The sequence below is a fragment of the Argiope bruennichi genome, chromosome 3, assembly GCF_947563725.1.
Source record: "Argiope bruennichi chromosome 3, qqArgBrue1.1, whole genome shotgun sequence".
Taxonomy (NCBI): Eukaryota; Metazoa; Arthropoda; class Arachnida; order Araneae; family Araneidae; genus Argiope; species Argiope bruennichi.
In genome coordinates this window covers 108,066,876-108,211,054 of record NC_079153.1, presented here as the reverse complement: position 1 = coordinate 108,211,054, position 144,179 = coordinate 108,066,876, and the positions used below count along the sequence as shown (strand labels likewise).

At 29.5% G+C, this 144,179-nt stretch overlaps 1 protein-coding gene across 1 annotated transcript; it reads left to right on the top strand.

Annotated features, from left to right (window-relative positions):
- Positions 1 to 27,111: 27,111 nt before the first annotated feature.
- Positions 27,112 to 132,939, top strand: LOC129962550 (mucin-17-like). The gene is made up of 17 exons (XM_056076310.1): positions 27,112 to 27,396; positions 87,619 to 87,721; positions 96,329 to 96,364; positions 96,490 to 96,684; positions 98,098 to 98,142; positions 99,653 to 99,841; positions 100,931 to 100,987; positions 101,315 to 101,500; positions 102,091 to 102,552; positions 103,201 to 103,398; positions 105,508 to 116,253; positions 116,926 to 117,114; positions 118,133 to 123,658; positions 125,009 to 125,044; positions 127,196 to 127,375; positions 128,078 to 128,200; positions 130,998 to 132,939. Exons 2-17 carry the CDS (start codon positions 87,640 to 87,642, stop codon positions 131,174 to 131,176), a joined length of 18,429 nt encoding a protein of 6,142 aa, XP_055932285.1. The 5' UTR covers positions 27,112 to 27,396; positions 87,619 to 87,639; the 3' UTR covers positions 131,177 to 132,939.
- Positions 132,940 to 144,179: the final 11,240 nt, after the last annotated feature.

The window sequence follows — 144,179 nt, the reverse complement described above, 5'->3', positions numbered from 1 at the left end:
TTTCGGCATTTACAGAAACTGAAAAAAGGTTGCATGCTTTTCGAAATTTAATCAACTTTTAATTATCTTAATTGAAATGGGATAGGAACCCGGAATTTTGATACTTCGAAAACTGGTTTATTTACGTTTGAATGCCTTTTCTATGTAATTTCATCCTTAAATTTTCGATCAAGCAGAGTTCGTTTGTTTCTTGTGAGTATTTTCCCAGATAATGCTAAAATATTGTTTCAAAAATATTTGCTTTTCGTTGTAATTTTAAATTTGCCGTTCGGACTGTCTGCTCAGCATGATTTATTCTATACATTTGCTTTTTTAGACATATGATAAAAATCTTACAATATGTAATCCTTTAATTGTGTAATAACTTTTCAGAATAATTAGTTATTTATTGATAGGTATTAACGAAGGAAAAATAAAATAACAGAATAATCAAGTCGAGTGTGCTCTGAATTTCAATCGTTTGCAGTTTTTTTAATTGATTTTTGCAGCTGCACACGTGATGCCATTGACCTTGAATTTCTGCTTCTTCTCATGTTGTGTATATTTCCGGTTTGGCAAAATTGATTAATGAGAAATAGCAGAGACTTTGCTACATTATTCTCGAAATCTGACACAACAACTCAAGCATTTTTTTATATATATTTTGTCCCCCCGAGTCTAGAATATTGAGAGACAATTTGAAGTGATTGTCTGATAAAATATATTATTCTGTTAAGGCAAATGAAGAATGTCTGGCAGGGCTAGTATCAAATCATTCACTTATAATTTAGCTTTAAATGTGTTCTTTTGTATCTTTCTTGTTATTCTATGACTGGATTTTTTTTTTTTTTTTTTTTGCCATGGTTTGTTTCGCCAGCTGTTGAGATGTGACTGGTAAAGTATGTAATATAATATTAACAGCTTATAGTGTGCTGCTTAAATCATCTTATTCTCTAACCATCAAACACCTTTATATCATCAAAAATGTTTTCAATGTTTTAATTCATACATATTCAGTTGTATTTAATCATTTAATTTCGATTCAAATTTAAGGGTTCAATTTTAAATCATTTTGAAACTATACTAATTTTCTAAGATTTTCAGCCAAATTCAATAATTTCAAAAGTGTGCATTTGTGACTGCTATTGTTGAAATGTTCAGAATTTTTTAAAACTTGATTGCTGTTGACTTTTTGAACTCGCACATTCCGCTTTGAGTCGGACATCAAAATTTTGAACTAACGGCAATGATGACAGGGGTGTTTGTGCTCCGGGGAAACCCCGGAATTCCGGGGATTTTGAACTTCGATACCCGGAAATTCCGGGGATCGTCGTTCAAAAGGAAGTAGGAATAATAATGAATTATTTATTTTGATCTGGGTAATTTTGTTTGCTTTGAAAGCAGAAAACGCAAGGTCAGTGTGTGTGGTGAAAACTTTTCCTTTCTTTCTCCAAAGGCAGTGATAATGCGTGAAAGGGGGAAAAAACTTCTTTTTTGTTCTTTCCTTATTTCTAGTTATGACTCATTCCCCCGATTCTCGGACATTCTCTTCTGGATTCTTTTCGGCAAGTAGGCGCGTTAGAAAAAAAAGGGAGAGACTTCGTTCGACCAGATGTGCGATCACGTGACCTGGGTTCAAAGGTCTTAATTTTGCAAAATTAATGGTTATTAATTTTGCAAAAAAAAGTAATTCATTGAACTTTTATAATTAGGTCATTCAATACTTCATAATTGTAATTTTTCATTTCTCCCCCCCCCCTTCGCGAAACTCCAAAATGTCGGTAGTAAATCCGTAAAAGTTTCAGGGGATTTTTTGGGGTCCCACAAACACCCCTGTGATGAGAACGAATATGAAAACGTATAAGCCAAAACAATATATTTAACACTAAACAGGAGAACTGAAAGTTTTATATTCCAAGGACCACATTTCAGAGCCATTCTCTAAAGCTTAGACAATATTAGTACACTAGCAAGTAGGCGGGATTTATTAAACTTCCCGGAAAAAATAACAGGAAAATAAAAATAAAAAGTTAAATATTTTTTTTTAAAGATTCGAAGCTTAAGTACAATTAAAATTACTAAAGCGAAACTACAAGCCCAATCCATTCAATTAAGCTACGTATGAAGTATACATAATGGGAAAATCAATTTTAGCAGTCTACCAGATCGCAATCCTCGCGTTAAGGGTTCACATATAATAGTTTCACATACAGATTCTAGATGTAATCTAGAATCTGTTTTGGGGTAATCTTAAAATTAATGCTAATTACACAAAAATTCAGATTTTAATATCTGAACAAAAATAATTAACCGATCATGTGTCGTAATTTTGTAGAACTTACTGAATTATTTCTTAAAATGTAGAGTCAATGAATTTTAATGTTCCACAAGTAAAATAATATTCAAGTTTATATTAGCGTATTTGTTATTCAATCCTTTCTACCACGTAAAAGAATTCAAATCTTATAAACCATTATTTTATAAAATCGCCATGATTTTAACTCAGCTGAAACATGGGAAAATGTTAATAAAATGTCATTCGAACGAGTAAGTTTTATGAAAACAATAAACCGGAAGATGAATCTCGCTTCCTAAATTATCATCACGTTGTAGATAACGCATAACTGCAACTATCAAAAGCTTTTATCAGATTTCAAATGCAGTAAATAACTTCTCAGGATTGATTCCTGTTTGTTTTTCTTGGTATCAGCCATCGAGTATAAACTGACCTCGCTGCTTTATCATCCATTTTCTTTTTATCATAAAATAAAAAAAACGGTTTTATTTTATAAAGAAAAGTTTATAGATCAGAGAAAGGGAAGTTAATTAACTCTAAAACTTATCCAGGATGACATAAGAAGTTCGACGTTTTTCCCAACTTATTTCATGGTTGCACAGTTTTTGCAAACAAAATTCTTCTCTGGGGATATCGAGTTTCATCTGCCCTCTGGTCCATCCTAAAACAAATAAATCGAAATGACGTTTACGAATTCCTTTTGTAAAACTTTTATAAACTTTTTTTTTATATCCTGAAATACGAAATCTGTAGTTTTGATTTTGTCTTTAGTATTCATTGAATCTGTTTCTGATGACGTGCGTTTGAGGCGTACCGTAACGGATACAGTGATTTAAAAAAAAAAAAAAAAAAAAAAGACATCAGAAAAGGGAAAATATTCGTAACAGCAGACAACTTTCATAAATTCACCTACAAATTTGTATGAATTTGAGGTCTATTTAATACCACTATGCCATTTATTCCGTTATGAAGAAGATAATTTAATTCAGTTGTGTTAATTCATTAAAACAATAATTAACTCTGTAAATTTAACCGAGTTTGATTATTAATAAACGATTAATAACCAGTCCTGTTAAAGTTAGGAGAATTTTTCTTCTACTGTTATTCATTCATTTGATGACGGATTTTCGACAGTTACAGTTAAAAAGAGCTGAATTCAGGTTAATTCTATAAGTTTAGAAAGTTCTCAGTGATCCACAAGCTCATCTATCCCATTGATTATTAAATTTATTATAATTATTCATTAATTCCTAAATAAAAGATAAACATATTTTATTTATTTTTATTTAAGTTATGCAAAACCTATCGATTGTGTTTCAAGAAATATTTAGACTTTTACATAAGCTTACATAAAAATCTATACTAAATAAAGACTCCAGAACTAAAAAGTTTGAGAGCCATTGAGAAACATATGATTTTGAAAATATATTTCTCAATCCCAAAGAAAACATCAGCAATATTAAAGATATATTTTCTCTTTTTCATGAAATCAGTTCACTTTTTTCCAACCATACAGATATTTCTAAACTCATAATTCAACTAAAAGCTGTTAATAATCCAAACTTTATACTGATTTAATCTCTTTATACTGATGAACTCCCACAAACTCAAATTCAATACTGCTGCTTCAAATTAAACATTGCTGCCACCTTCATTTGTTCTTGAAAAATTACCATTATGCAATAATTGATGTGAAGAAATTTTATTATTATAGTGATTCATAAGACTTTTTTGCTACATCTTTCTATTTGACTTATCGCTACACCAGATCAAAATTATTTTGCGAATATGAACTAGAAGATAATTTTTAATATATAACTTTTTCTTCTTCTACTTTCTTTGCTTTTTATTTCATTATTATATTGCACAATTCCTTCTTAATTATCTTTTCCAATTTTAAAGGTATTTCATACTTGTTAAGAACTAGAGTTGTAAGGCCACTCCTGGCAACATATGCAAAGGTTACGAAAGTTAAGAACCTTCGAGTTCAATCTTTTCGTTTACCATCAAGCTTATTGCAGTTTTTCAATTTAGAAAAATTGTGATAAGTTCTCTGCAAAAATGTTGTAGCCTACAAAATTGAATTAAAAATGTCAACAGAATTATGAAAATTATATTTTTCTCCGATGCCCCTGTGAGGAAGTCTACCTTTTCAAGCAGTATCGGGGCACACTTAAATACTGTATGATTGAATAATTCAAAATTTAAATTTAAATGAGGTTTTTAGGTGATAACGCTTTATTGATGATTATAAAGGTGAAATTGGAGCCTGAAATTGCTTTACAATACTCTATTGAGAATGTAAGTTACAGTTTCTTCTCCAGGAAGAAGATGAGGGAAATAATTAATGTTTATTGCTCAGACAATGTGGATTTCGTGCCACAAAGATTCCGTTTAACTTCGAATATTCCTATTTAAATTGAATGAATTAAATTGCATTTTTAAATCTTACAGGATTATTCAAAATCCAGCAAATAAACTCTTAGTGGACGCAACACGCACAAAAAAAGAATCGCATAGAATTTTATGATTGGTTCTGGCAATAATCAGTGCAAACCATTTATTTGACATTATTTGATACTTGGATATTATGTATGCATATTATTTCAAAGACCCTGCTGAAAGATTTTACTGTTCTAAGCAATGGACCAAGTTTCATAGACACAGTTTAAGGATTTTGTGTTATCTTGAGTTAATGAATTCTAATATAAAACTCCAGCTGTTCACTGGGATACTTGCAACAAAGTCGATTATCGATAGTTTTGTAGACCATGATTCTGACAATGGTCACCTGTGCGAAGAGATATATTCTAAATAAATCGGATACTGCCTATTTGTTATAGGCGTTGATAACAACACCCTCTAGCTAATACGTTTGACGTTTCCAATCGTATTTTCTTGCTTGAATTTTACTTGTTTCAGAATTTCACGTCTTTTTTAACAGCTCATACGTTTAATTTTGTTTCTTTCTATATTATACAAGATACCTGTATCTCAATACAAAGGAATTAGGATCGTACGAGGAAATAGGACTTTTGGAAGTAATACTAGCTACGCTACACGAGCAATTGCTTTTGTATTGTGGTCATGTTACTCGGTTGCGAACCACAAGGTACCAGGTTCTATTCTCGCTTAATTCAATTCTCCACACTACTTGTGATGAGAATAGCACTAACTCGGATGACTAACTAACGCGCTGTCTTCTGAAAGTAATCATAACATCCCCAAAGGCAAATTATGAAAGTTGAATATTTTATACCAAACCTCGTGACAGATACGGAGAAAAAATGCATTGGAAAAGAATGGAGCATCATGAATTAAATATATAATTATACTCTATGTTCATTTATAATTTAAGTAAAACTCCCTAGCTGCATATCTCATAGTATTTAATTTCGAAGGCAATATAACAAACATTTCTTAGCCTCTTTAAGCTAGAATGGTGTTATTTTCACAAATCTAGCTTTCTTCATTCAAATTAATTCCATTGTATAAATAAATATACAGGAATAAATCCTATAACATTTATAAATTTGTTTATAAATAGCAAGCATTTTCGAAATTATTTGCATTTATGCGTAAACATTTCATATAAATAAAGATTAATATTGTTCTGCGATAGGAATATTTATACTTAATGCTTTTTTATTGATTTAATATTAATTTGTTATATGATAAGAATAAGGTCTTTATTGTCTTTATATATAGATCTGATAAGATTATTTACAGAGGGAAAAGCTATTTTTGATGCCATTTTCTCATGATAAATTGATTATATTAACATCTGACACTTTTTGTTGTATACTTATAATAATTAGGAATTTTATTTAGTGTTTGAGAGGTTCGTTAACACGGTGGCAGAAAAAAAGAAGGGAGGAAGATAAGCCATTCATCATTATCTAAAAAAACCCAGCACATTTAAAGACAAAAGCAGTTTAAACACAGCCTCTGTATTCAGTCTATCTTGTCATTAAACATAGTGTAAAGAAAAGGTAAATAAATACAACCTGGAAGGTATGATGGAAAAGTTTATTTCTTCTTGTGTTTAAAAACATTCTAAATGATCCGATCAACATTTTCTCAGAAAACATTATTACCTTTTGCTTTAAATATTTATCCACAAGTATACCAATATAAATATTGAAAACATTACATTTTTTTCAGTATTCTTTAATTTCTTCTCCGAAAGTAGAAATAAAAGGCACTGACCTACCCAGACCCCAAACTTCTTGATGCCTAAGATGCGTATTCTTAATGATTTATTTATATAGCACACTAATATTTCAAATGAACTAAGTCAAATATTACGATTGCAATCCATAAATCAAAACCTTTATAATCAAATGTCACATGATGGTGTTTCAATTTTCTAATTAATGTGGTCTATAAAAAATACTTGGACATCAAAGAACTGTTTGTTTTTTTCAAATTAGATGGTTCTGTCTATCATTTCAAAGAATTGTCTATTTGTTCAAAATTTCAAACCGCGCATCGGAATGCCTGCCCAGCTTAAACTTGAAGGAAAATTGTAATCGCAAAATAACTGTAAATATAATTAATTTAGAATTTTAGAGTGGTATAATTGAGAAAAACATGAAAAAGGAATAGTTGAAGAGTTGATGAAAAATACGATCTGAAACCAATGTACTTCCTCACGATTTTCTCGTATATTTTGATTCGTTTTACTTTAACTTCGCAACATATGGAAGAGAATAAACATACATTTGACCTCTTTATTTTGATTGTTTAGTTTGCAACTCGATAAAAATATGAAATTATGGTGCACATGCACATACCGAATAACATTCTACTTGCACTTTCAGTTTTGAGTTACCATATACAGATTCACGATATCAAGCAGAGCGACAAATAGACAATTAAATGTCTGTAAAGATTTGACATCTATCGGTTATTCTGCTTATAAAATCATTTTGAAATACTTTCGTTCATCTAATTCCTGGTGTTTCTGAGTTATCGTACTCGCTTAAACAAGGACAGACAGAGAGACAGACTCCCTGTTCACAGCTGTCAACTAAAATTTAAGGGAAGTCCATAGCTTTTGTATGACGATAACATACCGAATTCAATTTGTCTCTCTTGTTCTATTATGGAATTATCGTATTAATAAGCAGCAAGATAGACGGATAACCATAATTCCAAAATTGTTTCAACAGGATATTATCAGTAAATTGCGTAATGATATAAAAAGTATTCTAAAAGCTGTACAAGGCAAACTGTTGAACTTACATCTTGGGTTGCAAAAGTTGAGGAAGAAAAGGATTTTCACAATTTTAACGCTTCTCACAATAATTTCGGAGCATTATTGCATAGAAACCACTTTTACTACATTACAAAGTATGTATACTACAAAGTAAAGTATTAAGTATTTCACTGGTATCAATTTTATCACCAAATAATTATTCTTTAATTTTAATAAATTTTGAAAGATATTTTTTATTATATTATACTGCTAGTTCATTGTTTTATTACATACATTGTAGCACTAAAACATTTTTTTTTTATTTTACAACGTACATTTAGTAGTAAGATTACATGGTTTAGTTTTATTCATTTATATACATACGCGCCTTCCGGTATATTAAATACATTTTTGACGCATGTTATCTTTTTTATAGTTATTAGTAAATTTTGAAATATAATATTGTCAGACAAATACAACCTAAAACATTATAGTGCTATGATGCTTTAGACTAGAGATGTGAGTGTTTTTTAATTCTTTTTTTCAATCTCAGATAGGTCTGTCCTGGTGAGTCACCAAAATTTCGAGGTCAAAATTATAGTTTTTTATTTGAATATTTAACAAAGGAAAAGTAAAAATTCAACACAAAATTTTGTTTTAGAAGCTCTACCAAACCAAATGTTCTTATTTAAATATTTCTTATACTGGAAATATATATTTGAAAAAAGGTGTTACTTTTGATGTTTTCTCACGAATGTTAACTTGAAAATACATTTCAATTTGATAGATATTACTGAATTGTAGGTAATGACCTCACATTGGATTCTAAAATTAACAATATGATAATCAGTTTCATATTTACATTGTCTATCAAAATCCCTACTGTTGCATGATGATCTTGAATTTAGCTTTGTCATTTTCAATATTTTATAAATTCTTTTTGATAATGAAGGCTAATTTATTTTGCTAAACTGACTTGATGATTTTTGAGCAAAATAAAATGTTTGAAAAATGAATTTAACTCTCCTTTACCCATTTTATGGATTATCTGCGATCTTCCTTTTCTTTAATAATTTCAATCAAAATTAAGAAAAGACAAGTTCTCAAAATTAAGAAAAGACAACACAAGAAAAAAAAACGACTGACCGATTTTTGCATTAAAAAGTAAAACAATTAACTTACAAAAAGAGAAATCTACGATTTATAATGCCTTATATGTAAGCTTCCTACTACAAAATGAAATTGTTTAAAAGCATTTTCATATTAATTTGTGACTTTTTTTCAACCATTTGGATTAATAGAAATTTTCTTGCTCTTACAATTCAATAAGAAATTGGTTCATTGCATTTTAATAAATAATTTTATTAATCTTATTGCGATTTACTTTTTACACCAAGAATGGACTGGGAATGTTTGCAATGTGACAATTACGATACGCCCATAAGGCCTACAATAATCATAGCACTATTCAACTAGAAAATAAAGTACTTTGAAATGCAGATGAATATTATTCATAGTTTCTAGAATCTGAACATGCTCTGATATTAATAAGTTGCAGATATGCATAACTCTTTTGGGATTATCACTTTTACGTTCCCGGGTAGAAGATTCTGTTTGAATTATTCTTCATCCATAATTTTATTTTGAAAATATAATATCAAAAACGTAGAAGACACTTTAATTTGAAGAATTATTTTCCGATTTATATAAACATCTCTTTGCAACGCTTGACTTTACTTAGCAGCACTGTTGATTGTTGTTGGATGAGGATGAAATTTCTGCGCTTAATCGGAATGTTAAAACTTTGATCTGGGCGGATATTTCGATCAATATCCATTATGAAGGAATCCCACTAATTCGCGGATGATATGAGGGTAATTTACAGTCGAGCGAGAAACCCATACAGATGGGGACAAAACCAAGTACGGTCTTGGTAGTTTTTCGACTTCAAACTAAAATATATAAAATCAAATTCAAATCAATAAGCGAAAATTTAGAAAAAGTCGAATCTAAGAATAAGAACAATTTAATATCAAATACATTTCTTTTGTATTGTATAATGGCAGAAAAGACTTAACAAATCGATCAAACGAATTGATCAAAAGATTGATGCAAGGAAAGGCTTTTTACATTAGATTAGGAATATTCAAAAAATAATGCAGAATTTTCTTCTTTAGTTTCATTTAATAATCTTATCTAACGAAAACACTGACTGCACGATTTTATATAATATCAGCACCAATTGTGATGCTTCAATATTATATAAAGCACAAAAACATCAACATCTTTTAATTCAGATAATGGTTATTTACCTGTCATTAAGCAAATAATTTTCGTAAAAAATATATATTTAAAAAAAATTTTATTAAAAAATTTTTTGATTAAATTCTTAATGAAATTTTTATTGTAGAAACTTAAGAAGAAAAAATTAATGAACGGAAATTTAACTATTTCTTTCAATTAAAAAGCTCTTTTTTAAGAAACTTTGATAGTTTTAATCCTTTCTTATTTATCTTCTCTCTGATAAAGGTAGTTTAAATATATTTTTGATGCTGAAATTTACAGTGGAGTTCCATGCAAAATTAAAGAAACTTCAAATGCTTTAAAACCGATTTTTATAACCTTTTACATTTAAGTATTTGTCAATTATTGTCATTTATATATAATCAACTCCCTGTTAAAAAATCTCTAAAAAATAACATTAGGACATATTTTCGGAATAGTGGGCCAACTGCAATTTCGTATATTTCAGCAGTGGTGCAGAAACGAATAATGCTAAAAGTAAATAAATAATAAAAAAATTATCAAGAAAAGGCTGTTGAAATACAATTTTAACAAAACAAATTTGCCTCTAGTAGCTCAAAACTTTAATAATAAGTGCTTGAATAGGATTTTAGAAAATGGTTTATAATTTTTTTATTCGACTAGAACGTCTTTACAAAAGATAGCGAATGTTATTAAACTAGATGTTTTGTTTCCATCGAGGCAATATTATATATATATGTGTGTGTGTGTGTGTGTGTGTGTGTGTGTGTGTGTGTGTGTGTGTGTGTGTGTGTGTGTGTGTGTGTGTGTGTGTGTGTGTGTGTGTGTGTGAAATGATATTTTAATTCTAATTTCAATTTAATTAATTTCCAATATTTTTTCTTAATTTAACCCATAGTAACTTCATTCTAAAAATATTCTCTTATTTCGTGATCCAATTCCACTTTCGGTTTGATTTTAATTCCTCTGTAAAACTAATGCGCCATCAGTATTATGTATCAAATGAATGTGATATCTTCGGTGCCCTTGAAAAGCTTTTTGCCTTCTTTCTTACTTCTGCTTTTGTAACGCGCTGCGTCTGCTTGTAATAAATTGCTTTCCTGAGATGGATATTAAAGAGAATTAAAAATACAACATCTTGTCTATGTCTTCAAATGCTTCTGCTTCTATGCACTTTGTTTCAACCAAGTGCATAGAAGAAGAAGAATATAGAAGAAGAAGAACATAGAAGAAGATATAAATATATATATATATATATATATATATATATATATATTTGAAAGTGCCAGGATTTTTATCCCTGCGATTACATTGAGTGAACTGTATAACTATTTGTTAGAGTGCGTGTTAGAACTAATTAAATAAAAGAGTGAAATTAAGATCAGGATCTGGAAATAAGAGAAAATTTTAGAATATATACATACATATATAGCGAACGAAAAAAGATATGTGGGGGGGGGTCAAAAATCGCGCCAAGAAAACAAAGGCAATCCTTGGATGGGAAAGAGAATAAAATGCCAAATCGGAGCTGCAAAAATGTCAGGTTAGGCACCACTAAGGCAAACATTATGAGTTGTGTACAGCATGACAGACGCAATGATTACTACTGTGCACTATCGACAAAATGGAGGAATACTGAAAAAAAATGTTCAAAGGATTTGCAGTCGGACGCTATAACCGTCTCATATGCTGTAACTGTATTGCTGTGCTATTATAAATGAGTATTTTATTAGACCTGTGCTGTACACTTCATCTGTTTCTTTTTATTTAATTCACTGGCAAAGGGCTAATTGAACAGTCGCCCTTTAAATATGCGATTTCATTTTCTGTTGTAAAAAATCATTTGCCTCTCTATATCTAATCCATTAATTTTGACTAAAATCTTTAAAATCCAAATATGTGTTCCTTCCCCAGGGACACCTCTGTTATAGGAAGGAAGTTGTTTCTCGTTTCCCGGATTTTGTTTCCAACCATTTACTTTTATAGTTAGTTTTAATTATTAATTAACATTGTCTGCATTCAATTTTTTTTAGAAAGAGAAAAATAGTAAATACAGTAAATTTTGAAACAAAAATTAAAAACTGAGGATATTCTTCCTCTCCTTGAAATTGCCCATATGGCACTTACATTTTTTAGATTAAATAGAGTAATTTAATTATGTACTTTAAATTTAAAGTTACATTTTTATAAGAAACTAGATAATGTGAGAAGAGTAGTATTTACAAGCACTGAAAAGAAATTTTGAAAGCATTTTTACAGATATCACGTCTTATGTATGTATATCATTTTTGTCTTTTACATTCATTGAAATTTTATTTTCAGTCAAATCAATTTTATCATTACTGTTTGATACCGCTTTTAGTTTCCGGCTCTTTACCATTTTCTTGTCTTTCTCCTCATATCTCCTATGTTCAAACTGAATTAAAATCCTCACATTTACGTTTAAGAAAGTTTGCACCTCCAGCCATTTACACCACACTAGCAGAGACATAGCGAAGTGGGAGTAAGGGGAATGGAGATTCACAGGATGCCGGTCTTTAGGGACGCTTCTGAGACAAAACAATAGTGCATTTATGCCCCTTTTTGTAGTCTAAAAGTATGAAACAACGAAAAAAATTATATACCGGGCATCATTTACATTTATAAAGACATTGATGATCATATGCTGCCTCGGGAGCCATTTTTGCTGCACTTAACGCATTTCGAGTGAAGAAAAACGACGAAGTAAAAGGGTGCAATAACTAACCAAAAATTATTCAAATAACTATGGTATTTATCATCTATAGCTTGGGGTTGGATGAGAGAGATCTCTGAAATACTTCTGAATTTAAAAGATCAAAAGAGGATATTAAGAAATAAGATATGAAAACAGAAATTTGTTTTTGGTTATTAGTTTTCGTAGAAAGCAGTGATTATGTTTTTCGTTAGGAATAAATATTTGTTAATATTGTAAGTGCATTATTTTTATTTAAGTTTGATTGTTTCATGCGAAGTTGAACATTTAAGATATCTTTGATAAATCCATAACCGTATTATGAAAAATAATAACCGAATTGAAAAAAAAATCATAGAACAATATTTAAACTAACCTTCTTTTAAACAATGGATAAGCAGAATTACAAAGACAGATTACTATCAGCAAATGATAGACATTAGATATTTGATTGAAGTAAATATGAGGAATAAAGAAATGCTTTAAAATATCCATACATGCATTTGCGAAACGTTTATTGCTATGTTCGTCCCGGATATTTTAATCTGTGTAAGTGCTCTTCTGTTACTTAAACTTTCCAGCCATCTATACTACTATATTTCTGATACCTTGAAAAGATTATGGGAGGAATAATTATTTCATTTTTTTAATAGTAAAAGCTTTACTATCTTAAAATTTAAAAATAGTGAACTGGCCAACAAATTGTTTCAAAAATCTCAAGTTTAGAAAGTATTGCTATTTCTGTATAAAAGTAGGCACAACCTAAAAATTTGATAGCATCAGAGCAGTAGACGATTTTGACTTATATTAATAGCAATAATTCGAAGTGGTTAGATTGTAGCTGCTACAAAAAGTGATAATGAAAATTAATAGTTTCTTTCCTTGGAAACTAAACCACAGCTTTCACGCTTAAAGGTTAGAGTTCACAAATGAATTCGCAAATTACTGGATTCTTGGAAACATGTGGACCCTCACCTCTGCCCTTTCTCATGATAAAGAATTTTATCTAAAAGTTAATATACTATTATTGTGTATCAAAATGAATTACAGGGATTATAGTCTGTAGTTTGGAGAGACAGTTGCATATTGTTTCCAGTAATAAAAAATCTAGTCCCATTAAACAGTAATAAGTGGAATATATTAGTTACCTCACGTAGATAAAAATTTTGCCAAACCTTTGACATACAACTAGGTAAAGATAGACTTTTAAACTAAACATTTCTTAGAAAATATTAACTGGTCATTTTTTTTTTCAACAATAAAAATGGCGTTTCAGGAACAAGAATGACGTCCGATAGATGCATCTTCATACTGTTTACTTTTTTTATTAAATTTTTTCCCATAGATTTAGACTTTTTATTCCGAGAATGATAAGAAAAATTCTGCTATAAAGTCCCAAAAATTGTAAATTTATATTTACTATATTTTGAATAAAATAACAAGAGTTGACTTGCAAAGTTTCCCAAACATGAGCTTACAATGTAATCATATGCTATAAATAAACCATATTGTTGATGTTATTTAATTAAAAATTATCAAACAAATATGGTAGGACTTTTTTGTTATCAAACAATTAGTTCTTCTATAGCTTTCTCCTCTTAATGAAAATATACGTTTCCAAACATGGAGATAATCATCTGCTATTGTGTAAACCATATTGGTAAGGCTATTTAATAAAAAATTATCAAAGAAATATGGCAAGACAGTTTATCAATAATTAGTTCTTCTATAGCTTTCCACGCTCAATAAAAATATATGGTTGATAACTTTTGTCATTTATAACCAACAAACGGTACCGGGAAAAATATTTTGAACCGTAAAAGGAAACGTTAAAGAAGCTCAAAGTGACAATAATATACATTTCATATTTATGCACGTGACTTCTTATCGTATAACTGTGTTATACATGGCTTGAGGTGATGGATTTGCTTAATGCATGCAATCTGGTAGGAGGTATCAATAAAAATGAACTACGTCAACTGAATCGAGTTGAAAAAAGCCAGTTTAAGCGTGGTTTATGCCACTGGGGTAATGAGCTCTTGGTCTAAGAAGAATGTGAGTTCTTTAATATGTTTGTAACATTAGATTTAATCAGAGCTAGACTACTATATCGGTAACTACTTAGCGATCCCGCAACTTTGGAAAATCTCAATGCCTTGATAATAGTTTGTTTGTTTGTTTTTTGACAGGGGAGATGCTTAATTTTGCATTTTTGGTTGATTTATAAGGGTCAAGTATTAAAATTATAATAAAGTATCAGTAAAATTTCAAAAAATAATTTTTACGATAACGATTTTGAATATTTTTCTTTTTACACTCCCTTTTGATCAAATTTTTTTCTCAGTTAGCTGTTTAATTCACAAGTCAACAGTCCTAGTGAACTTTGTATTAGTGTATAATGTTTTAAAATATTTAACTTTTTTTACAACTATTTAAAACTACTTTTTAAATTTAAATTATTTTCTGTGCGAGATACTAAAAATATTTCTTTGTCAGCATTAAAATTGAACCAAACATGGTTTGATCAATTACTTGGTGATCAGCATTTAATGTCTTGATATTTTAACTTGTCATAGTATTCAAAAATAGAAATTAAATGAAATCAATAAAAAGTATCGTGTTTGGGAAGTTGATAAGAGCTATAAAACTTGCTTTACAAGAAAAAAAAACCCCTGTCCGTCAGGTCGATAGATGTCATTTTTAGAAGGTAGGATTTTATTTTTACAAGGTTGAAATTTGCATTTCCTAATGCCTTTTTCAGGGCACTCCGGTACTGGGTTTAGTTAACCCATCTAGTTCTGTGAAAATATCGGGATAACTCTATTAGCAATATTTTCACGAACTCGAAGAGAACTTTGTGTAATATCCATGATTTACACTATGATCAAGTTAATTATAGAAATATTGCAATTCATTTTAAAATATTTCAACAATTTTAACAAATATTTTGTTCCTCTCAGTCTCTGAGAAGTTTCACTATTGGCAGAACTAACAGATATTATAGTGAATGTATGTCATTCATTCATGCATTGGCTTGCATATTCGTCATCAAAAAGAGAAGAGCTGAAAAAAAAACCAATAAACTTCCACTTCGGGAAAACCTTCGCAGAGTGAGAGAGTGAAATCAGCGTCCCAATATAGCCAGACCCCCTTTCTTTCCTCCAGAGCGCATCTTTTCATTTTGCGAGCGTTGTTTTTCGAAGACCTTGAGGTTCGCTGCACAGGCAGCTAGCCTTGAAGACGAGCGATCTATCAGAGATGAGCGTGCCGCGTGCGAGTGAAAGTGTGCACTTTCATTAACAGCCCCCCGAGTGCCTTCTTTCTCCTTTTTTTCTTTTTATTCTTTTCTTTCCAGCGTCCAATGCGTCATCCTCTTTTCGGAAGGTGTTGTACGAAAAGAATACGCTATTTTCTTCTTTTTCTTTAAATTTGGGATTGAAGAATAAAATAATCGGATAATTAGAATTAAAGTATCCATATTCATAGAAATATAGAGATGAGAAGAAATTAGTGGTCATAAGGAAATAAATCTTGGTTATATACATTTCCAATGGCAAGGAAACAATTGAAAATAAGGAATGAATAGGAGTCAGGGGAATAGTTTACAGTAAAAAGGTCATTCAATCATTGTCTTAGGATGAAAAGGGTTTAATTTTTGACTAAGCAGCTGACTGGGACCATTGGGTTAAAAGAGGGCCGCAAGCAGTAAATTAAGAAAATATTATTTACCCAATGGCGGAATAAACAGAGTTGTAAACATTGCAAATTCTATAAATATTAGGATTGCATAATCATATCTTCAAGTAATTAGTCAAATTCTAATCTGTTTCTAAAGTTTACTTAAATAAATTTGGCATAAACAAGACTATTTATTGACACCGAATGTCTATTCAAATAGTATTATGTACAAACGCGGATGTTGCTGACACGTGAACCGTAATAAATAAACTAAAGAATGATTACAGCAAATAACTACTAAAATAAACGCGGATACCGTATGTCAAACACGGATGCCGCTCACACATGAATCATAATAAATAATTAACTCAAGAATAATCATAATAAATAAATACTTATTACACACACTAAAAAAACTGAAATAAATCATTAACATGTTGTTAAATTAAAAATGTATTGAAATGTGAACCTAAATTCACCAGCTTGTTAAAAGAATCCTCATAATGTATATTGTCAAGGGCCGCAAAATTCTTAATTTCGCCATTATATAATAATTTATTTATAGAAGAGCCACATTTTAATTATAAATTGTTATTATAATATTATAATACTAATATTCGTAATTATTAACATGTCATTTTGATAAAAACGCACCAAGTGTTAAACCTGGATCGTTATTCTGTTTATTAGAAATGTTTCTCTTCAATTTCTTTCCTTTTTTTCCCCGTTACTTACTCTCTGGCGTTCTAAAGAAATTATTATAAGTTGACGTTCTATTATGTTTTATAATTCTCTTTTATGGTGTGTACGTTAAAAAATGAAATCCGATACTTCATAGAATAACCAGTGATGTTATCTATGCATTTCACGAAATAAATGATAAATCATGATTAATTATTTTATGTAATATCTAGGAATTCTATATAATAATTGAATTATATTTTTTAATTATAAAATATTATAAATAGTATGTATTATAATCAACAAAATATTCCGCCTCAAAATTTTGATAAATTTACACTTTCAGATTTCTCTGAATCTGAAAAAAGAAATTTTTGTAATTTTATATAGACACGATAGCTCAAATGAAGTTTGTTGTATATTATCTTGACTAGATTTACAGTGTCTATCAAATTTTAAACAAAATCCAATTAGAGAAAGTATGCCTATATGCGTCTGTCTGCACAAGAGAATTAAATCGGCAAGAATAGTCTCCCGAAACTTTTTAAAAACTTTAGTTCTCTAATAAATGAACTTTTGTATTATTAACCTCATGAAATTGGCGAGCAATAGTTATGAAAGATCCTACTGACAGGCGATCTTTGGTGATTATTTGCTAGGATAGTTTGAAATTTGCTCTAGATAATCATTATTCTGGTGCGTTGGGTACATGCGACATTGATTCATTTATTTTCTTTATTATTTATGTTTGTACTTACCGATATGTTTAATATTTTTTTTTATTTGTCTGCCCGACTGTATTAACAAAACTAAAAAAAAAATAATGCTACACTTATATGGAACTGAAACTAACAAAGGTATAAATATTTGAATATCACTATTTGAGTCAATATCAATAGCTGCCTAGAAGAAGATCAACCAATAAACGGATAGCTCTAGTTTGAAGTGGAAACTGATTATCTTAAAAAACTGAATTTCAAAGTTTCATAACTATCCATTTTTAAATACAGAATATTTGAAACCTTTTCTTACTCAAAAAGGTTTGTGCCCGAAGAATAGTTTGCTAAATACAATTTTTAGGATTGGGGGATTTTATAAAAGTTTAGAATTCACAATTCGGTTGATGTTGTTTCTAATGACACTTGCAATAGACAAGCCCACTGACTTTAGAAGTCAGTGAATTTAAACCAATGGTGCGTCTCTTGTTTACCAGTAGCATCATCTAGGGCCAAGAGTACGACTTAGTTACATTCACGTCACAACCCTTTTTACGGGACGGACTTCATTCATGCATTTCATTCACTCATCCACAGATCGTAATTTAGACCTGCATCAGAGAACGATCATCCCTGATCCAGAACCCCCTTTGGTACTACTCTCGACATTGAGGACTTTGTGACCACGGCAGATTTATGTGTGCGCCAGCCACCACACACACACACACACTGGGAATTTTCGGCCGGCAGGGTTCGAACTCGAAACCTAAGAAACGCGAATCAAACGCTCTACCAACCATGTTATCTATTTAGCAACCATGTTTTTATTTAGCAATGAATCAATGACACGGAAAAATCATCATAATTTCTCGTCGGAGACGGTGATTATCTTCAACAGTTTATTACTTTTTAAAAATAAATTTAACCATTTGTTTTCATCACTATAAACGCTTTTTATATACCAACTCCAGTACAATAACAAAAACATTAAAATAACAATTGCATAACTTATATGCTGAAGCTTTCATCCAAACTTTTTTTCTTTTGGAACATTTCAGCTTGATAATATATAAATAAAATATACTCTGTTTAAAAAATAATTCACACTTCTTCATTCTAACACCATTTATCTTCATTTTTTGTTTCCTTTTTTTTGTGTGTGTGTTGTAAAAGAAAGTGTGTCTTTGGAATTTTTTTTTTACTCAAAAAAAAAAAAAAACCTTTAGCACTAAAAAGGCCTTTTGTTTTGAGGAGCAGAATTACGCAGAAATCGAATCTTTCTCACCTTCGCGTTTCGCTACCTAATTTTTTGAAGTCTTCGATCTTCGACACGCCTTGATTAGCGGCTGCCGAGTAGTGCGGCTGTGCAGCGACTCAGAAAATTGGCGGGAAGCAGCTTCGATTCCTCTCAACGCATCACTTGAACTCCTTTTGCGGTCTCGCACGCGTGTCCCATTGAAAGCAAATCCTGCCAATTAACGGCGAGAAAGTTCAGTAAGCGTACTTTGCTGCCTGTGGAGTGGTGAGACCCGCACAGTAATAAAATAATTTTGCCATGATGAATCTTCCTGTCGCAAATTGGTGAAGGCGACGAACCGATTCGCTTTGGCGAAAAATTACGATTTTGCGAAGGGAATTTTAATGGTTTGTAAATTAGGTATAATTTTCGCGCCCAAAAGTATGTGAATAGGTAAGGTGAGCTGGTATCTGTTGTTGTATCGGATAAAAATTGTTTTAGGATATCTGAAGGAACTGTATCTCGATATCACAGGGTCACAAAGACAATTGGACAATCGTACAGATTTTATCACGATGCTTTCGAAAAGTAACTTCTGTTTTGATTGTTCTGTAAACTTATGATCCTACATAATTAAATAATTCACAAATAAAACCAGTTTTTTTTGTAACTTTGGAAATTAAGCGTAACTGCGTTTAATTAATCGTGTGCTTAATATGAAAATTCTCGGAATTGGCTAAAATTCTGATTTCTATATAGAATGAAACCATTTGTTCGTTGATTTATTCCATTTATTTTTAAGTTGCTGCTAAAATTTGTAGACTCATTAGAAGGTTTTAGTATTCTAGGCATTGCTAAATTGTGTCTAATTTCTTGATGATTTGACATCCAATATTTTTTCAGTATGTTAAAATTAATTCGAATTAACAACTAAAAAATTTTTAATAAATTTAAAAAAAGTTCTGTTATTTCTATTTGTTTAAAACTGAAGTATCAAGGCATAATGATTCATTACAAATCAAGCATTCTTGAAACATCGAAAAATTAAAAAAAAACTTTTGTGCCAGCTTTCTGTGCAACTGCAATATCATAATAATTTAAGAAAGATGCTTTTTATGTCATTACTATTTTCGATATTTTCTTTGTAACAACATTACATATTTAAAAAGTGATTGCCAAAACATTCCTTTTCTATTATTTAAAATTAAATTTAAAAATACATAATAAGCATTTTTTTAAAGTTTTCTATTCGATAGGAATTGGCATCAATCGATTCTTATTCTACATTCTATCATTTTAGTGGCAAAGATGTGAGCAGAATTAGTTAAATTAAAACAAGATGAATAAATAAACAAGCATTCGTGTATACCTCACAAATAAAAAAAAATCAACAAGTGTAAAGTCAAAACTGTTTAGAAAGGAATATTTCTTGAAAGTCGCATCTGTTTTTCATCTGAAATTCACAGAATCTTTAGTATTCCTCCGAAAGCTTTAAAGGTTCTTGATCTTGAAAACGATGATTTAACATAGACGTTTTAAACCAAAGAAATTTGCAAAGTTCAGTAGAACTCTTAAGGACGGTACCATCAAAGTTATTTAAAGTACACGATAAAGAAGTCCGTTGCGTTGCATACTTGCTACATGACTCATGATTCTTACATCGATTAATCGTGGGGCGTATTAGATTTATGTATCTGATAAGTAGCACGATTTGCCAGCATATTTTTTTCCCCAGAATTCCTCTTGTTTTTGTTAAATCTATGATAGCTTATCTTACAACTTTATAGCGGATTTTAAAATTTAAAATAAAACTTACTAAATTTTATTAAAAAATTGATTTATAGAATCCAAAATTTGATACAGATTTATAGTTTTTGTATGAAGATTATATATCTAATTTCATTATTAGTTATAGTGTCGTTATTCAGTTATCGTGTTTTCATACATGCAGAGATATAAAAGAGAAATGATTTATTCTTTGCCGGATTTGTTTTCGCAAAAATTGAACCTGGTCAGCAATTGTTATTCTTTAATTTTGAATGCCAAATTTCCTCCACCAAGCTCTTTGCCATTTTGAGTTGCCTTGGTAGCATGTATATGGACGGACGAATAAGCATACTTGCCATTTAGGACTTGCTTCAAAATGTAATAGAATTATAAAATTGTTGTACAAAGACCGCATGCGAAACTTCCACAGTCTCGTTTCTTGAAGTCAAAATGTGATAATTTATAAAAAAAATATCTAGATTTTTTTTAACCTTTTGACTTTTGAAGTAATTTCTATTATTTTTTTACTTTGCATATGAAATAGCGTAAAATTTAAAAGAAATCGATACAAAAATATATCTTCGTTTGAAATTTATTAGTTGCATATCGAGCAATATTAGCTAGGCATATCTTAAATGAAATTATCTTGCAGAATATAGTTATTGCAGTATCTACCTTCTTCCCTCGAGCTTCAGCTGCAGACAAATATAATCGGTGGCAAATCAAAATGAGCAGAAGGCATTGTTTTAAGCGCACCAACAATTGAGGAAAACTGACCCACTCAGCCAGGACAGACCCAACTTGAAATTTTAAATCAATTTTCCTTAACAAAGTATGTACTTTGCTTCGTGATTCCCAGTCCCTATTTGTGGCCACATTAGCATAGGTATCTTGCCGTCATCAAAAACTATTAGAGAGCTGTTGTGTTTTGTAACTATAACTCCCGTCTGGAAAGAGTAAACCGGGAAAATACCAGATTCAGTAACCGTTAAGATTTATTCCTATTTACGCGGATTTTTTTTTTTCAAACAATGACACGAGTCAACAGGAAAGTTTCATAATGATGTCATTTCATATTCTTCCATTGAAGGTTTCGAGTGCTCGACGAGCTTTCAAACGGTGTTCCTCTTGTATTTTCCATTTGTTCGCCATAAGAACCGCGCGGCAGAATTAGAGGCGATTATGTAAGTAAGAGCAATTCCTTGTTTCTTGGCTTGTATTTCTCGTGTAATTCGTCATAAGTGCAGAACATGGATGTAGCCTTTTGTTTTTGTGAGTAATTTTAAAGATGATAGATATATCATCGCATTTCTAACTTTTATATTGCTTGAAGCAAGGTTTATTAAGCGCTTAATTGATTTTATTTTTACTTTTATACGCCTTAATATGGTGACGATATAAATTTGCAAAAATACAAGAGATTAATCATAATTGCAGAAAATGTTAATTTAAAATTTGGTGATACTTATGCAAATTTTAATTTGTATTTCCTAGTAATTTTTTAAGCATGTGGAACAAGGATGGATATTTTTATATTTATATGTAATTTTACTTATATCATTGCGTTACTTTCTTTCATTTTTCATTCGGGAGACATTTTGCTCATACATTCTTTTAAAGTACCTTTCATTTTAAACTTATTTCCCTACATTTAATGTAATTCAAATAATAAATATATGTTATACATTGCGTTTATCAATAAAAATGTTTTCTTGGTTAGATTAAATGGCATAAAAATAGCAAAATTTCTCAATTTTATAAATCTGCGGAAATTATACAAGAAAACATCAATACGGAAAATAATCCTGTATTTCCTCTAAGTACCATATGAATAAGGAAGTTTCTTATATTATTTTATTCCTACGGGTAATTTTAAAGATGACTGATAAAAAAAAGAATTTCAATTTTATGATATTTAAATTTTATTATTAATGATAAAATTATGCTAAACTCGTTTTGTATGTTAACAAAATAATTTTATAATGCATACTGATATAGATAAGATAAAAGAAATAAAATTTTAAAATCTTATATATATATTCCAGGATTTTAAGTTTTAAAAGCTTTGCCAATGCGAAATTTCCGGTATAAAACTTTTTAAAAAATAATTTTATGATATATACATAAAGGCAAGAAATAAATTATGAAATGATTTTTACAAAAATACAGACTTGTAAAAGTATAAAATTGTTTTTATTGGGATTATTTTAAAGTTAAAAATTTTAAATTAAAAAAATAAAAATAATTAAATTAATGCAATTTATTAATTTTGAGTGCATTATATTTGTATGTATTTTATTTGAAATTTGAATGTATTTTATTTGAGTGTATTTTATTTGAAATTTGATACCAATTGATTTCATATTCAAAGGAACTTTTAGTATCGGAATGAAATGCACTGAGGGAATTGAAGACGAATTCGCATTCTATCATGTGTTATGATTCATGTATTTTCAAATATTTGATAAATACATATTGCAGTTATTTTTGGAACTTTCTTTGTACTTCTTAAAGTCACATTTGATTTTATAAAATAACTTTCCTAATTTTTTTTATTCAATTCTATTATTTTTAAAAATATTTTTTTTAATATACGATGACTTTGTTAAAAGTTTTTCAAAAATCTCTATTATCTTCCGAAAAATCATATAATTTGTCTAATTTAATATTTCTGTGAGATGACAGAAATAATTATAATAAAAGGGTGTGTTTTGAATTTTAAATTTGATTATTTGAGGAAAAAATATCATTATATGTCCTTGAGCATGCTTGGAAAAGGACAATAATTATATTTAATGATTTATGAATTTGAATGAAGAACATTTTAAAATATTGGCCATTTTACCAGGAAAGAATATAAGCTAATAAAATGGTTCCTCTATTTTCAGAAAACCCAAATAACAAATCTTAATATTTTCTTTTTTTAAGAGGAAAAGAATATCTTTGAGTTAATTTAAATTTGAGAGCCAAATGAAACTCTAAATCTAATATAATTTTTAAGAACTGTTGTATTGGCTGGTGTCAGGTTTTTCTTTGGTATGAATTTTATTATATTTAAATTCATAAGATTTTTACTTTTCACTGCTTATTTTTTATTCTTAAGTAGTAATACCAACATTTTGTATAAAAAAAATGTGAGAATTTATAAAAATATGATTAAAATTAATTAATTGAATATTTAAATTATTTAACTAAACTTTCTCCATTATAAAGCATTGTATTTGTAAATTAATTGAATAAATATTTAAATTATTTAACCAAACTTTCTCTATTACAAAGCGTTTGTATTTTAGGAAAAATTGTTACAAATAAATTATTTAATTAATTAATAATAAATGGTTCAATACTAATTTTATAAAGACAAAAGAAAAATTGATTCAGTAAACAAAATTAAACTGTGTGTAATAAAATTAGAGAATTTTAAAATTGCTTTGAAAAGTTATTGGTATAAGGAATTACAAAATTAAAATTTTTACATACATCAATACCAATAACTCATGCATTAAAATCGGGAAAAAATAGAATAAAAATAAAGAATTTCAAATTTTATTTTATGAAAAAAATTAAGAGCCTTAAAAAGTAATTTTTAAAATATGAATTTTTTTGTTTAGAAAATTGAAAGTTTTGGGAATAAGTAATGAATATACCAATTTGAATCTTTTAAAAAGTTCTAAAAATGCAGTAATTTGTTTCAATTAAAAGATAAGATTATAGAAATTATATAAAAGATAAGATTATATAAAAGAATTATGTGTATATCAGAATGGATCTTTATACAAAAAAATATTAAGGTTTTAAGAACAAATTTTAAATACAATTAGGCGCATACTTAAAAGTATTTTGTAACATTAGCATTTTAATCTATAATGCCAACATTTTTCACGAATAATGCCAAATAACCTCAATTATAATTAGATTGGGATAAATGATCAAGTGTTACCCTTACTAAAATAAAAATAATGAGAAATATTGTTTATTTTTCAAAATATAAAAAAATTTCGAATGAAACATAACCATAAAAATGAATAAGTAGAAAAAGGCACGGATAACCATGAATCTATAATAGGGGTCCTTAAACCGTGGATCACACTCCAAATAGGATCGAAAAGAAAATATTGAAGTTCTGAAAGCTTTCACTGTTCCCGCCTAAATTATTAAGTTATTTACCTTGCCTTAAAAGATCACAAAAATATTCGCTTAAAAACTATACAAAAATGAATTCCCTTTTACTTATCATCGATTAACAATTCATATTTTAATTTTTTTCCTTATAATTTAATTCTGGTGTCGAGAAAATTTCTTCTATCCAATAGGGATCGCGAGTTAAAGTAGTATAAATAATCCTAATCAGAGAAACCGGAAAAATATTTTTAAAATATTAAATATTCGCAGGTATCTTCACAATCTGAAAACTGTAATCTAATCGCTTGTAATATCAGAAAAGTGGTGTAGAAATTTTTCTTTCAGTATATTTTAACTATTATTTACTTTGTAGAAAGAAATATTTGTCCAAATAACATTCATTTATACATTCAAGTTTAAGTTAAAGGGAGATGCCCGTTCAATTAACTTCGAATATTGAAGGAAAAAAAAACATCCTGCCTTCTCAGACATTGCCATGTTTTAAACACGCCTTTCCATAAACAATTCTAGCTTCACTCGTGAAGTAATGATGTTAAAAAATTCTTGTTTTCCATGTCTTTTAAAAGTACTGAAGTAGTTTAAAGTTAAATATTTATCGATGAGCTACTTACAAATAATTAAATGTCCATCAGAAGTTCAAAATACTTAACATTCTGTTGTATTTCTATCAATTTCGTAAATAAAGTTCATTTTGAGCTTTAAATTGCAGAAATCACTATTTATTTTCAAAACATTGAAACTAGCTTTTAAGAAAGATAATGTATTGTTTTTCTACATCCTTAAAATAAACAATAATTTTAAAAATGCTGAACTCCGGTTACATTTGTCATCATATAATTGAAGTTTACGAAATTATTGCTGAAAAAGAAATGTCCCATTTGTCTAAAAAATATATTAAAAAATGTTTTGATTTTTTTATGTTTGTACCATTTTAACCCACAATAGAAAAGATTAGTTAGTATTTGTTTATTATTAGTATTTGTTTAGCTAGTGAATTGGCTGCTGGAAATAAACTTTATCATTTTAAGTCTGGATCAGATACCGAGTAGGACGACCGCTGAAGCAATGCATTTTTGTTACTTATAAAAAAAAAATCAAAATTTCGGGAAAAGACAATGTAATTACTGTCCTTCCGTAAATGTAAGATTCAGTATGGAAAAAATTTAATCGTAATCTTTTCGAATTTTAATTCAAATGAATAAGTACATTTTCATTTCTTAAAAATAATTTCAGAGGGAGACTGGGTTGTATTATATTTCAAAAGGAAAATTTATGAACTTAGTAAACCATTATTTAAACTAAAAGTAAAAATTTTGCTGATTTATTTTAATTGTTTAATAAAGGGTAAAATTGGAATAAAATTATAAGAAAATCTGAGTTTCAGCTGAAAAAAATGACACAATATTTTGTTTCTTCTCTTTTATCCTTAAAAAAAGAAATTACCCCTACATCTACTAGATTTAAGGTCAAAATTAAATTTAACATTTTTTTTAAAACTCAGACCCAAAATTTACTATATTTAAATTTTTTTTTATTTTATTAATTGAATAATTTCATTTAATGAGTTTCCTCTAAAAAATGTCATTATTTGCTATTGTTGAAATATTTAGAAATATAAAAATTTGGATTATTACATTTTGATGCCCGTATATTGTTCAAATCCATAAAACAAATAAAATTTGCACAAATTTTTCGATATTGGGAACTAATTGAAATAAAAGGAATAGTTAATTACATAAGCGGCGCCATACCGAAGATAACATTAGGAAATACTGTTTAGCACAAAAGAAGGTTATTGAAAATCGAATAACTGCAGTGCTAATTTTATTTTTCGTTTAATGCTCTATTAAAAAAATACATTTCAAAATTTTGAACTGTAATTATTTGAAAAGGAAGATAACCAAGACAAAAATCTTTTCTCATCTTTCTAAATATAGATAAAACGTTAATCATAATAAAATCCGAAACTTACAGGAACACTGAAAAATATTACCAAATCTCTCATTAAAACCATGAGTCATCACATCAAGGTCTATAATATTTAAGGACGAAATTATTCCCCAACAATACTCTGAAATTCCCTTCCTCCAAATCAAAGTATTAAAAAAAGCATCGTAGTCACATTATTTATTCACTTGTTCATAGTGCCTTATGCAAAAAGCAAGAAAGAATGGAAACGCCCGCGTCCCCAGTGGGGAAAAAAATGTTTACTTGCACGTAGGGGGTGACCGACGAGTGGCTTACAACCACCATTCAGCAGACCGGAGAAAGGGAGAGGAAGGAAAGGAACAAGAAATATTGAGAGAGAAGAAAAAGAAGAAGCCGAGGAGACGATAAAAAGTTCGACATCAGGTTGGTCCCCCCTCAAACGGAACCACATGACGTGCAGCAGCAGTGTCCACACAGCCCATCTCCTCCAATCGAGAAGCCAGCAGCCGAAGGCGGGTTCTGCCGCTATTTAAACCTGAATCCGACATCTCGCAAGGTTCTGGACTCTTGATTTCATGACGCGACTCGTCGGAAGATGAACTTTCCATCATTTCTCCGCGACTCCTCTCTCCTGCACTTGCCCATTGTTTCTTCTGCGGTGAATTCTTAAATGAAGCCCTGTTGCTGCTGAAGAACACACTAAACGATACTTTTGATACAGCAGCAAACACCCTGTTTGGACTGTGCCTTTTTGCGAGAAGATAACCATTTCTTTTTGTGAAGAAGATAGAGGTGAGTGAGAAGACTCTTTTCAATGTTGTGCGTTGGATAATTGATTCCCGCGCTTCTTGATTTGCGGCGGATTGAGTTATTTTATCGGTGTTGTAATATTTTCAACTTTCTTATTATTGTTTCCATTTTCCATTCATATAAATGTCAAATTATTCGATTTTATGTTATATTAGTTTCAAATTATTCGATTTCAAGTTATATTAATTTCAAATTATTCGATTTTATGTTGTATTATTTTAAAATTATTCGATTTCAAAATATATTAGTTTCAAATTATTCGATGCTTCATTAAAGTTCTTTTAATGAAACAATATCAATTTTTGACAGCGTTTCATTAAAAAGAACTATAGCATTTCATTTATGAAATATTGTGTTAAAGACATTGATTGCTTTAATATTAGTTAATTATTTCTTTTCATAGGCTTTAAAGTATTCATTTTTCAATTATGTGGATTTTTTAATAGTTATTATTACTATACAACAATAGATTCTTTTGAAATTTGATATTAATATCTTTAAGATTCTTATATTTCGATAATTAATTGCTCTGATATTTCACATAAAAATTTGGTGAATGTAATATTATTAATACGTAAATTAGTAATTTAATATAACGTTTTTTAAGTAATGAATAAATTTTTAAGCTTAAAACTTAATCCCAAAATTATGTACTAACTAATTAAATTAATATTTTTACTCGAATATTAAATTCTTCTCTGTTATTTAATAACTATCGATAATTTTATCTGTGATTTTGAAAATAATTTTTATGATTAAACTTTTCCCTGTGATTTATATTATCAAACTGAGCTTATAATGTGAACTATGATTTATATTATCAATTTTTTTCAATAATTTTTTCATGTTTAATAATTTTAATAAATTTATTAGAAGAATGAAATTTATATATAATTTCAAATTATTGACATTCCTATTTTTTTAGTCACCATATTTCATGTCATTTTCATTATAATTGTTCTATTACAAGGTACTCAATGCTTGCCAGAAATTAAATTAAGTATATGGTGGTTATTTGTTCTAGACATAATTATTTACTAAAAATTAAAGATATGCTTTCACTTAGCAACGACTAATATTTATATTTTTCCCATTCAAACAAATAAATGTCCGAAACCTCCACCACAATGAAATTTAATCTAATTCTTCGCACTTTCCGAATTTAAAAAAGCGCGAGCGACAAAGCGCAAATTTGCATGAAAGCGAAGGTTGAGCGAAAATCGACCGTTGCAGCGTTTTTATAGAGAGAAATTCTTCCATGTAGTTGATATATGCAGAATCTCACCCAATTACTCTTCCATGAATTCCGCTTTTTCACATTTGAATACGATAGTAGATATTGTAAAGAAATGGTTTATGAATATTATTAATTCAGTGAGTCACACACTTTTCGCACTTACCTACATTTGCCGTCTAGGGGATGTTGAAACGACGCGCTTTTGAAATCGAATAAAATCCCCCTTTCATAATATAAACCGTATTCTTCCTCCTTCCGAGATGGAACCGAAAAATAAGAAAAAGTCATGTTCTGCGAAGAACCCGCTTCGAAGGGATACTGATTTCGGAACAAATAGCGTAAGAAAGGGCGAGTTTTGTCTCAAGGCGCTCGTGATGGGATTTTTCTTCAACCGTTGCTGACCTGTGTGCATCGTTGTACCGTGACAAAAATGTGGTTATCATTTATAAGCTATTTATAGTCGTAAGACTCTCAAAAGGTAAGAGTGAACTCTCATTGTTGCGTTTCTGCCATCAATGAAATGCCTATTCACTTGAAATGAAAAAAATTGCGGACAAGCTATTTTTTAAAATTTTAGTAATATTTATATAAAATTGTTATTTTTGATGAAAGAGTTGTTGTTAAAAAAGTATTTAAATTTGTTATTTAATATAATTTAATTTATTATTTAAAAACTTTTCATATTTAAAGAAATATGTCACTATATTCATTTCAATAGTACGTTCGGTACATTTGAAACAATAAGGGCACATAGTAAGAATAAAAGAAAATTTTTCATATATAAAAAATAATGCCATTATATTAACTTCATTAATATGCTCATTGCATTTAAATCGGTAAGGGCATATAAGAAGAATTAAAGAATTTTTTTCATATTTATTGTCTGATTGTAAATATTATTGTATAATTTATCAATAACTGTTCTTAAAATTTAAAAAAAAAAACTGTTGCATCGAATAAAATGTAGATTTTTATAAAAACATGGCTATACAAATTCAATGCTTTAAAAGGCGTGAAGTGGGTTAAATATGATAATATGAAAGAAGTTGTTAATTTTTTAAAAAATATTTAATTTAATATTAAATTTTACTTTTGATTAAAGAATGTTTTAATTACATATTTATCTTGAACATGACTATTTTAGTCACCTTTTTTTTTTCACTGGTGTAGTATAAAATATTTTTGAGCGTCATTACCTAACAGAGAGAGAGTTCACTCTCTTATTTATCTCAAAGAGATAAATAAGAGAGTGAAGAATAATATTCCCTTTAAGAATAATATCAATTTTTAAAGGGGGCTTTAAAATGGATCTAAAATAAGTAGATTTTATTTAGGAATTAAGTATCTTTGCAATATCTAATGCGTAATTCTTTTGCTTTCCGCTGAATTTTCTTTAAGTCGATGTTGCAACAGATGATGAATTTTTGTGTTTAGAATTAGATATTTTACCTGACACATTTAAATGCCACAAAAAATTTGCCTTTTTATACATAAATTTAAAATTTCGCCCGGTGATATAGCTATGGTAAAAAAACAGAAAAAAAAATTCCCATTTGATCTTGTGTTTTGTAGCTTTAACTAAATCATTCGATCTACATAAGGGTTTCATCTCTTCCATCATTCGAGTGACTGGTCCTTTCTTTAGTCATCAGTCACAGAGAGAAAAGTTCATCCCGAGGAAGGGAAGGGCAGGAAAAGTGGTATAGTTCACCTGTCAGATGAGTTTTCGCACTTCCTCAAACGGATGGGATCTTGGGAAAGTTGAACTTGACCGCGAAAGGTGGAAACGGTAATGAAATGGAAGGAGAAGAGAAAAGAAACTGGAATGCACAAACTGCTTGCTCCCAGCGGGCAAAAGTCGAACGATAAATGCTTAATGGATGAAAGTTTAAGCTTCTTAACTCATGTCTTAGGTGGGTTAATTGCCTGAAATTTAGAAAATTTAACTGATAAACGAGATTACGAAGCAGAAACAAGAGTTTAAATTGACATTAATGGATGATCGTTACCATACCCTTGAGTTTGATAAATCTTTATTATTTTGAGGTTGTTACAGAATGTTAGTTCTTGAAGTATTAACCGAATAGTTATGATAATTATAAATATACAACTCATTTGAGTGGAAACCTGAAGATATGACAAGTAAGAATTAAAAAATTATTATTTAAGGGAATGTGATTTATTTTTTTAAAGATATTATTAAGACTAATTTTTATTATTCAAATTTTAATGACTGCGGTTTCTGAAATGTCTCCGTCTTAAATATAAAATTAATGACGGGTTCATATAAATGTGATGTGATGTTCATTATCATCGTGAGTATTTCTTTTTGCTTCCTTTTTATATGAACGCTAGACTTTAATGTCATTTAGCATTAAATGGTAAAGAGTTAATCGAATTATTATGATTATTTTATAAAGTTTCGAATGCATCACTGTTTATAATTACTAGACTTACTGATTTACTATAAATACTGACTAGGATATTAATAACATTATATTTTAAAACTATTAGTAATCAGTTCTCAGATTATTTTTTGTTATAAACTTTAAATAAGCATTACTTTACATATTATTTTTATCTTTAGAAAATTGAAAATATGAAAGGGGTCAGGGAAAATAGCTTCTCATTATTGAATATAATTCCATACATTATGACTATGATATATGGAACTATATTATAGTCATAGACTGCAGTGAATATATATTAATTGATAATAACCATATTGAGTTATTGTTAAATGTTGATTTTTTTATGTTGGACTTGACTTCATTCGAAATAAAATATAGTTGAGGAATTTGATTAAAATATCAAATTAAGCAGCATTTTTTTTAGGTATTAAGTAAAAATTTTATAATAGGATAAATAAAACAAGAACTTATAATTAAAAAAATCGTTTAAATATATTTTTGTGCAGGATTATTTAAAAGAGGTAATAGGAAGTAAATTGTTCTAAAATCTGTAATAATATAACTCAGTATAAATAATAAAAAATTGATATAAAAAGTTTTTTCCCGTTCATTATTACTTGAATTTATTGATTAATTTGTAGGATAAGAAACATCATTCAAAAATTAAAACCGATTTTCCCTGTGGGTTGAAATAAAACTTAATGCTGAAGGCCCGTTTGAAAAATTGATGACTTTTCTATGAACTAAACCCTGAAAAATTCAAGAGAATTAATCATTTGAAAAGATCGAAATATATATCCATTTAAGCTGTATAAAGGTGAACCTTGGAACTAGAAATATGACTTAAATTTGTTTTCATTGCGGGCAATACATTGTCAAACAAAATAAATTCATTTGTGCGAATTTTTACGCACGAATATATTTTGTGGTTATTTAAAATAATTTAGATGTTACTCAAGCAATTATTTGTATTTACATCACTATCAGTTTTGGTCTATTAAATTAGAAGAGTTAATTACTTGATCAATAAAATTATATATTTACTGCATTTTCATTTGAAACAACAAAAAAATAATTACTAGTAAGAAAAAATTATTTATCAATTCATTCTTTTAATTTTAATTGAAATATTCTCGAACTTAATTTGTTAGTATTGTTCAATTTCTTTATGAAAATCAATGAGGGAAAAGTTAAATTTTTTAAAAAATTAACGTTTATATTTGAGTCAATGCCCTTGAAGGGATTAACCGATGGCACGATATTTTCATACATCTTTCAAAAATATATAAAAACACGTACTTACTTTTATACTTTAAAAGGAATCATTAAAAATTGAGCGTGTTCTTCGCTATTCAAGTATCTCTCAAAACATCCGATACCATTTATTTTCGATTGCTATATTAAATTGTTAAATAGGTGTGAAAAAAAAATGACATCGACTTGTACGCATCGTTTAACATGAAGTTGAAGGGATTGAATCTCACCTTAACTGTATTTACACAATTGAATAGCCATTAACAGTGACCTATGGATTAGATAGTGCCAATGAACGGAAAAATATGACTTTGACAGCCACTGACGCGTGTGATTTCGCTGTATTAAAGATAAAATGGGCGAAGAAAAAAATCTCGATTTTCCCATTTAGATTTTCCATAAGGTTGGGAAAAAAATATCACTGGATTTTGAAGAGCGGAAATAAGATCCATTTGACGGTGATGTTCAAATCAACATGTATTTCCAAAGTGTTTTTCTTTATTTCCGTATTCTTTTTTAAATTACATATGTCATTTTCACTTTTATCGTTGCACATTCTGTGTGTTCGATCTGAGTATTTTGAAATATATAATGGTCCATGATCTGATTTTATGCCTTAGGGGAAAAACAACAGGTTGTTTATGGCATGTTTTGAAATTTTCAAAAACACTGCACTAGCAGTTTATGTGGAGATGTTTGTTTAAAAAAATGTAAAACATTCACAAATAAAAATTAAATATTCTTATCTTTTAAAAGAATATAATAATAAAAATTATCATAATTATAGAAACGTTTAATTATAAATTTATCATAATTTTTGCATTTCCAGAGACTTGCTTTTGATCCAACAATTGATATTTTATTTTAAAGCTCTTTTTACAGCCAATAGATTAAAAATATAAATAAATATAAACTTAGTTGAGAAAAATTATGATATATACATTCAACTCACATGCGATATTCCACCATTTTTAAAACGATTTCACGCAAAGTTGTGGAGGAATGAATGAACTAAGCTGATTTATTTTCATATTGTTTAAAAAATGATTTAGTAAATAAAAATAAAAGAATTAAAAAGTAAAATAAATAAATAAATAAATATAATTTATGATACCCCCCAATAACATCTCTCCCCCCCCTCTACACACACACGCATGCGCGCGCGCATGCACGCATATATATACATATCAATTGATCTATATTTGTTCTTTTATAATTTGAATAATTTTAAAAATAATCCCTTTAAATAAAATTTAAATTGTTATATTTGTAAAAAAAGTTGTCAATTGTTATATTTGTAAAAAAAGTTGTAAATTGTTATATTTGTAAAAAAAGTTGCAAATTGTTATATTTGTAAACTGAATTAAAAATAAATAGTAATATTTTTATGCAAAACATTAAACAGCTGAAAAGTAGTAAAAATTCTTAGATGAATTCTTTCTGAAAACTGTTTTAAAATATAAAACCAAATTCTAAAATCATGTAAATAAAATATAAAACCAAATTCTAACCATTTAAAAAATAAAATTCTCCAATATAAATCAATCACATTCATTGAACTTAAAGCATGCACTTTCAACAGCATTCTCTCTTCTTTTTAAACTGTAACATGACAGAGGACAAAAGAAATTTGAATAAAAAGCCTTAGAACTGGAATATTCTGAAATGTTTTGAAAAGAATGATTGCTTTACAACCGCAAGTAGACAGATAATATGGGACTAAATAATAAAAATATATAGGGCTACTCTCAAATCGAAATAATGAGCCTTCAAAGACTTATGACTTAATGTACCCTTCTAGAGTAATAGCTTTTCGTGAAGTACCAAAATACACAACACCAACTGAATAGCCATAACACGCAGCTACTCCTCACTTAACAACTGCACTTTCGTGACAAGCATAACAACGTGTAATTTTGACTCCTTTCACCATGACTCTTTCCAAATGTAAAGTAAACTCAGACAGAAAGAAAAAAAAAAGTCGCGTGCTTGCTTGCTTGCTTCAGCCAGTCTCTTGTAACGAAAATAAAGTAAAGAAAAAACGCGGCACAGGGAGTGCGAAATCGAAAGTTTAATGAAAATAATTCAACCATCATTTGCAGAAGAAGAAAATAAGTAAATAAAGGCAACGTCGTAGTGAAAAAGTTGAAATTTCTATAGAAAACTGACGGTGCAGAGCCATCTGATCATTCTTAATCCAACTATCGTGCCGCCAGTGTGAAAGGAAACTTATGAATGACTGAGCCAGCGAGGAATAAGGAAAGGACATGGATTATTCTTACAGATAACAGCAAACAAAGAGTTAGATGACTAATAAAAAAAATTTCTTCCCCATAAGAAGCTCTTCTGAAAGAAGTGACCAATTTACAGAAGGTTAAAGAGAGAAACCGAAAAAAAAATATCACTTGTTGCTTTCGCACGTCGTTCCTTATCTAATAGGTACGTTCGCAGAAGGCTTGAGCGACAGGTGAATGTTTTCGCTTTCACACGTCATGTGTAATTTATTTAATTTCAGTTTTGGATAAAATGCATTGTTGGGGAAGTATATTTGTATGTTGAATTCGATGCTGAAATTTCAATCAAATTACTTCTTAAATAAAAGAATTACTCTGTATTCGAAGACCAAAATGAGATGTAATTTTGTGGGTGGATCACATATTTTAATGCCACACTATGAATTATAATAACCTTGATTGTTTAGTCATAATACAGGTGCTATATTCATAGACTGTTAGCAAAAATGTCATTTGTTCTTAGATTGAAGAACGGGAGAATGTACGATTTTTGCCTGTTTTACTTGGGAAAGACTTGATTCATAAAAATGTCACTAAGATGGAAAGAGAAATAAATTAATTAAAAGTTGAACTTAAATGTATTTTGTGATAGTTCAGTTTATTAAGAATCAGCTTAAGTGGTTTAATTCGTTTCTTAATAAGAGAAACGTGAAAAAGTATATGTTTTAGGGTCAACTTTTTCCCCTTTGATGACATTTTCTTGTTAAATGAGGTAATTTATAAAAAGCTCATCTGATTTCATTTAAATGTTTCTATCTACATTCCATTAATAACATTAAATTTGTTAAAGGGTGGAAACACAACCATATGCTGTTCTAAATTTTTAGAAGTCGAAAATACATTTCTAGTATTCTCGTTCCCTCCACAAAAATATATCCTCATTAAAAATTAATAAACATTAAGGAAAAAGTGTTTTGTTTATTCTTTTTAATTTATAAATAACGCCTCGGCTAATTTATTAATGATATTTTCATTTTAATAGATAATTTATTAAACTTAAAAATTTTAATATTTTTAGGTTCTTATATTTGCAAGAAATATTTTAAATGCGTTATCACGATTTTAAGAAAAATGATACATATTTTTATACATTACATTATAACTTTACCTGTTATCAATGGTAATATATTTGTTAAATATTGGAGGCAAAATCACAGAAATTTCTCTTTAATAATCCCTTACAATAATCTTAAATTAGTTGCTTTTCCTAACTAACTTTAGGCTAAGAGCATTTTCATCTGAAGACTTAACCCAATTATGTCCCAAATCAGGAAATTAGTAGAACTCAGCTGGGCCTAAGACAGTATACACAAGTCTTACAATAAAACTTTGTTGTTCGAATTGAGGAATGCTCCGATGGACCCACTACTGGAGTCACTTTTCTTTCTCGGAAAGCAAATATTTCCTAGAAGCGTATATCTGAGACCCCTTCCTCAGTGTATACTATTCTCTGCTGACCTCCTACTCTCTCAGAGTCAAGGTTTTCTCACGGGCCGGCACGCCAGACGGACAGACAGACCTCCAGCCCTCATCCTGATGAAGGAAAGGTTAAGACTCACCGCTCCGAGGGGGACACATCCACCAACCACGGTTACAGCTATGCAAACAAATTCTAAACAATACCAGAAGAATCCCGCAGGAATGAAAAAGAAAAGATAAACAAGGAGAAAAATAACAACTAGGAGAACTTTTTTTTATTCTATGAAAAGGAGATAGAAGGTGTTTCTTTTTTTTTTCTCTTACTTTTTTTCAAATCGCCAATGCCTTCCTCAGGCCAAAACGCAGCAACAAGGGTCACGGTTGAAAACGCCCACGACTCGAAGGCAAGAATCACGGGCAAATGGGAACTTTAAGGGACGACGTGACCAGTTTCACCTGTGGCAGGCAGCAAGCAGACACTGGAGAGATGGGATTCATCTCTCTGACCCCGACACTCTCTGCTCTTACTTTTCATTGCTTCATCCTCCCTGCTTCTTCAGACTGGAAACTTTTCTTCTGTTACAAACGATTGTTTCTACATAGAAGCCATCTGACCCTTGCGGATTATTTATGCCTTTTCTTGCAAATAAAATCTAGTAGGTGGGGCTCAGGTGGGCTGCTGATACGATGATTAGGCTGTTTACGAGTAATTTCATTTTTAATGATATATTTGGTTAGCAAATGCTTTTACAGTATTGTCAATCCAAATTTAATTCATATAATTTTCCCCATTTTAATGTTTCCGATAATGACTAAGATGGAATTCATTAGGTTAGAATCATGGAATAATTAAATGAAAACAGCTTCAAGAATGTTTTGATCTTTATCACAGCATTATTTCTAGCTCTTGTTTTTCAAGAAGTATTTGAAATCAAATATTTAATTAGATCATAATAATTACTGCATCGTACCTGAATAAAAATTAGTTAATTAAATATTGATTAAGAGAGTTATTGAGTTCATATTTATTTTAAGACGACAAATTTAATTATTTTTTTTTTCTAATTCCTGGTAAAGTTATTATTTTTTTAATTTTATAAACTAATGCGGAGTTTTACCTTAAAAATTCCCGTATTAATGTATCTGAATACGTTCACTGAATTTCTCATTTTTTTAGTAATATGAATAAATAAAAAAAAAGCACCTGTTATGGTATTGGTACTGTAACAAATTTTTGCTAAAGCATCAATACTGTGACTGCATACTGCTAAAATATTATAACAAACGCTTTTGAATCAGTTTTTAATATATAAGAAATTATATAAGTATACATAAATTCGGTGCATTTGTTTGAATCTTCTAATGAATGCAAAAATATACTTCGTAACTAAATTCTCGTATATTTTACCTTAAAAACCCTATTGAATATTCAGAATCGGACGTCTTTATTATTATTGCTTTTTAGACAATCTTTTTAAAAAGATCTAAATATTTTAAAATAAGCAAATATAAATGAAATTTTATTTACATTCACCGTTATAATAGTGTAATATAATTCAAAGCCTAAGCAGAATTAGTCAGATGTAGCTGGCAACAAACTAAATATCTACCAATATGAATTGTCAAATCATCTGGGAGGTGTACAGCTGTTTTCAAAATCATAGTCAATGAATTGAGAGGACATGACGATATATGCGTACTTTGTTGCTCCTTCTCTCAAAATTTAACCAACGAACAAAATATTCTTAGAAGCTAGAAATCTACTTTTATATCTTACATTAATTCAGAGTGTTTTATGCCCAAACGCAGAATCAAATTTCAAGGTGCTTTCTCACATAATTCATATCCCGATTGTTCTTCTGCCGGAAATATTCCTACCCAGAGGAGAAAGCGCCGTCATATTTACTCTCAATTTTCTTTTTTATATTTTTTTATTTCCCTAAGCTGCTACCTTATCCTAGGCGAAAAACACATCTGTCCTGGAAGGGTCAGCGGCATTCCGAACGTTCCTTCCAGGAAAAAGCGGATGACTAACAAGCAAGAACTCGAGCAAGGTGTAATTTGCCTTGGACCCGAAGGGGGGAAAGTAAGTAACCGTCTGCTCTGTTCCTGATCCCGTTCCGTAAAAGGGCGACCCGTTTCAGTTCAAGTTCAGAACGGAAAGATTTATCTCGGATCTGCTTTTTGACAATGTTAAGGCTGTGTCTGATTGTCGGACTAGATTTTAACAAATGATTCGCTGTTCTAAGCTGACATGAGATGGCTTTTTAGTTTTTCTTCTTTCTTGAACGGTGTTTTTCGTCGTTGGTGATTTGAGAAGATGTTCAGACATCACATGACCCCGCGGGAGGGGGGATGGATGGATGAAAGCAGAAAATGGAAAACAATCAACCGTTAATTCTTAGGATAATCTTGTCTTAGCTCGGTGGTTTTTCTCCTTTTCCTGCCTTTAGTCAATGACTAAACAATGTCGGAGGATTCATCGATCCAAGACTGATTATAGCTGAACTAGAGGCCTGCTTAAAATCAGAGTTTGACACATAAGCATAGAAGAAAAGTCTTTACAAAAATAGATATTTTGTAAAAATGTTCAAAACAATATCGTGGAATTGAAGATAATCTAAATAAGATATTTCTGTACTACTGATAGCAAAAAAGAATATTTTAAAAGAAATTCGAGATCTTCCCCTTTTTTATTTTCAAAAATATGCGCCAAGCTATGATTCTTAATGCTTTTATAATATTCGAACTATCTCTTTAAAGATTATTTTCTAAGAAAGTAATATCAATCATTCTAAAATACAATTCATTATATTCAAACAAATACTTAATCCCAAAAAAAATGTTTTCAGAATTTGTATTAGTATATATTATATTATTAAGATATTATTTATAATAAAATTATAACACAATTATATTCGTAAGTATGACAAACAATTTTATTAAAATTTCACGGACATATATCTCGTATGAAGCAATGATTCATTACTATTTTGGAAGCGAGTTAATATCTGTGTCCATATGTCTTTTATTATGATAGTAAATCTCTAAAGTAGAATTCAAATGAATATTTTGAAACTCAAATTTTATAAAAAATTTCAATATTAGTAACAAAAGAATATTTATTCTCATTTTAGTTGAAATTTAATTTTCTGTTATAATAAGTGTACTTTTAATTAAAAGAATAATAATGTAATTCCAAATTTCTTATTTTAGATCAAATTATTTTCATTGTCTTTGCCTTTATTTTAATATCCTTAATCATATTACAAAGTAAAAATTAATTTAAAAATTGTTTGGTACAATTGCTTATGTGATATACGTACCGAATATAGTAAAAATTTAAATTTTGAAACCATTGCGCATTTTGTTGAAGGAAAAAAGACACGATGTCACAATGCAGTGTAAGAAAATGTGCAGTTACTTTCATCATGTGGCTATGATGCCACGAGAACAGAATTCGTTGATTTAAAATTTTCAAACCTCACGAAAGAAAAGCACGCATGTGTTATTATAGGATTTTCTTTCAAACAACAACAACAACAAACAGTAAATACTTTGCATGTCATTTTTATAGTATCCCCTTCCATGGTTATTTTTTGCTAAAGTATTATTTTTTCTGAAAGAACATTAAATTCTGCTTTTTATTACACCTGAATGATGAATGTGAGAAGTATAATTGAAAATTTCAGAAAAAGATTTTTACATTTTTTAAATAGATTTTTCCTTTTACTTGATTACATGAATGATTGTTTCTTTCACCGAATCCTCTTTTATTTTGTTTTTCCTTACTAATGTGATCCCGAATCGTAGGGGGAAGAACCTTTAAACAATCAGCCATTAACTTCTAAGTTAATGCTCTTCTGGAGAGGAGCTTTACGTACAATTTTGAGTCGTTGCCTCAGCTTAAAAACTGTAATTACTTCATCGCCATGGGATCATTAGTATGAAGGTTAACCGAAGAAGGCAACAAAGTGACAATAAAAATGCATAATAAGTTTTTTCAAAAAAGAAAGAGATTTTAAAATTGTTTTGGATTTGAATAGTTCAAAGAATTCTAAAACTTTAATCTTAGGTATTTATAGGGTTAAGCGACATTGTATCTAATTTACTGAAAATAGTTTCATATCTGCCAACATATGATTTTTTTCTATCTGATATTAAATAATTTTTTTGAATTTACTTTATAGAAAATTCATGCTCTTCTAAAGAATTAATAAATAACATATCCTTTTAGAATTTTTTCAGATTCTTTTCCTTCATCACCATTAAAGTATTGAAAGCCGAATCTATATTTAAGAATATGTAACATTGTGAAGCTTCTTTAAACGAGATCCTTATTTCAAATAATCTTAAACATGCTTGAAATTTATAAGTGTACCTAAGTAAATGGAGTTATATTGTGAACCTAAGACATGTAATTTACTTACTGTAATTAATTTTTAAATATATTATTTAGTTTATAAATGTCATGCTATAATATGAAAAAATGAAGATGTGAATAATTTAGACATTTTTATAGTATTTAAATCGTTATTTTTATCGTATTTTAAATTGTTGAAGGAATAATATTTAGTTGTTCTGAACCCAATATTGAATTATCCTAACATTTTCAAATAATAATTTTATTAAATTTTGCTCCGAAATTATCAATATTAATTTGATATTAATATTGTTCGTATATTTTAAATGTATTTTTTTAAATAATATTGTAAAACAGGAAATATTCCCAATTATACAGAATGAGCTTCGGGGAACTCTAGGGAAAAAAATCCGTTTGAAACTGGAAAAATTTCAACACGAGACCCGATTCTACATGAGATATATTGTATATAAGTCCATTTTAAGCTTTTACCAATGTATTTTTTTTGTTCGAATGTATCTAATTAGGTAAGATTTTTTATTTAGGAAATGTGTTGTTAATTAATGTCAATTAAGCGCCTACAGAACATTTGAGATGTTATGGAGAACCGATTATCTTTTGTATTGAATCTTAACGTTTTGTGAATGAATTAATGTTTGGATTACAAAGTTAAAATTTCTGTAATTTGACTCTCTAATTTCTGTAATTTGACTCTCTAATTTCTGTAATTTGACTCTCTAATTTCTGTAATTTGACTCTCTAATTTCTGTAATTTGACTTGATATTTGGACGACAGAGTTAAAAGGTTAAATCCGTCGTTGTCCGTTGTCATCCCACTGACATAGAAGTTTGGAGAATGTGGTACCAGATCATACATTATACTCATCTGTTGTTTACTTTAATGAAAATTTAAAATGAGATGCTAAACTACATTATATAGAACAATTATTTCAAAACTTTATTTTTATTTTAATTCTTACCAGTAAATAGCTATATATAAATGCATGCTTCGTTTAGAACTTCGCTTAAGTCCCAAGGCCAACATTTTTTAATTCGAGATGCTAAGTGATTTTAATGGTTCGTCATATTTTTATTGAGTGTTTTCATTTTAATCTTCATCGTTTGCATTTTTTTTTTCACTGAACAAGCGATCGTAGTCGGGGGAAAATCTTCATAGAAACCTTTAAAAGTTTTTAAAAGCAATTAGTTTTCACCATTTCATCTTCAGATCCATATTATTTATTGTATCACACATCACCATATTTTCTTACAGTGTTACCAAAGACTTTTAGGCTCTTAGTATACATTTTTTTTTTCTTATTAACCGTATGTCTCGCGCAGTTTAACTTTTCTTGGTTCTTGAGCCATTAAAATCGGCAAACCAGTCTAATCCAGCCACGAACCACTGCACTTTTTCTCCTTCAATTAAAAAAAAAAAAAAAAAAAAAAAAACTTCATAGAAACGTCGTGATTTTAAGAAAACCTTGAATATCCATCCACAGGGTGCATTTTAGGTCTAGCTTAGAATCTGCTTAGAATTCGAAGCATGTATTGGTTTCACTAATTTTGATATTATAATAAAAAACTTCAAGCAAAAGAACTTTGTTCAGATGTCTCAAATTAAAAGGGTTTAAGTAACAAAAGTACCATTAGTTATCTGATATAGATTTACATATTTTCTTTTAAAGAGGGAAATGAACTTTTACCAAATGAAATATAAATAACAGCTTCATAGAAAGTCTGAACAAAGCAGTTGACACATGTGAATTGCCTTTAGAGACATGTTCATATATGAGTTCCCTTGAAAGACATCTTGATAATCTGTAACGCATAAGTAATTTGGTAATTAATATTCATAAATAGAAGCAAATGAATCAGCTGTTAGTATCCGAAGCAAGCAATATTAGTTAAAAGTTTGACAACCTTCACTAATTCTTTTCTTTAATTTATTAGAAGTTACAGAAGGTAGAACACCTGAGATGCAATTTGCATAAAAAATCGCACTAGAAAGAACGTGATAAACTTCCTTAGCCTAATGTTATCCGAGAAATGAGGAAATATGAGTTAAGCATATAATTAAGCAAGTTACACTATTGCTTGCACTTAGTTAAACTGGATTGAGCGAGAAAAATATGGTCAGAGTGTAGCTGTGAGCTGTATTAAATGGAGGCCACACTCAGTTTCAAAGTGACTCAAGTCGGGAAGCTATTACCAAGTCATTGACATGCATTGGGATGGAATACATTCGAGAGTGATTAGGGATCTCTGTCGAATTCAAGTTTCATGTGGAGGAGTATAATGTTTTGGTCGACATGTGATATATTAATTTCAAAGAATAAAAGAATTTTTAGTTTAAAAAATAAAATCAGAATGAGAAAGATAAAAAGTCGTTAATGAAGAAATTCAGTTTATCATAAAAGAAACTGATCTACAAATTCTAAATTTACCAATTAGTACTGAAATTTCTTATCATATGATACGCATTCTTCTAATGTTGAAAAAAAAATTGTTTTATAAGGAATATATGCCAGTTTCTTTTAATTGGTGACATATAAAAAAAGTTCATTTATTGGGTTATATTTACGAATTTTGAAATGAATTTGAATAGAAAAATTCCTAATTATTTGTGAAATATGAATATGCAGCATATGCACTCACGAAAAAAAGATAATAATACTCTTTAATAACATTTCCTTTTATTACAGAAAATGTTATATTATTTGGTAAATAATATTAATAATTTTACTAGAAATAACATGGTCATTATTTAAACTTTTTATAAATTGTACTAATATTCTAATAAGGACTGTTTAACCTTAATAAATGTAGGACTTTATTTGTTTCTTCCATTTCATACTGAAATTCCCCAGCAACTATTTTAATGAAATTACTTTTAAAAGAAAACTATGAAACTTTAAATTATGAGAAAATTTCAGATCCTAAGATATGAAAATTACTACAAAATACTATTAAATAATCAATATATAAAAAATATCAATCGAAAACTTTCAGATCATAAGAATTGAAAGTTTTCTATTGATTTTTTTATATATTGATTGTTTTTGCTCCACATTGATAATTTTTGCTCCAAATTTTATAAAATTCTGTATATTTTATTTTATTTCATTTGGTACCGCCCATCAAATAAAGCCCATGCTATAAATTAAGACACATGAAATGATTCTTTCTAATCAGTTTCATAAAATAGAAAATATCCTTTTTGAAATAAAAAATGATAAATCTTAATATTTTCTATCACATCACTCCAAATGCCACATGTTGTAATGTTTGAATTGTTACATCACTTTATTTATCTGAAATGCACCTTTGAAAAACAAGAATCATTTAATGAAACCGAAAATAGATTGATTTGATTTAATTTTAAAGATTAATTTGATTTAATTTTGGAAATCTGAATGCACAGGATGTAATTACTCTAATTTAATAAATAATTTTAATTCCATACAGTAATCTACATAAATTTTCTGGACAGATTCCTTCTATCATTAGCATTTTTGATAAATTAAAAAAATTAATTAAAGAGCCAACTCAAATATTTAGCTTTATGTCCCGGATTGACATTCATGTCTGCTGATATCTAGATTCATCTGGGCTGAAATTCAGAAAATCTGATTACTATAGTGCACAATTTTGCTGTTATAGCAGACATACTTTTAGCAAAACATTCAAATGGTATTGAGCAAAAACATTTCGATTTAAAAACCTAAGTAGAGAAATTTGTTAATATTTCATTTCAAATTAAATTATTGTGATTAAAGAAGTGGAAAATAAATTAAAGTTATAATAGAAACTGACACCATTAACAAAACGTAAACAATCCGAGTAGATTGTTGTTGAGATACGCCATTATGCCGATGATCGGTGGAAGTGTGACCTCTTAATGGACGCCCAAAGCAAACAAATAAGGTCAAGGCTAATGACAGTAGACCTTCTAATGGCAATGATTACTCTAACCCTCTGATGACGACGCGTGTGCTAAATGAAGAGTCAATTCATTGAGGAATTATCTTTTTTTTTTCTTTCACCTTTCTCTTAATATTGCAAGATTGTAGAAATCGAATGTCATAAGCACAGGAATGAGGAAGACAAGGAATTGCCATAATTAGCAGCAATTCCAGTTATGGCATTTCGTCATCGATATCTTCAAGTATGCGTGTTCTTAGAAATATGCATATGATGTCTTGCATGCTTTACAGCAGTTGGGTTTCAACCATGGAACCACAAAATTTCTCTTACGAAGGTAAACCAAATCAGTTAGTAATTTCAAAATTTCTTTAAATATTTGTGAAAATGGCATCAGTTCTATAATAGCTCATGGTATGATGATGTCAAATCCTTTTGCTTCTTATTTATAGCCAGTATTGTTAAAATATTTGTTGAAAATTATTGTAACGTGAGAAGCTATATCTTTAAGACCTGTAAAATCTCTTGGAGTAAATGCAGCCAAAAGAGTTTAAACCCTTGTACATTCTAAATTTAATAAACTAAAGTTTTTTTTAATTGATTTCATTCAATATTTAATATCATACCTTTACATATATATAATAATAAACATAAGCATAGGATATATTGCATGTTTTACAGCAGCTAAGTTTCAACCATGGAACCACAGACTTTGTCTTACGAAGATAAATCAAATCAATTAGGAAAATTTTAAAATTTAGTGAAGTATTTGAGAAAATGGCTCCAATTCTATAATAACTAATGGTTTGAATGGACATCAAATCATTTTGTTGTTTATTTAAGGCCAATATTGTTAAAATATTTTTGAAAATTATTGTATCCTGAGAAGTTATATCTTTAAGATCTAGAAAATCTCCGGGAATGAATGCAGCCAGAAGAATTAATAAATTAATTTTTTTAATTGATTTCACTAAATAATTAATACTGCAATAATATTTATACATATACAGAATAATGAATTGAAACACTTGTAATTTATTTTGTCATTCTCGACATTTTAATTTTTATTTTAGAAAACATTAACAATGCGGCAGACATTAAATAAAAGTAAAAACGACAGTTTATAGTTTGTAACAGAATAGTATCAAGTTAAACTGCTTTAAAATTTTTATTTGAAGTTAAAAGCCTATCTTACAAGTACTATCTCTTTTATTTATCTCAAAAACGCTCTCCGTAATCCTTCTTCGAAGCGAAAGCTGGATATCAATTTACATAAAAGCCTTTCAATCATTCCTTCAAACGTCTCTAAAAGAAACTGCATTTCACAAAAGGGATTTTCAAAAATAAAAACATCGAACTAAAAATAAAACAATCTTTTCCACCGATAAAGCTTTCTGTTCATTACGTAATCCTCTCCTGTTTCCCGCCACAGTTACTGAAGCAGTGCATGTCTTAATACGAATCGCACCCACACACTGAACGGGTTCTGCCGAACCCTTTGTCATGGAAAAAGCTTTCGGTTTCTCTATTAAACATGACTGAAAAAGTTTTAACAACTTTTCTTTAATCTCCAGTCATCGCCATTCGAGAGATAACTGAAATGGGCGTGAGAAAGTCCGGGTACAGCAGAGAATTTTAGAGAGACTGAGCACCTAAGTCGTTCGCGCATTCCATTTTTGTACTTTTTCTTTTAGGGTCTATGTACTGTAATAGCTAATTTTGCGTTTAAAAAAATTATTTAAATTTTTGTACCGCTTCATAATGAATTTTGAGGTTATGCTTTAGTAGGTTCATTCTAAAAAATCACTTAAATGAGTCACTTGGATGTAATGGGACGGAATGTGGAGCTGCAAAACTAAAATAGAATGTTTATTCAATTGTATGCAGTTTTATTACACAAATTTATGTTTTAAAGAATACGATTTTTCTTAAATTTGCATAGATCAATTTACGAAATAATATAGTCTTTAAAAATAACTTATAAAATACTTCCTGTATATGTGCCTTCCTATTTTTAAATAAACCCAATAGTTTTTTTTTTTTAAATTTTTGTACGATGCATATATTTTCAATATTAAAATAGAGAAAGGAGTTGTGGGAATCAGCTTGCCAATTTTGTGGGCATCGTCAACATAAATTATTATACTATACAATTTATTTAGCACCATTGTTCTCAACAACAAAGTATTGGAAAAACTAGCTATCAAAAGCGAGAAATGTCATTTAAAAAAAAAAACATTCATTTTAAATGTAAGAACTGAAACCTTCACACATTATTTAGATGTATCGTTAATAGACATAGTTAACTTTAAAAGAGATATTTACTGTAATTATTCTCCTTTCTTTTATATAATAGGTTTAGAGTAATGGATTAACTTATTACGGATATTATGCGAATACTTTTATCTACTTTAGCACTAAATTATTTTTTTCTGCTATAAATCGTGAAGAACAGAACAGCGCATGGCTATATTTTACCATATAAAATATTTTTACTGATATCATATTGCTGTCAGAATCTGACTAGATTAACTAAAATTAATTTTCAATGTCTTTGTCTTTCAATTTGTCTTTCAAAACTGGAATGGTGGTCTTTAAAATAATGATGTATCGTAATTAAATTCTAAGCACCTATTGGAAAATCCTTAACTAGAACCATTTTGATGTCAAATCTTTCTTAAAATCTTAATAAAATTATTGCTCATTTCTCATTATTTAACGATTTAATATTTTTCTTTTCTTTTCTTTTACTGGTATTACTACCGTTCTTTTATTGGTATATGAAAGGTATCATATATATGAATTGGTATATTTATATATATGTATATATGAATTAGAAAAATAATTGCCGTTCAATGGAATGTTTCGGAATGCTGATTGAGATTTCACAAAGAAATTAGATTTAAAATTCACTATTCTGCTGATGATTAGATGTATTCCATAAGTGGCATTACACCGGTAAAGAGATCTTAATTAAATTTAAAAAAATCGAATTTAAATAGTTGTGAAATGACTAGCTAACAGATTCACTAAACAATTTCAGAAAATAATTAATAAACTATTGTTCATTGACGATTTTAGAAATGCTATTAAATAATAACTAATCTTTTATAAAACTAAAAAAAATATAACTTGGACGAAAAAAAAAATCTCTTCACATTTTCATCATAGAAAATAAATATAAGTAAGGGTTGTTGATTTTACGAGAGTTTTGTAGGAAATTAAGGTACACGACATTCCCCGATATAATTCCCACCGTAAACATTCACTTCCTGCTCTAAGTCATGGGAAAAAAATGTACCGTTTTCTTTTTTTTATGATAAATATTATGATCCGATACTGAAAGTGAATTTTAGAGGATATATTGGAATATAAATTTATATCGGTAAAAATTTCTCAATTTATGGACGATTATTCACATATGCAAACACGTTGAATGTTTTCTTAGAGTCCATAACTTCCATATTTTTATTTAGTTTGATTAACGTGACGTTTGGAAGCCGCTCGAGAGCTACTTTGGGATAAATTTTCCGGTTTTGAGCCGTTTTCAAAGGCGATATCTGGATCGCTATCTCAATCAAGAATTTGACACCATTAAAACGAGATACCGCGCTGCGCCCGCTTAATATAATAGGATCTGATTCCATGACTATAAAACTTGAGACCTTCATCAATTTTTTATTAAAATTTTCTTGATTTTGTGCTTTGAAATATTTGAAAAGATCATGTCCCTATATTTAAAATTTTGTTATATTAATGAAACGGCACAGTTTTTGTAAGAGCCAGCGTGAAAGAGACCAGTTGATAAATGAATAATGGAAATGGAACTTCTGATTAAAAATAATTTTGCATTTTTCAAGGTGTTTCATCCATTTTCTTATTGTTATTACTGATGGAATTTTTTTTTATCATCATTCATATATTTGATTTATTCGTTATTTTTATTTTAAAAATATATTCTGATTTTAATATCCCTTTTTTCTACTTCTTGCTGTAATATGAATTCACTTTAAAAAAATCTTATAAGCCTTGTTTAGAGAAATGATTAAAAAAAAAAAAAAAACTGTAAGTAATGGTGCCACTTGAATGCAACTAAGAAACAGTTTGAAAGTAAGTAATTAACAATACGATGTAAACATAGAAAAAAAATTTAATCCTTCACTTTTCGAAAACTTACTGCGGCATTCTTATAAGGCAGCTTTCAACTTTATAAGATAATCTTCACACATTCGATAAGATATTATTCATAATATTTTATTATTTAAATATAGGAAATCCATAAAACGTTTGTTAGTTACAAATTGCAACATTTGGTCCAAATATATAATATAATACTATCTAATTTTGTGTTAAACTCATTGAAATAATATGGCAGCATATTTTATTTCACAATTAATTTTTATCAACATACAAGTTACATATGAATTATCGCAATGCAGAAACTGAGTAGCATATTTCAATCGAACAATGATTCGATACGCTTCGATTTTCGTGATGCAAAGCACTGGTTTAATAATAAACCACGAAATGGGAATTATAGAGAAGTGCAACTTCCCCACTTCATTTGATATCACAATTGATCGACTGTCGACTGTTAAGTGATTTCCTCATCCCTCATTTCTGGATTACAAAGAAATATTTACACATAGCTATTTTTCATGTGACATGATTATGAAGTCTGTTCTTCTAACTCAGCTCTAAAAAATGCACAAATGCGCAGAATTTTATACCGTTTCTACATTAATGTAAAATGATCTTATTATGTATTTGCGTAGTAGTCATTTTTTTCGAAACTCTAAGAATGCTTCGGTTTTAATATTGTTTCAGTAAAAATTTTGTAAATAGTTTTAAGTGAATTTAAGGTTTGCGAAATAAAATTCAACAATTCGTTGCAAGTTAATAATAGATATTAACTTGCAACGAAAAATAGATATTTATATTGAGATAATTAGATATTTATATTGAAAAATCTTGATTGGCTCTTTCTCACAAAAACTGCTTTATGAATATGATATGGATAAATTAAAATGGACATTTTTAAAAAGTAGCTTAGATAATTTCTATAGAAAAAAATAAATTTTCAGATACATTTTTCTGGATTTTTTGAATGAAAAAACTTTTCTGGAATTTTCTGGAGAAAACATGATACTAGGAAAGAGTTCCAGTTCATTGCAATCAAAACTGAAAATTACAGTCAGAAAAGTTTTTGCGGGAGCATGCTTTTAGAAATATTTTTTTCAGTTCTTAAACGTAAATTTGCAGTTTACATAAGTCTAAGTGTTGTAAAAATAGATCATTTAAAAAAATACCGATTCTTTAAAGTATCTAATGCTAAAAAAGAATAATAGTTCTAAAAGTGACTAAATATAGGTATAGGTTTAATGTTAACATCTTTATGTGAAGGAAAAAATAAAATTAAATATTTCTTGAAGGATAGCGAAAATATACATCATGATTTTCTAATTTATAGATCATGCTGAACAATATTAAAATCGCAAAAAATTTTACGATGCCTTCTTTAAAAAACAGAAAATAGTAATGAAAACCGCTAGAATTTAAAACATTAGATTAAAATGTACTAAATTATTTAAAATGGAATTTACTCTCTTTTGACATTTTGTTTGCTAGAAATATGTCGAGACTCAGTCAGGTTTCAAAAGCTATATTACTAACAATTTATCTTTTTATATGATTTATATTGACTTTGCTGCTGTATAAAACTTTATTATTATGTATCACTATGAGAGACAGAATTATACAATTGAGCGTTTTAGAAACAGACTTCTACTGGAGCTGAATAGTTTTATGCAATATTTTAAACTTAGTTCATTGTATGGAAGGTTAGGGTCATTTCTTGTTGTTTAACAACTGAATAATCACTTCAACTGCATCAAAATGCAAAATTGAAAAAAAAAAAAAAAAAACAGATGTAAAAAAAATTACAAAAAAAAAAAAGCGAGAAGGGGGGTAGAAATGGTCGTGAAAAAGAATAAAATGGTGGAGCCGGTCACGGTTACAGAATCCTAGACAGGAAACACTTCCACGGTTTTGCTCCAAGAAAAGAGAAAGTGAAAACCCCCGAAGGGGTAGTGACCTACAGCAAGGGGGATTTGGGTGAGCGGTCAGCTGCCTGGACCACATAACTCGATGGTTCACCGAGGGTCAGTACTGCTCCTAAATGCAGACGGATCTTGTTACAAAAGAAGAGACCGAAATTTCTTTTTACCCAATGCCTCCTTCTCTTCAAGGCAACCAGTTTTTCAAAGAGAAGGTTTAAAGGATGTTTAAGAATCTTTTTCTTGTCTAACATTTTTTGCACAATTAAAAAAAAGAAGTCTAATATTTTTGGCACAATAAAAACAAATCCTTATTAGATGTATATGCAAAGAATTAGTATAGCTTAAAGAATATTTACGACTTAATTTTTTATGATAAAATTAACCACTTGACCTACGATTTCACTCAACTTTCTAATTAAATGATTTCCTATTTGAGACATTCAATATTATTTTAATTCCTATAATAATATAAGGGTATTTGCAATTTGGAGCAATTTTTAGTTATTTTTAAATTTTAAAATACTTAATGCTTTTACTTTACAGTAGCTTTAGAATAAAAAAAAAATCACTTATTCCTATAATAATATAAGGACATATGCGATTTCGTGCGCCAGATTTGTTGTTGTATGTGAAAATGTTAAGTAAAATTGTTTTGCTTTTATTTTTAAAGGAAATTTTTAATCTGTTGCTAAAATTATAAATATAAAAACATAAATTTCGTTTCATAATTTAAATTTTTATGAAACCATTACAACTTATAAGTACGTTTACCTAAAAAATAAAGTAATTCAATAATTAAATAAGATAAATCTTATAAGTTAGATCCTGTGTTTGTTATTGCCATTTAGAAGGAATATTTTATGTTGATTTATTTCGTGCCCATTAATAGTTTTTAATATTCATCCAACGGATTTCATTAAATGATACTTTGAAAAATGTTTCAAAAATTATCAACTTAAAAAGAATATTTAAAAGTGAATGTACAATCTTTCACAAATTTTATGAAGTAATATACTGAGAAAAGTTAGCACCAACTTACCATTTTCACACTTACTATAATTTTCATATCAATTCTCTATAATTAATGAAGCGAAATTCTATACAAATTCAAAAATTGTAAGAAAAAAAACAACAACATTATTCCTTTTAATATAACTGAATGTTAAAAGTTCCCATTTAACAGATTTTGATTTTGAAGAATAATTGACTAATATTATACAATCTGTAGTAGACAACTCAGCCCACACAGTGCGCAGGAAAAAAAGAATTCGTTTGCTGCACGCGATGGGTCAGGGGTTCGAGGCTACGCATCATCCATTAATTTCGATGTTTTTCTACGTTCCATCTATTTCTCAACATTTTTATGTGGCTGATTAGGAAGTGAAATATCAGTAGCGTGATGTGGGAGGCCTCTTTCATTAAAGGTTAAGAAGGATACATTTTCATGAATAAGTTTGCCGCAAAGTTACATCATTGTGTTTTTGTAAAAATCATTGCATGTCAGCATCTTTAACAATTATTTTTTACTGCATTGTAATGTATGATTTTCCCAGCTTTAAAAATACTATCTAATGCTTCGTAAAATGCATCAATTAGAAAAAATATTGAACCAGTTTCTGTCGGCCTATTTAATATTAGTAGATAAAAATAATAATTTGAAAAAGAATCACTTCCGGAACACATTCCAAACTATATAGTTGTAAAGAAAAAAAAAATTTAGAATTATAATTTTATTTTATTTTTGAAATATTAAAAGAATTAATTTTTTTATTATTAGTCCCACAAAAGCTTTTTGAAAATCTCCATTTTGAAAGATATTTAATTTTTATTATATTCTAAAGTTTTGCCTTTTCATAATGAATGTATATTGAGTTAATTATAACAAACAACAATTAAAATGGACGAGGGAATGAATAGCTTCTGACAAATATAGATGGACTTAAACCATTGAATAACATTTAAAATTCTATGAAAAGTGACTCACGATATGATGAATGGTTAATTGAACTCTCTTGTCTCCCAAATAATGATTGTAAACAATCCTTGTAAACAACACTGAAATGCAACGAAAACTGTTCGTTTCATAAAACCACACAAATATCCAATGATATAGTGTTCTGTTGGTGTCGTTATCTTAATTTCTTCACTAGTTTGACTATTGGCCGTGCGCGTGTAGATCAAATTGCCGCATTTTTACATTTTTAAACAACAATCAAACTATTCATAAATGGCATGCTTCAATACAAGAACTACGTGGAATACATAAATGTCACAATTATTCGAAGGATTTTCGTTTTAATCAAAACGACAAAAACATTCCCAAAATAAAAGATGTAATATAATTAGATAGAAGAGAAAAAAAGTGAATTACGGGGTTAGATGCTGGATAAGAAGGTTAAAGATATTTCACAGAGAATTCACCACTTCAGGGGGAAAAAAAATGTTATTAAAGTTTAGCAAGAATTTCAGGAACTCTTATTTTTTTTTAAAATAGATTTTATAAAAAACTTTATTTGTGTAAAAGTTTAAGCTAGTTGCTGTATCTTTTTTTTACTGAAGTTGGCCATCTTTTCTAAATGCCATTGTCAAGAAAAAAAAATGATTTTATCACCACAGTTTATCGAAATTAATTTAAAAGTATAAGCTTATAAAATCAGGGACCCCGAAATTCCATTTGAATTCTTTTCAATTTATAGAGGTTTTCCTTATCTAAATCGCACCTCGGGAACCTCCAAATTATCCTAAAAGAAAAGGCTCTGATATGGTGCATTTATACAATGCCTTTGAAGGTTGTCGGTCGCTGCTTCGTACATCCAAGTTGTTATAAATTCTTAAGGAGGAGGTCATTAACTTAAATAGCTGGACACTTGATATCTTTAGAAGTTGCTAAAAAGACTGTAGACGGCAATGGCCTTCACGCTTTTTGAAAAGTCTAACATGGCCCGGTAATCTAGTGCTCTATTATTTTCACGCTTTCTTAGTCTGAAAAGATTAAGAGCCGCTCATTGTTACACCTAGTTGATATAGTTTAGGTATCTCAAGCCTGACCATCCGCTGACTTTTTTTCTTGAAGGTTGATTCCGGTGCATCGAAACACACAAGCAGCCTTTCCTCTCATCTGGCCTGAGATGTTGTTTTTTTGTTACAAAAAATGAATTTCACGGTACAAATTCCAGTTTTAGATAACGAAGGATGCGATTAAAACCACATTTAGAGCCATTTGAACCTATAGGAATTCAGTTACCCCCCCCCCTTTTTTTTTCTCTCTCTCTAAACTGGAACCAATCTATCTTTCAAATGCAAGTGGACTAGTGTAGTAGAATTTCAAGACTTTAGGAATAAAAAACTTTTTTTTTTGTTACCGTCTATTGGACAGAAGCAACTGCCAAATGGATCGAACTTTATAAAATATCATGCCCAGCTAATTTTAAGGAAAACCAGAAGCTGATCCACTGCGAATATTATCTGAAGCTTTTTCACAGTCCTTATTTTTAAAACATAGCTAAAACCATTTTTAGAAGAAATTTTCCATTATAATAAATTTAGTAATGACTTGATATTATGATTTCTAACTTTTCTTTTCAAGTAAAAAATTCCAGTTTTAAAATTAATTTAAAAAAATGCAACGAGTTGAGGCTTTTATCTCTAAATGAATGGCACAGTAAATCGTTATTACAAAACACATGAATACATCTGATAACAAATTTAATACCTTATTACTGATTTATCCATGTCCCATATTTCGAATCATTTGAATATTGAAATTTCTTGATTCAAAATATTGAATTTTCTTGATTTCAACCAGGAGAGGTGTCATAGGGAGTTATCAACTGGGCTTGTAACCTGAGTACCAGGATTGTCTAGGGTTATCTTGATTGTTCGGTCAGTTTACCATTTATAACAGTGAAAGATGAATCGACAGGTGAAGTTCAAAATATCACACTGATGGATGTAAGATGACATGCGCAGTTTCATTTGTTAGATGAATATGACGTCGCTTAATCATGATAATAGATGAGCAAATGAATATTAGAGAAATAGAAATGATTAAAGCACTTTTATATTAATTACGTCCCGAAATATTCATCATATATTGATTAATTGACAAAAAAAATCACCAAAGATATTATCAGTCTTTTAACCAAAGATAGTATCAGTCTTTTAACCAAAGATATTATCAGTCTTTTAACCAAAGATATTATCAGTCTTAATGTTTCTTCAGTAATGCAGTAATGGTTGAGCTTAAAGTTCATCAATGAAATGTAGTTAATCCAAAAGTTTTGCAATGATATGCGATTAGTATTTAAGTACCATGATTAAAATGGAGAATAAATATCAATGTTTTCATAAAAATATTAATAGCTGATAAAACTACATTTTTTATAAAAGGCGTTTATTTGGTGGATTCAAAATTAATAACAATACAACATAGCATTATCTTTTTATAATAACTGTTTTCTAAACCGTGTCTTTTAATAGTTCCGTTTCCTTTTTTTCTTTTTCTTATTTCAAAAAATGCTGAAAGTATTTAAAAATAATTCCATAGCATCATTAATTCGGAGAGTGACTTGAGAAAACGATCTTTCTTTGTTATTTCTTACTTTGTTAATCCTTAAATCGTCGTGTCCATGAGTGCTACAGACATGGAATTATCATTTCTCAAGCTTAGAAATCGACATTAAATCGTTATGTGGAGTTACAATTCTACACAAAAATCACTCATAATCTATTAACATCTCAAGTAATCTATGGATTCTTAATTGAATCAATACATTCCCGAGACACGTGATAGTGTCTAATAAGATAAATGTAAAACGGTTAAAAGGTTAATATTAGGCTTAAAAGATTGATCAAATCAAATGTAATTCTATAAATTTGACAAATTAATTCCGATTCAACAACATTTTCTTTTCCTTTCAAAATTTTTCCTGGAACATTTTAAAATAACTAGTTCTCAATGCATAACTAGCACCTAAAAAATAAAACCATAACATCTGTATAATTTTTGCCTCGAAATAACATAATATTGTTTATACATTCAGAATTTCTCGCACTAAAGAGTTGTAAATAACAAATCATTCATTCACTTTGGAATTCCCCGAGCAAGAAGATTGTTTTAAACTTTTTTTTAGCGAATTCAAATTGTTAGTAAAAGAATCCATCTCACTTTCATTTCTTTACCGATCCTTGTCCAACTAACCTTAAAAAGGTGAAAGTTCTGTAAACAATCCACTCGTGCTGTAGGTGAGAAGAACAGGGTCAATATGCTGGCTGAAAGAAATATCTTTCAGCTCGAATGGCTTCTTACATTTATTTGTTGTAATATGATGAATTCGAATGGCAAACAAAGAACAATGTATTTGGTACTCAGTTGGGGGTCGCAGTTGGTCTTCTCTTTTGTTGCTTTCCTTAGCATTCTTGCGTATCATGGCTTTTTATAGTAAGTTTAGGGAATGATTTAAAATACAATTTATTCATTCTTTTTGTTACGAAGATTTTTTTTCTTCCGAAATTGTTAAAAAAAGAAATTACATTTGTTGTAGGGTTCAATGAAACTTTCTCTTTCGTACGAATGTTATTACAATAGATGTTTGGTATTATCAGTATAAAGCATTCTAGTACTGCTTTTAAACTGCGTATTCCAACACGTGTTGCTTGGAAATGCATATCTGAATTTTGGAACAGCAAAAGCAACCGGCGAAGCTTATGTGTTTCGAATCTTCAATATTCAGTCAATAACATCAATCAGGATTAATTTTCATTAACATTTCACTTTGAAATTGCAAGACGTTTATCTTAAGATGGACTCAACATTTTGAACCAGTAAGATGACATGGATATCATAACCGTCTTACTCTCAAAATCTTTTGATATCTTTTAATCTAACCAGCACTAAAAACTTTGATCTATGCCGGCATGCTTAACTTGTTAGCCCAAATACTACAGACCTTGAGCGAAACAGTCTCGAACCAGTAATCTTCGAACTCCTATCCTTATCATCACCAATCGCTGGTCTAAAAAGGCCACTCAGAAAATTATAATAGAAATAATTCATTGCATTTTTCTTTTTACTATTTTTGATTATATTTTCTTTATTTATTTTAATTTTTGATATATTTTTCAACATTTATATCTATACAGAATTGCGAATTTTTTTTTACATATTTGATGATTAAAGTAATGGCATTATCCTCTTATTTTGATTCAAAATTAAAATGACCATCTTAGTCAATTTCGTATAAATTGGGAAACTGGATTCTGATTTGAACTAGGTCGATCCAGTGAAGAGTTATTTTGTATTATTTTAATAATAATGATATTAATAATAAATCGTTATAATAAAAAAATGATATTCTAATGGTAATTTTACTAATTAATGCCACTGCGAAAAATGATATGACATTTGCAAATTATTAATAATTTCCACATAATTCTTACTGAAATCGAGAATGAATATAGATAAAATAATACTGCTTTGGATATTAATAAACCATGAACAGGAAAATATAAGAAAAGTAAAAAAAGAAACATTTGAAAGCCATACAAATTTTAGGGTTTTTTCCCCTTTAACTATAAATATTTCTTATGCTAATAATATCATCATAGATTAATTTAAAGGATAAGAATGCGAAATAGGAAAGTGATTTTTGTTTTATTCCAGATGTTGAAATTTCTTTTGTCATTTTCAAATTGATTATTATATTTTGAAAAATCGAAGAAATTGTTGTTGAATGAAAGAATGTGGTTTTTTTTCATTATGATTATTAGTTTGTTTTTAAATTTTATAAAACCGTTAAGATAAGAAGCACCTTCCATCATTCTTCTGATTTTTAATTCAACAACCATCGCTGTTGTATCAAAATGTTATACTTCAAATTTTCCAAACTTTTTATCAATGCGAAATATTTGTAGAGGTTAACTTCACCGACTCTCATACTGTTGTATATGATATGAGATTGTTAAATACTACCACAAAACGCCATATATCACTTAAGTTAAATTTTTTATTTAAAATTTCCTTATGTTTTTTCTGTGTTTCAGTTTGAATATTCGACTGATTGATATGACAGTGACAAAATAACTATTATATGAATTTACTAACTATTATATGAATTATTTATTATATGAAATTATTTCAAAAATTTCATTTTTTTATCGACAGTCTTTAAAATAAAAAATTTTCATTTTTTTTTTGTAAAATAAGTAAATAAACAAATAAAAAATAAAAAGGTAGCTGATAAGAATAGTAAAGTATTTGATAACAAAATGCCATTTTAGATAAATCCGATGTAATAAAATAACCCAAGATCAACTATTGTTTACTTCAATATTTTACCAGGAAAAAAAATTTAAGAATCTATTGAAATAAAATAAGAACTGATTTCCTGAAATATTTTCCTCGTTCGAAAAGTGTTAGGAAATCGTGTCGTTTTTCAAAATTTCTAAATTGATAAAATAAAATAGACAAAAGGGAAACATTACAAGAAAATGACCACAGCAAAAACAGAAGCGATTGGGCAACCAAAATACTCACAGGAGACGCTGTACATTAAACTCAGGAAAAACATTTCTTGTCTGAAGATAAAAGTGAGCGATCTTATCGGATAATGGAATAACAAATAGACAACGATGATTCATAAATTGAAAATATGACTATACAAGCTATTTGAGATAAATTAGCTGATATGCTTATGCTAGGAATTTCAACACAATTTTGCGTTATATATTGGTCTTAAAGACTTAATACATGTTGTAAAAATTAAAATACAAATGATGCTACTTTCTTTACCTCCAATGTAAAGGAGAAATGAAAATATTTTAGAAGACAAAACTGGGATCCACTGATGTTAATTTAGGGTTACAAGTTCATGTCACAGTGCAAGTCATCTATCTGGTTGTGATTAAATTGTACACTGCGCTAGAACTGTACACTGCGTAGTATGCAAATTAAAGAAAGAATCCATCATACGGACAATTATTTTTTAAACGACGCGTTATCATTCATCATGTTCATACAAGGAATAGATCTCAATTGGCGAATTTCAAATGTACAAATGATGATGGTGGTATTTAGTTTGCTAATAAATGCAAATTAATTTATTTGATTGATTAATATTTCACGTAGAAACTTCTTTAAAGCTACTTGAGATAGACCACGACATGATGCGATGAGATGAATTGGCATTTAGCCCTTGAAGTCTTCATATTGCAACGAATTACTAGTTACTTCGAATTGCAACTTCAATTACTAACGAACCACAAAGACAACGTGAATCATAAGCAGTTTTTAATGAATCATGTGAAAAATAATTAAAAATATGAATAATACAGCCTAAATATGAACCCAACAAAAGCATTATTTTTTACGAAACAAAAATAGATTTAATGAACAACAAATAATGATTTTGATGGCTTATTCTTTCAGGACAACCATTATTTTTTTATCCTTTATTTCAAAATAAATCCCTGTTACATAACTATTAATTATTGGAATTGGAAACCCTATTCTTTAATAATTGGAAACAAATCCTTATTGACACTACACCACTATATTTAAATCTACGATTTTTGTTCTTTTCTTAATTAATTTTGATTAATTTAATAATTGGTCAATAAAATTATTACAATTCATTGACACGACACCATGCATATTTAAATCTTTATGATTTTTTGTCCTTTTTTAAATTAATTTTGATTAATTTAATAATTGTTGATTAAAATTGTTTGTTTTCTGTGATTTTACTTTGAAGAAGAAGAATTTTCAACAGAGAAAATTAGTTGATTTCCTAATATTTTTTCTTGTATTTCTTACAATCATTCATACTGATCTAAACAATTATTGTTGAAAAAAATTAATTAAAAAATTGTAACGCAAGATTAAATATTTCTTTAATTTAGTATTTAAAAATACTATTATTTACAAATGATTTTTCTGTAATTTTATTACTCAATTAATTGCATTTACAATAAACGAATTGTTAAGTAAATAAATTGTTGAACCAAACACATTTATCTACAATAAACAAGCGAACTAAGCCAGCAAGATCCTCTTCTTACTCAACGACAATCCTTCAGAAAACATCTCATTAATACATGTCAATCAAATTGATTTCTTCAGAAAACAATGAAAAATCCGATTTCTTGAAATTCTATATTTAAGATTTCTTTTGTAAACAGAACAGCCTTTTTTTTTCCTTCTACGAGCGGTTATGTTAATTAAAAAAATTCTATTAACGTTTGAGAGAAAATTTCCAGCATGAATCCTTGTTTGAGAAATCCGCTGTGATTGATTTGTCTTTGACGTGATCGAAAGTAAACGAAATCATGCGTTGGATGTCGTGTGATATCTTATTTGCATACTTCAAGGTTAACAATTGGTTGCCATTTTCTCTTATTTGATTTTTTGAAGTTCACGGAGAATCGGCTACGTAATTGTTTTCCGAGCTTGGAGTTGTATTCTTTGATTACTGCTATTAATTCAGTGATTTTAAGAAATATGTTATTATTAATAGGTTTTATCTTAACAAGGGCAAGTGGCATTCGGAACAATTAATTCTTTCAGCACTCTGATCCGTCTTCGGTTTCAAAATCGTTGTCAGGAAGATAAATTCTGTGAAAGCTAAATAAACGGTAAGGTATAGAATATTTCCTTTCCAACAATTAATTAATTATATATCAACCGTTTTACTAATACTGTTTCTAATCTTCTGAAAATATGTTTTCTCAGATTTGACATCTTGTTGACTAAATTCAAAAGAATATCAACATTGATAGTGACTTAGAATCATATTTATTATGGTATTCTATTTATTATAGAGATAGGCATTTACTAAATAATAATTGGATTAGTGATCTACATAATTATTATTTTACAATAAATAATAATTATTTATATCACTAATCCAGTTTAATAATGTCAGAATTGATAAATAATTAAAAAAGAATTTTAACCTGTTCAATGGGTATGACGAAATATTTCAATGCAAAACGAATTGAATATAAGTGAACCTGGTTAAGAGGTTAACCCGCGATTTCCATGCTTTGAAAGTAAATCTATTTTCTGCTTCATCCCGGAACTTTAATGGTCTAATGTATTTATATTTTACTATTTCATCAGTTTTGTGTTATATTTATCGGGAAGTTTATAATAGGATATTTTTCTTCTTTTGAAACTTTTCGCAAATGTTGTATCTAAATAATGATTTAAAAATCTGCAATTAAATGTTTAATTAATTTTGAGGCATTGTAAAGAAACAGCTTGCATAGTTAAACAGAAAATCATAATCATTTGGGCATTCATTCATAGTTATTATTATTTTTTCCAGATTATTTACAAGAAAATTTTGTTTTGTACTAATGCATACTTGGTTAAAGTAAGAATATAATTAAAAGTAAGGTAAAGTGACACTCTTAATTTCCAAAAGACCTCTGCTCTTTATGCTCAAATTTAGATATAAGCATGACCTGTAAAATTTGCAATCAAAGTCTTAAACAATCCGAATCAGTACAGAAAAAAAATTACGAAGAAATGTAAGACGACACAAAAAAGTGAGAAAAAAACGCGCAGATTGTTTCCTGAACTTTTTGGAATAAGCCCGAGGTATTGTTTATCGGAGCACTAATAATTATGATGTCATCGAGCGTCCGTCAAATTCTCACACTCACTTTGAGAAATTGCCCAAAATTATCCTTATGTAACGACGTTCGTGTTTCTTTTTAAAACGCAGCTGCATCTCAAGATTTTCTTTTCTGCAAAGATGGCAGTGAGTAAATGCACGAATTCAAAGAGAAATGACAAAGAATGGAATGTTTGTTGAAAGGCAATTTTTTTTTTTCATGCTTATAAGAATAGAAAGTATTGCAATAGTCAAAAAATTAGAACTCGAAATGTTGACGAATTTACAAGCTTCAGACCTCACTGGGTCTGAAAAATAAATTTTAAGGATTGTGCCTATCTGGCTGTGGACACGATAACTCAAAAACATTTTTAAATTGATAGATGATATTTTTTATATAGACTTTATATCACATTTGTAGGTGTCTATCAAATTTTGAACGAAATCTGTCTGTCCGGTTACTAATAAACCCGAAACAACAATTAAAAAAAATTAGAACGATATATTATACGAGATATATAACATTTCATACACAGGGTTTAACAATTGAAATATATATATATATATATATATATCAAAAATGGCGAACGGTTGATCGTCTGTTGGTCGGTACTTTCGAAAATATGTAAATGCAAACTCGAAAACGTAATGATTTATATAAATGAAATTTGATACGTGATCTTGTGACTACAAATATAGTTCTAGATTTTGGTTTTAATCGGTCGGAATAAAAGTGTCCAAAATATAGATTCGTTTTGAGTACTTGTGTATTAACCACATGCCAGGGTTGCCAAAAAAATCGCCTCACGATAAATTCAGAAAAAATGGTAGATCAATGTGAAGGATCAATATTTCCTAAGTATTGTTCGTCAATTCTATGTAAGGCAATCTTGGCCTTGGTCAAGGTCCAGTGTTTTATACAAAAAGAGGGGGAAAGGAACGACATACCACAATATTGGGAAGTATGCAAGAAAGTTTTGGGAAGACAATTTCCTCTGATTTAGAATAGCCACGGAATAGAAAACGAAATTTTAATACTTATTTCGAGAATAATCTTATAAATTAACTTATAGCTTAATATAGCTAATAAATTTGCGATAATTTTAGCCCCAAGAATAATTTAATTCGTTTTTTTATTATTAATGAAGAACAACTTAATAACTTTTAAAATTAATAACAACATATTTTAATAAAAAAATATTTATGGGTGTGAAATTAATTTTCTTACTTCAAATTTTGGAAATTCAGGATTTTGCTAATTTATACTAGATGACTCTTTTTTTACTTGTTGATCCGCACTTCAAATAAACCCTTTCCCAGAATTCCTTTTGAGGTTGTTTTTTTTTCTTCAACATTAGAATTTTTTTTCAAAGAGATAATGATATCTTTTATAAATTTTTATATAATTTTACTTATTTTATTTTTTATGAAGATTGAATTTTGTGATGAATTTTTTTGTTATTCATTTTCTAATGTGCTAGCGTTCTCAAATTTTATATACTTGTGCATAGTTGTTGAGAATATAATATTTTAAGGCTTTTAGAACTTAATTATTAGTTTTTTGACTAACTTAACTACATTTTTAATTACATATGCGTAACGAGCCATCTGGTGGTGAATATGAGAAAATAATTATTTCAAGATTGTGCGATATTCATGATAATTAATCAATGAAACTGTAAACTTAAAAATAGAAAATAATTAAAATATTTTTTCAATTTTTTAATATTCTAATAAAAGTGTGATTTTGAAAATTCTTTTTTAAATTAGATTTATTTGTTAAAGCAGTTCGTTATGTTGATTGTCCGATTTCTTCTGCACTGAATATAATTTTTTTAAATACAATTTACTTATTTTCGAACTTTTTGATATACAATATATGTGTTAATTTCAAAATATATCTGATTCATAAAACAGGAAAGACTTTATGTGATAAATGCTTAGATTATTCTTTTTTTACTTTTGGTTTCCCCCTGCATTTATGTTTATAATTTTGATGATATTCTTTTCACTAAAAAACCAGAACTAGTTTTGTCATGCATATGTTTACACTTAATCTCTATCACTATACCATTCATTGCTAAAAGCTACACAAATTTTTTTAAATATTATTTTCTTTATCAAAAACTTCTCTCATAAACTGTAAGGCTTTCTATTTATTCAATAGCCAACTATTTAAAATCAAATATATTGCTACTAGTATACTTTCTCCCAAATTATTATTGAATGATGTTTTGCCATGGTAGCCTTGTTAACCTATATATCTTAGTTTCAATATTTTGATTAATTAAAAAAAACCTTCTATATCTTTGCCGTTGTTGGAAGATCAAATTTTTTACAACTGAAAGTGATTTTTATCTGCCATGAAATAAATGCATTTTGTTGAATTGCTTTCTTGCATGGATGAACATAAAGGAAAATAATTATCATATGATTGCAGTGAAAAGCAATAACCCACTTGTAGACCACAGATTCCAGTAGCGATTTAACTGGAAACTTCTCTTGCATGTATAGCTAGCTACACACGTTCCAAAGTGCACGTAAAGTAACCTCAAAATTAAGTTAAACTTTCCAGCGTGTTGAAACCTCAAAATTAATAAATATTCAGTTTTCCTTTCTGTTTTATTTCGTCTTCTCTTACGCAGTTCTTGTTGACATTCAATTCTCGTTAGCTTTTATCTTAGTTACAATCCTAATATCCAACCGTTAGGGCAATTAGAAAGCTGAATAGAATACAATTTATTGGCATAACATGGAGGTATACAGCGAGTATTTACAAAGAAAATATACATAGTATATTATGTGATTGTTTTGCATATTAAATAACCATAATTCAAAATCCAAAATAGTGCATGTAATTTTAAAATAATGCAAGTTCACTGAACTTAATAAGGGAATCAATAAAAAAAAGAAAGAAAGAAAGAGAAAAATCCAAATTTATTGAGTTCTTTTTGAAATGGAGCTCACGAGAAGAATCTCTTTTTGTAGTATAACTTTTTTCATTGCTTTATTCAAAATTTTTCGGCAATTAAAGTAAAACACCAGTGAGATTTTTTCGTATGTCTCCTCCTAGCATGGTATTTTTTAAATTGAATACTGGAACTCCAACCACTATATTTCTAATTCATTACCATCGACATCCTTAATGGTCACGGATACACAAAATAATGGATACAGACTGTTTACATTTCCAACTCTCGATTGACTCCCCGTCACGCTTTAGCAATCGAGATGAGGGTTTCCCACACCCCTACCCCCAAGTATATTTCTCTTCATCCGAAAATAAATAAAATGCGTGGGTGGAGGACATACGAAGGTCGTCATCATGCAAATAGGGAATGGCTTGTGTCGTCAGCATTGAATCATTCTCGAATGTATCAGTGAGCAAAAGAAACCTTTAAGGTCAAATAGGAATCTTTGGTGGCCTCTAATTGCACCATCGGACATCATGACGCTTTCCTTGAAGGAGAAGGGAAAGTGAATATTTCTTTCTGCAAATCTTTAAAATGTGCTCAACAATGCTGATTTCATCAACAAGATTAGATGATTTTATCTAAACGAGGAGATAATTTCTATTTCATATATTTCTATTTTTTTATATAAGCTATTTTTCTATTTTCATATAAGAGTTTCTTTCAAAAAAGAATTGTAAAGCATTATAATTCTCTGGAAAATTTTAAATATATCTTTCTATCTACTTGCTTCATTATAAAATTCCTATTATCGTATTTAAAAGGATGGTAAAAAATTGTAAAACACTTTAATTACTCAGCGTAATCCAGTCTCCACATTGTAGTTAGACTGCCCGTAATTAGTATCTATAGATTGGGAGGGAAATATATAATATATTAAAAACATAATTAAGAAATATGATGATTACCGGTTCTTTATCTAAAAATTACAAAGGAACTGAAACAAATTGCTAAGCATCATTCATTGTTTCAGTTTAAATAGAAAAATTGAGCATTATATAGTTATCTTTGAAAACTTCTGCCCCCTCTCTCTCTCTCAAAAAAAAAAAAAAGCAAAAATATTTATTTTGAATTCTTAACAACTAATCATTGAAAATTTTCTTATTTTTTAAAAATATATTTTCATATATATGATGCTTGAACTACAATTTTAAAACTTTTCTTGTTTGGTCACAGAAGACATGGTTAAAATAACTGTATTCTCCAAATTTCTTAAATCTATAATTTCGCCACAATTTTCGTAAATGTGTAAAATTTGTAAAAAGTATTTCAACTTTTGTTAAAAAACTCAACTTGTAACTCAACATTGTAAACAAACAAAACAATTCAAAATTGTAAACAAACATTAAAGAAAAATTTAATAAGATCTAATTGGTTCCACAATTGTAAGGATTTTAATTCACTTTCACTATTTTATCGGTATCATGAAAAAAGTCATTGATATTACGACTTTACTTTTAAAACCATTACGTATTTCATGTTTTCTTACCGCTTTATATAAGTTATCAAACTTTTTTAAAAATATGTCACGACGAATGATCAACTTTTACTTCTAATCGCCTGCAGTTACATTTTTAGAAGCTCTTTTTCAAGGCCTTTGCAAATGAATACTTAATCAATAAGATAAAATGCTGAAATACCTTGAAAAATATCAGTAGAGTACTTTTGTAGTTTACTTTCACTGAAAATGAAAGATACGAAAAGATATAATCACTTATATTTCCGCAAAAGGGATCGTATACAAAATGAAAAAAAATAAAAGGTAATTTTGAAATTCTCCTTTCAGTGTTTAAGCATTGCTTAATTTTCTATGTTATCATTAAATGAAACATTCATTACAATAATAGTAATTTAGTTAATGGATAACTTAATTAATTTAGTTAATGGATAATGGATACACGAATAGTAACTCTTCGTGTGTGTTTTTTAAAGATAAATCAGCAATATTCTTTTTTTGTTGTTTTAGAAAATTTAAAATTAATTAAAAAAAGGAAAAGGACCTGTGAAGAAAGGTCATCAAGTTTAATTAATTTAATTTTATCGTCACATTTTGAAAATTTTCAAGTACTGGGATGGACCTCGTAATTTTCAGTCATGGGAACCAAGTGCGAATAACAAAGGTGATCCTTTCTAGAATTGCGAACAGCAGCACCAGCACAGTGGGAGAATATTTGACTCATGGGGTATTAGAGTGCACCATGGTAAATCATTTTTATAATTTGTCTTAAATCTCTGACTCATCTCGTCACCGGAATTCCTTCTTTATAGGATCGAACATACATTTCATTAAAAATAAAAATATTAAATAAATATTGCAGCACTCATTTTTTGAAATATATTTCGTTTTTTTAGAAATGTTTCAATCATTTGTATCCTTCTTCATTTGTAGTATTATATTGCTGGCGAGTTTAGAAAATCCAAATATTCTTAGATAGTTAATGGTAAATCGCTACGTTGCATCATAATTGACTTGTCTTTATATTGAAAATTTGCCTTACTAATTTTTTGTGTTGTGCCTTGACGTAGAATGTGAGACTATGAATAATTGATCTCACTATTTGTACGTTCCCTAGACATAGAAGGAAAAGGAAATAAATGTTAATAGCGTTTGAAGAATGACCCAAGGCCTTGACAGAGACAAGTGAGAGTTTTTCAAGGCTCGCTTGGAGGAAGGAAGAGCAGACAACAGGTAACTTCTATTTCTGAGTCAACCGCTCGCTCTTCAGAAGGAGCGGGTTGACCCGAAGCAGAGTCACTAGACTCACTCCTGTTTCGAAGGAGAAAATATGAGGAAGAGAGTTCAGGAGCGAAAAACGAAAGAAATAACGAGCTTTCTTGGCCAGCCTCACCTTAAAGGTGAGAACATAGGATACGGGCGCTGGAATTTAAATGGGAAAGAAGTAGGAAAAAGACTGTAGGAACCTCACTGCCATTTATTGAATATGTCGGAAGTCATGTTTGAAGGGCTCTTTTGAAACAATTACCAATGGTGTGCTACATGACAATCTTAATATCGCTGTAACTCGGAAAGTTCAATTGCAAGTTCAGAATACTTGACTTAATTTCGCCTCATCTTATGCTTGTCAGAATGAAGAAACATTTTAGAAAGCTCTAATTATCTCGATTCAATTAATCATTCTTGATTTTGATTGATTGATTGATTTGAATGCATCAATTTGAATTTAAGTTATGAATCATCTGCCTATTTTTAAATTTTTCAGATCTTTATCTTTATTAAGTATTGAAACAAAGCTTAATAGTTATAAATTACTATCATATAAAGATGGCATAATTATTTAAAATATTTTTCTGTTGTGGTAGGAAAGAATAAATTGAATAATTACTTGGTGTAGAAAGTAGAAACTGTGTTTATCTACTTTATATAAAGCTTACGTTGTATACAATTAACAATTGAATGAAAAGTTGAATATCCAGTCCATCTATTTTATTTCCTAATGAGAATTGTGTAGTTTCTCCATCTATTTTAATTTTGTTTATTCCCACGAATTATAAAGAATACTTAACTTACTTTTGCTAAACAATTATTAGTTGAGAAAAAATCTTTGAATTTCTTGCTACAATTATTCAAATATACAATTTATGTAAGAAATTCTGAGTGCCAAGATTTCCAAAATTATAAAGTATCTGAATCTTTTCCAACCTTTTTAATCATTAAAAATTATAAAAAAAATCATAATAATTATAAATCAGTTAAAAAAAAATAACATAAAACAAAATAATTTTTGTTTTTTTCATTTAGCAAAGTGAAGATCCCCCCCCCCCCCAATACTAGGTTCAGAGAAGACATTTCTAGATTTATCATGACTGAGACGTTTCTCATTCCATTCCGAATCATCCCGAAGAATTAATTTATCTCTTAATTCTTCCTCAGTTGGTCCTCTTGTGCAATGAAAAAGTTACCTTTGAGTTAGAATCCTCGAAAATTCAACTTTTAACGGACACAAGTTCACACACGATTACTAAGAATTCCGTAATTTATCATGAAGGTCACATAAGCGCGCACATTTTCCAATAAATCGTGGACTCCTGCGAGTTTTGTATGCAATCTAGAAGCCCCATGACTCATCACTTAAGCCTTGATCTTTCGCGATCTTAATCTGCCTTAAGGGTTTGCTTCGCACATGTAGCATTGCAACAAACTTTTTCGGCCGGAATCGTCATTTCTAAATTTAAGAAAAAAAGATTTTGACCGCTTGGAGGAAAAGATTCCTGGCATGCTGATAATAACAAAGGAAGCTTACTTCATGGTTGAAATCTTCTAAAGGCTATTTCTGGATATGATTTAAGGTAATATAAAAGATATCCTCTCCCTTAGGGCCACGATTTAAAAATTGTGTTGTTTATCAGTTTCATTTCTATTGTGTGGATAGCAATTAGTTTTAACAATTTAATTGTGAATGAAAAGAAAAAGGCAAAAAAATAGATGATTTTGATCATTCAATTATATAACCAGATTTCTTTGAGAAGCTTATTACTTCTTATTCAAATTCTAATTCTTCTAATTCAAATTTTACACACCCAAATTTTCTTTGATTAGTATCAAATAAGATTCATCATCAAGGTGTTATTTGGGTTTGGTGTTGATGTTGAAAGAGTGTTTCAAAGATTGAATATTGTGTGCTTTAATTTCTTTTTAGAACATGGCGAAAAAAAGTAAATAAACAATCCCCATGGTCTGAGCTATATTTACCTTCACTTCACTACTGTCAATTCCAGTACAATTGCGTGGTTGAAATTCTGTTTTATTTAAAAAAAAAAAAAAAAAAAGTGCAGGAGGTGAAAAATTGGAAATACCATGATTTGTAGTTAATCGAAAATTAGAATACAGAAAACTAGTAAAAAAATTTATATTTGTTGATATTTTAATATGAAAAATTCAACATAATAAAATAACTTTCTATAAAATATTTTGATCTCGATTTTATGACTTAAGACAGCGATAACCTCGACCTTTAAAGCATGAGAATCAGGGTTTCACCGTTTTAGTGGGCCTGGTGAATTCTAAAATGTTTCGAATGTCCGCACTATAAAGAAGTATAGATATTTATTAAATGGCGAAAGCGGCATATTTAAGTATTTTTGAAGATCTAGCTAATGCACTTTATGAATTTTCCTTTTAATAAGACGGACAATTTTGCGTTCAGCATATTTTCAAATAGGTTAATGATTTATTTTAGCTTAAAAATTTGATAATTTATTAATATCAAATATATATATATATATATATATATATATATATATATATATATATATATATATATATATATATATATATATATATATATATATATATATATATATATATATATATTATGACTCTAAACTGCCTGGTATCCACATTTGCATGCAATATTTTTGAAGCAGATGTTCGGTTTTATAAATATTCTAATAATTAAGTGAACGCAATAAATCATACAGAAGCTGATCGATTATACTTGATTAAACGTTGATATTTTGCCAATATTTTATTATTCACAAAATTTTATTTTTAACAACGTTATCTATTTAGCATCTAGGAAAATAAATTTTTAAATCCCTTTGTTTGCGTCTTCTTTCATCATAACAACCCTATGTAGTTACGCCTAACCTACCTGCGTAGTTGGAAATTTCGGGACTTATGGCAAAGCATATTCAAATCTCATCATCTGATCAGGGTATAGAAGGTACCTCCACCCCACCCCCAAAGCTTTAGTTCTTATTCACAACGGGACGTTAATTAAACATATACAGACAATCATTCGGTTTTTGCTATTCATTAAATATTGTAGAAGTGGAGTAAGAAATTTGATCAAATTTGGATTTCAGACATGCATTTAAATAAATAAAAAAAAATTTCGCTTGCTTTTCGAAGTTTAATTTGGGAAAGTCACTTCCTTCGTATTACGGAAGTTTTCAAACCCATTTGTAAATTATTCGATCGAAAAATTTATTCTGGAGAACCAGTGACCTTCAGCAGTTGTCAAAAAGTCACCATGAATATGAATCAAGAGTTTGTTGATACTAGATATAATTTAAGTTACTGTGTATTTAGATATCAAGGAAAATTTTATTTTCCGCAAACAACGGATCTTTTAAAAAAATCTTTTAACCGCCAAACACTTTTAGGAAGTTTATCAAAAAGGAATTACGGAAGCAAAACTACGCATTTAGCTAAAGCCACAGGTTGTTCTAGTGCTAAACGTGCTACTTGGCAGACTCATCACCATATGAAATAGGTTTCTTTCTGAGGGCGCGACAGGTACTTTTAACACAAATTCATCGATCACTGTCGTGCTGTGCGTGCGATGGGTAAGGCCAAGCCTGCTGTTACGAGGAAGGAAGTTAATGAGACTCATGATGAATGCCAGACAAATTTGTACTTCGTAATGGATAGAATTAGGAGTAATTTTATTCTCAGGGTACAAATATTTCGTTTTGCTTGTCTTTGAATAAACACTCCATTACTTTTCCTTAATCTAGAGGGACAGATTTCTATTGTTGTGTGGAAAATTATTCTTTTATTTGTGAAAGTTTTCATGTATTTTTTTAAATGAAAGATATGAAGATGGAAAAAAAAAAAAAACATTCTCTTATAACCTTTTAGTTGGGAGAATAACTTTGAATAGATTATATTTCCAGACGGATTTTATAAAAGGCGTTTGATGGTTTCTGTTCCAGACATTTCAGTTAACATAACTTAGACAATGGCCCTTTCAAGGTTCAAATGGCAAAAATAACTTTAAATAAGTATAGAAACACAAAATCACTTTGAGAACAGGAGAGAGAAATAGGAACACTATTCTCACTCCACACTATTCTTTAAAAAGTAAATAAAACAGATATCAATAATGAGACATGTATATACTTATAAAAGAAAACGAGGAAAATTTTCATTCTGAAGATAAGTTAGAACAAATAGGGGATTTCTTAAAGCAAAATTATATAATATCTGAAAAGTTGCAGATATTAATATGACTACAATAACACTGAATCGTCCTAATATCAACCATGTGTGTATAATTGAAGAGAGAGGGAGAGAAAGTTACCATTTTTTCAGGTTTGAAGAGAACATTATTGAAATGGGTTAATATTAAAACTTTGAGTTCTAAAAATGAATGAGTTCAGCATAAGAATTCTTAAAATGTCGATTGCTCTGCCGATGTAATCATATCGAACAAGATATGATTACGTGGGAAATTTTTTTCTAGATTTTCATTACCTTTGCAAATATAATTATTAATTACCTAAACTAATAATATATTTATAAAATTATATTAAATAATAATTTAGTGTTAATTGTTAATTCATTATTTATATTCTAATTATTTTTCTCATTTGTGGCCATTGAAAGATTTTTTGGATAAAAACACGCACAATATTTTGAAAATTGTCTTCACCTGAAAAAGTGACGAGAATGGAGAAAATTCGAGATATCCTGGGACTGAATCCGCTCGACATGAAAAAATACTGCTGTTGTAGCCATGGGGACTTTTTTAGAAATTACAATATAACTTGAAAATTGAAACCTCTGAAACGAATTTAAAAGAGATGAAGCATTTATATCTAGATAAAGAATTTTTCACAATCAATGCAAAACATAATACATATAGTATATATTAAGAACATATGCTGTAATTTCTCAGGGACATTTAAGCGACTATGTTATTCAAGGCAACCATTTAGCTTACAAAATGTTTTTCTAAGTAAGGCCAAACATAACATCTTAATTTACTCTGATATACCAACGTTGTTCTGGCAAATGGCGGGAAAAGTCAACAAGAAGTCAACAACTCGATTCCCCGGAATTCTCACATTTTAAGACCCCTCCTGAGGGATCAAAGGTCCTGAACTCTCTCGTACTTTCTGGAACTTTGATGGTGTAAATAGTCCAACCACCGGCAGATGGGTGGGAGCAACCCCACCCCTTAAAAAGCACACCGCTTTTCTCCCAGACTTTCACAAACATTTCGAACTCCAGACGGATTCCCATAAAAAATGGAAATGATGGGGGAGTGCTTTCTTCCACTAACCCACCGACTTCTCAATCCCCACTTGTTTGGGAATGGAATCCCTGGCCTGGGGTGCAAAAACCTGGGTCAAAACAACCTAGGTCAAAGTACCTGCTGAGTGATATGGTTTGATTGTGATGTTATTTGCCAAGGTTGAGGTAGCCATTTTTTTATTGTATAGAGAGTATTAATATAATAATTGTTGAGAATTCAAGCATGAACATGTGAATTGTTTCGAAGAGAATTTTTGATTGTAAGATTTGTAATCAAATATGCAGCTTTATTTTTGTTTCATATACTTATAAAATTGATTTCTGAATTAAAAGCTACAATTTATTACAGCCTTGTCTGTTCGAGCTTATTAAAAAGTCATCCATCAGTTTTAATTTAGTGTATCATATTTTTTAAATTTCCTATAACTTAATATATGCATTTAAATAAATTTAATTTAACATTCCACACCGATTTACAATATCTAATCAAAAAGTAAAATTTTCATTCTCATTAATTTAATGCTTCTTGTATTGAAAACTAAAATAGAAAGAAGAAATCAACATTATATGTATGATTTTTTATTAATGTAAATTTATACCATTTCATTGATTACTTATAAAATATTATTTTAATCATTTTAGTTCAACCACTTTTATTAAATAAAGAATTTTATGCTAGTTATTCATGGTCGATCAATATATTTTGAGTAATTTTTTTCTATCTCTGTTATAAAATTCATAGATTTGTATTATAAGTCATCTGATATTTAATGAAGAATAATTATTCATCGAAAAATAGAACTCAAAATATAGTACATTAAAAATAAAAACATTTAATCATCTATCTAGTTGAATAAAAAATGTTTACCTCTGCATAAAAACTTATCACATACAACAATTTTCACTAAATAAAAAAAATATTTTTGGTGTTCGTATATTGCAATCGATTCAGTATAAAATCATTCATTTTGAATTTATTAAAGGCTTATTTTTAGTCAAATAAGCAAAAGAAAGCATTGAAAAATCTGAAATAACAAGAAAAGTACGAAGAAAGTCTGTATTTCTTTTATTTATGGAAAGGGAAAAGTCACTTTTACGGGAGGGAAAATACCCAGACTCTACTAAAATATAATACTTTCTCAAGATATTTGGCGTTCTTTTCACAGCAGTTTAAGAATTCTCTTCACAAACAATTACTCACTTTTAAAATTTCAGTAATTGTTGTTATGAGTACTAAAGCGCAGTATTATTTTCCCATCCATCAATTCTTTCAGTTTTCATGTTCTTGATTCTGTTTATTATTATTGTTATTTTAAGCAAGAGGCACGGCAAAAAAAAAATCTTGATAAATATTAAAGAAATATTTATAAAACAAAGATAAACTACAACAACAGATAAACGAATATTAAATGGTCCTGGATTTTTTTAGATTTTTCCTTATTGAGAAAAAAAATGTTATGTTAGAACCCTCAAAAATGAATGCAAATCTTTATAAAAACCATAAAATCTGAATATACAGCGTAACCTAGATATTTAGAATAAAAAAATTTAAATATGCTCTAAAATAAAAACTATTTAAAGTAAGAAACGAAATAACTGGTTTCATGCATTATTCTATAAGCAAAGGTTCCCCGCTCTCTATTTTCATCAATTCCTGTATAATTTATTTTTTTTTATTATTATTTCCATTGTGTATAATATAGATAATTTTGGTTTCCAGATTCTATTCATATTAAGTGGCAGAACTCTTAGTATAACAGCTTGTTCCGTTTTTATCCTTTCTTTAACGTAACTGTGAATTTTTTAAATATTATAGTAAAAGTATTCACACACATTGGATTGTGGTATCGGATTAAATTAATCTTATTAATACTGAATAATATATTTTCTACAAAATATAGGAATCTGAATAAGTTAATAATTCGGATATACTGACAAAACACACTAACTTCTATTATTAATGTACCACTATGTTTGAATCATTAAAATAATTTTCAATGGAGTTATTTAAGTGACGTCTGAGTCACATGACAAACATGATTGCTTGCAATCTAGCATTTGATTGCATTTTTTTATGCTTTAATGAAAATACCATGTTAATTTTTCTTCCAGAAAATGCACATTGATCACAAAATTAAATTTGTGGTATACCATGAACAATGATCTTTTAGTATTGCCATTGGCAAAAGTAGGAAATTTCGCCGACAAAACTCTTCCGATATCGATTAATTCAATTAAATATAAGGCGTGTAAAAGTTTTTGTTCTTAACCACAGTTAAGTCAACACCACTTGATTCAGTTTAAGAAACATACAAAAATTTAAAAAATAAAAATATAAGTTTCTTTACACTAAAAGAATGATTTACATTTCACTGAATGGGTGTTTTGAAGAGTAAACATTCAAGTTCATTAAGCCGTCACCTTTTTCAAAGTTTTGTAAGATCCATTGATCTATATATTAGCAATTACTGTTCGTTTCTTTCATGTTATTGTTAAAGATACAGCAGCCAAAGTCAGTGGCTCAGTAGGTGAAGTTTACGAGAGCGTAGGTCTCTGTGGTTAGAGGTAGAATTCTGAGGGCAATAAACGCAACGAATCACGTGCAAATGTTTAATATTCGAAACGCATATCAGTGTAAGGAATGTATCTTAAAGTTTAAAACAACTTGACGAAGATTTTAATCTTATGCAAATACTTTATTTATTTATTTCAGGCACATGTCGCAATTTAAGTGCAAAGATCTAATGAATTATTTAATTACAAAAAAATTTATAATTGAATTGTCTCGATAAAATTTATTCCTATACATTTTTATTTTTTCAGCTATAATTTTTGCAAAACATAAAACTACTACTTATCATTCTATGCAAATGATGGTTTCACATAATGGCTAATTTTATAATGTTGTTGAAGTATACAAAAATTAGAAATGCAAACTTTGAGGGCGGTCAGTCATTTGCTTTTAAGATTTAGATTAAAACAAGAAAAAGGAAAAAAGAACAAAATCCGGAGCATTAAAATAAAAATGCAAGAAATCGTAACTTTTTCTTAACTCTGCCCCCCCCTTCTTCTTGCTAATTCTAAAAGAAAGAAAAAAAAGACATTTTTTTAAGTGTTTTTTATAATAAACTTAATTATATCATTCATTATTATGACAATTTTATTATTTTAATTTTATTTATATATTGCACATTTATTGCTTTAAATGAGTAACTTAGAAAAGGATGCGTCTTTTTCATCCTGTATATATATTGCGAGTTGTTTAGTATGTTTACTTAATTAACTTTCTTTATTTGCTTTCGTAAAATTAATTACTTAGAAAACGGGAATTTAAATTCAATGTAGTGATTAGGGCATTCGCTGCATTAATTTTTCTTTTCCTTGCCTAATTTACATATAATTTTTTTGAAGTTATTACTATTATTATTATTTCAAATATAATATAGTAAGAATATGACAATGCCTACAAATTGGCAGAAAACGGAAACTAAATGAAATTCCGATTTTCTTTATGTGATTTATATTGTTAATATACAAAAAAAAAATGATATAATCTCATATATGAAACTAGTATCAATTCGTATATTAAAAAATAACAAAGCTGGTGTTTAGAATAAGAATATTTCATTATTCCATTCTGAAGTTTCCAAATATTAGGAAGTAAAATATTGATTCCGCTAAAGCTGAAGCACTGTGAAAGATTAAAAAAAAATTGTGATAGTTGGAATGTGATAGGTGGAATTGCAACACTTCATCCACAGAGTTGATATATTTAATTGGTGGCATTTTCGAATGAGCAGGCATCTGTGAAAGAGTCGTGACAATACAGCATACAAATCTCACGATAACCCTAAAATAGTATGGAACGCATTCTTAGGTTGATGACTTAAACGATAACAACAGATACATCTGGAAAGAATGTGTGAAAATCATAAGCCTGAAGGAAAATTCTTCATTTACTTTTTTTCTCCAAATGATCACCCGTTACATCATTTGATGTTACTGAGATGCGCTGAATGAAACTTAGTCACGACACTCCAAATTAAATGGCAATGCGTAAGTCGTAACATTAATGCGTAAGTTGGTGAGTTGTCATATGCGGAAATGGAGCTCGGAAGCATTGGTTTTTGGAAATAATTGCTTGCATTTACGGAAATGGTGGTTTCAAGAGAAAGATTATAGTTGATTGTTGTTTATGATATTTAGTAGGAAAGTAAGTTTGAGTTTGGGGTTTTGTTAATACCTACAGCAAATGATGGGGATAAGTTACGGAATTAATGACAATAACTTGTTGAGAGGGTTGGTTAAGTATGCTTGATCTTGGGTTTTATTATCGATCGGAGCATTCACTAATACTGAATCCTTTATGAAAGTAAAACATTTTTTTTGGGGTTCGTAATTGCTTTAAAAGTAAATAATATGTGTATGCGCAAATATTCCTCTTATAATTTTGTATCAATACTTATAATTAAGTATTTATGCATCTAATTGTATTACAAAAAAACCTACTGTTTCATAAAAAAATGCAGATTAATTTTCCAAGCTCAGTCATTAACTGAAGTCAATTCCGTTCCATTCCGTTTCCGGCATTTCCATTATACTTATTGAAAGACTGAATTGTTCAAATAATTTAAAAAAAAGTTCATTTTATCCATAAATAAAAATAAATAATATCTTCTGATTTTTTTGTCGACCTGGCGCATTCTCCTCTCTCTGTCTCTTTTTAAAAATTAAATTCGATATTTTTAGAATTTTTGCAGTGGGCTAGGTGTTTTAAAAACTGTACTTTAAAAATTGGCTGATACAAGAATATATGTTTTTATTTCCGATTATGTGAAAAAATTTCTTAGAAAGTGCTATTTTGAATAAATTATGAGGTTGTAAATGTAAAATTCTTTCTCCGAAATATTAATTAAAAATATCCATTTAGCCTTTCAGCAAATAGCTTATAAAAGGAAAATATTCTGCTTCTATTGAGTGTATTTAGGCGAAAGACATATAAAATAGATAAAAGAACAAATGAATAAGAATAATTTTTATTTTAACTTCCTATAGTTGTTCTTCAGATCTGGTAAAGTTCACGGGTCTGAAAGATCAATGCTTCAATCAAATCAGCGTGTTACTTTTTTTTACCGACGGATTCATTCATGAAAACTAGTTATCATTCATTTGAGTTTGCAACTGTCAGTGAATAATGAATAATTAAGCATTCAATAATAAAGAATTTTAATGTTAGAATCTGAATGCTATTGTATGTGCATATTAAATTGTCGAAACTTCAAGTAAGACACTTTGTTTCCCTTTGACTTTATTAAGAAATACGAAAATTGCTTTTGAAATGTATTAGGCGTGAGAATAATTTGACCTTTTAAATATCATATCGAAAAACTATTTAAAACGGAATATTAAATTAATATTGAGAATTCCTGATTTAATTCTTTGCATGATTAGAAAATACCAGAAAAGTGTCAAAGGCCAAAATGGGATATAAGTCATAAAAAAATTTCGAATCTTCATTTTACGCAAAGTGAAAGCGTATACTTTTTTTTGCGTGTTCTTTAAAAATTGAATACAATGGCATCTCCTCTTTTATTATCTGAGGTAGGAATTTGAGACATCTTTCTGACAGGAAGACTAGAAAAGGAACTCCATCCATTTCACAATCCAGAAACAGTTTGAAGAAATCCATAAGACCGTTATTCCCTCATGAACAATCATCAGATTTTTTCAGAACGTCGTTGGGCAATACACAAATGATAGCTTTTAGACTCCAAGCTCTTTCTTTTTTATAACTAGACAGGTTGGAATTCCGATCTGTTATTATTTTAAGGTCACTATTGCTTTTAAGATAAAGCTCGAACGTGCCACGTTCATGCCCGTGGACCTTCTTTGGCCCCTTCCTACCTAAGGTGGCTAAACTTTCTCTCGCTAAGTGAAATTTATGTTCTTTGTAGTTCATTGAACGACCATGTAGTTGTGCTTTCCATTAATCATACAACTCAGAATCAACCATAGTCCCCATTTCACTGTTAAAAATCAATTTTATAATCTTTCGAAATTCGTAATTTATTTTTATGCGTACTTTTAAAAGATTGATTTAAACTTTTAAAAGCTTATTTCCATTCTCTTTATTCTTAATAAATCCAATATCATATTCTGTGCATAGAAATTAATATTTAAATTTTAATATCTAGTCCTTTCAATTACTACCACATCTCAAAAGTCTAGGACATTTTGAGAAGGCGGAGAAAGGGCGCCACTAATGGGAAAAGATTCATTAATGTATTTATTTTATTTTTTTAAATATAATGGAAGAAAAAATATGTTTTTTGAATATTATAGCTAGAATGCTGTCACAGTTTTTTTTTCCTCCACCCTACAAATTGAAAAAGTGAACGGCGTCTTTCTAATAAATTTTAAAAATCACTGGAATATAAATAATTTTAAAAAAAAAACTTTTTTTTTAAAATTTGGAAAGGAAAGTATATTTTCACTAATTTTTATTAGGATTCTCATTTTAATGCGTATGAGCATCGATTTTGAATTAATTTAGTGGAGCACTGAAAAGGGTTTTCATTTGCTTTCAATATTCATTAAAACAAATGTATTAGCTTAATTCACACTGTTAAAGTTTCGGCCTTATAATTTAAAATTCGCCATGTTTAAGTATAAAAAGAAATTTTTTTAATGAAATTATAAAGAGTTATCTAATGTGAAATTTTTAAAAAATTGAAAATATAGAGTATATCTTTGTTTTCGTTTATTAAAAAATTTACTATCATATTAAAAAAATGAAAATTGATACATATTGAATAACGCTATATTCAACTTGAGATAATAATGATAACTGCCTTTTTTTTAACTAAAAGCTCAGTTGGAAAAATTACACTTGATATGAGAAACAAGATTCAACATTATTAGTTTCTAAATGAGGCTGTATTAGTGAATCTAAATACGTATATTTTTTTTTTCTGTTTTTATATGAAAATCAGTATGGAAATTGGAGTTATTCTTCGTTATGGATTTTAATTTATAATTATTAAAGACGCTAATTTTTACGAAATTTTTTGTTTCAACTAAAACGGTCGAACATTTTTAAAAACAATCACTCATGCGTTGGGTTTTTAGAGCGAAAAGTGAAAGTATCCGAATAAAATATTTCCTAATGATCTAACCCATCTTTTTAGCATAGAATAAAAGGCAGATTTATGTGATTTCGACACCTTTCATTAAAAACGATCAATTGCATCATCACCTTTGGGTTTTGAAAACATCTAAGTTTTAATTCCAGAAAAGTCCTCTTCCTTTCGTAAAAACCCTATAATTAAGTAAAATAACTTCATATTGTTAAATAGCACGTTTTGTTTTCGCGGTCTCTGAATTTGCTCTTTCATAAATACAATGATGATGAATATGCACGTCAAGAAATCAACTCTTAAAAATATTAAAAGCCATCGATATTCAGATTTAAGAAGATGAGGGTAGCTGGGAGGTGAAGGACCCTGCGACAAGTGTTCCTTGCCTCCCGACATCCGGATAAGAGAAAGACAATGATGGATTTTTTTTATATTATTATTATAATACTTTTCGCTTTTTATTGACTTTTTTTTTCTTCCTTCCTTTACTGGAAGAAGTTTATTTTCTAACAGTTCAGTGAAAGTGATGGTCAAGTCTGTAATTATGCAGGGAATAGGAATTTCAGAACCTAGGATCGCAATTTCACTTCGTGGGAAAATAAAAATAAAATGAAAATAATGAAAAAAAAAGTGGCAGAAATCCTGGCAGTTTTGTTTTTACTTTTTTCTTCTTCGCACAGTAGCTGTTAGTTTGTTTTTCTTCTCGCTGTTGGCAATGGTTGCGTTTATGGGTGTGAGCGGGCTCTGGACGGAATCCATCCTCCCAAAGAGAAACTGTGTAATTTAAGAGCAAATGTTTGTTGTTTCCAAGAGGTGGGAGGGTGGAACAGCTGGGTCGATAACCTGTCTCGTCGTCTGATTAATTCTTGGGCTCTTTGCGAAGCAACAGGCGCTTACATTACTTCAAGGTTCAGTTTTTTTTTTTTTTTCTTTTTTTCTTTTCCTTTATGGAAGAAATCAAATTATGTTACTTGTAGCATTAGTTGGGTTACAAGGTGTGCACGAAATATCTCATCTCAAGTCTGAAAAATCTTCTATTAACTAAAATGGTTCGGCTCTAAGAGTAGGTTTGTGATTAGGAGAAAATGAATTCTAGAGAAATATGCTTCAAAAATTGAAGTCGGAAATGGCGCGCGCAATTTAAACGGTCTTTGAAATTACATGCATCCTAACATGGACTCGAGAGTGATTTAGATTGTAGATGGATGAATTAATTGAAGTAGATAGTTATTTACTTCTTGAATGTGTTTGAATCAATTGGGGCTTTTCAAGAACACTGATATAGTGTGTATTTAATTTTTTTTTGAAATTAAAATAATATTAAATGAAAAAAGTCATTGAGAGGAAAATTTAAAAGAATAATTTTTCTGACCGAATAAATTGCTGCTAAAACAAAATCAATTTAAGGTGGTCAAAGAAAAAAAAATAGCTATAAACTCTTTGGTAGTTCTTTAAATATTTCTCTAAAACAGACTTAAAATAAAGGAAAAATATTTGAATTTCTCAAATTGATAACTATGATAGTCTTCCAATTTCTCTCGAAGAATGTATGAATGCATTTCAAGTGTTTATGAGTCAAAATATAGTTGGGAAATATATATACAAAAACCGAGGACACTCGTTAACTTTTCGATGATAAATAAAACTCTTCTAGAGCAAATTTTTTTAAATCTTGAATTTCTGTCGAAAAACACTGATTTTTGAAGAATAATAAACCATTTGCTTTTGTTTAATTGATAAAAAATATGTATGATATATGATATTTATGGACATGCATATTTTAACCTTTATCTGTTCTAAAAAAAAGCTTAACCAAGCTTTTATCTAATTAGATAAATTCTCATATTATTAAACAGAAAGCTAATATATATATATATATATATATATATATATATATATATACTATTTTCTTTTATTTGTTACTCTTTTTTTCGGATAATTAAACACAGCATGTGTTTACTGAATGAAAGTTAAATAGATCTGATTAAATTAAATTCTTTTAAAAATTCATTTAGCTGACAAAAACATTTAAACATATTACTAAACATTCTCAACATCAATTTTTTTTATTACCTTTTCACTGGAACTATTTAGAATAAGACGGGAAAACTTCTTTTACTCAAAAGGCATTCTTTTTACTACAAAGAAAAACAGGCAAACAAAGGATTGGAGGAAAAAACTGAAACGCGTTTTATCAGTGGAGCATGCACTTGTATTCCCATGGCATAGGTTAAACGCTGGCCTAAAAATAGCAAAAATTCAAACGGAAGAGCATTACATATTCGAAGTAAGTCTGACCGTCACGCATTAGTAAATACACACGCGATATCGCACGTGCGAATCCTTTCTCTCAGGTAACAAGTTTCACTTTCGAAGACTTATCAACTCAGCATTTAAAGATTTTCCAAACAAAACTTCTCACATTTTAGAAAATGTTCCTTACTAAATGATGTAAAAATCTATACTTTACTTATTTTATTTACTTATTCTTATAATTCTTACATTTTCGGGCTGTGTATTGTTCAAGCGACAGAATTATTGCCTTGCGGAGCTTTTAATTCTTAATAATGCTAATAAATAAATGCTACTATTCCCGAAATTCCAAAAAGAATACTTTGTTTCTATAATATTATTTTTATAAATGGTTAGTAAATTATTGACATGATAAAATAATTTTTAACAATTTGCTTTTTACTTTACCGAAGAATTCTATTAAAATATTTATATGCATAACTTTAATTATATAACTATTTGAAACAGTTTGCATTGAAATTATTTAAACAATTACTGTTTACTCCATGAGGAAATATTCAAGATCTCTGAAATTGGGTGCGAGAGTCCGCATTTTATACCATTTATTTAAAATTGTTACTGGTAGAACCTACTCTATGACGAGCAAAGCTCGAATTGAAATAATTTTTGTCAACAATTATTTTTTGAGAATTTAAAAATAAAGAATTTCGTTTTAAGAAAGGAAGAAAGAATGATGTTATACTAGGAAGTCGATGGCGACTTGCTTCATCGACTTCCTAGTATAACGTCAATATGGTATAAACGATGACCCTCGTACGTGAATTTTTAAAGTCTTATTTTCTTCCATCTGGAAACAAAATATGATACAGCGTTAGAATTTTGGTAACAAGAAATATAACAAATTTCGTTTTTATTTTCAATTATAGTTTTCAAATATCTTGTAACAGGTAAATTAACAGACAATCTCATCTTTAATGGATATAATTCAAAGTGTAATGCAATATGATGATAAAATAATACTCTAAATTTAATGTTTGTTGTAGATCTTTTCTTTTTTGCATTACTATGTCCAAGCGCACATGGACGAATAGACAGACTAGAGGATTTCGATAAAAATTTCATGCTTTGGAAATGTTGTCTAATGTTGTTGTAAGAAGATCAATAACCCCAATATTTTAGAAAAAAAAATAAGAAAAGACATACAATACAATTATACAAAATTTCTAAAATATCAAAACATTTATAATAAATTCTTTTAAACATTTGATTATCAATAGATAATTTTTTGTGTAATCCATTCATCTTAACACCATAACACAAAAGTGCAGTTTTTAAGTAATGCCTTTAAATTATTGTAATCTCCACGCTTTCTTTCCCGAAGAAATTTCTTCTACTTCAGGGTTAACAAGAATTAAAATTCTTCTCAAAACGAATACAGGCTGAAAATAAAATTTCTTCAAGAGCAGCAATGACCATCTGCGCCGATCCCCTTGACCTCGGGTAACCTTGATCAGGAGATGATTCTCAAGGAATCACCGAAAAGAATTATTTTCAATTAGCAACAACTTTCAATCAAAATCAACCTTGGCACGCAACACATCGCATTAAATGAATTCCATAGGGAAGAAGTTGCGTGATTTCTGTTTCTCAGCCATCACGTCCTATAACAAACTAAATGGACAGCGAAAGAATTCAAAACTAGAAGCTGTTTTAAACGTCGTGTGTGAGCCACCTGAAGTGTAAACACTTCTAGGGTTGTTTTAACAGATGGAAAATTGTTTAGGGAATCAAGATTAATATTTATAATATTCAAATCATTATTTCAGTTTTATTGTTTAGAAGTTAAGTTGTTTACTGTTCCACGATGAAACATGACAACACTTCTCTTTGAGGTGCTTGCCGCAGTTTGATGAAACAAGAATATAATTTCTTTTGTGTAATTATATTTCTGTATTATAAAAAAATGAAAATAAATTTCAAAATCATTTTCGGTTATTATAAAAAGGAAAATATTCATTGTCGAAATATTTTCAAAATAGTTTGCGTGTTTAGTAAAAAGCGTAAACAATTTACAGAAAACCTCGAATACAAGCCATCAAATTTTGATTGACTTCAGATGATAAATGAAATTGCTTTTACTTTAAAATAAATCATTTGAAATATAGCTGTTAGTATTTTATAAACAAATGCATGATACAGAGAATAACAGAATTCTTAAGTTCGCTATTACAAGCTGTATTTAATGGACTACGCCTCATCAATAAGGGAATAAAACATTCCAAACAATAGTAATATAAAAAAAAATTAAACAAATTATAATAATAATACAAAACGTCAACATAAAATTATATTCGAGAAATGTTTATGTAAAATTTAAAGTAATTTAGTTATAAGTAATAATCAGAAACTTCAAAAATATCTTATTAAAATCCAATTATTTTTGATAAAATGGAAAAAATTGAATCGGTTCGTGAGAAAAAGAGAAAATAATAATTGCTTTAAAGAATCCTTTTATTCTGAGTTTCAATTCATAAACTTGTTTACTATTTTCAGTACTAAATTCAATATTAATAGATTCATAAATAATTTATTTTTCAATTATTTCATGACATTGAAATAATTATAGAAATGTTTCCAGTAGCATTTGATTATGGGAACCGCAAATTTTTCATATGGATATTTTTTTTTCCTCCAAGTCGACTGAGGCCATGGTCAAATGGTTGGGAAACCCTAAAAGACTTTCTTTTGTGGGAGACGGGATCGTTAACCTGCTGTGACCTTCTGTGTAAGAGCAAAGGTTAAGGCGCGAAAAAGTTCTCCGAGTCTATGTGGAAAACTAGGGTCATTCTAACTGCCAGTGCGATCGAGGTGGCAATACCTAGAGGCCAGAGAAAATGAAAAAGATTTTTTAGATGCTCTTTTCCATTCCTAATGTTCTAAAAATCTATTCACGAATCTTAAATATTTTCTCAAACTTTACATTTGTTACAGTTATTAGATTTTTAATCTGTTACGCTCATTTTTATTTATTTCTTAATATTTTATTTTAATAAAAGAGTTTCTATAGATTCTTAAATTCAGTCCTTCTGCCTTCGGGAGGATGGTTATAAAGATTAATCGATAAACCGAAAATGATATCGAGATTATTCATAATAAATAAATAGATAGATAAAAAAAAAAAACATGAGTGTACTTTATGTGGGGAGATGTGAAGGAGAATTATGCAGAAATTGATTTTTTTAATTAAAAAATATCCTTTTATTTAAATTTTCAATGAGATTTTAATTCAAGCAAATAAAGCCACATTTCATTCTAATTTGGGGCAAGTCCGATATGTCTGAATGTTTTACGTTATTTCATGTTACGATCATATATACTGAACAACGCATGTATTATAAGTAATATGTTCTTTAAATCTAATGAAATTGAATTTTTGGAATGATATGCCAATACCTTAATAGTAAAAATGAGCAATAAGAATTTTATATGTATACGCACAATCACGAAATATGCAGGAATAAAATTTTTCTTATTTTTAATTACTATTTATGCTTGAAACTTTTCTGTTATTGTTTCTAATGGCACTTGCCATAGATAAGCCCACGGATTTTAGAAGTCAGTTATTTAAAGCAAAGGGTGCGTCTCTTGTTTTTCAATAGTATTATCTAGGGCTAAGAATACGACTTTGCTACACACACGTCATAAAACTTTTTAAAGGGCGGATTTTATTCATGCATTTCATCCACGAATCGTATTTAGAACTGAATCAGAGAACGATCATCCCTGATCCAGTACCCCCCAGTAGTATTACTCCCGACATGGAAAACTTTGTGACCACGACAGATTTATACATGGGCCTGCCACCACACACACAAGGAATCCTCTGCCGGCGGGGTTCGAACTCGCAATGCAAGGGACGCGAATCCAACGCCCTACCAATCAGGCTATTCCGGCCCTTTGAAGCTTTTTTTAATTATTTTGTATAACATTTCTTTGATTTCAATTCGCCTTTAAGATTTGATACTAAATAACTGAAAATCATTTGACAAAATGTGAAGAATCAATCATAAAATTTTTTAAAATTTTTTTTACGCATTGTATGTAGGAGAGAATTTAGAGGATTGTATATAATCCGCTTTTTAAACAGGACGTTTGTTCAAAACTTTAAAACAACTGTTTTGATCAGCATTAAAATCATACTAAACAATAAGGTTAAAAAAAAAAAATTAAAGCATAGAAGACTTTTTAGCTTAAAAATTTTTTCATCATTTTCCCTCGAAATACCGCTCCGAAATGTTTTATAACGTTTAATGATTAAGAAGCATGGCAAACATTTTAGAGAATGCAAGGTGAATTAAAAATGGGTGCTTGTTTTATACAGAGAAGTCATAAAATATTTCACTTGATGCACAAAATTCAAAAGATGAGCCTATGTGAAAAGAAATCTTGTAATTTACGTTCCTAATAACGATTGATTCTGAAGCATGTTGGGCACCCATAATAAACTCCCCCGCAATTCTAACATTCCAGCTGCTTCACCTTTAAGGTTAAGGTTGAGTCTTTTCAATAAAAAAAAAGCACACACATAACATTGGTAATATTTTTTGAGTTCTTTCACCAACGTGCAATTCAACGACCAGATAACACTAAAGGGGTTTGGCTCGACCCTGACTGGCATGGAATGAACAAAAAGGATTGTATACAGCCACAGGGGACGTGGGTGCCTAAGAAAAACATTGCAAGTTATTACTTTGGAACTTCTATTTGAGATAGTAGTTAACTCTCTACATTGTATTATTATCCTTTTTTTATATATACTTCCATCTGGATGACAGGAAGAGAGAGTTGTAAAATTTGATTACGCTTTTCACTCTAACATTCTTAAAGAGTAAAATATTTTGACAGAGAATACTTATGACACGGCACGCACATGTCAAACCATTTGCCGTGATAATTTGCAGTAATAAATTAAATCATATAAAAGATTTTTATCTATTAACAGAAGATAAGATAATAGAAATATTGTTATAGTAAAATGAAAATATGATGCAATTTTTAACTGGAGGCAAAATATTTAAAACGAAAGAATTTTATAGTCGCAATAAATTTAAATGGTCAGCCTGTTTTTGAGTTTGAAAAAAGTTCTGTATTTCGAGAGGAATTTTAATTGCACTCGTACTTTAAGACTGACCTTGCCAAAACTATTTTCTCGTCACAATGACTCATATACGTCACACAAGGCCTTTAAAATCTTCATGGAACTTTTAAATGACACTGAATGACATTCTCTGTTATAATTATGTCATACAGAATATGACTTTCACACTTTTTTTTTTCCAACTCTGAGCTCAGGAAAAAATTTTCGCAACCAAAAAACTGTTTCTCTCCTTCAAATTTTGACTAACATTCTCCATATAATAATTAAGTAGAAATTGAAAAATCAAAATGAATGAAATTTTAATGTAATTTTTCATATATTCTGTATGTATTCTCTCTCTCTCTCTATATATATATATATATATATATATATATGTGTGTGTGTGTGTGTGTGTGTGTGTGTGTGTGTGTGTGTGTGTGTGTGTGTGAATTTAGTCAGAAAAAATTAATTACCAAATTAATTGTTCACCTCATCTGACTACCGTTCGTACCGTACGTCATCTTATGCTACTTTGTACTACATTATGCCAAATAAACTTGCCTACAATATGCCTACTTGCCAAATAAATAACTTTGTAAAAAATAAAAATTCTATAAGTTATAAAATATTAGGATAATATTAAATTTTTCGATAATGTATTAGGATAGCAATCTCTAAGCTTCATGACGTACTCTTAATTATTAGAATATTTTTTAAACGAAATATCTGCTTCTATAATATTGTATGCATAACTGGAGTCATAATGGATAAATTAAACATTTTCACAAAATTATTAAAAGAAAAAAATGTTAACATAAGATAATTAATTAACTTAAAAATGTGCTGAATTTGAAAAGTTTATTAAAAAAGGGACCTCGTAATGCGTATTATATAAGTCTGCAAAAGAACTAAATCTGACACTGCCAAAATTAAAGAAATCTTATCTTTCACATATTAATTATATTGACTTTTAATTTTTAAATGGATTCCTCAGAAAATAATTCAATTTATTTATGTAAATATTTTAAAATTATTTGTTGAACTACATTGCTATATTTCAATAGAATTGTGCAAAATATATTATCTTCTTTTCAAAAATTAAACAAACCATTTTTTGTTCATTTCAGAAACAGTTCCTAAAGGCCGATATGGGCCGCACTTCGCCGCTTAAAGCGGGCGCCATCATTGTACTGCCAATTCTTGTGATAATCATCCCGACAATCAGTGCAGGTTTGTATAGTTATTTCCTAATAATATTATAAATTTGTCAAACAATTTGTTGAAATTAATCATGTTTGCAAGTCACTCCAACATTTAATAGAGCAATGGTGGTCAAATAATATGGTCTCTATTTCGGAACCAAATAATTCCAAGATTCTAACGCCGATTTCATCAAAAATGTGCTTTAAACTGGAAGTCGTTTCAATCGTTTTCATGCTTATGTGGTGTAGAAGTGTGAAAAGTAGATTATTATCTTAGATGTCATACTCGTCACCTGACACTGGTTTAAAATGACAATGTCGAATTTTAAACAGTCTTTGAATTGATTCAAAACAGGATATTAATATAAGTAAACAAACCAAATTCATAATCAAAATAAATGACATTCGTAGCCGGCGTCCTGGCCTAAGGGTAGCGCCTAGGTTTGTGGTTGTTCAACCATGGCTAGGCGCATGGTTGTTCTTCACCCTGTGTTCTATCTGCATGTGTGAAAGAGCTCCCCCCTCCTTGTAAAAAGGGGCTGTGCAAGCGAGTGTGTGAATGCTATCTCCATTTGAGTTGTCATCTCCATCTCCAAGTCAGACTTCAGGTCTCAGAGTCTTTACAATCGGAAGCTACTGCACTCCCTTTCCGTGATAATGCGGACACGACATCATCATCCTCGTGACATTCGTAATATTTAGTTTATTTTTCTGAAATACAACTATCCATGTTCTAATAGCGTATTAATATTCTGATACTAGGTCCAGCAAAAGAAGTAGCAAAATATCGATTTAACAGAATTTTGATAAAATTCGATATCAATTTGCAAAAGAGATTAAATTTTATTTCGAAAAATCATATCATATCCAAACATTTGTTGCCATAAAACTATACAATAAAAGAGAAGAAAAAAAAAACTGAAAATGCCCGTGCACCTTCGAGAGCGACAGACTACTTTCGAAACCTAGGGAATAAAAGTTTTATAAATGCACCCAAAGTAAATCAAAAGTTGATGCCTGCGATCGCATTGTACCGAATCATTCATGCTTATCTCCCGTTACATCTTTGAACTAATGACTCTCAGATTAGAAAACAAAGAGAAGAAAGGCCCTGAACTTGCACTTGTTACGCAGACCTTCAACATACTTATTGAACTGCTCTTATTGAATGTAATAGGAGCATAAAACAAAGCCTTGGACTTCCAGCTAATAGTTTTTCTTCGCGGCTTATTATCGAGCTGACCTGTTCAGTGAAAGTTCCGGTTCAAGACCTTTTATGTTCTCCGTGAACATCATATTTATGCTTGATCAAGATTCCAACCGAATCAATTCGCCGATACAAATCACTGTGTCAGCTCCCACTGTTACGAAAAATGTAAATGAGCAGCTGTTTTTCGTTTCGCTCTGTAGGTTTAACATCCCTGGCAAAACTGCCTGCCATTAATTTTTTTTTGAATAAAACAATTAAAATTGTTTAATTGAAGTCATTTGAAATGCATTACTATTTAGTTCAGCTCTATAAGATTATAGAATAATTTTTTTCATCAGATGTAATCGATTATGTAAAGTATTATTTCTTTTTTTCTCTATATATGAATTTGATTAGAAAAAAATGTGGAAAGGACCGTTACTTTAATTGCGTTGCGATCATTATAAAAGTAAAAGCTGCTTTAAGATAAAAATTTGCTTAAAAAAATTAAATGACATTTTAATTGTTATTTTTGTTTGAACATATTTCCTGTAATAAAAAATAATTTTATGCAAAAGTTTATAAATAGTTTAAGGGGGCTTGAAGCAAAATAATTATAAATTGTTTATATTTAGTAAAGCGTTTTTGTAATAAAAATATTTTTAAGTCAAAAATATTATTGTTGATCCTTTTTACAGTTTTTACAAAAAGGAATTATAGAAACATTTCTTAAAATGCGTATTTCGACACTGTTATTTGATTCTGAATTCCTTTTCATTTGTCATCAACTGACATTTCTTTTTTATTTTAATTTTATTTCCATTTCCGTGGTTGAGGAAGCTCTTTTGAACCAAAATGTTTACTAGAAAAGGCTGACGACACCCACACTATTTAACTAACATTATACTCACCATTTTGACAAAGCTATTTTAATTTGTGGTTTTTCTTTAAGAACTGAGTTGTTCGGGTCTCCTGTTTAAAAATATGCGATTAAAACAAATGAAAATTGTGCAAAAGAATTTTACCTTTCAAACAAAGAATAGCTTTTAATGTTTTTTGCTAAATTTGCTCTTTTTTTTTTTTTTTTTTTTTTTTTTGCACGAGAAAGTATTCAAACTTAGAACCAACCATTTTTGCAGAGATACCAACTTTTATAAACATTTCTTTGTCAAGAAAGCGCGACGAAAGAAAAACTGTTGATATTTCCCTCACATCGGTCATTACCACTCTTCATAAAATTAGTATCTGCGACGTATAATAAAGATTTTAAAAAGCTGGTTGAAAAGTGTGTTCCATCTGTACTTACATGCGTGGATGATTCTGACATATGGCGGTGAAAAAAATATAGGAATTCCAATACCAAAATGCGGAAGTTCTTTTATATATCACTTATCCTGGCAAATATGATAGAAAAAAAGTAGGAAACGTCATCTATCAGTAATTGTCATTCTAAAGATGAAATGATGCGTTATTTTAAAAATATTTTTTTTTTGAAAAAATTCTTTACATTTATGTATCTGTCATTCTTAAAATTTAATATCCACATGATTTGAATTTTAACCTGTGGTTTCGGAAGATTTTAGTTTCCCTTAAAAATAGTAAAAACCTCGAAACAACAATCTTTGCGTCGTAAAAAACGTATTCGAGGTGAATGAGATTCCTGTGCTACTCTGGATTTATGTTTTTTTTTCTGTTCGAACAATGGTTTTGACCTTGATACTATTCGAAGAAAATTCGACTTAAATGTTTCCGAAATAATACGAAATTTGAAGTGGGTTACATCGTACACAAATTCGTTGTTGCTTAAGAGTTTTTTTTAAATGTTGACAATTGAATTGCTGTTATTATCCATCCTTTTTTATATAAATAGACATGAATTTAACTACTTTGCTCAAGATAAGAAAATCAAATGAATGACTTAATTATGTTTATATCTTTATAATAAACGAAAATCACTGAAAAGGTATATTGCTGTCTTTTATATCGCATAAATTCGGTGACGATTTTATGCGATATAAAAGCGATATTATGCGATATCGCTTAATTATGCGATATTATGCGATATCGCTATTTTATGCGATATTCCCCCCCCCTCCTCCCCAATGAGAAGTACAAAAACGAGCATTTGATAAATTCTTCCTGCATATTGATATGATTAAGAAAATAAACACTATTATCCACTCATTATGATATTTCTTCAAATGATACACTTATATAAATTTAAATTGGTTCCATTTCAATAAAGGATGAGTGGGGGAATCATTTCTTTATCTATAAAAGTTAATTGATTTACATGTTTTCGAAAGTCAAAAATTAAAAATCTGGAGCAGAAAGCAAATCGAATGAATTTAAAATTTCGAATGACTAATTAAATTTCTCTCGAATGCAAAAGTGAGATACTATTCTTCAATTTTTATTAAATCAACATCATGTTTTTCTTTCTCCGACTGTTTTTTTTAAATAATTTACAAATAAAATAGTTCAAGAATGAATGATAATTTGTCTTGTAAAGAGCGATGTCCTAACGACCTTTGACAGTTAATAAGCAAAGAAATAAGGTTTAAAAATAATAAAATGTCATTCTAGAATTTCATGTTAAAAATAAGTACGTAGTATAAATTGACGCGAACCCAACCGAAATGATTTATTAAGAATAATGTTAACATTAAATCTGACGTAAGTTGATAAGAAAGCTGAAACAAAGAATAAAAATTTTAAAGATGATCGATTGAACTTCGTTCCCAAGGTTCACTGCATTGCTTTTACTTAGAAAATGAGAATAATAAAAACTCGAGCGTTCATTCCGTGTTATGTAATGAAGAAAATAGCCTTATGATTGCTCATTAAATAGAACAAATTGCTTCATAAGATTTGATTGAAAGTTCCTTTGAGTTTTGTATAAATAAAACCAAGCGAAAAACTGTCTAAGCACATTCTAGTTGAAAGTGAAAAAATATTGAGAAAAATATAAATAACTACATAATATTATACATAAATATTGCATACATTTTCTGGAAGATTTATTTTATATTGTTATAAAGCATATGTAATATTGTGAATTGCTCTAATACATATGTAAAAATGCCTTAAGCATATGATCTAAAGCATATGTAATATGGTGAATTGAAATGCTTTATATAAGAATTTAAAGCATATATATATATATATATTGTGAAATGGTTTACTTTGTTTGCAATTTGCAAGAAAAGCAAGCGGCATTGATTTATAAGTATTGTAGTAAGTTTTGGCAAAAGCGAAGCATTCAATTTATGGATTGTAACGATTAAATAGTTACAAATATTAAATTGATATTTTATTTCAACTTACAAACAAATGAGGGCGACCGCTGAATTAGGCTAGTAATAATGAATTTCTTTTTCAACACTGTTTAGTCGATATGTTTAAAATACAGTAATGGCCAATAAAAATGCACCACTTATAATTTTTAAGAATATGGCATTGAACATTTAAATTGAACAAAGAAAGTAAATGTGACGGGTTTGCAATAAGAAAGCATTAATAAATCATTTTTTGCTATTTTGCCATCTTTTAAATTTATATTTCTCAAAGAGTGGGCCACGGTTGTTTTAAAAGTTTAGATTTTCCGTATGATTTTTGTAATTTTATTTACATTTTTGACTCAGTGCTATTGGTCACCGCATTTTTACAGCGCATTTATCACATTTTATCATTTGGATTGAGAAATGTGCTTTCTAAATGATAATATCGATAATTTTGCATAGATCTAAGATTTCTTTAATACCGCTGCTCCACTTGCATTTATTGCTGAAGGAGAAAACAATCTGCTTGAGATGTCTCATGATAATTCATTAACATAAAATTTAGCATCTTGAAATAAACCAAGTTTGGGTTAGTTATAATTGATTAAAATCTTCTCCTAAATATCAAAGCTCGGAAAATTAAAATCCAATTTGCTTCTTCTTTTCTATAACATTTCTCTCATAAGGTGTAGCATTTAATTTCATGATTTGAGAAAATGTGTAGAGATCAACAGGCTAATCCATTCTGTGATTATTATATTTATTTAGGATTATTCAACTAATTTTCATATAACTTACAATGCCTTATTTTTTATAAGTTTATAGCTAAATAATAACTATAAACTATTTTTTTTTAAGTATCAGTTGTAGTTTTACAAAGCTTATTAAAATACTTCTAAATTCACCAAGGATTCGAAGAATTAAAAAAGTACGACAATAATGCTCGATAAATGTAAAGAACAGCATCAAATTCGCATATAAAATATGATAAATTCTAAAGAGGACCATTAGCCTATATTGTATGTCAAGATAAAAAAGTGTGATAGAAAAATTCAAGTAAGGCTGTTAAACAAAAATTCAAGCTTTTCGAATCAATTTCATTCTACAAATGATATAAAAAAATTTCAATTTTTATGAAGGAATAAAGGTAATTTGAAAAAAAAAATAACTGAATGTACTTAATATGAAAATTTTAGTAGAAATAAGAAAGTGTAAAAGTAAAGTTTTTATACAAATTTCTTTTATTTAGAATACTGATAATTTTAATTCTCTGCTCCAAAAAGTTTTTTTTTATTTAAATATTTTTTCTTAAATTTTATATTTTAAATGTTTATATCATTAATTGCTTATTTTTTCCCTGTAAATCTGCATGCATTTCCGAATTAAACATTGATAGATTTTAAATCCTACCCATTATAAATATTCTCATTAAAATAAAAGCATCTACGATTTCAAAGCATCTCAAAAAGCAAATTAAATTTCTAAATATCTTACCTTGATTTAAAAGTTCTACAATGCCTTTTGCATAAAATAAATGCTTAAACTATTGTTCATTTTAAAAGAAAACTTTCACTAATTTTTCAAATGAAGAAACAACTTTTATGTTTAGATTGATAAAAAATATTCTACAGCATTTCATATTTATAAAAAAAACATGCATTTTTTATAGGAAACATTCTATGTTTTATACGGTTAGAAGTTCTGTATGCATTTCTTCTTTAATGAAATTTCTCTGGAAGCTTCATTTCCATTTTAAAAATCCCATTTTGCTTAAAATTAAGAGAGATGGAATGGCTACTTTAAAAATAAGTACACGGAACAGTGACATAGATTATATAGCAGGCTATAAAGCTCAGATTTCAACATTTTCGTGAATCTTCATTCCCTCGTTCCTTGTGGTATTTAACCTCGACCCTAAACTTCAATTTGCTCCTTGAGGGAGTTTAATGCTGAAATACTACTATAGGATAGAGGAGAGAAAGTTTTGGTACAATCACGGAGTGCGCCCCGAGATACATAATGACCTCTGCCATAGTTCAACGTCCCCACATTGGCCTAAGATAATAAAAAAAAATTCTAGAAAAACAATAAACGCCGAGAAGAAAAAAAACTCATTTTCAAGCATTCCGGGCCGGTTCAATGTCACCCAAATAGCAGATATTAGGTGAACTGCAGGACCAGATGAGTTACCTCCCATAGCGGTTTAAGTAAATGATTTTTCTGGAGGAAAACAATAAGATCGATCGGGTAATAGGAGATCAAGAGGTCTTTCCTAGTGAGAAATGGTGAAATTTGGATTGATTATAGGGATGGAGAAGTGCCTGCGCAAACTATCACCACGTGCATGATGATGTGGGCAATCACTCTGAGAGGACTATGCTTTTTCGTTCTCCAGCCCAGGTATGTGTTGCGAACGACGTTATTATTTCCTCATTTTAGCAGAGAGGAAGCCAAACAATTAAACTTGAGCATTTTCATTCGATTTCCTGAAACATTGAAGTTAATGTCGCTTGAGCCAATGGCAAGGCGTTTTCATAATCTTTGTATGATTTCGTACAGTGTGAATGTTCGTGTTTTTTCACACTTGATGTGACCAATGCATAACTAATAAGCGTGAAATAAACCTATAAAAGTTGGTCATAAAATTTCTTTCGGCCAGTTAGAGGTATTGTAACCGAAGGGCAGAGTCAAAGAATGAATCAAGTCTCATATGATACTTTGTTTGTTTAATTACTGGTTGACAATCATGCCAAAACCATTAGAGTTATTCTTATTCACTATTTACTTATGGTTTAAAGAAATTGTTTCCGGACCTTTCATTGCAATTAAATTAAAATGTTTACTATAATAAAAACAAATTAAAACTGAAGTTAAGCTATTCTAAAATAAATGAACTTTAATTTTTAATTCTGGTGATTGCTTTCAGCATCTAAGACTTGAAAGACATAAAAACATAAATACTTTAAAAAATAATAATTTGAATAATATTGACAATGCTCCATTTTTTAATTACATTTAACTGCATATTTAATTGTGATATGCCTAATTCTGGATCAGTATTGAAGCTTTCTGTAGTTTAGAACACAACATTAAATGAAATTCAAAACTTTAAACTGTATATTATTGATTGCTGAAAAAAAATTTTTTTTGACTAGAATTTCACTTTTGTATTTTCAAATGCAAATTGCATTTTTACATTTATTATGTGATAGTAATTAGAAATTCGATAAATCGTAAGATATAGTCGAAACTTTTTGGGATAAAAAATAATATATAGTTTAATCACAACATGAAATATTTCTGTTTCGAAATTTTAACTGCTATTTCCTAATACTACATCATAATCCCTTGAAACACTATTCAACTATTTTCACTATATTCACTATTTTCATAAAAGGACTAATCTTCATATCCAAATAACATTTACCCTTAATTTTACAAAATAAAAAAATAAGATCTTTGTCACAACTAAGTTCCAGTCTTTTAAAACAGCAGCAAGAAATAATAATATTTAAGATAGAAAAAGGTACAATCAATAGCTGAATGCACTCTAAAATCTGCTTGTTATTTTAACCTTCTGTTAATGTTCAGTAATAAAAAGAAACAAATTCCTCAGAAATCGTTGTGCTTTTTCGAAACTTCAGTATGGTGACATGGACTACTGAAGAGGGTCAGTGTCTTTTGACTTTATTTGCTAGACTTGTTTACTTTTTGTAGGTTAAGCTGGCTATAAAGAATAAAATAATAATTTCACCTCTCTTTCACTAGTGAGTCTAAATATTTGGTCAAGACACCAAAGGTGTACTAAACAATCGTTAGTTTCAATATCATTATTTATTTTCCCTTTCAAAATAAAATATAGGAAATAAATTATCACTTATAAAATAAAAATCTTTTATTGAAAATTAGAACCACAATTTTCTTTGTCTTGCATTTAGTATCTTGAAATATGTCTATTGCCGAGAATGATCATTAAAATATTTACATAATTTTTTCTCGTTTGATAAAATGTTATTATAGCAAGGAATTCTCTATAAGAATACTATTATTTTGAAGTGCATTTTTTAAATTCCAATAAATGAAAACATTTGGCCTTAATTAAATTGAAGATAATGGATTTATTTCTTTTAACAAACAAATTGAATGCTTATTTTTTTCATTTCAGCACCTGTACAAGAAAATTCAGTCAGTCATGAAAAAGGTAAATAAACAATTTAATTCCTTCTCATCTTCAATAATTATTATGTTATGTATGCCAATATATTTTAAGTTATAAAGTTTCATGATTGGTGTAATAATTTATAAAACTTTAAATAATATTTTTAGGTTGCTTCTACATGAACAAACATCATCCAAGTGGAGAAAAGATTGAAACGAATGAACCATGTCTCAACTGTACGTGCATAGGTAGCACTCTGATGTGTTACTTGAGGGTATGTCCATTCGTAAAACCTCTGGGAGAAAACTGCGTTTCAGAAAAGCGTGTCGGCGACTGTTGCCCTACGTTTTGGTGTCCTCAAGGTAACTTGTGTTTAAAATATATACATATTCACAAGAACTAATATGAACATAAGCCTTATTTCATTCCAGTATCAATCAATGTCTTTCTTTTCGGTAAAGTTGAAAACATTTCATAAAAACATTGAAAAGAATAGCTTGTTTAAAAAATGTGTTGAATTAATTTAACTTAAGTCTTAACACTTTTATGTGTTTTAAACCATATGCGATTTTAATTTTAATTTTGGGATCTATATTTCTTTTCAAACACTTCTCCAAGTAGTGTAGCTGATGCGAAATCAAAATGAAGTTAATTCATAATTAACTTAGGAAATTATTAAAATCTCATTTATATATTAGTTTTAAAGTAAAAGATCGATTATAAGACACCATCATTACAGACATGAAAAAAGTTATGACATAAATGTATATAAAATACAATCATGTAATTAGAGAAAATTTAATTCCTCTAATTACATGATTAATGATTCGCTTGATTATTAGTGGGAATGTAGAGGACTACTAGTACGATATTCGGGATCCAAAGTTTTTAAAGAGTCGCTGATTTAAGATTAGAAGGTATCAAAATCTTGGACTCGAAATATAATTTGTTGGAAGATCTGCGATGTCTGAGGATCTGACACAAGTTAAATCTAAAGTTGAAGATTAAAACATTCCTGAGTTTACGAGGAGTGAAAGTTCAAAAAGGAGGAATGACTCTTCACGTAGAGGGAAAGTTCGGAAAGAAAAATGAATGTTCATGTGCCATCTTTGTCATCTGAAAATGGCTAAAATTTACCAGGTCCCTTGATAAATAACTTTTACGTTGCTTGAAATTAGATTAATATAAAGAAAATCCAAATAAATTATTTCGCAATTTCAATATTTATTGCTCTCTTATTCAAGATTCCGGCTGATCTTAAAGATTACTATCATATGACCTTATACTTTATTCAAGAAAATAACTTTGAATTAGATTTCTTTAAAATTTGATGAACAACTATCATTAATTGCACGAGTTGCCCTTGAGTTGGTTAACTTAAAATCAATCAACCATTGATCGATGCTTGGTTTTTATTTATTTATTTGTTTTGCTATTCTAAAATGCGATAAAATCTTTTAAGGCGGCCAATTAAAAAAAAATGCCCGGATACAGTCAATTCAAAGTTTTCAAATGATGGTTGTATCGCTCCCATATTCAACTAAAGAATGTGTAACTTTATGCCAACAATACTGGTATATACGTTACGCACGTGTTAGAACGTGAAGCCGAGCAAGCAGTTATTTTTCTCTTTCATCGTTAGTGCATACATTCCTACCCAAATAGAATTCATAAATATGAAAAAACATTCATTCAAGAAAAAAAAAATAATAAATATTCAAGGCTTGTTAGATAATTCATTCACTACAATGGTTTTTTTATCTTTTTTTTTCTAGTATACCCGCACTCCACGACAGAGAAGCCAGACACTGAGCCCAGAGGTAAGCAGTTCATTCATATATTACAAGAAAACTGTACTCACGTCGTAAAAATCATCGAACTGTGTTCTCTTTATATCCTCGATTGCATTCATTGTTGACATTGGATGTATGGTACAGTGTTGGTGTTTTGCATACGATATGCAAAAGATTCCGCTGCTTCTAACGATGTTCTCGGGAGGCACAGGAAAAAGAAAACGCAGACTATTACCAAGAAGTGTTGGAATACAGACATTGAGAAGAAATTTTTTGCATAATTTCTATTGTCGTGTTTTCTCTTCTCTTGAAGGAGTTCCTAAAAACAAAAAACAAAGTACTTTGCACTCCTTTGCAGCATTTAATCAATTGTCATTCCCGAGAGAGAAAAAAAGTGTAATAAAAAGGGCATGATGTAAGGTTGTTTTCTTAATATGTCACTTAGACATGTGTCAAATTTGCTAAATATTCATGAGGAAAGAAATAATTTATCCTCTATAATAAAAACAGAAATGCCGACAGTGGTATGACAGGAGCTTAGTGCTGGTTAAGTGCAGATGTGGCTTTTCCCGTTCAGTATAAAACCTTCAAGAAAATGTTCTCGGTATTTTATTCAGATTCTTATATAAGCTAAACAAAGTGATCTCATACCTTTGTGACTCAGTCATCAGATGTTAAAGAAAAAGCTTTCATGAAATATTAGTGACATACATTTATTTAACGTTAATATTCGAAGGATTTATCGATATTGTCTAAAATAATTAAATCTTAAATATATTACTATCTTAACTGATTTCGTCACAATACTCAGAACAAAATAATAAAATGCAAAATTTTTCGCTCATATTTTTTCTTTAATTAGTTCATTGTTTGGACCTCTTTGAAAAAATGCGTATCTAAATTATCATAAGCATATATATTATATGAATATTATATAATATAATAAATAAATTATTATAAATATAATAATTAAACAATTATTATGTATAAATATAATTACTGGCATTGAATAAACTTCTCATAACACAAAATATTGTAGTTTTTTTCATGATAAGTGTCCTCATCAAAAACAGTTAATTGGTTAAAATAAATTTTTGCTCTAAATATAAAAATATTTAATATTTGTAAATGGGAAAAATATAGGATATGTATATATTTGACATTTTTTTTCTTCTAGCGTCATTCATTAGTTATATTTAATATCTATGATTCGAATTTTACTCAACTTTTTTTTTCCTTCTTCTTTATCATCATCATTATTATTTTTTATTTTTTTTGCTCTGCTCAATTTTCTTATGAACAAGAATGATTTCATGACTACCTCATAAATGAAACTTGTTTTGAATTTTTTGAATGCCATTTAGTTTTTATAATATGAAATTATAATTTTAAAGGTCATTTTAGGAATCATAATATATCTGCTTCATTTTATGATAAATTGTAAAATAATATGATAAAAAAATCGGAACTTTCTGTTCAAATATGCTTAATAATGAAAAACGGATAAAAAAATTGAAACTGCTCTTTGTTATTGCAGGTTGTTATCTGGATGGATTGTACTATGACGAAGGTGCTCGCATCCCTATGGATCCCATGAAGCCCTGTGAAGTATGCTACTGCATAAGAAACACTTCAGTGTGCACCATGCAACAATGCGAACTGGAAATCGACGGATGCTTCCCACAATATAAACCCGGAAGTTGCTGTCCATCCAGATATAATTGCAGTAAGTTGATTTATGTTTTATATATTGAAAAACCATCTAATATTTTTCTTAAATGAATAAAATTATGATTAAAATGTAATAATTATACGCTAAAATTGGATTAAAAAATTTAGGAAAATTTAAAGTGTAGATTGTTTTTATAAAGCACTGAAAACATTTGGATTGAATTAAAAAAAAATCTCAATCCAAATACTTCGAAAACCTTGATTGATTAAATTAAATGGTTAAATGATAAAATTTAAACAATTTCAATTTTTTCCATATAAATGAAATGATATTAAAATTCAATGTTTATTTTTCAGTGTAGCCCCTTTAAAAATATTTTTTGTTTGATGATATTTTTGCAAAAAAAGAAAACAAAAATCTTATGCATTCGATGATGAAACCTCTATTTTACATTATTCACGGGACTTGTTTGAGAAGTCATGCGAAATAGGAGATCACAAAATAAAGATTATATAATTATTATTAATAGTAACTTAGTTTGCAAAATAATAAATAAATAAATAAAAAGAAAAACCATATTTTACCTCTTCTTATTGTTTTTTACGCATGAAAAACAAATGACTGAATATTCACACATGCAACTATTGAAGAAAAATATAGATAAAACTTTAAACATTTAAAAAGTTTTCAGCTTAACGCTTTACATCTAAAACAATAGGAAAAATAAAGAAAATTACATGAACGATAAATGTATCGATTGAAAAGTGCATTGGAAGTAGGCAGAAGTCTTCTCTGATTATTTATACGAAAAATTTTATAAAGTGAAAGCTTAGAAATAAATGGCGTGTAATTCGTGACTTTTTATGTTGTTTGACCTCAGATATCTTACATATAAAGTTAAACCGCTAAGTGAAATTAATTAAATTTTTCGCATGTGTTTTAAAGAAAACTTTGCTTTTCAAAAAATTAAATTCTTTCTGAAAATTTCTTTTGTATTGAAAATGTACTGACAATAATTAAAAAATAATGGATAATTCTATCATTACATAAGCACTTATTTATTTATCAAATTAATTTCACTTCATTTGTTAAATTTCTATGTAATCTGTAGCCATATATTAATTTAATATTATCTTTTAATAGCGGACCAGGCTGCTACAACTATTCCTCCTGGAATTATGGAACCTGAGGAATATGAAGGTATGTCATCTAAAATTATATCCTTTATCCAAATAACTGCTATTTAGAGTTATGCAAATAGAAATTTGTGGCATAAAATAAAACAATTATCTAACTTAATGTCATGTTTAATTTTTTTTTCTTGACACATTGTATATAAAGGCATATTATATGCATTTACTTCATTTTTAAAGCCCTTTTTACTTCTTTATCTCATTAAGCGTTTTTGTTTCCTTCAACAAAAAAACTCAGGCTATACAGTTTTAAAGATTCATTAATAAAGTTACATATTTATTAAGAAAGAATGCATTTCTTCTTCTATCTAATGAAAATTTAAAATCATTCTAGGATGCAAAGTCAATGGCGTTATGTATAAGGATGGCGAATCTGTGCCTTCAAGTGATAACTGTGAAACTTGTTACTGCATGAAACATGAAGTGGTATGTGCTGTACAAGAATGCACTGCTCCTGCAGATAATTGTGTTGCTGGAGAAAGAGAAGAAGGACAATGTTGTCCAACAAAATACGAATGCCGTAAGTGAAGCTGAATTGTTTCATTCGCATAGGGAGTTGTATCTCATTAAATCTGTATTCTTAGATATCTCTTATTTCCGATTAAAAAATGACAATATTGATAATTAATTTTTGATACTCAAAATGTTACTTTGACGATTTTTTTTTAATTCACTTGCTCTAGAACATAAATTGAACACAAATAATGTTTGACTGCAGCTGAATATGTATCACCGACAAAATATGAAAAAACATCTTTTCATACTTTGACGGGCTTAAAAAAAAGTTTCTTTTTTCTTTTATTTATTCTATAAATCATTCCGGCAATAAATTGAATTTCTAGGTAAGAGATTTATCATTTTTTTCAAAAGTTCATGAAACATAAAAAAAATTAAACAATTTTTAATAAGTTGCTGGAAAATATTTGATGCTATATAGAATATAGAATGTCTGTTTCTCATACTTAGTCAGCCGCATAAAAAAAATCACATTTCATTAATCGTTTATTTATTTTGCATAAAAATTCTTAAATTAGATTGGTTTGCATTTTTGATTAAAATTTGAATCATATTATGTTTTTCTCAAAACGGTTCTTTTCTTTTCTGTTTCAGCGCCTACTACTGGAATAACCGATTTCTTGACTACATTTGCTTCAGTCGAAGATATCGGTAGAAATGTATCCATAAGTGAAGATCACACGCCATTAATCCCAGAATTATCCACTACTGATTTGGAAAGCAGTCTTAGACCACTAATTACTATGCAAGATGCTGGAATCAAAGACTTACATATATCTACTGTGCCAACTGACCTGAAATCAGACATTTCAATTACTGGCAAAATTACAGAAGGCCTAGAGGAGATTACTACAGCTTCATTGGAGGCTGAAGTTTCAGAACTGGTAACCGAAACTCATTCTGCTGAAAATGCAACATTCGTCACTTCGGATCTAGTTTCCCGTCCAAGAGAGCCAAAGATTACCGAAGTTCCTGAAGATTTCTTCACGTCTGTAACTGCTCCAAAAGTGACAGGAAAACCTGTATTCTTCCCTAGTCGACCTATACCTGGCGAAGGTGAGATATACTACAATTCTAAATTAATTATTAAATTAGACACGATTACAGCCAGCCTTTTTTGGATTTCTTCTTATTATTGTAAATTGAATTTGTACAATTTGCTGTCCAAATTGTATTCAAATCCTGCAATTTGCACAGACTGTTTATAATGTGATGATGAATTTTTTAAAAATATAGCATTATTGCTTTATTTTAACACGATAGATACATTATTACAAATTCTTCCATTGTTCAACTAAGTCGAACATTTTCCTATTCATTTTTCATGTGATAGGGAGAGAATGCAGAAGCTTACATTAAAATAAGAAAAACAAATCTTCACGAATTTCTTGGCATCTGAATATGTTGCCAATAAAATATGTTGGGAATTTCTGAATATGACAAATTGTTATGTTTTCATAAAATAAACATTTAATTTTTTGTTCCTCTTCAAGCAGAGTCCCCTAAGAAAATTGACAATTATCCAAAATAATACCTCAAAGTTTCTGTAGTTTGCACAAATCAGTATCTTTTCGTAGAAGAAACTATAATTGTTAGCTACGAAATTTATATATGTACTGTGGCATTATTTTCATCACATGACAGAATCAATGACTGTGTATAAACGACTAGAAATTTTTAACATTCTCATTTTTCAAATTTTAGGAGTCTGCCGCCACGAAAACAAGACGTACCAAAGCAAAGAGAAAGTACCCTCTTCAGACCCATGTCGTCTCAATTGCATTTGTGTTAATAGTGTTGTACAGTGCGAACAAGTGGAATGTGATTTGACGCCACCCGAGTCTAGAAATATTTGTAAAATAAAGAAACTACCAGATGAATGTTGTCCTAAATACATTTGTGGTAAGTAAAACAATTCAATGAAGATTTTATTAAAGCATGAAAGAAAGTTATCATTTATGTACTTCTTCAACCTACTGATAGTTAATGGATCATTAATTGTATCATTGTCACAATAATTTTCATTATATATATATTTTTCTCTCTGAACATTTAATATTAAATTCGAGATAAAAGATGACAAAAAGCACATTAATTTACAGCATGTTGTTCCATGAAATTATGCTTGAGAATTAGAAATTACCGTAACTGACTATAATATCACTAGAGTGTATACTCACAGACTTCAAAACAAAGCCCGAATTTTTGCACAATAGGGAGCCATATTTGAGAATTTGTTGAAGTCAACCTTATTTAAATTATGGGCGGTTGCTCCCAAAGAAGTCAGTTATTGTACACGCGATAAAAGAGATATATTCCCACCAATTTAGTTTTGAAATCTGCTGCACATCTTGGTGGAAGAAAAAGGACTTAACTTATAAGCTCAAATCAAAATCTCTTTTTATGCATAAGTGCTGTCTCGTATGTGTTATGTAACAGTGACAAACAAATTGAGATTACGTGAATGATGGACGTCTCATGAAAATAATAATAACTTGATAGTATCTTTCAGTCGAGCTTCTTAATATTAAAAATTTTTTTTAAGAATTCGCTGTTATTTTATTTAAATTTTCTAAATGACTCGATATATATAAATTTCCCTTTATTTGTTATCAAATTCTAATACTCTTATAATTTTATTTTGTGTTTTTAAATAATTTTAAAGACTTGGAAATTTTAAATTGATTTGAAACTTGTAATATGACAAAAAAATTTCTCAGTCCAGAGAGAGGGGGTCTTTAAAGTTAGATGATGAAGACATGATGGGATCATAAGAGATACAAAAGCTACCAATTTGATAAATTTATAAATTGGCATAATTTATTTTGTTATTTGCACAATTATTTCCATTAAAAAAATTTTCATAATTTTATGTCATAAAATCAGTAAATAATTTTATTATCTTCTAATATAAAAAAGGAGTTAAGAAAAGAAGGAATTCTTTTATTTTACAAATAGAAGAAATTAATCTTCAATGAGCATTTAAGATTGACTTTCATTCGAAATCCTTTGACAACAGAAAACTTTAGCTCGAACTCTCATAAATTCTACAAATTTTATTTTTAAAATGTGCATGTTTGCATGTTTTTAAACGATAGTCTGAAATTTTTTTATTTGTTTTGCGTTCTATAATATTTCTATCTGCTTAGAACTCATTTGAATAAATAAATTATTTAAATATGAGCAGTTAAAGATATATTGCATTGTCTGTTATCTGAATTTCATATAAATATTTAAGAGGATATAGATTTAATATTGGAAATTTACTAGTAAGCAGGATATAAAAAAGAACAAGTTTGTTTAACTATTATTACGCGTTTGCTCTAATCTTAATCTATGTTCCAATAAATGAACTCGTTCATTTAATCTCAACGTATATCCTATGATACACAGTAAAACTGCATGCTTTTGTCAATTTCTAAAATTGCTAAGTAATGATGAAACATACTGAACATTCTGAAGTGCCACTTCTACATGAAATAAAATCATACAGCGATGGATGCCACACTGTATAAGTTAATAGAAAAATGGCTTGGGTCCAAAGATTACGACGTTACTTCCTGGTAATCGTTGTTGAACCGTACCAGAGATTCATAAAATAATTGTTCACTTCATTAAATTTATCAACATACATTTGATATTCAGCCGTTCTATAGTTTCCACATTGATGCAACAGTTTGTAAAAAAGCTAGTGATTAACTACATTGAAGAGCTATAAACGTTTCATATCGAATGTAAGCATATGGTTGCCAAAAATTAATTTGCAATCTCGTATATTTTCAATAGGCATCCAAAAATAATTACTATTTATTTCATAAAATAAAATTGTTCAAAAATAAGTAAGTTACGATTGCATAATAACTTTAGAAAAGAAATTAATTCCATAATATCCATATTATATTCATATGCATCATTTTTAAATCATAGAAGCTAAAATAATGAATAAAACCATTAATTTACTGAATGAGATTATTTTAATGTTTTTAATGTATATTTTTTTTCATATATTAGATGACACAGATACAAGTGAAGAACCTACATTAACTACTGCAACAATAAAAGAAATACGACCAGAAATTTCTGAAGAACCTCTAGATATGAAGAAGACAACTCTAGATATTTTGGATACTTCAACAGATCACAAGATATCTCTTGCCGCCGAAGCAGTTACTGAATCGTTGGGAATTGATACAACTACAGTTAAAACTATGTCTGTTGAAGATATTTCTAGAGAGACAGCAGCTAGCAAAGAAACAACGACCGTTTCAACAGCAAGGGTTCCATTAGTTACAGAAAGTGTGGAAATCAAATCCACAGATCTCACGAAGGACAAGGAATCAGAATTACTGACCACAGAATTACCTAAGGTTCCTACAAGTGTAAGTGAAGAACAGACAAAAGTAACGGTCGTTGAAACCGTGTCTGACACCACAGTCACAGTTCCTATAAAAGAAGACACCGGTGAGACAGAAGCAGAGGCTGAAATCGATGACAAAAAAAAAACAACTACTCCGATTGATGAAATGGAAATAACAGAAGCTACCAAGAAACAATTAACAGTTACTCCAAGTGGTGAAAAGGAAATAACAGAAAAAACAGAAGCTGAGAAAACGGAACCATCAATTTCAAGTAAAGAATACACTGAAATTAGTGAGAAGCCTGTTTCAGTAACATCTGTTGGTTTAGAGAGGACTACACAACAGGCTGGTATGGAACAAGCTGATGAAATGTCGACAACATCTCCAAAAGATTTCGAATACATCACCACGACTAGCAAACCTGCATTTACGATTTCAAGTACTACTGAAGAAATAACAATGAAAGAAACTGGAAAAACTACTGTTGCAGGAGATGAACTTACAGAAGCAACAGAGAAAGCAGTGACGTTGACTACTGCTGTTGAAGAGAAGGTCACACAAGAGATTGAAATCGAAAAAGAAATTAAAACATCCGCTACTCCCATGAAAGAAACGGAATTCACGGCAACAACAACCAAATCTGCGCCATCTATTCCAAGTGTTACACATGGAATTACAGAAAAGGAAGGAATTGAAGTTACTGGTACAGAATTTACTAAAACATCCGAGAAAGACGTGCCTCTGACGTCTGTAGCTGTCGAGAAAACCACACAGGAGGTTAAAATTGAGAAAGCAGGTTCAACAACTGTTATTCCCGTCAAAGAATTTGAAGTAACTTCGACGACCGTTGAATCTACACCTTCTACTCGAAGTGATGCAAAAGAAATTACAGAACTAGTAGAAGCTGAAATAACTACTGTTCCAGTAAAAGATATTACTGGAATAACAGAGAAAGCTGTTTCATTAACTTCTATTGGTGTAGAAAAGACAACTCTAGAAGTTGAGACCGAGACAGCATTTGAAACATCGTTTACTCCTATCAAAGAATTTGAATCAACCACAACACCTAGCAAACCTGTATCGTCCACTCCAAGTCGCATTACAGAACTAACAGAGAAGGCAGAAGAGGAAATAACCACTCCTCCAGGTAAAGGTGTTACTGATGCAACCGAGAAAGCTATTTCATCAATTACTTTGGGTGTAGAAAAGACAACTGAAGAGACTGAGATAACGACAACAACTGAAACTCCTGTTACACTCATCAAAGAATCGGAGCTCACTACAACCTCCGCCGAACCTGTATCATCCACTTCAGATCATGTAATAACAGAGAAGGCCATGGAAATAACAGAGAAGACTGAAGCTGAAATAACTACTGTTCCATCTAAAGATGTAACTGAAACAACAGAGAAAGCTATATCACTGACTTCTATTAGTGCAGAAAAGACCACACTAGACACTGAAAAGGTTAAAATAAGTGAAACATCGGTTACTCCCACTAAGGAATTGGAATTTAAGGCAACGACAGAAAAGCCGACAACTCCAAGTGTTGTATATGAAGTTACAGAAAAGGAAGGAATCGAGGTTACTCATGCAGATATAGAACTTACCGAATCACCTGAAAAAGCTGTATCTCTGGCATCTACACCTCTAGAGAATGTTCCACAGGAAGCTGAGACTGAAAAAGTAGATAGTACTTCTAGTATAAAAGAATTTGAATCAATCACAACTGTCGAATCTATATCGTCCACTCGCAGTGATCTAAAAGAAATAACAGAACAGGCAGAAACTAAAGTAACTACTGTTCCGGTTAAAGACATTACTGAAACAATAGAAAAAGACGTTTCATCTACTTCTGTTGCTGCAGATAAGACAACTCTAGAGGCTGATATCGAGAAACCAATTAAAACCTCGATATCTCCCTTCACAGAATATGAATTAACAACAACAACCATGAAACCTATAACATCCACTCCAAGTCATGTAAAAGAAATAACAGAAAAGCCAGAAGCTGAAATAACTACTTCATCAGCTACAACTCTTACTGGAGCAACTGAGGAAGCTATTTCATTAACTTCTGTTAGTGTAAAGACAACTCTACAGGGTGAAATTGAAAAAGAAATTGAACCATCTGTTACTCCTATCAAAGATTTAGAATTAATCACAGTGACAAGTAAAGTTGCATCTTCCACTTTAAGTAGTGTAGAGATAGCAACAGAAAGCGTGGAGGCTGAGCAAACTACTGGGCCAGAAGAATTAACTAAAACAACAGAAAAAGATGTTTCACTGACTTCTATTGAGATAGAGAAAATCACACAAGAATCAGAAGCTGAGAAAGCAGCTGACACATCCGTTACACCCAGCAAAGAAATGGTGTTCACAGTAGCAACAAGCAAACCTACAGTTTTCACTCCAAGTGATATAAAAAAATTAACAGAAAAAGAAGAAGCTGAAATAACTACTATTGCAGTTCCTCCTGTTGATGTAGAAAAAACAACTCTAGAAGTCGAAATTGAGAAAGCAGTCGACACATCGACTACTTCCCTCAAAGTATCTGAAACAACGATAACGACCAGCGAACCTGTATCATCCACTTTAAGTATTGCTGATGAAATATCAGAGAAAGCAGAAAGTGTAAAAACAGAAGAACCATCCATTGAACCAAGTAAAGAATTTACGGAAACCACTGAGAAGGCTGTGTCATTAACTTCTTTTGCTGTTGAGAAGAGTACACAGAAAGTTGATACCGAGAAAATAAGTGAAACTACTTCCTTTAAGGAAGTGGAATTAACTGAAACTACTAGCATACCTATATCTTCGACCTCAAGTGATGCTAAGAAAGCAACAGAAAAGATAGAAGAGAAACAAACTACTACACCAGGAGAAGAATTTACCGAAGAAACCACAAAAGCCAGTATAGTGACTTCAGTTAGTACAAAAACCACAGAAGATGCTGAGATCGAGAAATCAGTTGAAACATTGGCTACTCCTTTAAGAGAATTTGCAGCCACAACGATAAGTGAAATTGCATCAACTACTCTAAGTGGTGTGGAAGAAATAACGGTAAAGATAGAAGCAGAACAAACCACCACTTCTAGAGAAAGATTGACCGAAATAACCGAAAAGAGTGTATCATTGACTCCTACTAGTGAAACGAAAACAACAGGAGAGTCAACAACTGAAGAAGCAATTAAAACAAAGGATACTCCCCTGAAAGATTTTGAGTCCACTTCTACGTCTGTCGAACTCGTTTCTTTAACGACTGAAAGTGCAAAAGAAATAACAGAAATGGCAGAAGCTGAAAAAGTTACATTTACCAAAGAAACGGATGAAGCCATGTCAGTGACTTCCATTGATGTAGAGAGAACCTCTTCAGAAGCTGAAATCGATAAAGAATTTGAGACATCTGTTACTGACCTCAAAGAATTAGAATTAACCGCTACGACCGACAAACTTGTACCATCGACTCCAAGTGACTTAGAAGAAATAACTGAAAAGGAACAAGTAAAAATGACTACCATTTCAGCTAAGAAATTTACTGAAGCAACCGAGAAAGCTGTACCATCGATATCTGATGGTGCAGAGAAGACCACATTAGCTGTTGAGGTCGAGAAAGCAACCGAAACATCTGCAACGCCTACTAAAGAATTGAAAATTTCTGAAACGACCAGAGAACCACCTGTAGACACTTCAAGCCATGAAATGGAAATAACAGAAAAAGCGGAAGCAGAAATAACTACTGCTCCAACGGTAGACTTTACTAAAGCAACAAAGGATGTTATTTCATTAACTTCTGTTTATGTAGAAAAGACAACTGTAGAACCCGAGATTGAGAAAGCGGTTGAAACATCGACTTCTCCCACCAAAGAATTTGAATTAACTACAACGACCAAAAAACCGGTAACGTCCACGCTAAGTTCTGTAAAAGAAATAACTAAAAAGGATGAAGCAAAAATGACAACTCTTCCAACTGAAGAATTTTCTGAAGGAACTGAGAAATCTGTATCGTTAACCTCTTTTACTGCAGAAGAAACTACACAAAAGACTGAGATCGAGAAAAAAGTTGAAACACAAACAACTCCCATCAAAGAATTTGAATTAACCACGGGAACTAGTGAACTTCTTTCATCCACTGTAAGTAATATTGAAGAAATATCAGAAAAAGCAGAGGGAGAGAAAACGAAAGAACTATCTACAGATCTAAGTAAAGTATTCACGACTGCAACTGATAAAACTATGTCATCAACTTCTGTTGATAAAGAGATGACCACTATGGAAGCTGAGATCGAAGAAGTTGGTGTAACATCTACTACCGTTTCAGATTTGGAATTCAATATTACCACAGGTACGCCTGTATCTTCCACTCCAAGCGTTGTTGAAAAAATAACAGAAAAGGCTGAAGGGGAAATAATTACTGCTCCCGTTGAAGAATTTACTGAAGCAACTAAAGAGGCTGATGTCCCAATTTCTGTTGGAGTCGAAAAAACTACACAAAAAGCTGAGATAGAGAAAACCGATGAAACATCAGTTACTCCTTTCAAAGAATTGAAGGTAACTTTAACGACCCAAGAAGTTGTATCATTTACTCCGAGTGATATAGAAAAACTAACCGAAAAGGCGGCAGAAGAACAAACTTCTTCAGAAACCGTTACTTTGGAAACAGAACACCGAACGACGCCCGTAACAGAAAAATCAACTAAACATTTTACAATAGATTCCTCAGAAATATCCGCATCTGGAGAAGAAATGGACACTTCAAGATATTCAGACATATTTACGGATCATATAACTGCTGAGACAGGTTCCTCTTTTGACATATTAGACTTAAAAAGGAAGACAGAAACGACAAGTTTCTCGGAAGGCACGAAGACATCCGTAGCAGTTTCAGATGATATTTCTCTGGCTGAAATCTCTACTACTGAAATTCCTGTATCCAAACAATTAACAGGAAAAGAAACGTTGACAACAATCTCTGAGGTTTTCGTTACTAAAATAGCCGAAAAGGAGGAAAGTATTGTTCCTACAAGTGAAGAATTGCCTAAGAGTACTACTGCAACTGGGGCTGCGGATGAAACAAAATTTGTAACTTCAGAAACAACTATTCTTGCGACATCGGTTAAAGATATTGAAGCAGATAGAAAGGCTACAGATGAAGCAAAAAGTAGTTTGTCAGATGTATCACTAACTACTGCACTGGCAATTGAGAATCAAACGTTTTCCACTACTACTTCAACAATAACAATGAGTGATACTTCTATGAAGACAGAATTCACTTTAACAACTCTTCCAACGATCAAATCTGGAGAAAGTGCTGACGAAGCTTTTGAATCACAAACTACTACCTTTGTTCCTGAGAAGACTGAAACAGGATTAGTAGAATCGTCAACTTCCGCATTTACGGCATCATTAGGGGAAAAAGTGCAAACTCTTACTCCAACAGAGCTAACGATAAGCGAATCAAAAACACCTTTTATAACTACAGAAATATCCGGTATAAAGGAATTTACTTCTGAAAAATCAGATACGATTGCAGAAGAAACAGTTACTAAATCAACTTTTGAATCTTCGGAACTTACTGAGAAATCTGAAACAAAAGAACTACTTATATCAAAGGGAATTTCCAGTGAATCAACAACTATAGAAGTCATTCCTGAGAAGTTGCCAACAACAGAAAGTTCCACTTCTTCCGATTTATCTCAAGTTTCTGAAAAGGATGATTCGAAAATACCAGCAGAAACCGAAAGAGGAGAAGATATATCCCCAATTTTGAAAGAAACCACTTTGTCCGATGTCATCGTTACTTCAACAATAACGACAGAGGTACCGGAAAAGAGTGATATAACTACATCATTTGAAAGTAAAGAAACAAAAGTTACAACTGAAATTTCTGATGAAAAAATGAAAGAACAAATTTCTACACTTGGAGCTGATAAAACGGATTTAACTGCTGAAATTTCAACTCCTGGAATAAAAGATGTTGTTACTGACATTAAATTCGGTACAAGTTCAACAGAAGTAGCTGAATCTGAATCATCAACTGAGCATATTTTTGTAGATAAAACTACGACAGCAGAGCCTCAAATAGAAACATCTAGTTTAATTACTGATATGACACAGGCAAAGGAAGGCGAGAAGGTTGTTACGGACGAATCGACATTGGAATTTGATAAGAAAATCTCCACCGTATCGGGAGAGATCACATTATCATCATCTACCTCCTATACTACTTTGGAAGCTGAGGTGACTACACATGAAACATTTGCATCGAAATCATCCATCAGTACCGAAATGCCAGAAACTGAGGGCATATCAAGTACAAGTGTTCCTCCAACTTTGAGTTCAATGAAAACATCAGAATTTACAGAAACTGTAACTACAGAACGAGGAACTTCAATCATTGATAAATCTATATTCGATTTGGGCGCAGAATCGCAACAAACTAGCACTGGCCAGGGAACAACGGAATCTATTGTTCTTTCAGATAAATCTGCACCAAAAGAAACAACTACATCAGAGAAATCGACGGCATCAGACACATCGCTTGCATTTGATTTATCTACTTTATCAGAAGAAACAGATGTAGTTTCAGATGAAACAACTAAATTAGAGGTAACTGCGAGTGAAGGAATGAAAACGTCGGAAAGCATAGATACTGCCTCTGTCACTGATTTACAAAAAACTACAGCTACGTTAGAAGAAACAACAGGCAGTTTGGAAATAAAGGACTTTTCAGATCAATCGGTTAAACCTATTTATATATTAACTACAAAAGAAACAGACCATTCGGTAACGCCAATTTCTGTTGTCACTGAAACTACAGAAATATTTTCAGTCAGTGAACAACAAGCTGAAATAAGCGAAAAAACTGCAACAGTGATATCTGAATCCCCAAAAATTACTGAATTTGAGACGACCACTACATTAGAAGCTTCAAAAGTCACTTCTGAAAGTGCGGATACAAAACTGACAACTACAACAGAAGAATATGAAGAATCTGAAGGTACTCCCAGTAAAGAAACTGAAAAATCAATCACGAAAAAAGAAAGTGAGGAAGATGAAGAAATATCTACGAAGAAGCCAATAACAAAAGCCTTTTCAGAAACTGGTACTGCTGCCACATTTACCCCAACAAAAATCCCACTAACAACACCAAAAGAAGATATTTCTAAAGAAAGCGAGACAAGTTTTACGACTGCGAGTACCGAAAAACTTCCAGAGAAACTGAGTAGTATTACTGAATCTTCATCGATATCAACTGAAAGCATCACTATTTCTGATGAATCTTTAGTATCAAAGCAATCAACATTTGAACAAATTACTGAATCTCCTAAACAAATTGCAGATGAAGAGGAAAAAACGAGTGAAACAGGATTTACATCAAAATCTCATGTTACCGAGACACCAGAGGGAGCAATAACACAACAAACAAAGCTTGCCGAGAAGGATACAAAGCCGACCACACTTTTGATAATGTCTACTACAGATGCGTTCTCTCAAACAGATTTGTCTGAAAGCACAACAAAATCTATTACATTCAGACCTGATATTACAACAGAAATTCAAGAATCTGAGGAAACTACAATTACGCCCGCTGTTTCTCTCAAAACAGAAACCTCAACAATAAAAGCTAAACCTGAATATACGGAAGAGATGGTTACTAAACTTCCTTCAGATACGACTGAAGCTGAAAGGATTGCTGATATAACAACACCTGCATCTTTCCAAATTTCTGGAAAGGCAGCATCTACAGCTGAAGTTAAAGAAATTGAGGTTTCTACTCAGCCAGCTGCTGTGACATCAAAAGAATCAACCACAATTTTATCTACTAAATCTGAAATTACAGAGGATACAATCAGTGTTTCGAAGCAGACAGAAATTATTAAACCCTCAGAAATATCTATAGTTTCTACTACTGAATTCACATCTACAACTTTAGAAGCTTCCGACAAGACAACTCCTGTGAAAGTAACTGGCCTTGATATTGAGGAAATTAGCCATGCAGAGGATACTAGTATTACACCAGTTTCAGAAACAGAAAAGGAAACTCCAAAAGGAACGAAATTTAGTACTGTCACAGTTGAATCAGCAAGTAGCATTGCTTCAACAAAATTATTCGAAAAGGAATTAACGACATTCAAATTGAGTGATGCAGAAACCACCACCTCTCTCCGGCCAGAGAAACCAGTGGATGTAACAGAAACTCCAACTGTCAAAGAAACATCTTTATCATCTGATACAACACCAGTAACAGAAATTGGCACGAAGGCTTCTATAACAGAGAGCAAAATAATCTCTGATATTTCTGGTACAATTTATTCACAAGAGCTGACAACTTCCGGTCCAGTAGAAACAACAATGCTAGGAGAAACTTCTCGATCAAAAGAAGTAACAACTGCTGAAATAGACACTTTCAGTGAGAGACAAAAAGAAAGTACAGAAATTGAAGCTGTTACTAAAGTTACTTCGCTTGAAGAGGAAATGGCAACAAGCACAATATCAATTGACTTTGAAAAAGAAACTGATGTAGTTACCCTTTATGATGAAGAGCACCTAACTACAAAAGAAGAACTAGAGCCAAAGATCCCATTATCCACTGTAGAAACTGTAAAACCTGGCGAAGTCACAGCTGAACAGAAAACTTCTATATCAATATTCGATTTGCAGACTACCACTACAAGTGAAACGAAACGGTTTGATGAAAAAGAATTAACTACGTCGAAGATCCTTGGTGCAGAATTTTCTACATTAAAACCCGAACATATATCCGAAACTGTGGATCTTTCAGAAAAATCTGCGATTACAACACCTAGTACTCTTATCACTGAACATGAGGATCTTAGTAAAACTGAAACTTCAATTGTAGTGGAAGATACAATTCAGAGTAATAGAACATTTGCAGTAGATTCCATGGTTGTTGCACATTCAACTACACCTATCAGTGAATCTACAACAGAAACTGCTGAAATAATGAAGGAAAAAACTAATGCAACAACATTACATGGTAAATTTGACGTTTCAGAAGACTTATTAAGTACTACTAAAAGCATTACACATACTACATCTGATCTACTGGATGTGTCGACTCAAAAGGGATTGTCTGTATCACAGACATTTGAAAGTAGTACTATTGAAGTAACGACAATTGAAGCGGAAACGGAAGCTTCAAATACGGAAAAATTAGAAGAGTTTAAAGGAAAAACTACAGTAAAAGCAGAAGTCGCCCAAACCTTGTCATCTGCTGTTCCCAGTCTACCTACAGAAATTGCCGATGAAATAAGTAAATTATCTACAGAGAGTACCGATGAAGAACTCCCTGAGGAAGAAACGAAATCTCATACTGAATCACCATCTGAAATATCTAGCACTTCTATGATAACGAAAGAACCTTCAACTATAGAAGCAGCTGCGGAAACTATAACATTTGAACATACCACAGAAGGTCCAGTGACAAAAACATCTCTGTCTAAAGTAAGCGAGACTTCTCAGACTACAGAGGAATCGTCATCTGCCAGTTCAGTAGAAGAGGAAACAACCACTCATACCGAACTTAAAACTCCATCAGTACCATCTAAAAAGGGAGAGGAAGATATATCTGATGAAATTCTCAAGATAACTAGTTCACAAATGTCTTTCGAATCCGAAACAACTCAGGAGCCTAGAACACCAATCACTGTTGAATCAGTAACATCAGGACAACCTTCTTTCACTTCTAAAGACATTTTTGAGAAAATAACAACACTTTCCGAGGAGTTAATTACAGACAAGGTATCTGAAACTATTAAAGAAATAACAGAAACAGTGACCGAATCTTCAAGTATTTCCACGAAAGAAGAAACTCATGATCGCAGAGAGTTTTCTACGGCTGGAGTAAAAGAAAGCACTTCTCCAACTATGGGAACTACACTTTCTGAAGAAACATTTGAAACATCAACTCTTATTTCCCCAGAAACAATTAAACCTGATTTGGAGAGAACTACACCGAAAGTGGCGGAGGAACATCCACAGCCTGAAACTCCAATAACTTTGACTGAATTTTCCATTTCCAGTAGTGAAACTACAATCAGCACACATTCTACTACAATTTCCCTTGAGAAAGAAGAAACACGAGATATTGAAAGTCAAGAAGGAGAAGAAAAGCATGAAGAAACAAGCTCATTATTAGATGAGTCACTAACATCGTCTACTATTGAAACTAAAATTACATCTCAGCCCCCAGGTCCTGTCACTGAATCTACATCTTCAACGGCTACTACGACTCCGGAAGCAGTAACTGAAGCATCTACTTATTTAGCAGACAAAACTAGAATAACTGCATTTGATGAAATAGAAGTCAAATCTACGACTGCTCAGATTTCAACAGAAGATATCGGTGAAGCTGAAGTTACAACTGCAGAGAAAAGTAAGTAATGAATTCTCTACTAATTGTATTATTCATTTCATTAAATACTGTGGCACTTATTCTCTCTTGAGATATTTGCCTGTCAGTCTCTCATATGAGACATGTTAAATACGTTTACTGTTGCACAAAATTTATAATATTATTTTAAAACGGGACAATTCTGTTTTAAAATAATGAATCTAATTATTTGAAGAAAATAATGTGAAAAAAACTAAGTTATTAAACTAAGAGTTAGCCACATCGAAAGAATCTATCAAAATTTTTAATTAAATTATTCTTAATTTTTGTTTGTTTTGCAATAGGTATTTTTTACAGAGTTCTGATTTGTTTAATAAATGGCGCATATAGAAATACAGTTAAATTCAGGAGTAAATTTTATTAAATTCGTTATCAAAATCAAGAAGAGAAATCTAAAAATGCTAAGGACAGTTTTTACTTCTTTGACTCTGCTATAGACAAAAAAATATTTTCAGGGTGGTAGAAAAATAAATATTATTAGGGTGTAATATTCAATAATCAAATAGTCATTTCATTTTATTTATTTCTGAAATGCTAAACTAACAGATTTAATTATCTCTGAAAAATTAACTACGTTTTCAAATTTCCTAAATTGATTCCTTATAATTTTTTGAAGTAGTTATGAATCTTTTCTAATTATTTGTTCTTTTAAAGGTGATTGTTTTATAAATGGAACTTCCTACAAAGATGGGGAACCTATTTTGACTCTTGAACCCTGTGAAAAATGTCATTGTGCTTCTAGTGAAATTATCTGCTTCAAAATTGTTTGCAAAATTCCGAAACGAGGCTGTATTCCAGATACAGTTAAAGAACATGAATGCTGTCCAACCTCATATAAATGTCGTAAGTCTTAATCACATTTTACTAAATGAAGAATTTATCTTTACAAGTGTTTAGTTTTACATAAGAAAATGGCAGAGTAAAAGATGTTTCAAGAAAATGACAGAAAACGTCTCTCATTTTTTTTCAACAAAATTATACGAAAGCATTGCATTATTTTTTAATTAAAAATATAAGAAGCATATGGAAAATATAATTATAGAAATTAGTACTAACCATTAAATATAGAATAACATATAAAGAATTTGCTTTAATATTGGATATACAAAATAGTTTCTTCTCTGAGATCATTGGAGTAACAAGACTAATGAGCGAATCTCACTTCTGTTCTTCTGCATAATGCCATTGTTTTTAAAAGATAAGTTGTAAGTTTTTATATGAATTCATTTCAAACGTAAGAAACCATTTAAATTTTCACCAACAAGCAAAATATATTTGTAAGATCAGTTTCCTATTATTATTAATTTATATTTTAATAATACTCTTTATAACTATATAAATAACCTTTTAACTATATAAAGTATATTTTAATAGCTGTTCTTATAGAGTTGCCATTCTAATCTGGAAACAAAATCTGTATATTTTCCTTATATGTAATGCGAATAGCATTCATGTCCCAGTTACAATAGAATAGCAATACCCCTTCCTCTTGTTTTCATAAGTGGAAAAAGCAAAGATAAGGTAGCAACCATTCAAGATTACTTGAAATAATAATATATTAAATGAATATTCATATTCATTTACATACAAAAAACAATTTTTCTTTATTATTTTCAAGAATTTTGCAAGGCAAATTTACATGTTAAGTGTGGTGTATTGATCATTTATTTCAAATTCTATAATTTAAGTAAAGCAAAATAAAGACTCAGATAAAATAAAACACATCCTTGTTATTCTGATACAAACCATTTAAGGTCTGTCTTTTACCTCGAAATGATTGAATCTAATTTAAATAATTACTAACCATTCATTTGAATGTTCATTATATAATTCATTTGTAACAATTTTTCTCTGGTTCCAGCTACCGAAGAGGAAGCCACAGAAATTGTGACTGTTGGAACAGCATCTGTAACTACAAAGGATTTGACTACACCAATTCCAATCAGCTTTATGTTTTCCACTGTACCAACATCCATTTCCACAGCCACTCTCACTTCAAAATCTGTTGATGCAGAAGTTGAGGAAAAAGCACCTGCAGATAAAGAGACGACACCAACTAAGATCCCTCCTTCTTCCACATTACATATAACTGAAGGCACTTCTCCAATTACAGGCGAGCAAACGACATCTAAATATCCCGTGGATGCTACTGCTTTTACTGTTGGCACATCAGAAGAAATTTTAGATATTTCTAAATCACCTTCAACCTTTAAAACAATAGAAATCACCACTGAAAGCAGCCAATCTACAATCATTGAAAGTATTCCTGAAATAAAAACTGAAGAGCCAACAGTTGATCAAAAACAAGACGTCACAGTTAGAGAATTTATTGAAATAACTACTAAATCTACCGATGAGGGTTCGATCAAAGAATTTTTAACAACTGTGGAAACTGACAAGAAATATACAGAAGAAAAGAGTTCTGAAACTGAACTAATAACTGAAAGAAGACATCAACCTGCAGTCGCAGCTGATGAAGAGATCACAACGGTTTCGTTGACTTCAGAGAAAAAGAAATTGACTACTCCGGCTTCTACAGCTGGTACATCAACTGTAAGCGAATTCACTTCTACTTCTCATTCTGATGAAAAGGTGAAAGAATTTGAATTAGAAACAACAACTGCGGAACCTTCATTTGAGGTAGAAACGAAGTCAGCAGAGCCTGCATTAACAGATGAAGAAGAAAAGATTACAAGAATCTCATCTACTACGGAAGAAAAGAAATTAGAAATATCAGTCGCAGCATCAACCACAACCAGTTTGCCAACTGTTAGTGAGAATATTTCTGTTCCCCTCACCGATGAAAAGACCACAAAGGCCCAGTTAGATATAATAACCAAGGAACCTTCCTTTGATGTAAAAATTGTATCCACAGAAACTACTGTAGCTGAGGCAGAAGTGACTGCATTAGAAGAGAGAGGTTCCACAGCGAAGCCCATAGTCGTTAGTGAATACTCAACTCCAGAGGAATTAAAATTTGTGACAGAACAAATTACAACAAAGGAGGAACGGAAAACAATATTTACTACAGAAACTACTGAAATTGGAACTTTCAGCTTTAGCCCTATTACAGATGAGCGAGATATAAAAACAACAAAGAGTTCTACACTAGATGAAGCCACTAAAGAACAACTTTATGACAGGACTGAAAAATCTGAAACTGGTATATTCACTGGCACTGAGCCTACTGTAACATACAAAGTATCCCCCGAAGAAAAAAGTACAAAAATTATGCACGATGTTACAGAATCAATAACAATTACTTCTGAATCTGGTGAAAGTTCTTCAGTAGATCTGAAAGAAATCGAAGAGGAATCTACAATCCCAACTTTGGAAAGCAAATTACCCTCTATTAGTTTTGAATCGACTGTTGAAAGTAAAACCTCAGAAACAACTAAAGCTTCTGTTCCTGATGTCACTTCTAAATTCGAAAGCACTGATCAGTTCAAAGACACAGAAAGTACGGAGAAAGAGACACCTCTTTCTGTAGAAAAATTATTTACTAAAGAAAAGACTACTCCAACCACTGAGATTAATTTGACAAGTGAAAGCACTGAAACTTCTGCGGTTGAAACCATATCAGATAAGGTTACAAAACTGCCATCTACTGCAAGTGAAGAAACTAAAGTAGAGAGTATTACTCCATTTACAGAAAGTACAATGTCTTCTGTTAGTTTTGTATTTACCACTGAAGAAAGGATCAAAGAAGCAGAAGAAATCGACAGCTCAAGTAAAGAGCCTGCTGTTGAATTAAAAACGGAATCTGTTTTAACTGAAAAAGTGACAGAATTTGAAGCAATTACTCCAACTGAAACTTCTGCTGAAGAGAAAGTAAGGACTGAAAGCGAATCAGCAAGCGGAGTTACAGAGAAAACGTCACTCGCAACTGAATCTGACGATATAAGTGTTACAGCTTTTACACCAGAAAAAACGAAATCAGAAACAACAGTTGAAAGTACAGCATCAACGATTAGCTCATTCAGTTCTTTATCCGTATCGCCTGAAAAAAGTACGGAGAAAATCGATGAAGTAGAAGTACAATCGACTGAGAAAGTTTCGTCGGAAGTTACAACTAAATCTGCAGGAGTTGAAAAGTTTACTCAGGAAACTGATGTAACAGGAAAAACAACAACTTTGGAACCAGGCAAAAAGAGTACTACAATCAGTGAAGAATCAACTGAATATCCTAAAACTAAAGAAATAGCTATCGAAGCAGAAGCAGAAGCAGAAGCCACTGAGACAATTTCATCAGAAGTAACGACCAAATCTGAAGAAGTTCAAGCAGTTACTCAGGGAACTGCCTTTACAGAAAAAATATCTGTCACAGAATCAAGCACTAGAGTTAGTGAAGAAACAGATATGTCATCGTTTACTATAGAAGCTGGTAAGATAATAACTACGATACCAGTTGTATCAGATAAAGAGAGTGAGGTGAAGTTAACTACTCAAGTTTCAGAAGCAATAACCTCACCAACAATCACCGTTACACCTAAATTTATCCTCGACTCATTGAAAACATCAGAAACCAAGAAATCTGATTTGACAACATCAACTGAACAGACAGAAATTTCAAAAGAGACTCACAAAATAGAAGTTGAATCTACAACTAAAATGGCAGAAATTTCGGATGTAGAGACATTCTCACATTCTACAACATTAAAACCAGAAGAGTCTACCAAAATTTCAGAAATGACGAGTTCTACCTCAGTTCCAGCAAAACTGCCGAAATTAGAAGATTCAATCACGAGTACTGTAACAATACCTGTAGATAAATCTTCATCAACTGGAAAAGTCGAAACTACGTTATCTACACAGAAAGTAAGCGACATTGATATAACAACAGTAGAAGAAAAACATACATTTGAAGACCAAGTGACAACTATGCATGCTGAACTTACAAGTGAAGAATCAGTAACTGGTATTTTAGGAGAAGGTTTGATAGATGATGGAATAAAATTTGATAAAGAGTCAATAATTACAACTAAGAAAGCTGAAACTTCTGAGAGTACATCTGAAATTTCTTTCCAGAAAACGGATGTAACGAAGGCTTTTAAAGCAGTTCCGGAAACAACAGAAGAACCTCTAACAACTTCTACTTTTAAACCTACAGAGCCAAAAGATACAGAAATATCAGAAAAATATCTAATAGATACCGGTGATAAAGTACAGTTTACTGATACTGCAAGTACTGACTTCACAAGTTTTGAAGAAAAAAGTACTAAACCAATTTTCGAAACTACTGCGTTTACGGAGAAGACCACACCATCCCAAGAAGATGAGTTTAGTGAGAGCATAGAATCATTTACAGAAATAATTCAAACAAATCAGACTGTTCCTAGCTTGTCAAAGGAAAGTACTCCATTCTTCGAAGATGAGCACAAAGTTAGTACTATCGGTGTTACCAAACCTGATATTTCTGGGAAAGAAATGACAACGCATTTGCAACAAACTTCAAAATCTGAAGATGTGCAAGAAGGGGAAACGAGCTTTCAACCTAAAATTACTACTACTATTGATCAGACTAAAACTACAGATGAAATATTCAAATTTGTTTCTACTCGTTTCACAGATGTTGTAAAAGAAACAAAATCAACAACTGAAGGATTATTTGCTGAAGTGTCTGTGCCATCCACAACCTCCGAATTCCCAACTGTTCTTAAAGAATCATTTACAACAAAAGGGCCAGCTATTAAGGCTTTAGATCAAGAAATAAGTACATATTTGCCTGTTGAAAGTCAGACAACTCTCAAAGAAATGGAAATATTAGGAAAAGACGAATTAGTGACGAAAGCATTAGTAGAACCAACTCCTTCCATCGAACTAACTGATGTAACAAGCGACATGTTTGCAACTAAAGAGGAAAAAGGAAGCACATCGGAAACCCAAACAAAGGTACCAGAACTGAAATTATTAACAGAAATGACGGGAGAAGTAAAAGACACCTCTAAACCATTAGTTGATCAAACATTATCACCAGAAATATCTGCAAGTGCGGAACCAGAAAATATTACTTCTAGTACTCAAACATCATCACTGTTAATAACGTCCTCAGTAAGTGATAAAGTAGATATTGCTGCCGAAGAAGAAGTGGTTACTGAGCAAGGTCTAAAATTATCTACCTTGGTGACCGAACAACCAATTGTATCAACTGAAAGCGCAGAAAAAGTTACAGAAGCAAGAAAACTGACAGATATTTCACAAGAAGGTGTATCAACGACCATTGATTTTAAGGAACCATTTACCATCTCAACTACAATTTCTGATGAATTTATTGCAAAAGAACAAACAGAAGCAAAATTATTAACAAAATCTACATCCTTACTAGAGGAGACAAGTAAGTTGTTTGAGGTATCAAGTATAACTACTCCAACACATGCTGCTAAAACAACAACAGACTCAAAAGCAGATGAACATCTGTTAACTACTCTCGTACCAAGACAAACCGAAGACGCGATTTCTAGTCAGACGATATTCGATAAGACAGTTACTGCTTCATCATCTGCAGAAACTGAGCCATCTGTTTCCACAGAATTCCCACCTTCCACCACCTCGGTTGATTTGAAATCTGAAACATTAACGACATTCAAAGTACCGTCGATGACAGACGAAACTGATATTGAAGCTAAAATTGCTTCTCTAACTCCATTAATAAAATTAGATCTTTCTAGTACAATATCTTCTTTAATAACTACTACAGTAGAAGAATTATCTCCTTCAGTAAAAGACCAAAAGTCAACAGCCTCAGTGTCTGAAGATGAAATAATTACCAAAGAATCAGATATGATGACAACTTCTAGACCACTTATTACTGGAAAAGAAACTGAAATTTCTTCAGCTGAAGCTACCTCAAGCCCTATTATTCGACCTGAAACAGATAAAGAGACCACTTCATCAGAGGAGAGTGGAATCGGAGCTGAAATTGCAGTATCATCTACCACTGAAACTGCAATTACTAAACATGAGCTATTAGAGAACATTACTGAACTTCAAACAGAAAGTGAAAGTGAAACATCCTCGAAGTCTGTGACTGACTTATTATCTGAAGTTTCAGAGACATTTACTCCGACACCAAAGGAATCATCTATCCCAGAAGTTGCTGAAGAGTTGTCTACTAAATTCATAACATTAGCAGAAGAAGCACAAACTACTCAAAAAAGTCCTGAGCCGTTTTCACCAAAAGTAACTGAATTACTGTCACCGACAATATCTGAAGCTCCACCCACTGTTGAAATACCTACTGCCAAAGATCTTGCATCACCCACTCAAAAAACAGCTGAACCTTCTGTTCAAAAATCTACCGAACTGCCAACCAAAGGATTCAAGGGTATAGAAACTACTCCTCTGCCACTAATGACAACGTTAGCAGCTGCTGTTGTCAACGAAACAAGTAAGTAATTTATTGTATTTGATTTATTTATTTAAGAATCTGTTATCCCTTTTTTTCTTATTCAAGAAACATTTTCCTTTCAAACAGGGGTTTTCAATTAAAAGCATGCATCAATACATTATTTCGTACAAAATTTTAAAAGTGGGTTTGGCATACAATCCTGCTGTAAAAGGAATTTTGACTGTTGAATACTTCGAAATTATTTTTCATTTGTCAATCTCTGATTGTGATATAAAATTTTTTGTGTAATTATCTTTCTGTTACTAGTTTTTATAAAGTTCAGATCAAAAATTGGACTGGTAATATAAATGTCTTAGTTTCCATCTGAACATCTAATACATGCAGGTTTCATATAATCCCAAATATTCTAATCGCGATATTTAAAAAATAATAATGCACCGTTACAAAAATCATTCATTTGTACCATTTTAAAAGGATTTTCTGAACAGCCATTTTGGATTCGAAAAAGTTATTGCTATATTATATGCTAGTCATACTTCCATCCATTCTTGTTATATTTGAGAAACATCAAATTTGTTCTTTAACCAAAACTTAACTCATTCTAAAATTTTGATAAAACTTTAGATTGAATTGAGAATCTAATTAAAATTTTTTTTTCGTTGTGTGACTATTTTAAGCCAAATTTTTACGCAGTAGCTTCTGAGGGTAAAGACTCCTGAGCACCCGAGGGCAGAAGTCTGACTACTAGCTCAAATGAAGATAGCACACACACACACTCGCTTGTACAACCCTTTTTTACGGGGGGGGGGAGGGCTCATTCACGCACCTCACAGAGAGAACACAAGGAAAAGAACAACCATGCCAGAACCAGGACTCGAAACCGGAACGCCTAGATCACGAGGAAGACACGCGCTACCCCTAGGCCAGGACGCCAGCATCTAATTACAATAGGAGTCAGTTTTGAAAAATAATGTATTTATAAACGAGAAATTCTCTAATTATAAGAAAGAAATATTTTCGATTACATTACGTTATACAATTATAATATTACAGCTATTATATTTTAATATTTTTTAATTATTTTGCAATTTATTTTACTATATATATATATGTATGGACTATTTGGGATGATAAATAATGCAATTATTTTGAGTATTTTGTAATTATTTTTTTTATCCAATCAACTATAAACTTTGATTTTATTTATCGATAAAGTATAACTTTTTTATTTTCCTGATTAAAAACTTTAATAAAAATAGGGATTGATATTGTATATTTTATACGAATTGTGGAATTTTTCTAATACATAGACAAAGGATTCTATTTTAATTTTTAAATGCTTCTAAAAGAACAATAATCATGTACTTATTCAAAATATTCTTTTTGTAGCTTCTACTGATGCGGATTACGTTGTAGACGAAGGAGGTAAGAAAAAACACTTTTTATTGATTATTTAAACTATTTAAAAAAGATGTGCTCTTAAAATTTAAAAACGCAATTGTTAATATACTGATGCTGAAAAAACGAGAGATAGAATAACAGATAATTTAACTTTCCAATGAAATGTTTTCCATAATGTAATATTTATTGCATTTCTTAGATTTTACATGCGGAATTAACAATATATGAAAATTATTTTTTAAATTAAAATAAATCTCTGATTAATTTTTTCCTTTATGTACTATATTGCACATTCTATAAAAATATGTACAATGGTAGTAAAAATGTTAAAATTTTTAAAAAGGTTTCTTATTTAAGAATGATCATTTCTAAGTTACTAGTTTTTTTTATGTAAATCCTCTCTTGTAAACTATTTAAAATTATAGAATATTGTAAACCAAAACAGTCGTTAAGTTAAATGTAAACATCATTATAGGATATGTAGCGTTACAAAAACTCAAAATTGGAATTTTAAATCATAAAAATACAAATACATACTTTTCTTTGAAAAATAAAAATAAATACAAAGAAAACTTGATTTTGAAAGTTATTTCAGATATCATGACCCAGTATTAATATATTATTGTGTGAAAAAATACAGAATTGTCAAAATTCAACTACCTAATTCATAGGATCATGCAGCTTGTTATATGGTTCATATTGATATGAAATTTGGATGAAAAATACTCCAAACCACGCACTCGAGATTTATGAATTTATAAAAAGATCGAAAATTCTTTAATAAATTACGCTGTAACACAAGTGAAATGTGATTTGTATAAATGGAGCGTATGAACAGCGCATGCAAATTAGAAATCCAATTTAAGTGGAAGACAAGCAGTAGCTTATTGATGCACCTACACACAATACCCACCTTATTGAAAAAGGCTCTATTAGTGAAGCTTTTTTACAAGAATCGTGAGATCCCTTTGGTGTGATAAGAGTATTTAATTGGCAACAAAACACACGCCTAGGAGGTATGACAGTGCGCGATCTGCACATGACTAAAAAATTCCTATGAACGAAATATGCCTTATTCCAGAGTTTGGATGATGATACGAAGGATCTTGGATTATTTTACTTGCAAAATCCGGTCCCCAGCTATCCGAAGTTCCATAAATGTTTTCACTGCACGAATGATAGTAATTGACACTTGCTCTTGGAAGATCCTATGGCCAGATGAAGACCATTTCGATCTGAATGGTTAAATGAATACACAGAACTGACGCATATGGGCAATAGTAAATCTACATGTTATTTATCAAGTATCACTGCACCTTATGCTGTTTTGAAAAATTATTGCAATTTTCGTGGTTGGATCTCATTGTTTTGAAGAGGTAACTCAAACAAGGTTTGAAATCTGCACCGCCATTGGAAAACAGTATTAAGACAGGTTGAAAACGTTTGTGATCCCGGAATTGCAGCAACGTAAGAGCTTCCAGGATACAACTTGCTGTACTTCATATTCATCATAGCGTTAAACAGGTATTATTAGACAAACTTTCACCGGCGAACTGATGATCAATTCTGGTTTTCCTAACAGTTTGTCACCCTCACTCGCCTTGTGTTACTTCGCGTCTTCCGGTTATGAAGATTCATAAAAAAACAGGTCAACCGCCAACGTCGCAATATTGTCAGATTAGGAAGATTACATTATTAGGCATATTTGTGTCATCAATAAGGATGTATTGCATCCCACTATAGAGCAGATCATTTTGCAAATTGAAATGGTTTTGGAAAACTATGTAAGTTACAATGAAATTGTATAAAACGGTTTGTTGTGAAGCAGTGCCATCTATCTCCGACCTCTGATTTTACTTGTTTCAATTAACTTCAGGCGCATGACTTGGAGTGACTGTCGTCTAAATTTCATATCATTTTAATCCATACAACGCCCTGAATGTGCCTCTAAGTTGGAGAAATTTATTTTCGACGATTCTGTAAATTTTCAAAATATCTTCGTTGTTAAAAGAGTAAATTAATATTTTTTTGTAATTTTTGTAAGAAGTTGTTGAAATATTTTCTTAAAATATGAAATCTTTTGATATCACACATTCGATTTGATTAATAAGAGTTAAAAATGCCTCTTTTCTCTTTTTTGTTCAAGTATCAATGACAACTTTTTTTTTTCCACAGCATGCATATTTGAAGGACAAATCTACCAATCTGCCGAACAAATCGTACGAGCTGATCCATGTGAATTCTGCTTCTGTTTTAGAGGTGATATTATATGTTTGCAGCAATCCTGCCCACCTCCTGCACCCAACTGCCACAGAACGATGATACACGGATATTGTTGTCCAAGATATGATTGTCGTAAGTTGCGTTACACATCAGAAATTACTAACTTATCTTGTTTACTTTCAGTCAGATTAATACACAAATTACTTTAAATAAATTTAACATTTTAATCTCCAAATTTCACATTGACAATACGTGACTCTGTAAATACTTAAAGTAGCAGACAGTAGCAGTAGTCAGAAGGTCAAGTTGATTTGAAACAATTCGCTGCATCATTGAAATAAATATACTGAATTAACATTCCCATTATTAATTTATGTTTATCATAATTATTACTTCATTTGTAGTAAAGACAACTTCGCAATGTGTGGCACATGTAATGTCCTCATATAATTCATACATAACTCGTATATCCTAATAATGGAAGTATTAAATTTCTTTCAATAAATAAAATATAAATTACTAAAGATTCTAAAAAATAATTCCATTTACGCTACGTATTTCAAAAGATTAACTATGAGCTTAAAAGAAACAAATTCAGTTCATTAAATTGTGCAACGTAAGCATTTTAAAAATATATCCTTGAAAATGATAAATAATTTCTTCATGAATAACTGTTAAGTATGTTTAAAAAAATCATTGCTTTTGGTTGACGAATAATATCTTATTAATTAAATTTTTTATATATAATAAAGTGAATTATATTATTTCAATGAAATAAAAAAAGGGAGAAATATTTTTATGTTGTTGTTTTAACTCTTTTGATAATATTTCTAGCTGTGCTTGTAACATCACGCAACATCAGTGCTCTCTCACGCCGGAAAGGTCAAGTACAACCTATTATCATACAAAGACGAATAGAAAAGAGAGCCATAGAGAGGACTCCAATGGAAGTGAAAGGTAAATTAAATCATTTAAGACTTTTGATTATAATCATAAAAACGTACACAACCTTTATTTTGAAAATCATATTTTAAGACGTCTACATTGTTATTCTATGTAGAATAATATAGAATTAATTTAGGCATATTTAATTCTAAAATTCTTAGTAAATAAATATAAATAATTAAATTAATAATAAATAAATATAGTTAATTGCATAATAATTAATAAATAATTATAAATAATTAAATAAAAATTATGATTCGTTTATAATTATAAATTCTTTCTACTCTTCTTATCAGAATTAAATAATGTCTATCTAGTAATAGTAACAGATAGACATATACATTATGTTTCACTAACAATAAAATAAGGTTAAATGATATATTTTCATGCACAATTAAACACAAAAATTATTCTTCTGGAATTTTCTTCTTCTTTTTATTGTATTAAATATTTTTAAAATATTTGATATAATCTGAACTGTTTTTTCGTCTTATTAAAAGTTAGACACCATTCATTCATATTCAGTTTTATTTTAGATTTCTGACATCTAAGTTTAGAGTGCATTTTTTTTATAATTTTTACTTTACAAGATTTATTATTTTACTAGCCGCCTTTGGCGACCAGCCGGTTCGCCAATCTTAATGTTCGTTAAAATTTTAATAATTAAATATTTTATGCAATTCCAACTTTAATAGATTCTTCAGCAAAATATTTTAAAACAAATTTTGATAGTCATATAATTCACTCATAATATTATAAAGACCTTCAGTCATAACGTGATATGTATCTCTCTAATTTTCTGTTACCCCTGGTAGAATTTATGCTTTAAATTAAAGTGTAAAGGATTAATCTGCAATTAATATAATAATATTTTTTACTGAAACAAAGCACTTTTTTTAATAATATGATTACTGATAATAGAGTCACTGAGCGTTTAAACTTTATGGGCACTAAAGAATATCTTTCTTAATTTATATAATATCTCAAGAATTTGTCAACAAAATTTTCTCAGATTCATCATGAACGGATCGATTCATTAACAATGTTTCATTTTAAATGCATCAAACACTGAGAAAATAAAATAAATCGTTTAAAATAATCGGTCGAAAACAGGTTTAAAAAACTACTTAAAAAACGATGTACTTAAAACTATAAGCATATACAAAAAATATATAACTAACATAAATACAATTTACTTACAAAAGCATACAACTAACCTAAAAGTAATTTAAATCGTCCGTTGTTAATGGTTGCCATGCCAACAATCAGAACACAGTGCGCATGCGTGAATTTTCTTCGCCTTTTACGGTAACGCAAATGCGTGAATTTTTCTACGCCAGTTGGGGTAACGCTATGCAGATTATACATTTTTAATTTCCTTTATTCTGCGTTATTTTAATTCAAAAGTACTTCAGAATGAATCTGAAACATGGATTAATTAACAATGTTTAATTTTAAATGCATAAAACATTAAGAAAATAAACAGAATCGTTTGAAATAATCCGCCGAAAAATCTTAACCCTAGCCTCATTACTGTTGGGAGAAAAAAAGAACTAAAGCCTAAATCATTTGGCGTTGGAGAAAATGGAAGATTATTTTGGCGGAAAAGTTGGCGGTGGGGAAAATGGAAGATTTTTTTGGCGGGAAAGTTAGTTTTTAATTAATAATTAAAATTCTAATTAAAATTTCAAAAAAAGGGACCCCAGGTGCACATTCCCGACCTCTAAGGTATACATGTACCAAATTTGGTAGCTGTATGTCAAATGACCTGGCCTGTAGAGCGCCAACACACACACACACACATTGAGCTTTATTATAAGTATAGATAATATGGAAGATTTGAAAAATCTGATGCTTGAATTTGAGAATGTTATTATTTTAAAAGAATAGATATTATAAAGCAAAGTTCATATTAAACTCTAATTCTATTTTAAAAAATATAAATAATTAAATTTTTCAAGAAATAATTCCAGTAATGCTACTTATCTCGAACTATGAGCTTAAAATAAGCAAATTCAGTTCATTAAATTATGCAACGTAGGCATTTTAAAAGGACATCCTTGAAAATGATAAATAATTACTTAATGAATGAATATTAAAAGAATGATTAAAAATTTTGCTTTTGGCCGTGGAATAATGAAATATTTCATACATCCTGATACATTGTTTAAAAATTTTTCACAAAGATGTGAACATTCCACAATTTAGAAATTATATGTAATACAAGGACGAACATTTATTTTGCAAGATGCTCAGATCTGTCACAACGAGTTTGCAATACATACTTAACTATTAATAATGGATTCAAATGAAATGCGTTGAGTCATTTTATTTTGATATTTATTGCGCATCCCTGTGAAAGTAAAATAATTTGACAATACAACATAATGTAAGACAATTTTCACTTAAATATTATGCTAGTCATGTTCCTCTGACGTCACTTCATTGAATTTTTTTTCAAAAGGATATATAGATAAAACCTCAAACCATGATAGTAGAAAATGCAGAATATTTCGACATACAATGATCTATAATCTATGGCGCCGTTTTATATGAGAAACGAAGTATATTGCTCTTTTTAGACAGAGACAGATAAACTAAAGGAACCATCTTGCATTAATAAAAAATATACTAATAATAACAATGCAAATGAGTTTATTTAATTCTTAATTTCTTCTTTGCTTATTAAAAAAGAAAATTTATGCATTGAATTATTATGTAAGCATTTATCAGTTTTATTCTTATTAAAAAAACTCTAGCATATCATGAACTTACCTCATTCTAATGTATATAATTGACTTGCTTTTAGGTTGCCAGATCAACGGAACTTTCTACGAATTTGGCCAGACTGTAGCGAAGGCAAGCGGGCCTTGTCTTCATTGTTTGTGTGAAAACGGTGGCAACATGCGATGCGATCCATTGAAATGCACACCTCAGGAACCATTACTAATGAAAATGAACAAAAGATTTTTCAAGACGAGGAGATAACGGAAGAGTTATTCTATAACAGTATTTTGCCATTTTAAAGATTGGACAGGAGAAAAAAATTGATTGAGTGAAAAAAAAAGTTATTATTCGTTGAATCGCATGAACAGATCATCGATTAATTATTTCATAGATCCAACGACATTTGAACGTTCTTTTCTCTTCTCTAGTTCCTGCGCTGCTTTTGGTGCTTCATCAGTATTTCATTTCGTAATGAACCATTTCTCCTTCGGGGAAAATGAGTATCGAATCCAGTTTACAAACTTTTTGAAGATATCAGAAACTACCGACACTAGTTCAGGCCCTAAAAGTTTGTACCAGACTCTCATCAGAAAATGCTAATAATTCTCTTTCTTCGCTGAACAAATATCCCAATGTGTCTTAACATTTGATATCAAGAGAGAGAGTGGTTTTAAAGAAATTTAGAGGCACAAATGGGTGAATAGGTTGAGGGAAGATTGTTAAGCAAAAAATAAACTAAATTTCGGCCAGTGTGCGGGTGGTTACAAGCCATGCAAGTAGTCAAACATTTGTGTTTTATTTATACTTTCTGTTTGTCTCTAAAAATGGTGATCGATTACTCATACTTCTAGAGAAGATTTGTGGCTGTTTTAGACGTCTGTATGGAATTACCGTAGGTAATTCCACTTACAGACAATGAATCGAAATATTTATTTTGTAAAGATGAGTGAGAATTATATATGGAGGGTCTCGTATTACATTTCAGCCACGAATCTTCTCAAAACGTGTATCTGTTGTTGGTGTTTGAGTCCTTATGTCCTGCTGCAGTTTTTTCTTTTTATTCCTGGTATTAGTGAGGTTTTGGTAATCGTAGGCAAATGAAAATGGTGCCATAACACGACGCTGTTTTAGATATGAAGTTGAAAAAAAAATGATAAAACACGCTCGCTTTTTCAATTCTAAGTTATTTTGAAGTTCAGTGTTTTCAGTATTGTTTAAACAATATATCGAATTCCATATATCTGAAACATTCAAGAGTTTTGAAACATCTATTTTTTTAAATCATATTTACATCTATAACATGTGTTTATATACATTGATTCGGTGAGATTTATTTAAATTTTTGCTAAAACTTCATTTTGCTTTATTAAGTTTAAGCAATATCAGAATTTTAAAAAATCTTTAAATTTGATATTCAAGTTTATAATAAAATTTTTTATCATTTTTTAAAAAAGTAGTGTGAAAGTAAAAATAAGTACGTCATCGAAAATAGAAATTATGTAAATAAATGAATCTCATGTTTCTAATTTTGATTTTAATTTTAAAGTAATTTTTTTCATCTCTTCATTGCTTTTTAATAAAATTTTTCTTGCATAATTTTATACAAAATGTTGCAATCATGATAGCATTTTCTTATTATAACCAATGTGCCTTTAAAACTGCCTGTGGTATGAAATATTCATTGCTCACTTTTAAATTATGATTTAGAATATTCTGTAAAGAATGAAATTCCTCCAGCTTATCATTTATACCGTCCTTATACTGAAAATATGTTTGTTTGTCTTCGTATGCGACATGTTGGGAAAAGAATTCTTGATGTTAATCGCTATGTTTGACAACTTCAAGAAAACTTACGCATATATTTTATTTATGCTTTTAGATGGAGTTGTTTCACATCCCGATTGACATAAGTGTAATATATTTTTCTAATAAACATTTCATGTCTGTCAATATAACTATTTATAAATGATTATTTTTTGTTTGCGTTTAAAGTTAATTTAATTGCATAGGATATGTTTATTGAAATAAACTGTGTACCTTTATTTCATGTGCTTTTTTTTATTTCATAGTAACTAACACTTTGATAAAGAGTAAAAGACTTTCATTTATTAATATATTTTTGAGGGACATATTCAATGCAAAAACAAATTTCTCACACTTTATGTTTCTAGGGAAATATCATTAATTTGGTTATATAAATTCATAATTATATACTTAATTGCACATTTCCTACTTTAATTAGTAAAGCTTCAAACCTCTTTAATTTTGCTTGTATTTAAATTAGTTACCCAAATGAGTTTTAATTGATAAAAATAAATACTTTAATTTTGAAGCAATTTTCAAAATATGTATTTAAATAAAACATTACATTTTATGTTCATATTTTAAAAAATGATAAAAATAATCCCTCCCTAAATCCGCCATTGCATTTAAAAGCCTTAAAAACACTGCCCTTTTTTTCATCAAAAACCATGAAATTGTGATATTACTTTAGAAGGATGAAATTACACTGCATAAAATGTATTTTTCTGAAATTTGCTCTTTAATTGGTTATAAATTCGTAGAAAACCTTATATTTATTTTAAACTCCAGCACATGGATTTAGGAAAGAAACAGATAATTATTAGTTAAAGAGTTTCTTCAAAGAAACTATAGCTTTATAAACGATGCAAATGCTATATTTAATTAACTTAAAAATTACTTCTTTCAATCAAAATTTTCATTTGTTATAAAAAAATTTAAATACTTTATTACAGTTTTTATGAAAATTTAAAATCTTTTAAAAATAATTATAATTAACCATAATGTATATAATATAATTATGAATGCAATAACTATATTTAACTTCTCTTATAAATAATATAATTAGCAAATGATATGATATTTTAATGATTAAATTATTCTGTATTTCAAAGTCTGATTTCATATGCCTCCGAAAGAATATGATAAAATAGTGTAAAAAAAGTATTATATATATATATATATATATATATATATATATATATATATATATATATATATATATATATATATTGCTGAAAAGAACAAATATACTTTTAAATACTGAAAAGAGCTGGAGAAAGCATTAAGAAAGTTATATAAATCAATTTGCTTTTAAAATTATTCACATTATGTGGAATTTGCATGTTATGTTCTTTCCTTGCGCTTTTTAAAATAATAATTGCATTAATAATAATTTTGACAATTTTATTGCTGATGCATAAAATTTAAATATAATAATTTTTATGCGATGAGCAAATATTATTTTTTTCATTGAACTGCTTTCAGGATAAAAAATATGAAAGGTCCAAACGAATAATAAATATGAAAGATAAAATATGAGTTAATTAATGAAATTGATTAAAATTACAATGGTAGAATATTAACTTTCAAATAAAAAGTTATTATATTTTGAAATAATATTTTAATCGAATCAATTCAATCAAAGTGATTGTTACGGGAAAAAAATAACGGTATATGCCATGCAACTTCTAAATAGCATTATTTCTATCTTTTTCCTACGAAACTAAAATTAAAATTACATGGTACATTTCACTTGTTTACGTGAATTCACTAAATTGCATATTTTGATATCTTACAATAATAGAAATATGACACATTTGTTTTACCAAAATTAGCATATTTTGTTTATTTTCTATTTATTGTTGAAGCAACTCACAGTATATTCTATTTGGGAAAGTAAATACAAACTGAAAATGCATTTTATCATAATATTTATCACACTTTCCGCTTGTTCACATTTATTTGATGGTTAATATATTTCTTATTAATCATTTATAGATGACAAAAGAAAGAATAATATATTTCATTTACACAATTTCTTTAATATAAGAATAAAAAATATTTTATACTATGAAAAAGTGTACCAGTTTCATTGGAATTATAGCACTTTATAAATTAACCAAAATGAAATTCTTGAAGAGCTTCAAATTAATCTATATTACGAAGATAGCAATATTTCTAATAAGCAAATTATATACACTATGTTGCGAACAAATTTCAAATAAGTGTTCTAAGTTTTAATGAATATAAAGTTAAAATAAATTAAAATTTTTAGCGAATCATGCCATTAAGAAATAAAATAATGCCATCAAAATTAAAATTTCCTAAACATATTCCATTGAAACAAAACGAAACAAAAAAACAATTGAAAAAATAAGGATATTTGAAATTAATTTATGTATTCCTTACAAAAATTAATCTAATTAATTTTTAAGATATATAATCCTGATTGAAGAATTTCTAACTTTTTCAATATTTCGAATTCTTAAAAAAAGCACTTTCATTGTTGAAGGAAAAAAGCGAACCATGCTATTATCTAAAAGGCAAAACTATTACATTTATTTTTTTCTGTCGTAATAAAACTGAAAAATGGATTATTTTTAATAATAAAATTAATTATTAATAATAAAATTAGAAAGAAGGTTTAATTAAATACATACCTTTGGAATAATTTGTTTGAGCTCAATCTGCTATTAAAAAAAGAGAAAAGCAACAGGTAGTAAATTTCTTGAAATATTCCAAAAATAAATATGTTGCCATTTCTTAAATCTTGAATATAAAACTATCTGAAATAGCAAAAAACAAACGATAATTATTTTTTCCTATACAAAAATAGAAGAGATATATAGTAGAAAGAACTTTTAACCTTTAAATGTAATTATATTAACATTCATACTACTATTAAAGAATTAAATAAATATTTTTTAATACAAAAATATTTATATAATAATAAAGAATAAATTTCGTGGAATTTTCTAGAAATTGTTATATTTCCGTTTATTAAAATTTAAATATAAGAATATTTGAAAAAGAAAACAGCAAACGATAATAAATAAACATTTTTCATAAATAAAAATGAAAGAAAAAGTTATAATAGAATTTTTATCCATTTTTATCCTTTATAATTATATAAAGTGGTCAGTATTTATTTTGGACAGTTGTGTTTTTGAAACTTAACTTTTAAAAATATCATCAAAATAGTAAGCGATTGGCTTACAATTTTTTGTATAAACTTTCTTTCTCCATAATAAAACCTAATAGTATAATGAAAATAAATTCAATACCTTTTATGAAAAAAATTTAATTTACCACGAAACTATTAAAAACAATCTCGCATCAATAATTGGTTACTTTGAGCATTCAACAAATGTTAAAATAATCAAATAATCAACATTTGGGATATTCCTTCTCGCCAAAATCACATTTTTAATATCTTTTAGTATAGATTAAAATAGTTTTCTTGTGTAAGAATGTTCAGTTTTATTCCATTCTTCTCTTAATACTGCTTTTTATTCTTTTCGAAGAAATATCATACTTTCTTGTTCTCTTCTCCAGTTCGTTAAGCACAATTTCAACTGGATTTAAATCTTGTCAGAGTTTTGATAACTTCGGAATAAACGTACTGAAATTATAAACCAGGATTTAAGGTTATATGTTGGGGACATACAGATTATTATCTTGGAACAGCTTGATTGTGTTTTGAATTCCAAGTTTCACGGCAGATATTCTGAAATTTTCTTTCAGGATATTTATATACACGTATAACTCCAGAATATTTTCAATGAAAACTAAATTCCAAATATACAAAATGCAGCAAAACATGCCTAAATATATTATGCTCCACCTCCATGCTTGACAGATGGCAATAGATCTTGTGGTGAAGAGCTTAAAATCCAGTTAACAGCGACGTTTCAAGGGCAATTGCTTTTGTATTGTGGTCATGTTACTCGGCTGCGAACCACAAGGTTCCAAGTTTTATCCTCGCTTAATTCAATCCGCCACAATCTTTTTGGATTCAGCATTTCATGGGGTTGAAATCACACAGTTATTCGCCCAAATTCTGTTAAATGTTAATTCATCCACATATAGGACGCTATCCTAAAACGATATATCTTTCTCTGCCATGGATTTTGCTAAATCTAGTCATAACTTTTTTTGTTAATTGTTTAATGAAAAACTTCCTTCTGACTATTGTGCTGTTATATCTGCATGATCTGATAATTCCATTTACAGTTTCAGGGTTTACTTGTATTGCAAATCTTTTCTTTTTCCTTCGAATTTTTAAATCTTGGATTTTATTCTTGATTTTACAGCATGATAAACCTTGAATAACTTGGAGTTAGTTAGTTTGCGAGTAACTTCTAATTTCAATGTATTTTCAATATTTTCACAAAGTAGTTACTTCGTTTGACAAACGCAAACATACTCGAGTAACTTATTTTAACAAGGTTTCAGAGAGTTCTGATGTTTTTATCAGCCTTAAAATAATCCATGATTACATTCCTAATAGAATTTGTTGAACCTTTATCGCGCAAAGTCGTAAACACTTCAAATATAGAAATGTAAATAAATTTATGTGAAGTAATAGTAATTTCAAAGTACAGACGATAAAATTTGGCATATAGTTCCATTTACAATAACAATAAAAACCCAAAATATTGTCTTTCAAAAAATTTAATAAAGCTTTCTAATGTCCATTCATTTATATAAGATTGTTATAACACTTTCTTGATAAATTGATTCTTTTCAAAGAAAAAAGGAATTGATTTTATTTTTATTCATTAGAATATGTATGTTTTATTACAGACAAAAGGAAGTTCATATTAAAAAAATTTGAAATAAATCCTTTAATTTTTATGTGATTTTTTTAAAAGTAAGTTTCAAAAACATGCGTCCAAAACAAATGCGAGCCACTGTATTTGCAATATTATGATTTAAATATCTAATGAATATTTTCATAATTCCAAAAATGTGGCTTTCAGACTTAGGAAGATCTTAAGAGTGAAGATGGATTAAAATTTAGAATTCGAATGTTTTTAGCGATTTCTCTTTGTACCATGTACCAATAAGCACAATGTGTTTTATACAAAAATTGTATTTAACATTTTTAATATTAGAATATTTATAGGTTGGTGCATAATTCATTAATTATGATGTCCGTGATGTTATGATGCAAAAATAGGTTTAAACATTCCGCAGAAGTGAATGTTATACAGAGAGCTATCAAATTTGGCAGAGAGTTACTTCTTGAATAATAGGTGCTCAAAATTTCTCTTTTTCAAAATTTTATTTGGATTTAAAAAACAAAAAACTTTGAAGCATATTATTGCACACAAATATTTTTATACAACTTTAAAATTCTTTTAAAAAAAGATTTTCCCAGTGAACAGCTTTTTTATACAATGTTTTCTATAAAATTTTACTAATAATTTTGTTTACTTTTTACAGAAATATCTTTCATAGTTACAACTGTTGCTTTTTACTCATCCATATTGCACTTATATTAAGAGCATTTTTATAGGCATATAATCATTCTATAATATAAAAAAAATGAATTTTTAAAAGTGATATAAAGACTGACGAATGAAGCCTTAAATATAATCATGATACGATGTTTCGAAATAGAGTTTCGAATCTCCTTCAATTTTTGTTCTGGTTTATAGATGAAAGCTATCTTTTTATTCATGAAATAAAGTAGCAAACATTACTCTTTCATATATTAAATACAAATGTTTGCACATTTCGTATTTCGAGTAACAAAGCAAAATTGCAGCAGACATAATTTGATATTTTAATTTACGAATTTATCAAAAAAAAAAAATTAAAAATTTCAACAGAATGATTTTTTTTTCATTTATTACAAGTGGAACATGCTAAGAAAAAAAAAGGGAAGGATACATAAAGTTATTCAGAATTTATGTGCCAATTATCGAAACAAAACCAGTAAAAAACTAATTTTATTTTTAACTTTTTTTATTTGATTCGATTTTATGGAATACAGTGTTAATATTCGAAAAGAAAAACATTGGAAATACAGCTAAAAAATTCGCAAAGATGTACTTTGGCTGAAGAATTGTACATTTCAGGACTTTTTCTTTAATCGAAACTTCAGTTAGGTGAAATTAAATTACATAATTTTGCTAAAAAGAATATACAAAAGCATGAAAACATAGATTATGACACCTTTGGATAATATTTTTTAAATTAAAAACTTTTGTAAGAACAATAGAAATGCATTTTTATTTGACATAAAGCCGCTGGAAATTATTTATGTAATTTATGTTAGTTTAACTCTCTTCAACGATTTTGGCTGTTAACTTTTTTTTTATTTCCTCTTTATAAACTCCCTGTGAGAGAACAAAATATAAGATGAATGAATTTTTACTTTGATTAACTATCCGAAATAAGTCATATTACCTAAATCAAAACAAGCTTCCCATTTTTGAAACAAAATGAAGATTATTTGGAAATGTCTTCTTAATTTTGACCATGGTCACCTGACATCTGAGCTGGCATCTCTCACCATTGGAAGTAAAAAATATATAAAAATGTTATTCGATATTAACACAAAAATTGATGGTGGAATGCTAAGAGACGTCAGCAACCTCGGCTCAACTCTGATTGCCGGAGGAATGTTCCATCTTCGTAATGAAAGTAACTCGACCATAAGCCCTCACTTAACCCCTTTTTATTCGACTTCTCATTCGCACACTTGCACAGCCCCCGATAAAAAACTCCCGATGTCTCTCGGGGGTTGTGCCACTTGCGGCACCTTTGAGGGGGGATTGGAAAAAAGTGAGATGATTGAAAAATAAGATTGTAAATCTTAAGTATTTTTTTTTTCAGTTCGATTAAATTTGGCTTCGAAAATTTTGGATTTTTATTCATAACTCAGATGTATAGAATTAAAATTATGCGACAGGAATTTTTAAATAGCAAATCCGCGTTTTTCAATTATATTCCCATCGGTAGAAGCTTGAAATTGTATTATATGTGCATCATGTAAATAGACACTTTAGATAGATATTTTTAAATAAAGTTGAGTTCCGAAATGGTGACCATTCCGTTTCTAAGCCGTGGTTTTGCCAGCAGTTCGCTGGGACGCGAAAGAAAATATTTTTCGCATTGGATTCTTCAGATGAAGTTAGAGCATTGTACAGTCTCTGACTTTAATACAGGTTGAATTTTTTTCCCTTTATTGATTAATCAAATATTTAATAGATTAAAAAGAAGACATAATTCAAACAAATCTGAAGATTTAAAATTGTAACTCGAGCACAAATTTTATTCATTTCTAAAATGCAAAATGATTGTTTCCAATGATATTAGTTTCAATTCTACAACACTTCTTCCTGTCGCCATCTATTAGGAGATATATGCATTTCCTTTCTATTAAAATTTAGTTCATGCTGCCATCTATTGATTGAAACTTGAATTTCAGAGTTTAAATCCTTCATCATTGTAATTTGAATCAGGAAAATATTGCATTTGTTATTATTATACGAATCTTTTCTCTTTTTTTTTTCTTCTCTTTTCAGAGTTCAAACCTGTCATTTTAATCCGAAAGAAAAAAAAAGTATTATATTTACTACTACATAAATGTTTCCTCCTTTTTCTTTTTTTCAAAAATAAAATTCATTCTTATAGAAATTATAATGTTTATTTAATATGTTTTTCATATCATAGAGTTAATAAATACCGTTTTTTGTACAGCATCAAATGAAATTCCACAGAATTAGAGCTTTAAATCGAGTCTATATTTTTAGGATATTTTAACATTACTGAGATGATTTTCAGAGCTATATATTAATACTTTTCAATGAATTTGAAAAAGGTCAAAATTATACACTAAATTAGCTATTTATTTGTTACAGATGGAGTTTTTAAAATAAACGTTTTTGAGCATAAATTACGTTCATATTTTTATAAATTTGTAACATAGTCTGCCAAAAAAAAAATTCAGTAAATTTTATAAAGTTTATTATCGATGCTTCAACAATGTAATACATTCTTCTTATATTCAAGGCATGGTAAATTTCTAATTGCCCGTGGAATGATTTGCGTTATTAAAAGACAAAAAAGTATAATAATCTATCTTGAAAAAACGTTCGAAACTATTTGCTTACAATAAGCAAGCCTACATATCTAATTATGATTGTAAAAAATAATCTATTTCTATTCTTATAAATTTAGTATTTTATATTTTACCAAAAAAATAAATAAATAATAGTCAGTTGCTTTTTAGTGTATATGTTTTTAAAAGATCTTTTTCGCATTTTTTTTTTCAGCAAAAAGAATTGATGATAATCAACGAAGCAGACGATTCGCTTCTAAATAATTAAGAATTTATTTTATACAGAGGGTTTTTTGAAATAGGCTAATAAGCCTTAATTTTAGAAGAATGTATATCAGTGTTTTGTCATAAGTGAATCTCTATTTATTAAGATAATTTTACCATTCTCTTTAAAAAGAAACATTTTGGGAATGAAGATTTATTTTGAAGAAAACTGGGTTTATTAGAATAAAACAAAATAGGTTTTCTCTCTTTCTGAGTTCAACAAGTAGTAGATATTTCAAATATATTTAAAAATGTTCCCATTAGCAAAAGTGTATTAGAGAAGTTTTATTATTCAAGTTTTCCATAAATTATATTGTAAATTATTATTAAATTATCTAATGATAAAGGAATACATGTATCGATATAAAGTAAAAATATTATGATGAATCGATAGTCATATTTCTGAAAATTCGACACTTGTAACCTCTCCCTAACGTAAAATGTTATTTTTCTGAATCATTTTTGTAAGAGTTCAACTAAGGAGTTGAAATAAAATAATGAAAAATGAAAGAACGAAAAAAGTAACTCATTAAAATAAATAATTTATTATATAAACATTCAAGACTAACTATAATAATTATACTTAGCTAATATTAATAACTGTAACTGAAATCGATGTTATCAGTATACTTCAGAACTGAAATTCTTGAGATGAGCTTTACAAAGTTGTTTTCAAAGTCAAATGTCTTACTTTTATTTTCCTTCTTACTAAAAAATAACACTATTTTTCATATGCAAGAATCCGATAAGTCCTTGAAATATTCCAATGCATTTGTTTCCATTTAAGGATACCACATATAATAAAGAATATCTAGAATGTACCTTAAGATTTTAAAAAATTATGAAAAAATCTGACAAAAGTATACATTTAAATTTCATTTTCAATAAACAATTAAAATACTTTTTTTTAAAAACTAGCCTCTTTTGGCAACCAACTGGTTCGCCATGATTGATGGATATCAATTACATATCTTATGTATTTAGTCACAATAATTTTTTAAGTTGAATATTTTAAAACAAATTTTGAAATACATGTAATATACATTTTTTTAAAAGCTTTATACCATTTCTGACCGTTGTGCTTTGCACATATCAGAAATGACTATGCTAATATTTTATCATCTCACTAAAAATTTTAATCTTAACTTGAAACGGAAAAATAAACTTCAACTGATACAAAAACTTTCTTGTTGAAACTATTTAAAAATGGTCGAATTTTAAAAAAGTTTTCTTAACTACTAACATGTGAAATAACCCTTAATTTTATGTCTAACGAAATTCCAAAAAGTTTTTAAACGCTTTCTTTAAACATTCAAATATCTTTATATTTAATAAAGATATTATTATCTAAATATCTTTATATTTTTATCAACATAACATAATATATATCTTCATATAAAAAAATAATGGAAATATTTCTCATATCTTAATGGAAAGAAAATCCATGTTGAAATATTTGTGGCAACAATGAAAACAGTTTGTGTTTTTTTTTATTGAAGTGAAGCAAATTGTTGTAAAATAATCTAAAAAAATAATTTTAAAAATTAATTAAAATAGAATTTAAAAAATTGCAATACAATTAATTTGTTATAAAAGAATATATATGTTTTTTTTTATTTCAAAATTAATTTTTGAGCTGTAACTTTTTCTACAACTATGAGAGAAAAACGTCAAAATTTTGCTTCATTTTTTAATTAAATTAATTTCTAATTTTAAAAAAATTAATCGCTTCTAGCTGCACAATCCTATTTTCCAAAGTACATATGTACCAAATTTGGTAGCTCTAAGTCTAATGGTGTCTGAACGCTGAAATACTCACACAGATACACTTCTTTAATATTTATTAGTAGAAATTGCTTTTTAAAGGACACAGTGTAATTGATACAGTTATTCTTGTTTCAAAATTGCTTTATTGCAGGAAATGGTGCAGTTTATTATCTTATTTTTCGAATCATTTCCAGCACAGTATAAATTTTAGATTGCTCATAATCGGAATAAAACCTTGAAGACCGACAATTTATGAATGACATTACAAATCCAGGAGACTGTCGATTCTCGATTGTTTTCTACTAATGATTTTAATGGTAATCTGGTGGGAAATCTTTTGTCGACTCAGTGGGTTGTGTTTGACTGATGATGTGGATATTCTAAATGTTTTCAAATATCTTTAGTATTTCAGCGATGCATACATAAAAGTCATAAGAACATTTATTTTTCTTTTTTATAATGATTTTTTTCAATATGGAAATGTACTTTTTTTATCACCATGTTTTATTTTGCCCATATATTCTGCTCTGCTCGCTCTTGTCACCAGAAAAAAATCTTTTACATTCTTGCAGAATATCTTATTACATAAAACAATTGCCTATGATAATTTCAGTTCTGTTATTATGAAATGTTAGCATGTTCTCTTCGACAATGTTCAACTCCATTAGTCAAAAAAGGAAAAAAAAAAAAAAGGAGTTTTTAGCAATCTTACAGTTAAAGGGGGTAAAAAAGGAAGAAATATTTTACAATGGTACTTTAAATGCATGATATTTTTCCTTTGATTTCCAAATCTTTTAAAAATAATTTAAAGTATAAATTGAAAAATTCTTCCAAAAGTAAAAGTGCTCGATTTCATTTTTGAATAGAAACGTTTAATGCAATAATTAAAATAGTGTAAATCTTATAACTGTTTTCTTCGGACCTGAGAAACACTACTCAAATAAACGAATCGTAGTTTAAAAAAGCAATATTACTCATTTCAGTTTTCCAAATTTTTTAAATTTAGAAATTAGTTCAATAACATTTTTAAAAATCTACCTACCGACGACCATAATCAGGCAAGCGTTCATAAGTATCAAATCGTGATATATATTAAAGTCTTTTATTTTGATAGTTTTACTTTGCTTTGCTTATTGAATCCTTATAGAATCGATTTCGCTATAGTATTCGAAATGAATTTTCCTTATAGAATCGATAAGCGCTATTGGAGAGAAAAAAAAAAACTTAATTGTGTGAGTAATCTATTTCAATTTGCATATTATATTTTTCAGCAGCAATGCGATTTCACTTTCTGCAATTAATAAAGCTACGTATAAACTGCGAAATTAATAAATAGAACCATTTATTCTTGATTTC

Excerpts from the sequence above, each read along its gene's own strand:
- LOC129962550 (XM_056076310.1), top strand. The coding sequence starts at position 87,640 with ATGGGCCGCACTTCGCCGCTTAAAGCGGGCGCCATCATTGTACTGCCA. Across the intron at positions 96,365-96,489 it reads TTCAGTCAGTCATGAAAAAG|GTTGCTTCTACATGAACAAA; the intron begins GTAAATAAACAA and ends TAATATTTTTAG. Across the intron at positions 128,201-130,997 it reads GACTCCAATGGAAGTGAAAG|GTTGCCAGATCAACGGAACT; the intron begins GTAAATTAAATC and ends ACTTGCTTTTAG.